Raw genomic sequence first — 122,248 nt, 5'->3', positions numbered from 1 at the left:
GGATGATAGTTCAGATTCCATACTTAACAACAGCTCTGATTTACAGTCACAGCACAGAAACAGCCTTTAAATGAATGCTAGGCAGCTGTAAGGTGATGTGAGTGAAGCCACAGCAAATCTGCATTCCTTCACCAACAGCATGTTGGCATCTGGATCATCACAGCGGGCACGTATTCCTCTTTTTAATCACCACCTGCTCTGTTCATTGCCAAGTCAAGACAAAGTAAATAGATTTAAATGTATTTTTCACATGGCCTCTGATGCTCTCTGATCTTATGTGATCTGCTCCCAGCTTATGTATATCAATGCACTCATTTAGATGGAGCTAATAAGATACTCCTATCATGAAGGCAATAATGTGACATTTTTTTATGTCTGTTTTATGTCTACAGGCTTTGTATTCTTTTGTCGTACTGCCATTTTCCTTTTTCTTTTTTTGTAAAAAACCAACTTCAATCACTTTTTGATCTATTGTTAAAAACGTTACAAGTAGTCTTTTAATTATGATTATGCAATTTTTAGCCAAAATGGAAAGAAAATATGAAAGAAATACAAATTTGTTAAATTCTGACATGTCCTCCATCATGAGTAAAATACTACAGGAACATGTTGAAACCACCATGTGCATCAGATCAGAGTGGATCTTTTAGCACGGATGTTCCTGGCAGGGTTGGCGTCTTGTCAGGAATAATGCAGTTTGTATCTTGTTACAAGACATTCGATGCTAAAACAAACGCTGATTTGATACAGAAAAATGATATCCTCTACAGTGGTAAACGCTCAATGTTGTTTTCTTCCAACTGAAAGGAGGGGGAGAGCGAGCGCACTGAGGGTGCAGCAGTCTGCGGCTGAACGAGCTGCTCATGGTCCTCACCGTTTCATATGGGGGGGGGGTTGTTCGGGATGCTGGACAGCTTGGTCAGCATCCTCCTCTCACCTACTGAGTCCAGGGGACAGCCCAGGACAGAGCTAGCCTTCTTGACCAGCTTGTCCAGTTTCTTCTTGTCCCTGTCTGGCATTCCACCACTCCAGTGGACCACTGCATAGAAAGGCGCTGATGCCTATGTTGCTGTTTGTTGATATTAATGGCCTGCAGAAGTCCTGGGTTGCAAAAATCATATTGTTTTCTTTCTGACTTTGCCTTTGAGCAAAATTTCCACATTCTCAAAAGTCAACAAAATTTACATGCACCTAGTTCCTGATGAAAATGAATTTTGGGCATTATAAAATAGGATGACATTAAAAAGTGGGAATAAAAACATAAAAAAAATATGAATGGGGCCAACATCTCTTATGGGGCTCAAAACAAAAAAAAAGTATTTAAAAATCCACTAATGGAACCAAAAGAGACATGTTAGGATATCCAAAGGAAGTTTCTAAACTATTATGGGATGGCTGCCATTTTGTGGCAAAGTGTGAAATTTGGCGATATTCACATGTCCCCACTATATGGGAGGGGTGGGGGCCTTTAGTTCCAGCACTCTAAACAAAAATTCACACAGACGCCGCAAGGTTAAGTCGACCTCTACAATCAAAGTCACATTAACCTTTGACCTAGGGAAGAGGTTGCCATTTTCCTTTGTTTTGTTTTTTTCTTTTCTTTGTTTTGTCTCATGTTATCCTTTGTGTAGTTTTAAAATGACATCTCCCTTTCCCGTCTGTTTGAAAGGCACGGGTGCAGGAGCTCAGTGAAGAACTGCTCACTGCTAAGGAGTCTGTGAGAGCAGCCAGAGGCCGGGAACACATCCTGAAAGAGGAAGTGGACAGACTGAACCAAGACTACCAGAGAAGTCAGAAAATCTAGAAAAGACTGCAAGCTGACAAGGACGAGCAAGAGCAGGAGACCCTGCAGCTGAAGCAGCAAGTGAAGAGGCTAACAAGTGCCTTGCAGGTCTGTGTCTGATCCAGACTGATGAGTGAAGAAGCACTGCTTTGTTTGACCTGCAGCACATTATACTCCTTTTACTTGTAGAACCAGAGGCGCAGGGTGACGCGTTCTACTGCAGACACATGACACATCACCAAAACATCATGTGGGAGACAGATTAGGATCCTCTTACTCAAACGCGACATTCCTGTCTTGAAATATGATCAAGATTGAGATGCGCGACATGGAAACCTTGTTAGACTTCTGCAGCGTAGATAAGAAAATAAAACCTCAGATATGGATCATTAATGGAATCTACTAATCGCATTCTCTTAAAGATTTAAGATAAATTCCAGAAAGCTTCTGGGCTGATTCAGTTATTTAGATATTTTTGCAGATCCTCAAAGAAATTCCTTTTTTTCAAAGTTTCTCATGACTCTATCACCCCATCACATACCTTCAAATCAGTGCAGTCTTCCTTTTCCCAGGAAATGCTATTAAAAGACTGCTGTCTGTCTTCACTGTACCTGCCTCAGAGAGATGTGGTGCCATGCCAACAATCTTGGCTGTCTGGCTTCGTTTTGCAGAATCAAGCAGAGCCAGATGACAGAGTGCAGGGCGTCGAGAATCTACAGAACAAGATCAGGAGGCTGGAGGCTGAGCTGCAGAAAAGTTCAGAACTTAAGGAGAATCACGGAAAGGTTCAAACACCAGTTTGCTGTTTTTATGGGCATCCTTTCTTTTTTGCAGTGGCACAACCACAGGAGAAAAGCGTTATGTCTTTCTGTTATGATTGCCTTGTATGGTCCATTTCTGCAGAGGCGTCAGAGGTTCATTTAAGGGAAAGCAACGTGGGGTTTTTGGTGGGAAATTAGCAAACAGATTTTTATTAGCTGTTATTTAATTTATGGAGCTATCTTTGTATGACTAAAACAGCTGCTTTGCAGCAGAGACCAGAGGTGGGCTTGACTTGACTTGAGCCAGTGTATTTAATAGATACCACATCCTCCATCTGTATTTCATTTAGACTTTTGCTTTTGCCTTTGTGCTGCTTTACATTCTTGAACCAGAATTGGAAAAAAATGCCTGGAGACATCCAACACACCTACTCACCTACTGTTGCACTTGTTACAGTTTTCAGAACAAGGCTAAAAGCTACTATACAATGATTTATTACCAGCTGACATATATTCAGCTTATCCGCAGGATTACTTCCCTCTTTGACAGAATAAAGAAGAAATTGTGCGGTGGGAGGAGAGCAAGAAATGGCAGGCCAAAATGGAGAAGGTAAAGAGTTTCCTGAAGGTGAAAGAAACAGAAAATGAGTCCCTGTCAAAGCAGCTTAGCACTCTGAGGGACCTTTATTCCAGGTCAGTGTGTGCATCATCGCCATATAGACACTGAGTATCTGTTGGCTGAGACAACAGATCCTCAACGTCCGACATGCGTGTCCTTTTTTATTCAAATGCAGACTGGAGCAAGAGAAGGCTGCGCTGCAAAAAAAAGCTGAAAGCTCGAGGTGTGACTGCAGACCAGGTGGTGGGGGTGCGATTTACTGAACTGGAGAAGGAGACGGAGGAGCTGAAGAAGAAGAACTCCGAGCTGGAGACAGAGCTGGCATCTATAAAGTATGCATGTATCTTTTCTAAAGCTCTTTCTACTGTCCAGACAGTTTTTATTACTGTGTGGAAGGCCTCAGTCACAACTGCCCCCACGGGTGGATACGGGCTGTCTGTGGGCAAAAAGTTAGCAAACCTGTGCGTGGCACGCAGGTGGCCCGCATGAAATATACAGGGGAAGTAGAAAAAACGCAGGCAGGTCATACTGACCCCTGAAAAAAAGACCTGTGCACTGCACAAGGAGGCCGTTAGTGCTGTTCAAGTGATAAGTGTGCGCTTCTTGAATGACTTAAGAAAGGAGGTAATTAGATGGAGTGTAGTGTGTGTTGGCATCCTACGGACATCTGCATATCACCTGCACACCTCGTTCCTGCAGCATTTGTGCGTGGTAAGAAAGGAGCCAGTGTGTGCACCTCACTAACGACTAGAGCGGCATCAGGGCGTCGTATGACAGCATCAACCATACCTCATAAGAGAGTGAAGCTGACATTATCCTTACTAACTAAACATACACTTACAACATGCACGACCATCATACATTCCGTTTTCATGACATCCCTTGAGGTGGCCATATGAGCCTCAAAGGAACTGCAAGGCACACCTGTGCCCCCTTTAAGATGTGGCGGCAGCTCTCTACAACCCTCCATGCGCCCGGACAACTGAAAGACCTGCAGCACCAGGTCAACCCTCACAGAGGTCCATGTGACTGAGGCATAAGAGATTCTGCCTTCTCCATCCATTCTCTTAGCTGTGGTTACTGACCCAAAACGGTTGTCATCAAAGCAATTTCTGAATTTTTCTTGGGAATTGAGTTTCACTGAGTACAAATCACAGCATTATTGGATTGGACTGTTCAGGTTGAATGTAACGCAGTTTCATTTAAGTAAACATCACACCCTGTCTCGCTTCACTCTGGAACTATACATGCAGAAAGCATGCATGCATTCTTATTTCCCTACATCTCACAGAGGAAATAGTTTAGGTCCAGATATATCAAATGTGGGCTCCCCAGCCTCCTGCTCAGATATCCAATGGTTTGGTGACAGTAGACTGTGTGATGTTCCAGGCACTTCTAATTCTCTGGTTTGCTTTTTGACTCAGCAAACCTGATCCTAGAGAGGTACTCCCAGTGAAGTCTTTCATTCTGACACTTTCATTCAGCATCCAGTGCGGTGTTTGCAGCTGCACTTCAGTATTTGGTCAAGGTTTCAAAAACATATCAATACCAGGTTTTATTTGACTCAGAGGTGAGGGCAAAGGTCAGGAAACTGGTTTTACTGAATCAAAACTGCTGCAGAATTTGACCTTTGCTTAAAGACCCACTCTAATGAAAATCGTGGTTTGGGTGTTTTTAACATGTTCTTGTTGGCAATTTTCTCACGATGGAGGGTAAATACGAAGAAAATTAAGCTTAAAATTGAATATCTGAGTATTTATTTATTCATATTATTGCGAATCAGGAGTAGCAAATGAAAAATGCCGTTTGAAAAAAGAGCTTAGTTGTGACGATTAGTGAATGTAGGGGTGTCGGGGGTAGAGGTTGCTCTGAGTCAACACTCCCTCCCACAATTTTGGAGGCTGTTGGAAAACATAATCTGTCGCTTTGAGATTACTTTCCTTGTTGCATGTTCAATAAAGTCGAGAAGGAGAAAACCACGGGATTCGGCCGGATTAAGTTTAACATATTTATTCCCTAACAATATTTCTAAAAACAGAGTAAAACAAAATAAAACAGATCATCTGGGTTCCCAAAGTTTCAGAGCTTACACAGCGCCGAATTACAAACGTCTTAACGTGTCAGTCTGTTGGGAACAAAGGAAAGTTCCTCCGTCCAGCTGTTTTAACATCTCGGTTTCAGCCTCCTCCTTCGTAGCACAGCATGGTGTCCAGACTCCCCCTCTGGACGCTAGGATTGGCTGGCAGGGAGCCTGCCTACCTCCGTTAGTCCATATTTGGAATTACAGCATTTGGTCCTGGCTTCCTGCTTCAAACGTCCAGGGGGGTTATTTCAAAGACGGACCACTGTCCGACCACCAACGGTGTCCCCATGGGGGTCCAGCACAGCCGCCCGGATCCCTCTCCGCAGGCAGTCAGTCCCAACCCTTTGTCCTTCTCATGCGAGTTGGCACCTCCAGGGTTTCCCATGATTTAAATTGAATCCTGGAGACAATTTAATTCTGGTCCAGGTCAGATCTACAGTTAAGGCTTCCAGATGGTCTTAGAAGATCAAAGACTGTTTTCTCCTGGAGGGTGATGAGTTTGCAGCTGCAGCACGAAAACCTCTTTACATATGCAATTATCAGGAAGTCCCTTTTAATTGAAATGACTGAAACCCACACACAGTAAACCTGAAAGAAAACCTTCAAAGAAATAAAGATAAGATAAAAACCTAGGAGAAATAAGAACCACAAAAAATAATTCCTTCAAGGCGAATTTGTAATGAACTCCTGCTGCTCTGCAGAAACTATGTCCTAGAAAACAATACAGGTTTTGGGATTTTGACTAAAAAAATCATACTTCAAAGACCAGTGAGAACGCTTTTACAACAGATCAAAAGATGATGGGAGTGGGTCTTTAAAATCATACTACTTCATTTACTACGAGAAACACAGAATGTAAAAGTTTAAATTTTGAGTTGACTTTTTTTTGGGTCTAGATTGATTTCATTTATATTTATCCTATCCACACATTTTCTACTAAAAATTGTATTGTCTAAATGAGGTTTAGAGCATGTTTGATATAAAAATGTTTTCTTTTTAACTGCCAAACCGAAGAGTGAGGTGGATTAAAAATGTGCCGTTTATGTTGTTTTCAGTCTGTTTTTGAAATGCATCAAACTCTGTCCATCCAATACCCACAGCTCTAATCATTGTCAGCCAATGTCCACAATGACTGTTCTTCTGGTTCTTCAAACTGAACACAGAAGTACACTCATTAACTTACTTGTGTAAATCTCACCCGGTAAGACAAACTCACCTCTTTTTTTTAATAGAAATATGTTTTTTCTTTTTAAATTTCTTGAGTTAAAGTGTGAGAGAAGCAAACCTTTTCAAATAACAGCATTTTGAATCAAAGCACAAAATAAACAATGATGTTTTAGGTTGATTTCTTAATATATTGAACTGTTGACATGCTTTTTATAGAAACGTGAACCATGAATGGAGCCAATGTGGTATTTCTGGTTAGCAATGGCACGATCTGGACAGACATTTACAAAAATTAGCCGTCATTAACTCTAATGTTAAGTGTAGTAAAATATAATGTGAACTGTCTTTTTTATGTGCATACATCTGCCCTGTTAGACTTAGATTTTATAAACACAGATTAAACATTTGTTATAGAAAATAATTTTAACGATAAACACGCCCTGAAGACCACGTTTGAAGCAGGTTTATGAGTGACTGCGAAGCGAGGAGCAGCCACACACACACACGCACACACACTTAAGCCCTCCTTCCTCAGTTACACAAGTATGTTTGGCAGAGTCATTATGAACTTCCTAAGTCAAAACATCCTGTAATTGTACCTGATGCCAGCCTATGCCAAAGCTTTGCCATTAAAAACAGCCAACCCTCCGTAGCCAAATACCCGTTATGAAAGAAGTCATCACTCACAGCATGCTGTGGCGTATTATGGGATTACTGGAAGTTATGTAACAGAGCAGGACTCTTTCTTTTCATTTGACCACACAGACAGCACCAGGCTGTACCCCGTGATGACGCCATGGAGAGTCTTGTGCTGAGGAACAACATCCTGCAGGACAGAGTCCACTCCTTAGAAAGCCAGATAACCAAAGAGTCTCCATCACGACCCTCCGTGAGTGACACAAAATCAAGATTCTTTTACAGCAGGAAACTGTTTGCAATCATTTCAAACCTCTCTGGATTTAAAAAAATAAACGGAATGTCTTTGTCAATAAAAATGTTGCATGTCATGCAGATAATCTCCAAAGGGAAATAAACCACTTCTGTCTTCAGAGTACTCACTGTAAATTGCTGCTACGGTCTGAGCTATTCGTGAAGTTCAGGAACTCCTACTTGCAAACTGGCTGCCAGTAACTACCTATCATGTTTACCAAGTCTGAACCACGTCAAAGCACACAATGTAACAAGAATAATGTAATCATTTATACAGCACAACAGTAAACACAAAGCCTGTAAAAATAACCTCTTCTTCTTACTGGTTCTGCCGTGACTCAGATTCTAACAGGACTGTGTTAGTGTCATGACATACATTGATAAATGTTAGCTCAGCAGTCATGCATGTGCCGTAAAGCTTGAACTTTGGGGAGAGGCCGTTCGTTTTTGAAATGTAAAGCATCAGAGTTCTGGTGTTTGTTAAACGACCCCTTCTGGCTGCAATGGGGTCTTGTAAAACCTTCAAATTCCTTTTGACCGACTTTTAAAAAAATCAAAAACGAGTGCCTTCAGAAGTTGCATAACACTGTTTTAATGTGTTAATTAAAAAGGAACTTCAAGAGGAATTCTCAGGCAAAATATTTAGCAGAAACTCTGGGAATCTTGGATCAGCGATTGATGCTAAAAACCATGAACTTACGCCAAACGATGTGCATTTAGACATAGCTCTGAGCAGCATAGATGAAGATACAGACACAACAGAGGAGGAGGGATTTCCAGTATTATGCTTCAAGTCTGTATATAAAACGCTCTGTTAGTCATAAATAGCAAAAAATGAATGTCTAGTAGTCATTATTTCCAGCTTGTGTTTTTGAGTATAGCTGGTTAAGACGGTTACATAATTCCCCAACTGGAGCATTCTGACCCACAGTTCTCTTGTTAAACACTCCCAGACGTTAGGCAGGGAGCCTGTTGATGGGGGAGCTGGCAGTCCTTTTGATATTTACCAACACTTGGTGCAATGTGACCGTGGCTCTGCTGCCCATCTGTTATGTGGGGACCCCCTCTTCTGCTGCCATCTGGGTCTATGGAGCCATGGATGATCAACAAACCACCAAAAATATCAATTCAGTCACTAAAAATACTTTCATGATAATTACCAAACGAATTGCATTTGAAAATATACCCATAATATTAAACATTCAAACGCAAAATTATTTTGTTAATGTAGAAATATATTTCAATAAAACTATAAAAACAAGAAGAAAAGAGCATTTTTACACACAATAAATAATTGAACTCTTAATGCTATTACTTATCATTTATTACAACAGCAATACACATTATTTTAGTTAAAGAAATATAGGTTTTATAAGATGAAAATCAATGTAAAGATAATTCAAGTGGTTAAATATGATCACAAAAAAGAAATTTAGGATTAAATACTCTGATGAAAATTATGTTTTTGGTGGTTTTAACATGTTGTCACATTTTTCTGATAGTAGAGGACACATCTAAAGAAAATTAAGCTCAAATTCGCCTTTTGTGATTATTTCTTAATTAAAATCATTGTGAATCAGGAGCAGACAAAAAAATGCCGGTTGAAAAACGACGTAGAAAACACGCTGAGTGGGCCACAAGCTTCCTGCTCTGCTCCATTCTGATGCATCCACCTGCAGACTAATAGATCCATGAACATCTTTGTTTTTCTCAGCTCCGATAGTACTCCCCATTTTTGTTGCACTGCTAAAGTTAGATTTGGGCTGTGAAGGGGCTGTAAGCTAGTGGGAGAGCGTGTACACACATAGCTCTTGGTTATGGGTGGGGGCAGTGCCAATGGTCCTGCCCTCAACTCAGGCACATTTCTAATGAACCTCTGCCGCTCTGCAGAAAATAACACAGGTGTGTTGATTTTGACTAAAAACTGCATAATAATGATTAAATAGATCAAAAGATGATCAGATTGGGACTTTAATTATTTATTCAATACCTTCTGTATCTTGGGACTACACTATACTACACTATACTATATTATATTATAGGAAAAAGTGTATGACTTTTTTTGTCTGTGTGTGATGCTTGCTTTGGCCTGTATAATTGTGTTTCATACACTTTAACACACTTTTCTCCATTCTCCGTTTCCTTTCCTGGTTTAATTGCCTATGACTGACTCTTTAAAGGGGATGATCACATCCTCAGAGGCTTTAAGGCAAATATCTTCTGTCACGTTCGATGTTGAGGATGGCTTGAGTGAAGGGAAAGTTGCAACCCAGCTCTCTGAGGCCTGCAGTTGCTCTAGTAGCCCTGACACTGTTGTGGACACTCGTGACCAACAGAGGGCGCCAAGGCCAAACATGGCAGAAGCTGGAACTCAAATTATCTTTGGAGGTGGAAAGGATGACTGTGCTGAGCAGGACAATTTAAGCCCTGACGTGACAGGAAACTCAGCAGCTGACAAAACAGAACTGAGCACAGAGGCAGGTGAAGATTGTGTGGAGAAAGCTGACAGGAAGGCAGGAGCAAATACTTCAGAAAGTAGAGAAGGCAGTCCAGATGGCTCTGAAGTTTCTGTGCCTCTCAGGGGTTGACATAGCCCAGAAATTTGCACTGGCCCACAGGGCCAGTAGTTTTTGAAACTTACTGGCCCTGCCTGAAAGTTACTGGCCCGACACCGCGCATAGCGGGACCCGCCGCTCCGCAGGTGCTTGCAACTTTAGGGGGGTCCGGGGGCATGCCCCCCCGGAAACTTTTAATATGGTGCAATTTGGTGCATTCTGGTGACATCACTTATTTCTACACTTTTCAATGACTGAAAATAGACCATATCAAACTTAAATCTGCTCTAGTCTGTTTCAGATGTTTTGAAGAGAGCACTGCAGTGTAGTAGGAAACACTAGTTCAGAAGTTTTCATGGTGCTTCTAACGGCAAATATCGCAATAAATCATAAACCTTAAATGTGTTAAAACAATCTAATGGCAGCTTGAACCATTTAACGAATCAAATAAATCCCTTAATGCATTTGACCAATCGAATGGACGCCTTCACATTGTTGACCAATCAGATGGAGCCCTGTTATGTTAGATGTTTGTAACCTATGTCAACGTGGGTCATTTGGAGTATAATTTTTAAACTGGGAATGGTTATTTGGTTATTTTGCTGTTTGTTTATATACCGCAAATTATATCGTTATCGCAATTTTAATCTCTGATATCGCATATCGCGAGTTTTCCTCATATTGTGCAGGTCTAACTGAGATCATTCAGCTAACTAGAAATACTTACTGCTTACAGTGTTGTACTGAAAAACAAAATTAAGTAGTTTAACATTCTACTGCATTTGAGTCTGAGATTCAGGTATTTGGAGTTGCCTTTGATTCTTTGACATTCAGCTTAAAGCTTAGTGGATACAGTTTCATCTTCAATGCATTCATTAAATATCTTGCTGTCCATACTACTAATTATACCCACTACTCCATCCAACATATTCCTATCTATTCCTGCCATGTCTTCCACATCTCTGACATGCTTCAGTCTCTCTTCAGTGACGGTGTCGGATTTATAATCAAATGTAATAATAACCCACTGGCTTGTGCCTTCGTTGTTGCTGTTTAACATTGTTTTGTATTGAATTGTTACATTCAATAAAGTTTGGGAAAAAAAAGTAGTGAGCGCGTGCCGCGTGGTGCTCGGCAGTGAAAGCCGCGCGCGCGCAGGCGGGAGAGAAGGAGAAGTGATCAAAGGTTTCCCATAGAAACCCTTGAAGTCTGAACACAGGACTAGCAGAAAAACGAAATTATAAAGACGAGGTAAATCTACACGTTTTCGCAAAATTTACTTTATTGAAAAAGGTGAAGAATATATAAACCGTTAGATATTTTAGTGGCCCGAGCCGACAAGTGAAAAGTAAAGTCTTGTGGTCCGCACTGCTCGAAAAACAGGACCGGGCCAGCGGACAAATGGCTATGTCGAGCCCTGCCTCTAGAACAGCAAGAACCCCCAGCAACAACAAAAAGCAAGCCTGAGCCTGTGGATCCGTCAGAGAGGCAGGCATCAACTGGGCCGTCGTCTGCACAAGAGGTTACCACAGGCCAAGGCATGTGTCAGAATGAGACTAACAATGTTGTTCGTGGGCCACATGGCAGCAAAACAGAGGACAATGCTGATGCTGGAAACAGGTTGAAGATGCCCCAAAGTGATGAGCAACAGACTGCTGCAGAGGAAGAGGAGGAAGACGGAGCACCGAGGCTGGCAGGAGAAAAGAATCAGGAACAATCCTACACAGCTGAGGCAGGTGTGGAGTGTGGCAGGGCACTCCACAAACCAAAAGAGGATCCTTTCATTAGACAAAAGGCTGAGCAAACACCAAAGCAGGAAAGTAGACACCTTGGAAATCTCCAGATGCTTCTTTAGTCTCCCTGCTGAAGTGGTAGTAGTGTAATAGTGTTAGGCTGTACTGAAGTCCTCTCTGGTGGAGTGGCTTGAACTGTCTTCCCCATGCAGCATCCATATTGCAATTAAGGCTGTTCCATGATCCCCAAAATTAGACAGACTTCTGTGCACTTTGAAGCAGATGTGGTTAACTGGAATCTTTTTTGCATCTTTCCTGGCCTTTAGACTTCAGGACGAGGTACAGGCACAGAGAGACCACGACCTTTCAAAGGAAAACCTCCGACTGGCCTCTGAAAACCTGGAGCAGGCCAACAGGGACCTACCCAGACTCAAGGTACCTTCAGCCCAAATGAGTTTTTTGTTTTACCTTTACTCTAACTGATGCTGATTTGATAAAACAGTGAATAACCGTGTTGTTCCCTCTACTTATAAGACAAAAGTAAATATCCTATATAAAAATATTTGGTTGGTCACAAGAATTCGCAAAAACAAAAGTTAAATATCAGATCTAAAAAAAAAAAAGATTTATTGTACAAAAAAAATTTAGATTTGAAAGCAGATTATTGTTATGTTTTGAAAATTTGTTTCTGGTAGCTGTTAGTTATCTAGCAGTTATAAAAATGTGCATGAAAATGAGTCTGGAACCTCCAAAGAGACTAGATCTGCTAGAAACTGGAAGATGGTGGATTGTTGGATTGAACAAACAAGTAAACAACAAACACATGTAAAGTAACCGCTTATAATTACTCCTAATCATCAATAGACATATTTCCACTTGTACAACATTTACACTTGTACTACACAAACATTGAAGCCAGTAAATATTAGGTTTGTCAAATTATCACTTTTTTTTTGTGGTGGCCCTAATACTCCGTCGTAGATTATTTATCAAATCCATACATATTAATAATATCAAATATCATAGATGAAATGCCTATCGATTAACATAAGGTGACATTATATCATTAAGTAACAACAATGGAATGTTTATTGACTTTCCTCAGAAACAATTGTTGCATTGATCAGGACATTTTCTTCAATATTATCTTTTTATGTATACAGGTACTTTTGTTAAAATCAATGTTCTTGTCATCCTGCAAGCTGTTATCAGTGTAACTGAAAAATCTTAGGTCAAGCTGTTCACAGTACAGAAGTCTCCGATGCTAGTCCTAGTCACAGGTGACTTTTGGAGAACATTTATTTTTGATGTAACTGTTTGCTTCTCACCTCATAAATCCAGTAAATGTCTCAGTTGCTTGAGCAGTTTTCTTGAATCTTTATTTGAATCTGTTATTTGTCTTTTATTATTTATCTTTAGCTCATATTTCTATGACCAAAAGCTTCTCAAAGTCTTCCACAATCATAACCTTGGCAAGTTGTCAAGCCTTAGTTGTCAAAGCAATGGCCCATTTTCTTCTACATTAAAATAGTACAACTAACAGAGGCTTCTCTGTTTGCTTCTCTTTGGGGTCATGGTGGCTACATTTTGTGACAGAAAAATCCTCTCGCTGAAGTTATCAAACATGAATGCTCCCAAACTGTAAACTCTTCTCATTTACTGGTCATCAATTAATGCAGGTTTTAGTTTATAATGTTATCAAAAATCCAACAGCTAAAGACTGGATCAGGGATACCTATGCACTGGAACCAGAACTACAAAATAACTTTATTTTTCTCAGGTTTGTGCAAAAGCAGATTTTTCTTCCTAGGGCTGAGTGTTCACTGAGTGTTCAGGTTTTCTCTGCTTCTCCACAGGATCAAGTGGCACATCTGAAAGAAATGTGCAGTGCACTGAAGAAGGACAAGAGTGAAACCGAGAAGAAGCCGGCTCACATGCGTGGAGTTAGTTCAGTTCATCTCTTTTTTTTTACACGTGTAATCATTGAGCTATGTTCACACCGCTTCACACTGTTGGAGCAGCCACCTCCAATGAAAATTCTATGTAAATAAACAGGCTTCCGTGTTCAAAACTTCCATGTTTACACATGGCTACGCAACTCCTTAAGATCATTTTTGGGCTCTATGTAGAAAACATGCGGCCTTTGAATGTGCATTGATAGTTAAACCAGGTTGAACTTTGACCAATCAGGAACTTTGATTTGGTTGTGACGTATGGATGTCGTCGCATTTTATTTCTAATTGCAAATTAGGTGAAACATATTTTGCATGTACTTGAACTTGTGTCACATCTCCAGTGTGAACATCACTCTATAGTCATTTCTTCCTTTGGTGTGTAGAGTCTACATGCTAAATAGATGAGTTGTCCAGCTTTCTTAGTCTCCTGCCTGCTCAAACATCCTGCATATAGAGTTTATCAGAGTCTTAACTGTGTGACGGTTTCTCTGTAAAGGGATGGACTGTCCAGACGTGCTTTGCTTTTTGCTCAATGACGAATGAAGTGTTCTCAAATAACCAACCTCAGCATTTATGCAGTACAAATACAGAAGATGTACGGATGAACGTTGTGCAGAAGAAATGTACAAAAAATAAAATCCCGCTGATGATTATGTATCATCAACCGATATCCAAAGTGATTTGTGTTCTGTTTTCCTCCAGGCTGGCCAGAGTGGTAAGAAAAGAAAAACTCCCCACAGCTCAGAGCAAACAGCATGAGATGCTTGAATAGCCTGAAACCTCAAGATATTTAAATTGAAGTAACTGGTATATTAAGGGGTGTTCAGTGTCGGGCTTTATATAAAACATTTGATTAACAGGTCAAATGAAGTTTGAAGATGTATGAACTAAACTAAACATAAACTTGTATCTTTAGCCTTAAACACTGCTGGAATGAAATGATGACGGTGATGATGATGAGGTGTTGTCACCGTTTCTCAAACCTTCACGTGGGTTCGTCTCTATAAGGGTTCGGCAGTACATCTCCTCTCACGGAGCGTCCATCCAAAAGACCAAACTCTTCCTGGAGAAGGAGAGCAGCCGGCTGCAGGAGCGGCAGGCAGCTCTGCAGGCGGCCCAGGCCAGCTCATCTCAGGGCCATCGTCTTCTGGGGGTCACCGAGGAGGTGATGAGAAGTCTTCAGCAGGTACGGAGGGGGGGGCGGAGTGGCTGACTGTAAACAAAGGCCTAAAGAGTTCCCTCCTGTTCCGCCCAGGAGGCCCGGGCGGTGGCAGAGCTACAGCGCACGGTCCAAACAAGAAACACGCCACTGCGCAGGAAGGAGGAGCAGCTCCAGCAGCCGGAGACCTCCATGAGTGAGGAGGTCAGAGAGCCTGAATGAGTCAGCACTAGTGGGCGTACAGAGCACTCCAACTCTTTGACCTAGAGGAATACATCACGTCATCTCATGATCATGATGTCAGACAATTTAGAGGCTTGAGTTTAGTTGTGCGCACATTCTTGCTGGTGCAGAGTTGTGTTATCTTTTTTTGTGTGGAAAGTAAGTAAAGATGAAAGCCTAAGGTCCTGTGGCTAATGAGATACTGAGGCAGTGGGAATGATGGTTTTAATTACTGCCCAGGAGCCGTCCATAGGGGGTGATTGCTCAGGAGCATGCCGAGTGTCCTAGGTTGGGAGTTCAGCCTCATGCCAGTCATACTGTGCCTGCCTGCTTGCCTCTGATGCTCACTCCCCTCTCCTCATTCCCACATTGTGTTCATTAGATCCTTTGCTGCAGAAGCTTCACTGCACCTTTGTTATAACCTTTGTCCAACCACTGATTTGGACAAAGGGAGGCAAAACCAGCAACAATTCAACTTTGGATCCCTTTAGAAAGTTTCAGTGATTCCGAAAGAAACCTAAAATTCTCTTGAAATTAAATCTGCAGGCTGCACTAGCATTGTGCAGTGGTTAGGAACCCCATCTGAAATGATATCTAACTCACACAAACTAAAAACGGCATTGTGAAACTGCTGTTGGGACTAAATTCTAAATTGGGACTAAATTCACGCTTCTTTGGCGCTGCAGAGAGGCGGCTGCCTGTTGCAGCGGCTCCGGTTTGTTTAGGACGTTCCGTGTTTTTGTCTTTAGTGTTTATTTTAGTTTTGTTCTTTTTTTGTCTTTTGTCATTCTCTTTTACATTCTTCAGACATCACCATAGCCAACAGCATGGATTTTATTCGCTCCAATCTTCTGTGGCTACTTTTTTTAGTACTCTCGTTACTCCTCGTAACTGAGTGTAAGCCGCACGGCGACAAGTCTTTTGTTTATTTATATTTATAGTTCATTTATAGTTATCACGGGGGACTTTAGTCACGTTAATTTGGACGGGACTCTTACTGAATTAACGCAGTATGTGGAGACAACAAAACCCTAGATCTGCTGTATGCTAATACCCTGGGAGCATTCAGCACTACAGCCCTCTGCGGCGTCCGTCGCTTGCTACTAGTGTGCACGGTGTCGGGCCAGTAACCTTCAGGCAGGGCCAGTAACTTTTAAAAACTACTGGCCCTGTGGGACAATGCAAATTTCTGGTCTATGTCAACCCCGGAGAAACATTCCCAGTGCTTTACTCAGGAGGAGCCTTTCAATCCCAAGACACTAGAATAAGGAAAGGAGTTCATACCTGTCAAAGTATCGCTTTTACAGAGCACCACAAAGAAAACATGTCCAGGATCAAAAACCTTCAAAACGGAAACGGGAGACACACAATGAAAGCACAAAAAACATGGACTACAACGAAGAACTGGACGAGCCATCTCAGGGATATTCTACAGAGCATGAGTGGACTGAAGATAAGGCCAATAACACTCATTTGTCAGGACGACTTTGCCGAACAACTAAGAGCAGAGATTGTTTGTTCGAGTCACTAAGCAAGGCTTCACCAGAAGATAATAAATCTGCTTTTAGCCAAGTGTCTGCAGAGGAGGAAGAGTTAATGTATCTTGAATTTATTTCTGCTGTAACAAAAGATATTTTGTCAAGAGGTCACATCTCTAACAGGGTCATTGACCATGTGATGAAGAGGCATATCGAGATGAATTTGCATAAACTCGATGAGGATAAAAAGCACCACCTCCTGGAAGTGCTGCATAAAGAGCTGGAAGATCCATCCAACACATTCCTCCCATCAAAAGAGGCTGAGATCAGGGAAAATGATGATAACACAAATATAATAATACATGGCTAAAACTGCAACCCCTTTCCAACCAGCAGAGCAACGCACTGTACTTTTTAAAATTTACACGTAGCTATTTGTTAACTGTTATGTATGTTACTTTAGTTTTCAGCTAATTTCTTAGTTTGTTTTCTGTGGTTGTGTGGCTGTTCTGATTTAAAGTATGCCTCTGAAAAGTAGCAACTTAAAAATGACTATCACCAGAAAGTGTCTTTCAATTAGCAATAAATCTTTTACGTCAAAAGGCAGAAATTGAAAACTTTCAAAAGAGAATATGAAGATGTTACCACAGATGTGGAGAAGGAGAAACGAGACATTGACACACTCAGGACTGAAAACCAGGCTCTGCTGGGAGAAATCCAAGCTTTAGAAAGAGTTGTGAAAAGGAAGGCCGAGGCAGAAGCAGAGCTGGGTGGTTTGAGGAACGAAAGCTCCCGTCTTAAAAACAGCGTACAAAGACTGAAAGTAGAGATTCAAATGAAAAAGGCTGAGCTTCAGCGTCATTCTAACCTCATTTGGGAAGGAACTGTCAGCTCGTCGGATCCACAAGCTCTGTTAGGGGCAGTTCGAGAAGAACAGCGTGCTGTCGAGCTTTTAAAAAGGGAAGCCACATACCGGAAGACTCAACTGCATGAATTGGAACTATCTTCAACATTCCAAGGAGGTTTGAGAGGAGAACTGAGGGGCCTGTTGGCTCAGAAAAAGTCAGCAGAGGAAAATAATTCCAGGCTGAAAAAGAAAATCCGACAACTCCAAGAGGAACACAAAGAGGTGATCGAAATACGAGGAGAAGTTGGGGCACAAAGCAAGGCTCTGGATGCATTGAATGCAGAAGAAAAGGAGTTGGAGGAAGCTTATAACAGCAGAAGGTGGCTAGAGGGAATTTGACAAGTTTTTATCGTAGTCTTGTTTAGACCACAAATTATTTGTATGACTGGGGCGAGCTTAGGGATAATGTCGAATATTCCGTTTACACACAATGCGTTTTCTCCCTAAGTACTACTAGCTACGGTCAAAAAATGCCAACCGTTCTCGACTGGAATAAGGTTTCAGGGATTGACCCAGGAATCCTCCTTGAATGTAAAAATAACAAAGTGGACGAGGTCGCCGGCATGCTTATTTCGACAGAAGAATGGGAGGTGTTGACATAAAACCCAGTGACAGTGTGTCAAATGTGGAGCGAAAATCAACAAGATCACATTCTGGAAAGTCAACAACGTCCTCTACAACTTCATCATGCATTAAAACAGAAGCAGATCTGGCTGCTTTAATGGCAAAACAAGAGGTTTTAAAACAAAGACATCAACTGGAAGAGGAGGAAGAACGACTTTGCCAAAGAAAAGAACAACTTAAGCTGGAAGAGGAGATCTGTGCACACAAGGCCAAACTGAAAGTGCTGAAATCACAAAGTATTGCAAGTCAAAGGCTTTCTAAAGCATCAGATGGAATGAACTCCTATTTGGACGGACAAACAACAAGACAAAAAACTCTGGATTGGAAAGCTGACCCATTCGTACCATTTTCACATCAAACAGCTCAACGGGATTATCAGGGTACAGGGACAAAGCCTAAAGAGAAAGCTGTGGGGGCTGAAATTACAATGATTAAAGACCAAAGACATGGAAAAGAAACAGTTCCCTCAGTCCATCCAAGTTTCCATATCCAAGACACCAGAAACACAAACACTGTGATGGACAATCAACAATCAATTTTGGACATAATGAGAAATCAAAATGAAATAACAACGCTTCTGATGAATCAACAACGTGTTTCATCTTAGCCGAAGCGAGATGTACCCATGTTTGACGGAGATCCACTACAGTACCAGCACTAGCAAACTGAGGGAGGACAATTACATTCTAACCAAAAAACGTGAATCCTCACAAAAACGTGTGCAGAAAATGACAGAAAAACAGCCAAACCAGGGGGCTTCAAATGTAAAAGAGCCGGTTTTCAAGAAAAGCATTTCACCAGGCAAACATTTGAAAGAAAAGTCCTGATCCTGTCTTAGAAAGCTCATCTGATGATGATTTAACCCTCGATGACATTTCAGAGCTTCCTTTTGACACTCCTTCCCTCAGTGACTTCTAAATTCAGCAAACTGATATAAGAGACATTTTTTTAGATTTATAGATCAGTTATATAGTTGTTAGAAGACTCAGACTCTTTGTTTTAGTTAACTTATGGGCTGTTTTATATTGTTTTATTTTCACTTTCACTGTATCTTTGACTACCGTGATTTCCGGGTTATAGAGCGCACCTGATTACAAGCCTCACCCACTCAATTTCAAGAGGTAAGTTCACTTATTACATACATAAGCCGCACCAGTGTACAAGCCGCATGTTATAACCAAAACATGATCAGGGGCGGTGTGAGCTTCTCAAAGCAAAGTGCCGCTCAGTCCTTAGAAACCGTTCAAACGATCACGTGGATTTGTGTTTCCAGTCGTGTCCTGACAAAATAACGGCTGATGTTATTCCACATATTTACGTGCAGCCAGGATGCAGATGGCAGCGTTTCCCGCATGGATTTATGTTCATCCAGGCTAAATGTTGTTGTTAGCACATGTTAGCCTTCACCTAACTGTTCTTCCGGCTTTGTTCTGCCACAAAAAAGCACTGACCACACAGATGTGGAAACTCATCAGAAGTTCACAACCATCACAAAACTCTCGTCTCTGCCGCTAACACAGTCTGCTCCTGGTGCGTGTGTGTGCGTCAGTCAGCAGCCGGACACACAGAGAAAGCAGTGACGTCATCGCCCCGCCTCCCCTCTGCTAATGCTTTTTCGAAATGAATATTGTGACATCAGGGGTCGCCACAGCGAACAAGTCGCATGGTAAATTTGGCAATGTTTTACGCCGGATTCCCTTCCTGACGCAACCTTCTCAAACCGGGCTCGGAACCGGCACAGAGGTAGAGAAGGGAACAGGGAGCAGCCCGGAGTCGAACCCAGGTTCCACGGACGGAAGGCGCCGCAAACCAACACGAGCTAAACCAGCTCCCCCAGCTGCTTGTAGGTGTGTTAAAAAAAAATTAGCTTGCTGCTCAAAGTTGGATCACCCATTCACTCTCCGCTCCGAGACCGAAAGAACGTTCAAGGCGGCCGCTAAAAAAATCCACAAATTAGCCGCGTCACTGAATAAGCCGCAGGGTTGAAAGCGCATGACAAAAGTAGCGGCTTATAGTCCGGAAATGTATTTGTCATTATCTTAAACTAGAAGTACGTCTTTTAAACCTCTTTTTGTTTTTATGCTAATCTTCTGTTTTACTAAAGAATAATTTAGTAGTAAATTCAAAATGTAGTAATAATGATAATGAAAAATAGGTATTAGTATAATTTAGATGTAGGAATATCTGTGATTAATGTTTAGATGTTCGGATTTGGGGGTTGGGGGGGGGGGAGGCATCTGGGAGAATTGGATCTCCTTGTGACTGGGGCCCAACGCTGGGGGGGGGGGGGGTTTCTTCACTAATCAGGGGTCAGTGTGCCAGCTGTCCCCGACCTACCCTCTTTCCTCTTACAACCACTTATTGGGACGATGAGGGGGGGGGGGCAGGTACTTGGCAAAGGCCCCCCTCCCATGGTTACTAGATGAAATTGGGCCCCTCCCCTTTTGGTTTTAATTGCACCTCAGGCCTGGGGGGGTGCTTGGACATCACTGTGAGAAATCAGGCGATGTCCTCTCAGTGCCTTCCACTCTAAAAATAATACTGCGCATTACTTAATAAAATCAGTGAAACATTTTACTTTAAAATAACTGAGATATGAAAGCTCAAATCAGTCAAAAGACATGATTATTGAGTATATCTGCTTCATAGTTTCAATTTCATATCAATGAAGCGACTTGGCACCTCTTTCATACTTCCAGTTAACACCTACGGTCCCTCTGACCGTCACTGGGACATTCATACTCATTCACACACCAGTGGAGCATCACTGATGAAGTGTCTTGCCCAAGGACACAACCACAGCTGACTGGGGAGAGCAGGGATTCAACTGCCAACCCTTTAATCATTGGATGGCCTGCTCAACCGCTTGAACCGCTGTCACCCAAATAAAAACATCTTTCCACGTCTACTTTCCTTAAGTGGTTATTTCTACAGCCGTAAAGCACATTTTGAACATAGAGTGAATGCTCGATCAAATTTCTCAAACTCATAGACAGAAACATGCAGGCATTCATCAACCTGGAGGACAAGGTTCGGCCGGTACTTGTTAAGGCCGAGCCCGTTGAGTTGGCGACTGAAAAAGTCATGGTGGCCTGAAAGTTTTAAGCTTTACACGGGTGCTCCCACCTGGCATTAGAATTGATTTTGACTCTAGTCCCAAACTGGCTCCAAAAATTGTCAAACATTTTGACATGATACAAAATATTCCTAGTGGTATAACCTGTAAAATATGTATATAAGTAACATTAAGAATCTGCTGCAATGTCAATTCAATTCAAATTTATAATCATTCATAATATAAAACTATTTATCATCCTAAGTTAGTGCTGTACAGCATAAAACAAGAGAAATTTCAGACTGATAAAACAAAAACAAAAATCTATTTTAGTACAAATTAATATAAAACATTAAAGCACTACAGTAAAAAGCAATAACTACAATCATAAAAGCTATTGCAACAAAGATTGTAAAATAGCACTACTTGCCCTACAAGATCAGTCACTCTCTGAAAACCGGCAGAGGTAGTGATTTTGTTCCGTCTCTGCAGGTCTGAGTAAACCTGATCTCCAGCAAGCAGCACACAATCTAACTCACAACTGTCCCACAGAAACACACTTAACAGTGTGCTTGGCTGCAGCCACCAAAGAGATGGCCATGCACTGCCGCCCACTGTTCCTGCCAAACGGCTCACTGCCTTGTGTTTTGGCGGAAGTTGTTAGCGGGGATGCTAAAATCAATTCGGGTGAGATCATAGATGTGGGTGCCTTGGTTCCCCTGAAGGAGGGCTCGGCTAGGATGACGGCACAGTGCAACATGTGTCTGCTGATACTGTGTGAGAACACGTGTGCCGTCATTGCTGAGAATGGACGCTGGGCTATTACAGACTCCCATTGTCGCAGTCCTGAAGGGTTGGTGGGGTTCCTGACGGAACAAGTGTAGTTTTGTTTTTTGACTCTGTGGGTGAAGTTCATAACTACCTGCAGAGGTCAGTCGAGGGCATTGTGTTGACTCAGTTTGAAATAGTTGGTGTAGTTATCTTTTCTGCTTCAGAAGGGTTTGACCCTTTCTTAGGAAGTCCTACAGAGAGAAACTCTCTGAACCTCTGCACAGAGAGCCTCTTCAAAATGGCGGCTTTTCTGTTGATTTTATCGACAATTGAATCTTTTGGTCAGCTATGGATAATAAATTGACGTCAGCATCTGACAAATGGGAACAAGTAGCCTTTTTGATCTTGGAGCAACTGAGATTTTTTGCTAACCACGCCCACATTCCCTATATATCCGTATCCAATGTTAAGAGGATCCACTCAGATGGGACATGGAGTGAACCCACACACAAAGGAAAATATGGGACTTCCCTCAATGTGTCGTTCTGGACCAAACAGTCTCCTCCACTCAGCCACGGACGCATGCAGAAGATCCTCCAATGTGGGCGTGGTCCATGTGAAAGGAGCCAAACACGTTTCCATGAAGTCCTGTGAAGAAATGAGAAAAAGGATGAAGGGATCCATGCAGTCGTCCAAGCGAAGAAGGTTTTCTTACCTCCAGAGAGCTCACAAAAACAGCTCCAGTCAAATGGGCTTGCTGGAAGATCTTGGAGATGTTCGGCTCGGAAACTCTCCAAACTGCACCAAAAGGAGAAGCTAAGCAAGGACACCGTCATACCGGACCTATACAGGCCATCGGCCGGTGCCCCCACAAAACCTCCCCACCAGGTATGAAGTCCACACACAGAAAATCTCTTCTTTACATCTATTTTTTTTTAATATTTCTTTTTCTTCATGTCTCCAGTTTTCAAGGATGGATGGTGTCATCCTTGCAGCCATGGATGGAGAAGAAGCCGCAATGCGGGGGCAAACTCAGGCATTTTCCCAGGAATTCTTGGCAGTCTGTGAAGAAGAGGAGAAAAAGGATGAAGCTGACAGATGCAGGGATCCATGCTCTCAGTTAAGTCCAGACGGTTTTCTTTTTTACCTCTAGACAGGTCCTGGCTAATTTGCAATGTCCTAAAAGAAAAAAACAGTGTGGAGTGGATTGTGGGGGAAGAGGTCAAATGGTCACATATCGGGGGACGCCATTTAAGAGGGAACAAAGCTAATGGTGGAATTTGGAAAAGTAAATAAGTAAAACAAGTTCAACTAAAGCTACAAGTAGCATTTAGCGGGCCCGAGCACGTGTGACCGCCTGACACGGGCGACCGCCCCGCGAGAAACACCCTGCTTAAGCTTTTTCATGTCGTACTTCCTTCTGCATTCTGGAGCTGTGAGCTACTGTTAACATGACAGGAGCCAGTAGGTGGGGGGTGGGGGGCTGTAATCTGTTGGCTTTAAGGACAGAGACTTTTGCATATAGCATGAAAAAAAATTCTTCAACCGAAGCTTCGTTCAGATCTGCTCATTTTCTCATCAAGAAGAAGGCATTTTCAGATTAAGCAATTGTCAATCAAGCAATGATTGTAATTACTAACACCGTACCTAAGGATGAAAAAATGGAGGTGATCTAATTTCCACTACAATGTCTAGACCAGTGTCGGCTATGTTTGATAACTTGGCCAATTAGCTGGACCGGGATATTCCAAAGTGCTGGTGGTTTTGCATCGAGTGTGATGAGTCTGTGGAAAGCAGCAGTACAGCGCAGCTGTTGTTTTTTTTTAACATCAAGAAAGAACTCTTGACACAACTGCCCTTACAGACAACTACAAGAGGAGTTGAAATGTATAACACGGTGAAGGAGTTTTGTGCAGAAATAGGTACAATTAGAAAAGCTAGTAGCAGTGACTGCAGACGGGGCTTCTGCTATTATCAATAGACAAACAGGTTTCATCACTCACTGTAAAGCTGACCCAGACTTCCCAAAATGTCTGCATTACCGCTGCGTCATTCACCAGTAGGCTTATGTGCAGAAGTGATTGGCTCTGTACATAGAATGACTCCTGCTGTGAAAACCATAAACAACCTCAGCTGCAAAGCCAAACAGAACAGGATTTTCAAAGTGCTATTGGAGGAGATGTCTGCTGAATATGGTGAATATGAATTTGGTGAATATGAACTTGCATTTTTGACTGATATTACTGGAAAACTAAACCACTTGAGCTGCGAGCTGCAAGGCAATGACAAAACTATATATTTTTTATGAAACAGCCTGCCCGAGCCAGTGTTTATTGTGGGGATCTTTTCTGCCAGGGCTTGCCGGCTTGGTCGGTGGTTGTAGCTGCAGTTGTCGCCCTTGCTGGGACAGCTGGGGTTTAACTTTGCAGCCTCCCGGCTGTGAAGTGGACCCCATTACTGTCCCAGTCTGGGTGGGTGCTGTGGCGATATTCCTACAGCCAAGCTGGCTCCTGGAATGAAGAGATTCCCAAAAACCGTTTCCTAACTGCAGAGCCAAGTATATGTTTACATGTTTAGGTCAATAATGTGATGAACAGCTTCATGTTGTCTTGTGATGTAAGTTTTTAACCTAAGTAAGCCTAAACATGCCACCCTGTTACTAATCCAGTTGATATGGTTCTTCATTTGTGTCTAAGTGATATAAAAACATTGTTTTTATATTTAAAGCTCTAAGCAACAAAACAGTTGTCTATACAAAAGACCTTTTTACAATTGTGCACTTTTAGCAGGACTCTGAGTACATGTGACCAATGTATGGTGGATGTTCACAGACTTTGTTTAAAACTGAAGGTGACAGAGACTTTGGAGAAGTGGCTACATTGTTCTGAACTTCTTTGTTTCACCCACAGAAAAGTTAAATTGCTGATTTGTTTTAACAAGCTGCTGAAAAAATTATCTTTTTAAAATTGCAATTTCTAATTTGGGTTTTACATTTTGTGTTCCATTTTTTGTGATTTTATTAGAAAGATTTGTTATTTCTTTGGTGTTTAAAGGTGGTACATATTGTATATACACAATCATCTTAGAGACATTTGCTATATGTTGTGTTTGTTGTCGTTGTAGTTTAATTTCTTTGGAGGAATAGAAAAGAAAAGAAGTTGCAGCATTGATTAAAAAAGCATAAAAGAGACATTTACTGTCTGACGTTACAGCTGTAGGAGTGTACTGAGGCTGGAGCACATTCATATGTGTCATTTGTAAAAAAATAAAAGATAAAATATAAAGTTAATTGTATTTTGGATGAATAAAAAAGCAATGATTAGTGCTAAAGATGTATAAAAGCCAAACAAAACAAAGGAAAAGGCTGTCTTTCAGTGTTGAACTAGGCTTTCTAACTGTTGACATTCTTGTCTGCCACTCCTGGCTAATTTACATGTGAGCACACAGCCGTTGGGGGGGAGGGGGGAGGGGGAGGGGGAGGACTCCACTCCTGCAGCAGGGGAGACTGAGGAAAGGCTGGAGGATGTAAGATTTAAAAAAATCATAGAGTTGACCAGTTCATTTTGTATATGTATATATTTTTTATTTTGGTGCTGATAACCTAAACAGAAGCTATGATAAAAATATTTGTTTGAGTCAAAATGTCCAAAAAGTTGCTTTCAGCACAATAGGGTGATTAAGGTGGTTAAATGTTTCTCGCACGTATAGTGCTGCTTTTCAAACGTGGAGCTTTGTTAGACACATGTAATTCTGAAATCTCAGCTTCCTGAGACAAACGGCTGACTGATATGACGCTTTTTTCTATGACCGCATCACAATCGACCACTTCCTGTTTGGCGGTGGCGTACGAAGGCACCGTCAGATGTACAGCCATGAAACTTTAGATTATGAGAGAAGACCCTTCTGAGTATCTCCAGTTTTAATTTCATGCACATCGGACTAAGCACAGAGAAAATACAGGGCAGAATGTGCCCCATGCAATAACTAGGTGGCGCTATAGAGCTCGTCCAAAGTTGTCATATACATGGGTTCAGAATGGAAGCTTTATCATATCCATTGAATTTCAGTGAGATTGGACAAGGAATGTGCACGTGAGAGCAACTTTTGTGTGCATGGCGAGACGCCCAACTTTGCCGCTATGTCACAACCACACCCCCGCATTGAAAGATATGTTTTTTATCAGAGTAAACTTCAATGGTTTTTCAACAGGTGGACGTCATTTTGAGGTGTGTCGGCTCATCCTACTTGGAGCAGTGATGCTCCAAGTCAAACATGTCATTTCCTGTTGCCAACAGGTGGCGTTACATCTGTTCCGGATTCTTCCACTGCTGATGTGTTTAAGTCAGACTATAATCATGCACATCAATTTTGGATCAGATTGGATTATGCATGGATGAGTAATGGCCATTTGTCTTTTCATGGCATGTTTTCGAAATGACCTCCAAGTTCGACGCGCCGCCAAGGTCACAAACATCCGTAAAAACGTAAAAGCTTTGCATCGAGCCGTTTTTGTGCGCCCATGCCAATCTCCTATAAAATACGAAATTTTTGGCGACTCCTGATGTGTGTGCCAAATTTGGTGAGTTTTGGGGTATGTTAAAGGCCTCAAAAAGGCGACTCTTCCGTCGGAATAAAAAGATTAATCCTTACAGATACAATAGGGTCCTTGCACTCCGTGCTCGGGCCCTAATAAGGCTGGTGTGAAAAGAACATTTCTGTTCTTTTTCCACTTTCTTCTCTACTAGGTGCTGTTGTTAATGTATCAACAGCAAAGAAAATACAGCTATCTCCAATTCTTTGAAACGGAGGTGGAAGTAAGCTGCTTATTCTGTCCTCCTTTGAATAAAGACACACTCAGATGAAAATGGGTTTTTTTAAGTTCTTGCGCCATTTTTCTGATAATGGAGGACACCGAAAGAAAATGAAGCTCAAAATGACAATCCTCAGTATTTCTTTATTCAAATGGTTGTGAATCAGGAGCAGAAAAGAAAAACACCTTTTAACCAAGTTCTATTAAGTGACAGGTTTTTGATTTAGGCCATTCAAAATGGCACGATTCCAATTAAATGACGACCTGGAATGCTCTTGAAATGGATCAGTAGATGATCTGATAGGGTCTTTAAGCTCTACTCAGTTTTTGGTGTCTACTGTGATCTTCTAAACCTAATAAACTGTTGTGCTACAGTTTCATTTGATCCTATTTTTTTCCCGTAAGAGAGAACTGGCCTACCTTTTCGGGACTTTCGTGATGGAGGACGACTCAGTGTTCCTGAGTCATGGACTAGATGCCTACCTGGCACGCAAATGTAAGTCACTTCTCCTATGACTCTATAGTCAGGTATTGGTTCAAAATGGTACATCTTTCTTTTTAATATTCCTGTAGAACAGAGCAGCCTGGTCCAGATGATCCTGCTGTTTGCTGTGGTTCTGGGCTTGATTTTACATCTGTAGGACCAGGGCTGAGCACCTCTGCTGTAGAAGGGCTTTAAAGTCCCCCTCTAATCACCTGTTGATCTATTTTAAAAGCCTTCTCAGTGGTCTTTTCATTATGATCATGGTTTTCTGGGGGGGGTTTTGTTGCCAAAATTTAAAAACCTGCATTTCTTTCTAGGACATAGCTTCAGCAGAGCATCAGTAGTTCATCAGTGTTGTTGGCGCAGGTCAACCCCACCGCACTTCCCCTCCCTGTTGCTGAGAGCAGGGAGCTTGTGAGCTCTTTTTCAAACTGCACCACTTTTCTCTGCCCTTGACTCACAATGGTTTGAATAAAGATGGACAGCAGAGCAATATCGAGCTTCATGTTCTTTATGCTTGTCCTGCATCATGAAAAAAAGCCACAAGAACATGTTAACCAACATGTTTAAGAACGAGCCAAGGCATTTCCTACAACTATTGACTGTATGTGAGAACTGGACAGAGTGACCCAGGGCTCCAGACTAATTTTTTTCACTAGGGGCACTGTGGCCCCCAACTGAAAATTTTAGGGGCACAACCAGAAAATTTAGGGGCGCATAACGTAAATCAACATGCTAACCAAATCTATTAATTTCCACTGTATTACTAATAAATACTTTAATAATAGATGCAGAAATTACAATGTGCTGTTTCAAATTCAGTGTCACATTTTATTCTGCACTTTTGAAAATGCAACAAGGTAAACTGACAGCACCGCCGCTGTCATGACAGTACAAATAGTAAAGAAAACGGATGGAAATGTATGTTGGTGACACCAAATAGGTGCAGCCAAGATGCACAATAAGCGTCTTTGAGATCATCCAGGTGGATGCAACGCTGCGCAGATCACCTGGTGTGAGACATATATTTTTGTTTTGCTCAAACATCACCTGTGAATCATCACAAAAATATCACGAGAAAGGGGTGGGAGCAAGGCCCCAACCTGAGCGAACGCAGCTGGAAATTTAGTACTGAACTGACTGAAAGCTGCCCTGATGACTACAAAAAAATGCATTATGGGACATGTGTCCTGATGGTTTTTGTAGTTGAGTGATCAATTAAAATAATTTAAAACACAAATTTATTTAAAAAAAAAAAAAAAAGGCTACATACATTAAAAAACATTTAAATAAATATAAAACAAATAGCCCCGTTAGCTGTCACGCATGTAGGTGTGGGACATTTATTCTCTTCAACTGACCCGGTGTAGGTACCATAACCGCTCGGCCTGGAACTACCATTCAGGGTCCCATTTACTGAAGGTAACGTCACACTACGGTAACCCCACTTGGACAAACTACGTAGAGTGGAGATCTGCTCGGGCTCTACAAATTTTCATTTCACATTCCCTTTTGTAAGTTATTTTCCCTCATAAATTGTGTCTGACAATATTCTTTGTAATTTTTATAAAAAGATTTTGCCACAATCCGCTTGTTATTCCAGTTTAAGTTCAGCCAATATGGCTGAAAATGTTGTGCTTCCGGATCCGATCTGCCAATAATAAAGCACTGGGCGCAGGGATTATAAAAACTATAAGGAAAGATGCATTCAATAATAATCATAACAATAATAAAGGCACGTTTAGAAGACAATGTTGCTCTATAACGGAGCTCTGTGTGACAAACAAAACACTTCATCTCAAATAGGCGCGTTCACCTGCTAATGAAGCAGCCTGGCCCCAACTTCTGCAACACGGGGGCTCTCCTTCACTTCCCAACATCTATGTTGTGCATCTTGTCTGGAAAAATGTGAACATGTTGTGTAGCGTTGGGTTGTACGTTGTGGCAAAAAAAAAATGTGCCTTGAATAGTTCATCAAAAGCACCAAGTGAGGAAGCCGACCTGTAAACGATGGGCAACACTGTCCCACCACTGTCCCACCCTGTGAATACACAAACATGTATTTCAAGTAGAGCAACAGTCAGACATGCTTAGAGAATATTGTCATTTGACCCTTTAACTATTGCCAACATGTCACACAATAATAGCACAAAGTAAAAGAAAATAATGGTAACTGTTGCAAAACTGTAGTTGAAACTGTTATTTTTTTTTAATTTACAGAAAATGAGTAAAGAGTGCCAACTGTGTGTAACTGTTACCAATGGTGTCATCACTTCAGCTCCACTGTCAGGGTTATCAGCTGCCAGGAGGAGATCTTCCAACTCACTGCTGGTCTGCAGCTTTCTGACTTTTTGCTTGAATGCAGTCATCTATTTTTCCAGAAACTTGAAACCTGAGATTTCCTCCCCGAACATCCAAACTAAATCTCGTTCCACCTACATTGAAGAGAAAACTTTCAAATTTCACTGATGAATCTTTTAAACTTCTAAATTATAAAACTGTGTTCAATAATAGGGTTATTTATTTACCAAGCCTTTGATGTCTTTAAACGTGGAAAGACCGTCAGAACATTGCTTGACTGCTGTGTGTCAAGGACCATGTTGGACATTTGGTCAAATGTCAGCTTCATCTTCCTCTTGACTACATCTTCATCCGCTGAATGTTTCATCAATGCCTCAGCACTGTTTGTGGAACTAACTGTGATTCTGGCTGGATGCTGGTCCTCCAAGCTGATCATCATGAGATGCTCCTCCAGATGATTCTTTACAACACAGGACAGATTTTGATAACCAAACATGCAAGCAAATTACATTTAATGAAAATGTATCCCGAAGTTGTTCAACTCTTTCAGAATTGTAGTGTTCCCTCCATGTGATGATGGTCTGTCTCTTGCAGCTGAATAGTTTTAAGTAGCCTGTTCCACTCTCACCATCATAGTGATGGTCCTGATAAGACCGAAAACATCTCATTTGTAGTTCCACATTCACAACTTGAATAAACTTGGTATGCATAGGACGTATTACTTCTTTTTATCCATTTCATTTGTAAAAAGTAACTTTCAAAACCTTTTATGGGTCAAACGTCTTGATAAACATTGACGTCATAATTTCTGGTGTGACTTACATAACCGGTCCCAGAGAAAGGGTCACTGAGACGGGAAAGAAGCTCACAATTCCCCTGGCAGACATTTCTTTCACGTGTCTTGGTGGCGACATCCTGCAATAGAAAAAAAACAAAAATCAAAATTCTTAGTGTATACAAATGTCTGAGTTGCATTTGTTAAAGATCAGAATGACATGTTAATCATACACTGAGTCCACTAAGCCATAATGATAGATGACCAATTCTTCTCTGTCATTTCAGCAGCCAGTATGTGAACCGGTTCTCTTCTGGTTTCATCTGTCAAAGCTTTGCTTCCACATTATATTCGTTTATTATTTGTTCCCCACCAGGTTCTTGGGTGAGAATGGATTCCACCAACTAAAAACACAGATGTAACACCCATCCCATGTAACTAAATGAATACACACACACACAGTTAAAAGAAATATATATATATATATATATATATATATATATATATATATATATATATATATATATATATATATATATATATATATACAAAGCTTACGTTACCAAGGAAAGGTGGAAAAAAAGTTCCTTACACTGAAAAAAAGGGTTTGTTCAGTCCCCCCCCCCCCCTTTTTTTTCCCCCTGTTCCCTGATGCTCGGCTGCGTTGTGGCCAAAAACCAAAGAGGGTCCTCACACCCTAACGAGCAGGGAAATACAACGTACAGGTACTCACGTAGCTGATGGTCACGCCAACTGTTGGCGGGGAAAATGCTCTGCAGACAAACTCTGCGGCATAATCTGACTGTGCAGGACAGAGGAAGAGGCGGGAATCTCTTGAGGCCTGGAGGCTGGGATCGGCTCAGACGAGCGGCACGGTGTGCTCGGTCTTCCAGAGAGTCCAAATAAGACCCGTCTATGGTCAATTTCATAAAAGTCCCTTTAGAACTTTGAACGTTTTTTTGGGTTGTTTTTACCTAGCATTTAGTGAAAAAGTAACACAACACGTCACACTTAACGTTTAGTTAACGACATGCTAAAGCTAGTCGCAATTAGCACTTTGCTGCATAATTTTATTCATCATTTTTGCTTATAATACAATATAGTATTGTAATAAAAAACGAGCAGTTTAAAGTAAACACATCTAGAAAAAAATCATTGCTTACATGACAACGGTTTCCCCATTTCTAAACAGAAAGTTGACTCTGAAAAACATCGTAGCAAACAAGCATTCATTTCAGCGTCAGCTCCGCTCCTCACCAAGGTCTGACTCTCTCTGCCCGTCTGTGAAAAGATTTTTCAATCGTTCCTCTGAGACACGCCCACTTATCTCTGATTGGATGGATCATTATACAGACAGATAACACAACAAATCACATCTCAGAATGAACAAACGAGACATACACGTTAGGTTGTGGGGCAAAATAAAACTTTGTTCTTTTAATTGAACTTCAAGCAAACACATACACATCGTATTTTTTTTTATCCTAACCCTCCAACACTGAATCAAGGAGTGATCACTCTCCTCCCAAAACCCAAAAAAGACACTCTCAATATTGATAACTGGCGCCCAATCAGTTTATTGAATAATGATTATAAAATTATTGCCTCTGTATTTGCTCACAGACTGAAATCAGCCTTGGACTCTGTAATTGGAGAAACCCAGTCAGGATTTATGCACAGAAGACATATTTCTAATAACATCCGGCTTGTACTAGATATTTTAGATTATTCACATTTAATAACAGATGAAAGTTACATTCTTTTTTTGGACTTCTATAAAGCTTTTGATTCAATTAATCACACGTTTCTTTTTAGCTGCCTTCACAAATTCGGTTTTGGCTCTTATTTTTGCGATGCAATAAAACTGTTATACAGTAATGCTAACTGCTCAGTAAAACTAAAATATGGTACTTCTCCCCGTTTTAATATTGAAAGAGGAATTCGACAGGGTTGCCCCATCTCGCCGTATCTATTTTTATTAGCCACTCAAACTCTGGCAGATTACATAACTATTAATGATTTGAAAGGCATCTCTGTCTTTGGTAAAGAGATTCTTATTAGCCAATTAGCTGATGATACAACCCTTTTTTTGAAAGATAGCAGTCAAATTCCTCGAGCACTAAATCTAATAAAAGCTTTTTCTAATGTCTCTGGACTTCATCTTAACATTAAAAAATGTGAATTAATATCTATCAAAAATGATCAAACAGGATCCATATGTGAAATCCCCATCAAAGAAAGTGTAACATATTTAGGGATTACCATCACCAAAAACGAACTAGAGAGAAGTTCTTTAAATTTTAGTCCCGTAATAGAGAAAACCAGAAAACGTTTTAACTTATGGCTTCAAAGAGACCTGAGCCTAAAAGGAAGAGTCCTGCTGTCAAAGGCAGAGGGAATCTCTCGACTCACTTACTCTGCATTATCTCTGTACGTACACAATCAAACATTAAAACCTGTTGACCAAATTTTATTTAACTTTATCTGGAAAAACCGTATACATTATTTAAAAAAATCTGTGGTAATGAACTCGTACGAGAATGGAGGACTAAACTTTCTTGATTTTACAACCCTAAATAACACATTTAAAATAAACTGGATCAAATCTTACCTAAAAAATCCTACTTCAATTTGGAATATATTTCACCATTTTATATTTTCAAACTTAGGCAACCTTAACTTTCTTCTCCTTTGTCATTACAATGTTGAGAAAATACCAGCTAAACTATCAGAATTCCACAAACAAGTTCTTCTTGCATGGGCACTTCTATACAAACATAATTTCTCTCCCCATAACTTCTTTATTTGGAACAACAAATATTTATTATACAAGAATAAATCTTTATTTTTACCACATTGGTTTGAGAAAAAAATTCTAGTGGTGAGCCAACTTTTTGACACGAACGGGAATTTATTAAGGTATATTGAATTCAACGCTAAATATAATCTGGTTGTGACTCCTAAAGAGTATGCCATTGTGTTTGATGCTGTTTCCAAAGAAATATGCCAAATGTTTAAAACAACTGATACGAATGAAGAAATGCCCTCTATGGATGCAACTGCCACCACCACAGGAAAAATTTGTTTTACCCCCACACACAAGAATAACAACAAAAAAATACGTGTGTTGTTTCAAAAGGACGTCATTTCTGTACCGTGTACTAAAACCTACTGGAGACGTTTTGTTCCCGACAGTATCTGGAAGAAAGGATGGAGTGTCACCCAAAAATTTATGATAAATGATAAAATTAAAGAAGTATCTTTTAAAATAATTCACAAAATTTACCCCACCAATCAATTTATGCTAAAATACATTATAACAATTGACCCTAACTGTATTTTTTGCAAAGAATATCCAGAAACAATTAACCATCTTTTTTGGAATTGTGCTATAATTAGAATCTTTTGGAAAAAATGTTTACAATTTATTAGAAATCGCATTCACCCCAACTTTAATCTAAAGTTTGAACATATAATTTTTGGCTTTCATAATAAAAATTTGGACTCAAATAAAAAACTCATAATTAATCTTATTATTATTTTTGGAAAATTTTATATACATAAATGTAAATTTTCTTCATCTTCAATTTTTTTCCCTGTTTTAATGAAGCAAATTGAAATGTATATTGGTAACATCTCCAAGAGTCTTAATCAGAAAGCTGTATGTCTATATGAAAGTTGCAGAAACATGAATGTTTTTATGTAAAATGTATTTAATATGTATGCTCCCCTGGCATATTTGAAGTTTATTTTGTAAAATTGTGTTTTGTATTGTACTTCCGTTTTACACAATAAAGTTGTTAAAAAAATTAAAAAAAAAAAGACTCTCTGCCCGTCTGTGAAGATTTTTTTTTTCTACTTTATTGACAAACAACAACAAAACAATACAATAACAATGTGAATGTCACAGGGGAAATTGCAATGTGTACATATTACAGAAAATATAAGAAATAAAACAAAAAGTATATAAGATAGTTCATTCGGATTTGAAAGATGGCTGCCGCCGCTACGTCTGCGTCCACCTCCACTGCCGTGACTGCACCAACAAACCCTGACACACAGATCACTAACCTCAAAAAGGACATCCAGAAACTCTCTGATGAGTTGAGGTCAAAGAATGATCTGTTGAACTCTTTGCTGGACCTGGCCCATCAACAGTCCATGCATATTGCTTCCCTGAAAGCGGCTGTGGAAGACACGGTTCACTGGGATCCTGACACCTCGCCGCGGCCTTCCTCGAGCTCCACACCAAAACAGCTTTGGTCTGAGGTGGTGTGCCGCAGGAAAAGACCCCTGGACCGTGATGGGCTCCTTCTCTCCAACCGCTATGATGTTCTGTCGGCTCCAACATCTGACGACGTTCTTCTGGAAGCTGAAAACCATCGCCCTGTCGCTGCTTCTCGGCCCGAGAAAGAAAGCCGCCCGCCATCTGCCTCTGGAGGTTCATCGTCCGCCAAACGCCGACAGCTACTGAGGGACGCAGTGAGTAGACGCCCTGACAGCCGCCGCCGCCCGAACGTAACCCACGTCCTCGTGGGATCAGTAAGCAATGCGGGTTTTCCATCTGCGGTCGCGACCGGGGCGTCAGGTTCAAAGTCCGCTGCGTCTCCCCCCGCGGCAGGTGTCGCGGTGACCGCCGCCACCTCTCCTCTTCCTGGCGGCTCGCCCCCCTCATCGGCCGCTTCCCCGGCTCGCGCAACAGGTGTAACGCCAACTCCCGCTTGCTCTCCTGCAGCGACGGGCCCGCTCACTTCGGCGGCAAGATCTCGCGGCCGCGGGGACCCCCCTGGCTCCTTCGTCGTGGGAACCTCTATGGTCAGGCATGTTCGCGTTGACGGGAGCCGCACCTTCTGTCACCCAGGCATCCTCGTACGAGACATCACCAACTCTGCCCACCAGCTCTCCCTTCGTAACCCCTCCACACACACAATAATAGTCCACGCAGGAGTGAATGACCTAAAGTTTCAGCAATCTGAGACCCTCAAGAAGGACTTCATCACTCTCATCCACTCCATCAAGCAGCTGGACAAACAGTGCATCATCTCCGGTCCGCTTCCATCTCCCCGCTTTGGAGACATTAAATTCAGCAGTCATAAACACTGCACACATGCACACACACACTCTCTCAAACACACATACACGCACACACATTTTGCAAGGAAGGTGGGACCTAGGACCTTCTGTCCCCTGCCTCTTCCCTGGTGGGGGGTACGGGCCCCTTTGCAACGGCGGCTGTGTCCCCGGGGTGCTGGCCTCCTGGGCCCGGCGGTGCTCTCTCCGCGCGGTGGGGGGGTTCACATTACATCTGAGCCGGGGGTGTTCGTGTCCCTGGGGGTGGGTTCTGGTCCTTGCTCCTGAGTGCTGGGCCCCGCCAAATTTCCAACTGTGGCCGAGCCTGGTCGGGCCATATTTACAACACCCCTTGTGGGCCCTCTTTTTTCCCCGGGGTTCCCCCCTTCTGGGCGGGGGCGGCGGGCCCCTGCCTCGCTCCTCCCTGGACCAACCGTGGGCCGGGCGGGTGGCTGCCTGGAGTGCGGAGTGGGTCTCCCTTGGGGGGTCCTGGCTCGTACCTGGGGTTGGGGCGGGGGGATGCCCGGAACTCCTGGGTGGTGGTGGGGTGCTCGTCTGGGGCTGTGGGCGTCCTTCTCCGGTGGGGCCCTGCGTTGGGTTCTCCCGGCGCGGCGGGGGGGCTGCTCTACTGGTTGGGCTGGGGCGGCGCCTCTTTCCCTCCGTGCCTCCCTGCTCTCTGGCTCTGGGGGCCTTGCGGCGGCCCTGCTGGCCCTGGCCTGGGTGGCGGGCTTGGTCGCCCGGGCGGCGGTTGTTCCCTGCCGGTTCCCGTGTGGCGATGGGGGGATTCCGGCTGCCGCTGCTGGTGCGGTGGGGGTCTTGGGGTGGGGATGGCTGGGCACTCTCCCTCCTTCTTTTCACGTTCCACCATCCATTTTAGAAGAACATAAACACTCACCTGAGCACAGGTGTTAGCTCAACAGACTGAATGACTGAAATATTTCACACTAGTTGGTTTTAAGGCATAAGTACGCGTGTGAACACTATCTGTTTTGTGTACATGTCGACAGGTGGACATTTTTGCAACTAACAGGTGTGTTTATAACATTTGAGTGTGTGTGTGGACAGGCTCCGCCCTTTTTTTTTGTTTTTTTTTTCATTTGAACCTTACCATAATGATTAACAACCAGTAAACTTGCTGCTTTATGCTGCTTCATGGTCTTATCCCCCTTCCCCTCCTATTATCACCCCCTACCCCCCCTCTCTCTAACGTCCCTCTCTCTTCTTCCCCTCTTTCCTTTTCCGTCCGGTCCAACACCAAAGATTTTCAGACATGTTTGAAATTAATAAAGTTTGGCCTCAATTACAAAAGGGGTTTATTCAGACATACCTTTGGTTTGTCTGAAGATTAATAACCCCTCTTGTTAAAGTAAAATATGTCCAACCCAAGAGGCCCTCAGCTCTCATCTGTCTGCCTAGCTGTTGGACAGGACAAGTTAGAAGAGAAAAAAAAAAAAAAATTCAGCAGTCTGTGACAACTTCACATCTGGCTTAAAGGACACTGCCTTTCTAATAATATTCCATATGTTGATAATTTCACCACCTTCTTCAATAGACCAAATCTCTTTAAACCAGACGGCATCCATCCAAACCAAACAGGATCTCAACTTCTGTCCATGAACATTGAACTCACACTCCGCTCTGTTAAACTGCTCTCTGACTGACTGGACCACTGGCATCCATCCTCAGTTAAAACCACGGTTATCACACAACAAATTCCAGTTCACATAACAAGCAGATCTCACAAACATCCCCAGATGAGATCCACCAGATCCACAATTAGATATCTCCATCACATTCACACATTACCGGACAAAAAAGATAAATCAATCCATCTGCACACACACACTGTTTTAAACTTTGCTGTTTTAAACATTCGCTCTCTTTTAAACAAATCTTTTATCGTGAATGAGCTCATTTTAGACAACAATTTAGATTGCCTTCTTTTAACAGAGACCTGGCTGGGTGCTGATGCTCCTGTTGTTCTCACTGAAGCTTCCCCACTAAATTTTAACTTTTTATTTTCTACTAGGGGAGATAAAAAAGGCGGTGGCACTGCATCGATTGCTCGTGGCTCATTTGCAACCAAAACAATCACGCTACATAGCTACTCCTCATTTGAGCATCATGCATTTTCTTTTAACAGCCCATCTATCTTATGTGTTACTGTTTACAGACCACCAAAGCCTCCCTCCTGTTTTATTCAAGAATTTTCTGAATTTTTATCTGTAATACACTCCAAATATAGTAGAGTTTTAATAACTGGTGATTTTAACCTACATGTTGATAAAGATAGTGATGCTCATGCAAAGGAGTTTCTCAACCTCTTGCATTGTATGGATTTCACACAGCATGTCACACAGCCTACTCACAGCAGGGGGCGCACTCTAGACCTGGTGATAACCTATGGCAGGGGTATTCAATTAAAATTCAAAAAGGTCCAGTTACTAAGTTACTAAGGTCCGGATCTTATGTTTTCACTTAACATAATGTACCCTTATGTTAATAAAATCAATAACGCACATACATTTCTATATAATTTATTGTTACATTTCAAGTGTTTTCAAAGTAATATGCTTTTAACATACCGAAAAGTCTGAACTTGTATGGTACTTGAATGGAAAACAATACCGTAGTTCTCTTTACTACATGTCAAGTAACAGACACTGACATTATTCTGAATAACATAAATAAAAAGTGCAAACACAGCTTTGAGCAGCCTGAACTTAGGGCCTATTTCAAGTAATGTAAAACATTCAGAATCTTTTGAATAAAATAAAAGTGCTTTAATATTTGAGCTGAGACATTTGAGCTGCCACCTTTTTAAAACATGAACTACATTTTAAATAAAATAACACAGGAAACTTTTCAGGTAAAATAGAACAGGGCAGAATTTACTGAATAAAAAAAATGCAGAACTTTGAGCAGCTCCCTTTTTCATCTCTCCTTTCAACCTTTCCTTACTCCCTTTCAATCTTTCTTTCCTAGTGAGAGAAATGGGCATGTAACTGTCCTGCCAGCAGTTTGAATCTTGGCTTAAATGGGGTTAGTGCAAGTCTCATGCTCATGTGGAGATGCTCATTGGTGAGCCTAGAACGGTACTTTGTTTTAATAATATTCATTGACGAGAAAGCTGTCTCACAGCTGTAAGTTGATCCAAACATGGTTAAGGTGTGTAGTGCTACTTTGGTTAGACCAGGGAACATCGTTTCTGGCACAATCTGTAACCAGAAAGTAGCAGAGTCAGTTGTTTCAAAATGCCTTCTTAGAGCAACATCTGCTTGCAATTCAGTGAGCTCTAACTGTAAAGATCCAGGATGTGCCCACTTGAAGGTCTGTGTCACCGCCTTTGAAAATCCTCTGATTTCTCTGATAAGGAATGGATTCTCAATTAGCAGGAGGAGCTGGTGTCCAAGGTTGAAGCAGTCAAATTGTTGACAGAAGTTTCCAATCAGCTTGTCTATGAAGCCGACACAAGGGGAAATGTCTCTCTCACCCTGAATTTGTTCACGCATTTGTGGGAAATGCTCACAATCTGCTTGGAGATCTTCTTTGAAAATGTCCAGCTTAATCTGGAATGAGCGGACAGTTTTCATCAAATCGCAGATAGAATTTTTCTGACCCTGCAGCTTTAAATTGAGCTCATTAAGGTGTCCTGTGATGTCCACCAAAAAAGCCACCACATCCATCTTGTGCTGATCTTGCAAAAAGTTTGCAAACTGTGTTGCTTTTTGACTCTTGAGCTGCTGTAAGAAAGCAGCTATTTCCTTTCGGATGGACCAGAAGCGTTCCAGTGCATTGCCTTTACTCAGCCATCTCACGTTGTTGTGGAGTAGTAGGTCATTCGCATCTGCATCCATTTCCTTCAAAAATTCTCTCAGCAGTCGATGCTGATGGGATGAGGATGCCCTCAGGACGTTTATACGTTTCATCATGGTATTCATTACTTCAGCAAATTTTTCAGACAGAATGGCACAGTGAACAGTCTGATGTATGATACAGTGGTAGGCTGTGAGATCAGGGTTGTCTTGTTTCAACAGCCCCCTTCTCTCTCCCAACCATGGCAGGTGCACCATCTGTGGTGACTGACACTACTTGCTTCAGATTAATCTTTCTTTTTGTGAGCATCTCCTTTATCCCCTCATATATATCCTCTCCTCTTGTGTGTGTCTCAAGTGGTGTTGAACCTAACATGTCCTCACACATCTCTTTCTTCTCTTTGTGAGGAAATCTCACATACACCAAAAGCTGGGCATTATCCGTTACATCTGTGGACTCATCAATGGCTAAGGATATGCATACTGCGTTCTGAACAGCTGCATCAAGCTGTGCCAGCACATCCTCTGCTAATAGTTCAGTTTTTCTAGTTGTTGTTGTAGCTGACAATGGGATTTTTTTTATTTTTTCACACACGTCATCTTTTAGTTTACCGTCAAGTAAGGTTTCTGCAGCCGCATTTAAGCACTCCTTTACAACTGTTACATCGCCGAATGCTTTCTTGTGTTGCGCCAAAATCCACGCGATCTTTAACGAACACTCATTTGCACGTTGCTGCCCGGTAAATGCATGCATGATGACACGAGTAGACCTGTCATACTGTGCTTTCAATTCGATGATTTTACTTGCCCTCACTGCGGACTTCTGCTGGTACATTTCCTCAAACGACCCGTGTGACGCTTAACGTTGCCACTTTTGATTAACGCCACATTTTCACAGCATATGAGAAACAAAGGTTTAGAACTGGCTGCAGGCAGAATAAACATGTATTTGTCCGTCCATTCATCTCTAAAAGTTCGGTTTTCAGCATCTACTTTTCTCATTTTTGAGCAAGCCATTTTCTCTCATCTCCTCTCCATATCTCTCTCACACTCGCTGTTGCTGAAAGGTAAACAATCGATTTGATTGGCTTGGCTATTGATGACGCTCCTGTCATAATTACTAGATTAGCTGCGCATGAACAAATGATTTATATTTTTATTAATATCAAAAGTTTTAACGGGTCCGGGCAGACTCATCACTCGGTCCGGACTCGGACCGCGGTCCGCCATTTGACGATGCCCGACCTATGGGCTGTCCTGCAGTGTGTCCTCTGTTGTTGACATGGCTGTGTCAGATCACTATTGTATATTTTTTAATATCACCAGTTTTACTCGACAGGAAGCTCCAGCGAGAGCTGTGAGGAAACGATACATAACTCCTGATGTGGCTGCAAATTTTATCAATATTTTACATCAAACTCCCGCTCATATTTTACCTGCATCATGTGATTTTATGGTTGAACATTTTAACAACAAACTACAGTCAGCCATTGATGCTGTAGCTCCACTTAAAACGAAAACGTTGAAAACTAAAGCTACAGCACCGTGGAAGAACGAACCAATCAGAGCCTTGAAACGCGAATGCAGGAGAGCGGAGAGGAAGTGGAGAAAAACGAAGTTAACTGTACATTGCGAAATTTTTAAAGAACAGCAAACAAGGTACAGTCATGCAATAAAAAAAGCCAGAACCCTCCACTTCTCAAACTTAATTTTACAAAACAAAAATGATCCTAGAGTTCTTTTTAAAACAATAGACAGTTTAACTAAAAGAGACTCTCAAAGGTCCTCCATAGCAGCCTCAGATGCTGTATGTGAGAGTTTTGCAGACCACTTCAGGAGTAAAATCAATGCTATTAGATCTACTCTTTTAATTCAAAAAGGTGTTGCTTTTAATGAATCTATAGCATTGTATTTATCAGAGGAAACACTGGAAAGTTTTGTCCTGGTTGATGCTGTGGGACTTGGTCAGGTTTTCTCTCAGTTAAAGCCAACCACCTGCCTTTTAGACCCAATCCCCACGTTGTTGAAAACATTTTATGACTTCTTTGAGTTTGAGCTTTTAAATATAGTAAATTACTCTCTTCAGACAGGTGTCTTCCCTGGTGCCTTTAAAACGGCAGTGGTGAGGCCTCTTCTGAAGAAGAGTAATTTAGATCCAAACAACTATAACAATTATCGTCCAGTATCCAACTTACCATTTTTAAGTAAAATGATTGAAAAAACTGTTTTAATCCAATTTAATGAGTTTTTAAATAGAAATAACATATTTGAAAAATATCAATCTGGTTTTAGGACGAACCACAGCACAGAGACGGCCCATGTTAAAATAGTAAATGATATTAGATGTAACCTGGATTGTCAGAAACTCTCATTTCTGGTACTACTGGATCTCAGTGCTGCTTTCGACACTGTAGATCACAGTATTTTACTCAACAGACTGAGAGGTTTGGGCATCTCTGGTACTGTACTAAAGTGGTTTTATTCCTATCTCACAGATCGAAGTTTTTACGTAAGTATGAATACTTGCTCCTCAAGGGTCTTCGACATCAACTGTGGGGTCCCCCAAGGTTCAATTTTAGGCCCACTACTTTTTAATCTATATATGTTGCCACTGGGGGACGTCATCAGGAGGCATGGCGTTTGTTTCCACAGCTATGCTGATGACACTCAACTCTACATCGCTGTGTCTCCTGATGATGAAGAGTCGGTCAACACACTCTTAAAATGCATTTTAGACATTGAGTCATGGCTGGCAGAGAACTTCCTACAGCTAAACCAGGACAAAACAGAGGTTTTAGTGATCGGTTCTGAAGACAAGAGAGAGATAGTTTTATCTAAACTAAAGAATTACAAAACTTCTCAGTGTGTGAGAAACCTGGGTGTCATTTTTGACTCTGAGTTGAATTTTATCCCACAAATTAAAAACATCACAAAAACAGGATTTTATCATCTAAAAAATATATCCAGAGTCCGCCCATTTCTCTCTCTTGCCAGTACAGAGGTGCTAATGCATGCTTTTATTACCAGCAGATTGGATTATTGTAATGCCCTGCTCTCTGGTCTTCCCAGAACAAGAATAGCAAATCTTCAACTGCTGCAAAATTCAGCAGCATGCGTTCTGACGAGGACCAGGGGGCGGGAACACATTACACCGATTTTAAGATCGCTGCATTGGCTCCCTGTGCAATTCAGGATTGATTTTAAAGTTCTTTTATTGGTTTACAAATGTTTTTATGGTCTCGGGCCTTCATATTTATCTGACATGATTTTAAAGTATGAGCCCCCGCGGACCCTGAGGTCCTCTGATACAGGCCTTTTGGTTATCCCAAAAGTTAGAACAAAAACGTACGGCGAGGCCTCATTCAGTTTTTACGGACCTCGCCTGTGGAACAGCCTCCCAGAGAGCCTCAGGGCTGCAGAGACAGTTCATGTTTTTAAAGGAAGGCTTAAGACCTACCTTTTTAATTTAGCTTTTAGTTGAATTTTAGGATTTTTTATTTTTTTTATTTTATTATTATTATTATTTTTAATTTATTATTATTATTATTTTTAAATATTTTAATTTATTTTTCTTTTAACTAGTTTTATATGTGTATGTAAATACATTTATTTATTTATTCTATTAATTTTTAAGACGCTCTTACTATTTCATATGCCTATTAAGGTTTATGTAATTATTTGTTTTTTGTCCATGTTTTATATATATTTTCATTTTATTCCTTTTACATTTTATTTCACTCCAGTGTTTCCCTCTGAGGGATCCTCCACATCAGTGACTGACCCTTCTCAGTGAGCGGGGTCGCTGCAGTGGGATCTCCTGGGTCTGACTCTTTTGATCGGATCTGGGCGGTTCTGTGGTAGTGTACTCCGTGAACTTGGGTTGGGGGGTCGCTGGTGTGGACATGTCCCCAAACTATCGTTTTCCCACCTCAGGACAAAGCCAGGTCTCTACATTCTATCATTCTATCACTTTTTTATTTATTTATTTATTTATTTATGTGTGTGTGGGGGTGTGTGTGTGTGCGTGGGTGTTTTTGCGGGGGGGGGGTTGTCGCACGGTTTGTCTTGTCATCTTGTTTTTAAATTTTATTGTATTTTATGCACAGCACTTTGAGTGACATCTGTTGTCGAAAAAGTGCTACATAAATAAAGGTTGATTTGATTTGATTTGATAAGTATATACAGACACATATACAACATAAGACAAAAAGAATCATTATTTCAAAAAATCTTTGGGGTTTAATAAATTTTAAATTTTTCAAAAATTAAAGTAGTTCTAATTGCTTTTTGGTTTTGCAGATGTTTGACAGTGGTACAATACTGATTTATTTCACTCAAAAACTGCTGGAATTTAGGTTTGGAGTTTGACCATTTGGCTTTATGGATATGAAATTTTGCCAATAATAAAAATAATTTTGTAATGAAAATACAATCTTTGTCTACTTTGACATTAAGGTAACCCAGAACAATGTCTTTATCTAAAAATGTAACAGTTTGTTTAGTTATATTTCCAATATAGCTTCCAACTTCAATCCAAAACAGATTTGTATGTCTGCAGTCCACAAACAGATGATAAATAGTTTCCTCCTGAGTTCCACAGAATGAACAAGACAGGTCCATGTCCACAACAAATCTACTCAAAGTTTTTTTGGTAGGATATATACAATGCAGTATTCTGAAAGACACCTCTTTTATTTTGTTATTTAGACAGTATTTATTACTAATAGTCCAAGCATATGTCCAGTTTATGTCCACAAATTTGGACTCCCAATAAAACCTCCCAGCAGGTAAGGTTGTGGTATGTAAAAGATTTCTTATTTGCTTATTGGAAACTGAATTAACACAAATATCCACATTGTCCAAAAAAATTGTCTGGGTTCTTAATTGACTTGTGTTATAAATCCCTTTAAACAGTTGAAGTAGACTGATTGGAATGGCATCTAACACTATGGCATATCCTCTGGGTGGAACAGGAATACTGAATTTTAAAAGAAATTCTTCATACGTCAGAAGATGTCCATGAGGATTGAAAAGTTGTCTGATTAAAACAATATCATTATCATACCATCTAGGGAAAAAAAGTGATTTATTCTTGTATTGTACATTACTGTTATTCCAAATAAAACAAGTCGTTGGAGAAAAATTATGCTTATAAACGAGTTTCCAGGCCAGCAGGGCTTGTTTGTAAAAGTTTGAAAGTTTTGTGGGTAATTTTTTCAATTTTATAATTACATTTTAGCAAGAATTTAAGGCCTCCCATTGTGTCAAATATATATTTGGGAAATGCATTCCAGATATTGTCTTCCTCTTTCAATAACTGACTTAGCCACTTTATTTTAAAAGAGTTGTTTAAAGTTTCAAAGGTTAATACATCCATGCCCCCATGTTTTCTGGTGTTACATAAAACATTTTTCCTTAAGTAATGACATTTTTTCCTCCAAATAAAATCAAATAATGTTTTGTTTAATAGGTTACAGATGTGTTTTGGCATTTCTAAAGACAGAGACACATAGACAGATCTAGAGATTCCCTCAGCTTTAGATAACAGAATTCTACCGTTCAGAGAAAGATCTCTCATTAACCACATGTTATATCTTTTGATAATTTGTTCAGTTATTGGCTTGAAATTAACTTCACTGCGATTTTTTTCATTTTTATCAATAATTATACCAAGATATGTAAGTGAAGATTTAACTGGAATACCGTTGATTTCTGGTGAAGCACAATCTTTTAGTGGAAACAGGACAGATTAGTTAAGGTTCATTTCTAAACCAGAGACTCCAGAAAAGTCCTTGATTCCTTTAATTGCATTTGTTATTTCATGTTTATTGGCCAAAAAAATTGTTGTGTCATCTGCTAGTTGAGAGAGTTTAAATTCTCTCCCCAAAGCTGTAATACCACGAAATGGACATTTTTTTAAATGAAGGGCCATAACCTGAGCAACTAGTAAAAAGAGAAAAGGGCTGAGAGGACATCCCTGGCGGATTCCTCTGTTAATGTCAAATCTGGGAGTTGTGCCATGTGCCAGTTTAATGGAGCTGTTGCATCCATTGTATAGAACCTCAATTGCCTTTAAAAATCTTTTTCCAAATCCAAATTCTTTAATAACTCGAATCATGAAACTGTGACTAATTGTGTCAAATGCCTTGTAGAAGTCAACAAATAAGATAAAACTATCATCTTTAATATATTCATTATAATCAATCATGTCAAGTATTAATCTGATGTTGTTGGCAATATTTCCACCAGGCATGAAACCAGATTGTTCTTCATCAATTATGTTATCCATTCCTGGTTTCAATCTTTTGGCAAAAATAAGAGCGAATATTTTAGCATCATTGTTTAACAGACTAATTGGTCTCCAGTTTTCTATGCATAATTTATCTTTTTGTGGTTTGGGGATGAGTTTGATGAGGCCTTGTCTGAGAGTTGGGGGCAATATACCAATGTCTAAAACTTCTTCAAATAAATTTGATAGAAAAGGGGTCAATTTAGCAATAAAGAATTTATAAAACTCACTTGTTAGTCCATCATTACCTGGACTTTTATTATCTTTAACAGATTTAATACAGTCTTCAACTTCCTCTGTCTTAATTTTCTGGTCACAAGTCTTTTCAAAAGTTTCACTGACTTTTCCAATCTTATCTTTAATATTGTTAAAAAATAATTCAATATCTTCTTCTCTAAAGCAATCTTTGGTGTAAAGTCTCTGATAGAATTTTGCAACATATTGAGAAACCTTTTATGTATCTTCACTTATTGAATTGCCAATTTTAATTTGACGTATACAGGAAATTTCGAAATTTCTTTTTTCTAAGTTGAAAAAATATTTAGTACATTTTTCACCTTGTTCTAACCATTTTCTTCTGGATCTAACAAATGCTCCTCGTGCTTTTTCTTCATATACTTTATTCAATTCCGATTGCAAAGAAATGAGTAAGTTTTGTTCTAGATCAGATAAATTCGTTTTTTCATTGATAATCATTATTTTTCTTATTAGTTCTGACTCACTTTTTTGTTTTGCTTTAGCAATTTTCTTCCCAAATGATATTGCCAAAGATCTTATTTCATACTTCATTAACTCCCAACTATTTGAATATTTTTTTAATGTAAAGGCTTGTTTCCAGTATTTATCAATTAGTTTTTCTACTCCACCAGTAAATTCTTTATTGTTTAATAGTAAATTATTCAATTTCCAATAGTCTATGTTGCATTTGGGTGCATCAGTTTCCATATTAATTTTAATGGACACTGTATTGTGGTCTGAAAAAACATTGGGTATAATCTCAACGGAATCAACTGTATTTTCTATGTCATTAGAAATTAGCCAAAAATCAATGCGGGAACACTGAGATCTGTCCTTATTGCTCCAAGTAAATATTTTCTTATCAGGATGTTTATGTCTCCAAATGTCAATCAAATCAAGTCTATTACATATGTTTTTCAACTCTTTTGCGTCTTCTTTCCTGGGTGGAAATCTATCAAGGTGGCCATTCATTACAGCATTAAAATCTCCTCCCCATAAAATCTTAGTGGTGGGATATTTTTGTAGGAGTGTCTTAATTTTTTTTTCCAATGTTAAAAAGATTGTATTGTTGTTTGTTGGATTATTGGAGGCATATGTATTAATTAAAATAAAATAAAATTGGTCAAAATTCACTACAAGAATAATCCATCTCCCATTTTTGTCAATTAAATGCTCAAGAGTGCGGCCTTTAAATTTGCCCTGTAAAATGATTACCCCTGCTGACCTGTTGCTACCAAAAGAAAACCAGACATTTTTACCCCATTGACTTCTCCAAAACTCCCTATCTGCTTCAGAAGCGTGTGTCTCTTGAATGAAATAAAAGTCTGCATTTTTGTTTTGGCAATATAAAAAAACACATTTTCTTTTCAGTTGGTCTCTGATACCCCTGGCATTCACTGTTAGAACAGATAATGACATGAACTATAAGAACAAGAAAAAAGAGAAAATTAACTTAGGAACTTCCTGGTTTTGTTCAGGAACCGCTGCACATATTCAATATGCCTTAAACTTTGAGTCTGTTTTATACCGTCATACTGACCTTTACAAACATATTTCAGCTTAACTCAGTAATATTTCCTTGCCGTTTACAAAAGCCCTGTTTCCAATGAAATAGGCTTTCTCTCCTTTCTTCCTGGCTGCCTCCACTGCTGGCCATAGGCGGCTGCGAGCTTCCTTATCAGCAGATGTGAGATCTTCCTGGAGACGAAGATGATGATCCAGTAGGTAGACGTTCTTTTTAGAACTTTTCCACAGGAGATCTCTGGCCGATCTGGACAGGAACCTGATGATTATGGGCCGGGGACGTTGATTGGTTCCATTTCCACTGGGCTTTCCGACTCTGTGTGCGATGTCGATTGCTGAAACCACCACTGCAGAATCTTTGGTTGGTAACATCTCTTTAAAAATGTCTTGAACTCTTGTTTTGACATCCTCTGGATTTCTTTCAGGGACACCAGACAGGCGTAGATTCACTCTTCTGCTGTAGCGATCTGCATCATTCATTTTGGTTTCCATCTCTCCAACCTTCTTTTCCAGCTCTTCACATTGCTTTTTCAGGCTCTCATTTAGTTTTTTCAAGTCCATGACCTCCTGATGGCAAAACTCAAGCGACTTCTTTAAATTGTCAATTTGGACAGTATTGTAATGCACAGCTTCGTCAGTTTTGTCTGCTCGTTCGTTAATTTTTTCGGTAACTGCTTTGATGATGGTGGACTGAAGCTCAGACAAAGTCGGCTCCGTTGCAGCGCTTTTCTCAGGATTATTTTGCTTTTCTTCTCCTCTCACCTTCTTGGGGGGATGTTTCATAGGTGTATTTGGCATTGAAGAGCATTCTTCATCATCCTTCATGTGACATGCATAGGAATGGGTCTCTCTGATGTTTCGTTTTTCCTTAGAAGCATCCACTTCCATATTTTCCAAAGAGCTGCTGCGGTTGAGAGAGCCGCGGATATCTTTTGATTTCTTCATCATTATTAGTTTGGATTTCGAAATATTAATTTGAAAAAACTTCACGGAAAAACTTTTTCTGTTGTTTCAAGGCAAAGGGTCGGCGAAAAAAAACAGTTTGTGCAGCGAATTCCAAGTTTTAAGAACTCACAGAAGTTTCTTACATGCGGTCGCGGTCGCCATCTTGGCCAGCACCTTCTGTGAAGATTTTTCCATCGTGAGGGTGTTACCAAGATGGCGGAATAAGCGGTTACTTTTTTTGGGGCTCCGACGCTTTACCTGAAATAATAACTCTTTCTATATGACAAGTTCAACCAAAGCTAAAGAAAATACCAGCAAAGAACTCTCAAACCGATTCAGCTTGAAAGAGGTTTGTTTACCACTGTTTTCGTTATATTTTTCAAACTTCGACGTGAAGAAATGGCTAACACTAGCAAAGACCATGAGTACCATCTAGTGGCTTCAGGACAGACGTGCAGCGAGGGAGAAGTTGAATGGATGGAGGAACAGGAAGACATCTCACAAGATCAGACGAGAGTCAACAGACATCATACACCGGTAAAAAGCCCAAACCCTAAAAAGATTAAAAAGAATGCTCCCCAAGAACGCAAGGAGGAAATATCCAACAGTGTCCTCTTTAACGCGATTCAGACCCTGACAACCAAGTTTGACACTCAAAGCGAATATCTGAAAGGATATGAGTTTCAACTGCAAGAGATCACAGATGCAGTTAAACAAGTTAAAGAATCTGTTGATGCAAATACAGCTGCTGTTAAAAGTGTTGTGGAAGATGTGAACCGCCTCAAACTGCAGATGGTGTCTATGCAAAAAGAAAATGCTTCTCTCCGTGAAATGTGTCTGGAACATGCAAGATATAAAAGAAGATGGTCTTTGCGACTTATTGGCCTTCCTGAGAAAGAAGGGGAAATCACACGAGATGAAACTCTCAAGATCCTTTCCAAAGTGATGTCGGTCAACGTTGAGGAACTACGACACTCAGTGGACACAGTGCATCGGCTGGGACAGAAAGGAAAAAATAACCAACCAAGACAGATTATCATCCAGTTTGGAATGAGAGTTGTTCCAGACCAAGTCTGGAGAATGTCAAAAAATGCAAAAATCTGCAAAGATCTAAATGTTCGCTTCAAAGAAGACTTTTGCAAAGAAGACAGGGAGACTCGTCAGCGTCTTTGGCCGAAAGTGGAGGAGGCGAGGAAGAGAGGACTCAAGGCCTTTTTAAAGGACGGATACGCGGTCATCGATGGTCATCAGGTCACTGCTTGAAACCAACACTCCTTCATCTAGACGGAATGGACAAAGACATCTTCCTGAAGAAGAAGAGAGAAAATAAATCCAAAGCTGGTATGTTATTGTGTTGAATGTTATTACAGCTTTGAGAAAACAGATTAGAAAAATGTGAAATTGCATTATAGCCCTTTATGGAGTTAATTGCTTTCCAGCTATTCATTATGGTTCTTTCTTTGTTATCTTTAAATGTTCGTGGTTTTAAGAATGTAACAAAGCGCAAGGCAATTTTTCTTTACTGTAAGGCACAAGTTAACGTGAACTGTTTTTTCTTTCAAGAGACACACAGTAGTGAAGAAGATTTTGATTTTTGGAAATCTCAGTGGGGCAGTGGAAACATTTATTTATCTCATGGAAGTCCTCGTTCAGCAGGAGTGGCAATTTTCTTACATAATTTTGATGGTAAAATTGTTGATCATAAAAGTGACACAGAAGGTCATTGGCTAATGGTTAACATTGAGGTGGACGCCACTAAATATATTCTTGTTAACATTTATGGTTTCAATAATAGGACAAAAAATCAGAAATTCCTCACAAACATAAATCACAAGATAATCAACTGGAAACAGATGTATGCAACTGACAAGATTATTGTTGCAGGTGATTTTAACGTAGTACCAGATGAAAACCAAGACAGACATCCAACTCAACACAACTCTCCTCATTTCAATAAAATTATTTCTGAATTTTCTAACTCTCTCGACCTTATCGACATTTGGCGTAGACAAAATCCAAATAAGCTTCAATACACCTGGAATAACTCTCAACACTCTCAACGCTCAAGGATAGATTACTGGTTAGTAACAAGTAATCTAACATCTTCAACCTTGAATTGTAATATCTCCCACTCTCCTCTCACTGACCACTGTGCTATCACTTTGGCTCTTTCCCCTGAAAAAAATCAACCAAAAAATGGAACATCCCACTGGAAATTCAATAATAGCCTTTTAAATAACAAAAACTTTTGTAAAAAAATCAAATCACTTATTCCTGAAATAAAAGAAATACAATACCTGTCTCCTATTAATAGATGGGAGTGGTTGAAATTTAATATTAGAAAAATTGCAATTGTAGAAGGAAAAATTTTGGCTAGAAAAAAAAGACAAGAACAGACTGAAATAATTTCAAAATTAAACACTTTGTGTAATTTAACTCAACTGAGTGAGGAAAATGTCATTGAAATTAACAAATTGCAATCTAAATTAGATGAACTCTATACCGAAAAAGCCAAAGGAGCATTTATTCGTTCAAAGGCAAAGTGGATGGAAGATGGAGAAAAAAATTCGACTTACTTTTTTAACTTGGAAAAAAGTAGACAAAGGAAAAAAACAATCACTAAGTTACAGATAGAAAACTCTCTAGTAGACGATCAAAACAATATTAAGGACTATATCACCAACTTCTATAAAAATCTTTACACTACTCAATATTCAAATCAAAACACACTTTTATTTGAAAGGTTAATCTATGATAAAGTCCCTAAAATAGATAAGACATTTAGAGATCTCATGGAATCTGAACTTACTATAGATGAGCTTGATAAAGCTGTTTCCCAGATGGCCAGTGGTAAATCACCTGGACCTGATGGAATTACAGCTGAGTTCTACAAACACTTTTGGACTGACATCAGAGAAATGTTGTTTGAGGCATTCAATGAATGCATCGACGAACAGATGTTGTCACCTACAATGAAAAGAGGCATTATTTCCCTTTTACCCAAACCAGGCAAAGATGTGTTATTAATTGATAATTGGAGACCAATCACACTTCTTTGTTGTGACTATAAAATACTAGCACATATCTATGCTAACAGACTGAAATCAGGAATATCTCAGATCATAGACGAATCACAATCAGCATTTATTAAGGGGAGACATATTCACCACCACACTCGCTTAATCTTAGATATATTAGATTACAATCAAATTATTCCTCAGGATAGTCTTATCCCTTTTTTGGATTTTTTTAAGGCCTTCGACTCATTAGAACACGCCTTTTTGTTTAATGCCTTGAAAACCTTTAGCTTTGAATCAAAATTTTGTAACATAATTAAAATGTTCTACAAAGACATAAGTAGCAACATTGCACTCAACCGAGGTTTCTCAAACAGTTTTCCTGTTAATAGAGGTGTTCGCCAAGGATGTCCAATTAGCCCGCTGTTGTTCATAATTTCAGCAGAATTACTAGCTATCTTTCTTAAATATTCTCCAGATTTTGAGGGTATTAACATTTTCGACAGGGAATTTAAAATTAGTCAATTTGCTGATGACACAGCTTTATTTTTAAAGAATAAAAATATGGTACCTGTTATCAATAAAATACTTTTGTTTTCAAGAGCATCTGGCCTTACCCTAAATCTCAAAAAATGTGAAATCTTACCTATACATACCTGCAATCAAAGTATTATTGAAAACATACCTGTAAAAAGTGAAGTGAAATATCTTGGTCTAATAATAACAAAAAATAGTAATGATAGAGAAAGTGTAAATATCACTCCCAGACTAAAAACAATACAGAAAACTTTAAATCAATGGTTGGGACGTGGCCTATCAATATTTGGCCGCATTCTATTATCCAAGGCGGAAGGTTTTTCAAGACTTGTGTATCCCTGTCACTCATTATATACATACCCAAAAAACATCAAGTTGTCTAATTCTATTCTCTTTAAATTTATTTGGAAAAATAAGACTCACTATATACGAAAATCACAATTGGTCAGAGATTATAAAAATGGCGGTTTAAAAGCTTTAGATGTTGAATCACAGATTGTAGCTTTTAGAATGAAATGGTTAAAAGGCTGTATTTCCCAGCCTCATTCTATGTGGTATCATATCCCAAACAAACTCTTCGGTAAGATCGGGGACTGGAGTTTTTGCTGAAGTGTGATTATAATATTTCAAAAGTACCAATAAAACTATCAAACTTTTACAAACAAGCCTTAGAATTTGGGAAGATGCTTTTCAACCATAACTTCTCCCCTCACAACACTGTTTTATGGAACAACAGATTTATAACTGTAAACAAGAAATCCTTGTTTATGTCTGAATGGTATGATAATGGTGTGTATTTTGTCCATGACTTGATGCGTACTGATGGAAGGCTGTTATCATACTATGAGTTTGTAACCAAATACAAGATTAAGGATTCTAGTAACTGTTATAACAAAGTCTGTAAAGCAATTCCCATACCTCTACTTAATCTCATTCAAAACATACTACAATACAATGAAATCAAACCACAACTTTCGGAGCTGAAAATTTATAATATTCCCCTAAAAGATAAAAAATGCAACAATAAATTAATAACTCTAACCTTTAAACAATTAATTTTCTGCAACTTTAGTATAAACAATAGATGCGATTTAGAAACCACCCAAATGAACAAATCTTTTTCTTTATACACAAAGTACCCACTTCCTCCTAAAATGAAAGAAACGCATTTTAAAATAATATCTAAAATTTACCCTGTTGGAGATTTTTTACATAAAAGATTCAAATTTGAATCGGAACTATGCATATTCTGTTCATCTGAAACTGAAACATTAGAACATCTGTTTTACAGTTGCAACCAGGTTAAAATATTTTGGTCTGATATACACAATTGGTTGTCACTCAAAATTTTAAATATTCCCTTTTTTTCCTTATATGATGTTCTTTTCTATATGGAAAATCTGGACCCGGGAATTTCTGATGTCATTAATGTTGTTATTATTTTATGCAAACATTTCATTCATTTGTGTAAATGGAAAAATACATGCCCTTTATTTAGTATTTTTTTGAATTATTTTTCTGATTATTATAAGTGTCTTAAATGCATTCCTAACAAAAACAAGAAAACTACAGTCATTTATCAAAATATATCAAAAGTATTATTATTTTGAATTGTTTTGGCCTTGCCTTTGCCTATTATTTCATTTTTGTTTCTTTTTCTTTCTATATGTGCATTTATAACGTTTGTTCACCCTAATTTGGTTTGTATATGAGCATCTATAAAAAAAAAAAAAAGGCACACACATTGTTAAAAATATTACTATTTTTCGTTTTTTCAGTCTTATATGTGTGTTTGATATTAAAAATTGTTTATTGTGCAAGTAAGTGACTGTGAATGTCTGTAAATTGAAAAATGTACAATAAAGTTTGTTTAAAAAAATATATATATATTTTTCCATCGTTCCTCTGAGACACGCCCACTCATCTCTGATTGGATGGATCATTATACAGACAGATAACACAGCAAATCACATCTCAGAATGAACAAACGAGACATACAGGTTAGGTTGTGGGGCAAAATAAAACTTTATTCTTTTAATTTTTTTTAATTAAACTTTTCAAAGACAAAAATGTCCGAATTACCGCCCTAACCCTTATATAGTGCACTATATAGTGCGGTCGCCATTTTGTAGTGCTGTCCGAATCTACAGTTCAAAAATCATGTGCACTAGAAATTACCCAGAATTCTCTACGAAAAACCAGTGTGGATCGATGCTCACTCGATCGGTTAACCCAGGGCCTTATAACATTAATACCCAAACCTAAAAAGGATTTACTCCTCATTGACAATTGGCGTCCAATCTGCCTGCTTAACAATGATTATAAAATACTTGCCTTAATCTTCGCTGAAAGGTTAAAAAAGGTTTTGGATAATATAATAGATGAGACTCAGTCTGGCTTCATGCAAAATAGACACATATCAAATAATATCAGATTAGTACTTGATTTAATTGATTATTCAGATTATTGTCCCGACGAAAGCTTTATTCTTTTTCTCGATTTTTACAAAGCCTTTGACACAATTGAACACAACTTCATACTCCATGCGTTAGAAAAATTTGGTTTTGGTCCATTCTTTAGAGGAGCTGTTAAAACCATGTATGCAGGAGGAAATTGTTCTATCAAACTTCATGCTGGGACTTCTCCTCGATTTTTACTAAAAAGAGGAGTCAGGCAGGGATGCCCCATTTCCCCTTATTTATTCCTCCTCTGCACCCAGCTCCTCACTGACTCTATAAAACTCAGCTCACTAAAAGGTATTTCAATAGCAGACCACACAGTCACTATCAGCCAACTAGCTGATGATACCACCCTCTTTCTAAAAGATCATTCTCAGGTACCGTTAGCCATTAATCTGATTAATAATTTTTCCGTTGCATCTGGACTCTGTTTAAACATAAAAAAATGTGAATTATTTGCTCTTAAACACTGCGACGTCCTCTCTATCTGTAATATTCCAGTGAAAGAGTCCATTACCTACTTAGGAATTACTTTCTCTAAAGATAAAAAAGCCAGATGCCAATTAAATTTTGACCCAATTATTAATAAAACACAGACAAAGCTGAACCAGTGGCTCCAGAGAGATTTATCATTGAGAGGCAGAGTTTTGCTAACTAAAGCAGAGTGTGAGGAACCCGAAGCTGCTCCGCCAGATGCTCAATGGTCAACCGATCTGCGGGTCTGCCGGTCTGGTCTTGTGTCGGACTGACCGTCAGCGTGAAGGGCCACGACAGACACCTTTATGTTGGCAAAGCAGTAGAGACGTGGAAGACCCTGTAAAATAGAAAAATAATTATTTTATTGAGTAAATTAAATCTGATTTTTTTGAATGTTTCATTTTATTCTGATGTCTTAAATTTTAGTTTATGACGTATTTATAAATGCTAGAAAATCTCGAGGGTTTTTTTTGGCTGGGTTTTTGGATTTTTATATAAATATTTAAAAATTAAAGTATTTTTGTTTAAAACAAGTGATATGGTTTGACTCTGAATAAAAAATACTAAACTTTGATCTCACAAGTGTTTCATGTAGTTAACTATACAGTTCATAGTCCAGTGTTGAAAAAGAATGTTAAACTCTTACCCAGCAGACTGTGTAACCTTGAGCACAATTAGTAACAAATGCTTAAATTGAACTAATAAAAAAACTTTAAGTTTAACTCACAGGTTGTTCATGTCTGGTCAGGGGCATCCAGAGGAAATCTTCTGAGACGTCTGCTTCTCCTCCTTGCTGTCCTGTGATGCAGCATATCTGCTCATTTTTGGTTTGATCTCACGAAAAACGGTTGAATTATTGCCAGGAACACGGACAGATTCATATATAAAGCTATTTTCAGTAAGGTAGAAGATAAAACTACAGAAAAAAAATGCTTTCTCGCAAGAGCCCGTAAATCGTTCAGCGGCACAAAAATAAATATTGCCATGGACTAATGACTTGAGGGTTTATTTATCAACAAATACATAAAATCTACACCAATGTGTTTGTAATTTTATTATTTATAAATCAGCCACGTTTTCCATCAGAACACAGCAGATTCATAAATAGTCTTCATAAAATGTTCATATTTATTATATTTTTAATTTGACAAATGGGTGTCATTCTCGGCGTTAAATAGAAGTAGTTCCCCTCCAGACCAGGTGGTGGCGGTAATGCGCCTCTTTGTTTTCGTGCCAAGCGCCATTCGAAAACACCCGAAAGAGAAAACTAGTGAGCACGGGTGTCCGAATTGCTTTGAAAATTCAGAGAACTATATAGAGAACTATATAGTGCCGCACTATATAGGGTTTTAGTAGTTAGGGGTTAGGGCGGTAATTCGGACACAGCCATAAACTCCAGCAGAGGATGAATACTACGGTGGCCGAGAACCGCCATTGCAGCAACAACAAAAAAAGGAGCAAAAATGAAAAACTACTAGCAAAAAAGAAAAAAAACGATTTGAAAAAGCGATGCAAAAATAAATAAATGCAAACATAAAAAGCAATGCATCTAGAAAAATGGCTGCAATTTATTTTTTACAACTTTATTGTACAAAACAGAAGTAAAATACAAAACACAATTTCACAAAGTAAACTTCAGATATGCCAGGGGAGCATATTACATAAGGGTTGAGAGGAGGCAAGATGGCGGAATGAACGAACGTACTTTGCGGGCTCCGGTGTAAGATTTTTTTTCTGTCCTTGTTTGTGAGGTTTTTTTTGCATTCTATAACCAAGAACACTGCAAGTTTTTTTCTATTTCTCTATTTAAAGTTTGTGAGAGGAATCGCGGACTACCGTAAACTTGATTTTTTTCTTCCTTTCGAAAATCGAAAGTAAGCTAACCGAAATGCAAATGGACGAGCACGACTATTATTCCCAGTCCGATATTCACGAGATGACAGAGGAAGCTGTTGAAGTGACTTCAGGGGATGGAGAAAGGTCCAAAGAAAAGTTAGTGAACCTTGCACACACTCCAGTCAAAGCTCCTCATCCTAAAAAGCAAAAGAAAGGGAGCGGGCAGAACGTGCAGGATGAAAGTATGTTCGAAAGAATTATGGAAGCCGTGGCCGCCCTGACGGAGAAGGTCGACATGCAAACGACCAAAATGGATGAGCAGACAGCCCTACTGAAAAAGTTTGATGAAAGAATTGATGCCAACTCAGAAGCTATAAAAAGGAATAAGGGAGTTCTAGAACACCTGGAGAAAAGAGTGGCTGAACTTCAAGGAGACAACAAGCGGCTAAAGGAAGCGGTGGCTGAGCATGCTCGCTACAAACGGAGGTGGAATCTGCGGCTGAATGGTTTGGCTGAGAAGGATGGAGAAGACATCAGAGAAACCGTCATCGGCATCTTGACCAGGGTGGTTCCCATCGGCGCGGACCGCCTGCGAGAGGCAGTTGACACGGTCCATCGGTTGGGAAGAAAGGGGAACGCGGCGACTTCCAACAATATGCCGCGGTCGATAATCCTGCAGTTTGTGTCCAGAGTGGTCCGGGATGACGTGTGGAAACGGTCAAGAGAGGCGAGAGTCTGCAAGGAAATGCACGTCCACTTTAAAGAAGATTTCTCCAAGGAGGACAGGGAGGCGAGAGCCAAGCTGTGGCCGCTGGTCCAAGAGGCGAGGAAGCGGGGTCAGAGAGCGTTCCTGAAGGAGGGGTACGCGCTGATCGACAATCGAAGAGTGGACCCTCAATAGGTTCCAGTCAGTGAGAGTTAGTGTTCTGTCAGTTCATGTTCTTGGTGAAGAATGCTCATTGAATTGTCTGGTAAGGACAGTATTGTTCATTCCTGCACATCTTCTGCGGTTGTTGTGCTATTGGTAATTCCTAAATGTTTTCTTTCATTTCTTTAAACACTAGGGGGCTTAAAAACAATGTTAAGCGAAAAGCTATTTTTTTATTTTGTAAGGAGCAGAAAGCTAAATGTGTTTTTTTGCAGGAAACCCATTCAGTTGAAGAAGATGTAAACTTCTGGAAATTACAGTGGGGTGATTCTATTTATGTCAGTCATGGGACCTCTCATTCAGCTGGTGTTATGATACTTTTAAACAAATTCCCGGGAAAAGTTATTAACCATTTTGGGGATACCTATGGCCATTGGTTGATATTAATATTTGAGTTTAATGGTGAAATATTTATTTTGTTTTGTGTATATGGTTATAATGAAAGAGCTAAAAACAAAACACTCTTCTCAGACTTATGTAAACAAATTCTAGACCTTAAACACGCTCATTTAACTGATAATGTCATAGTTGGAGGTGACTTTAACCTGGTGCCAGACCTTTGGTTAGACAGACATCCACCTAGAGCACAATGTCACAAGTTTGATGATCTGGTTGTTGAATTTATGAATGTTGTCAATTTAGTTGATTATTGGAGAATTCTGAACCCAGTGACCAGGCAATATACATGGTTTAATGCTGCAGGAAATGGACAATCTTCAAGGTTAGATTATTGGTTAATATCTTCATCATTAGTAAAATATATTGATAAATGTTCCATTTCTGCTTCACCCACCCTTAACAGACCACTGTGTTGTTTCCTTATCCCTTCAATGGAATCGGTCAGTAACTGATTTAATTCAAATTTGGAAATTCAACAATATGCTTTTGGAAGACTCCTGTTTTTGCAACAAGGTTAGAGAATTAATAACAGAAGTTGATGCTTTGGACATGTCACCTGTGAGTAAATGGGAATGGTTTAAGTTTAAAATTAGAAGTCTTGCAATTGATTTTAGTAAAAGTGCCTTTAGATTGAAACGTCTAAAACAACAAAATATTTTAAGAAATATTAATGACCTATGTAAAAAGATGGATTTGTCGGCTGAGGAATTATTAGAATTAAATAAATTACAAAGCGAGTTAGACATTTTGTATATTGAAAAAGCTAAAGGTGCATTTGTAAGATCCCGAGCTCGCTGGATTGAAGAGGGAGAAAAAAATACCACATATTTTTTTAATCTTGAAAAGCAAAGGCAATTAAAAAAGCAAATTAACAAATTATCAGTAAATAATTTTGTTTATGAAGACCAAGGGGAGATTAACAAAGAAATACACACTTTTTACTCCAATTTATATAAGTCCTATCATTCCGAAGCTGACTGTGAAATTTTATTCGAAAGCATTGAAGGATTGAACCAAAACATTGATTTAGAATTTAAGCATTTTATGGAAAATGATTTAGACATTGCGGAAATGGATGCTGCTGTACTAAAGATGTCCTCTGGGAAATCTCCTGGCTTGTAGTGGATGGGTGTCAGTCAGCATTTATTAAAGGAAGAAATATCCATAATCACATTAGGTTGGTAGTAGATTTGTTGGATTATTGTGACTTTGTTGACCCCGATAGTTTGATATTATTTCTAGATTTTTATAAAGCATTTGACACATTGGAGCATTCCTTTTTAATTAAAGCCCTGAAATTTTTAGGATTTGGTGATAAATTTTGTAATATTATTAAAATGTTTTATAATGATATTTATAGTTCAGTTTCCTTAAATCCAGGAATTACTCCCCGATTTGTAATTAAAAGGGGAATCCGACAAGGTTGCCCCATCTCCCCCAAACTGTTTATATTAGCTACTCAGTTATTAACCATCCTCATAAAACACAGTTATGATATTGAAGGTATTTTATATTTTTGATAAGCAATACAAAATTAGTCAGTTTGCAGACGATACTGCTTTACTTCTAAAAAAACGTTGCAGAGGTTGTTAAAGCTCTAAGTAGGCTTCAGTTATTTTCCAAAGCATCAGGATTGAAGTTAAATATTCCCAAATGTGAAATTCTCCCCATTCACTCATGTCAGCACCAAACTATTGAAGCCATTAGGGTTGTTCATGAAGTGAAATATCTGGGTGTATTATTACTAACTAAAAACACAATAAGAAGGGAAGAAGTCAACATTACAAACCGATTGTTTGACATAAAAAAAAGTTTGAGTCGTTGGTTGACAAGAGATTTGACTATCTTTGGGAGAAATCTGTTAACCAAAGCAGAAGGCGTCTCTAAGATTATTTATCCCTGCTATTCCTTATACATATCCCCTCCAAACATCAAAAAAGTTAACTCTATTATTTTTCAATTCATATGGAAAAACAAAACACATTATATCAAACGTTCCCAACTGGTCAAAAGTTATGATAATGGTGGCATCAAGGCTCTAGATTTTGAAGCTATGGTCGGTACTTTCAGAATTAATTTTTTAAAAGCTCTTCTGGTTGATAGTAACTCCATGTGGTTTCATATTCCAAGGTCCATCTTTAAACATTTAGGAGGCATAGACTTCCTTTTGAAATGTGATTTTGAAGTAAATAAGATTCCATTCATTTTGTCCAACTTCCATAAACAGGTTCCTCAGTTTTGGAAAATGATATTTAATCACAATTTTACCCCTCATGGATCAACATTATGGAATAACAGAACAGTATTAGTTGGTAGGAAATCTATATTCAAACAGGATTGGTTTGACAGAGTGACGGTAATTTTTTGACCTTTTCTTCGTTTATAGATAAATACAGTCTCACCTGCAGCCTTAAAGAATTTAAAAAAGTATGTCGAGCTATTCCTGCTGCTTTGATTCATTTAATAAAGAACACTGTTTTCACTCCTCATAGAACAATTATCTCATTACCAAAATTACAGATAAATGGATGTAATTTCTTAGATTTGAAACTAAATAACAATCTTTTGAACAACTTTTTAAAAGATAGAATTTATCATGTCCATAATCGAGCCTCTTTTAGATCATTCTCTTATTCCAACAGCCAATCTCTGTTAGTTAAAGCACACTCAAAGTACATTAAATGGCCTGTTCTGCCCAAAATAAAAGAAACTCATTTCAAAATAATAAATAGATATTATCCTGTCTCCGATTTTCTTCAAAGCAGATTTAAATTTGACGTGGAATCTTGCATTTTTTGTAACTCCAATGAGGAAACGCTGGAACATTTGTTTTTTTTATGCGATTACTCTAAGGAATTCTGGACTCAAATAAGGAATTGGATTAATTTAAAACTTAACATTCCCCCTTTTGGTATTTCTGATGTCCTGCTGTTTATGGAAAATATTGATGATTCTTTCTCAAATATCATTAATATCATCTTACTTTTAGGAAAATACCATATCCACTGTTGCAAGTGGAGAGGTTCCAAGCCCTCCTTCCCAGGTTTTATTAACGATTTTAAATTATATTATTCCTCACTGAAAAGATTACAATCCTCAGTAGGTGTTAAAAAAATATCTAAACAAATTTCCTTGTGGCTTTTATTCTAGTTTCCATCCTGTGTTATCATTTGGCTCCTGTTATTTATTATTTTATTTTTTGTAAGTGTTTTTAACACTATATGTTTATGGCTGAGAGTATTTTTTACCCCCTTAGTGTTTTTGTATTTTGTGGTGTGTTCATCCTCTGCGGGAGTTTGTATTTTTGTCTTTGAAAAGTTCAATAAAAAAAAATAAAAAAAGAAAAAAAATAAAAATATTACATAAGGGTTAATGGCAGACAAAGTGTGCGTTTATTACTTTTATGCACGCCGTGGAAGCCTTTGCGTCTGACGGATGCTTCTGCAAAGTAGGTACGTAGGTGGTGCTGCTGTTAGAGCGGCACCACAAGGGATTGTGGGATAGCATTCCCTTTGCCTGTCTGGACGGATTTGGGTGAAAGTGTGGCTTTTTGACAAAATGTGTTTAGTTGATTAGCTGTTTTACTGTGTTTTGTCGTGTATTGCCAATTTATTTTGTCCTACTATGCTTAAGTCTCTGAACCATGAGTGAGAGGGAGAGAGAGGATGATTAGTTTATATAGCACCCCTACACCATTTGTGTGTATTGACAATATTGGAATAGGGTGTAGATGCATATAATTACTGTGTTTATGGTAATTTAATATTTTTATTGTTATAAAAACGACTATATCTGCCGGCTCAAACTTAGACAAACTTTGGCAAAATGTGATAATTTATATATACATATGCATGACAAGGAAAATGGAAATAAGTTCAGAAACTTGTGCGTTTACTTTGTTCTTTTTTCCAAGCAGAAACGCTTTCTTTAGGGTTAGGGTTAGGGTTACCCTAGGGCAAAATGAGATCAAGTCAAATGAATTACACATTCACAAATCACAGATGTAGAAAGGGGATATTACTCCACTGGCTTTTTCACAGCTACCTGTCCAGTCTTAAAGCACAATCATATCTATCTGTCTGTCTGTCGGTCTGTCTGTCTTTCTGTGAGTGATTGGGAGAAACAGCAATATACAGCTTTTGTAGAATTTTTTTCCCCTTTTTCAAAATAAAACATTTCTCAAAATCAAAGATAGTTCAGACAATTAATAAAAGGAGTACAGTATAAAAATATTTCTTCAGCGGACTGGCCTTCTTCCATTCATTTTCTGAACCCGCTATAACCTATGTATAACCTCTTCCATCCTTGTGCTGCGCTTGCGCCAACGCGCTCCGACTACTACCGTGTCAACCTGCTGCTATGATGACCGTATCTAGCGCTCTCTGTGTAGGACACACTGAGGAGCGCGGAGGAAAACAACTCTGAGCTACAGAGGATGTGAACAGGTGAACAGGTGGAGAGGAAAAGCAGGTAGAGAGGTGGGGGAGGGGCTTTGGCTTCAAACTGTCAGAGAGATGGAAACACGGGCGTCATTCAGACGTAGCTTTCCCTGCGGGAGTTGAAGCAGAGACTTTCTCTGGGATGATTTATGAACTAAAACATGGAAAGATGATTACCAAGTAGAACTCTTCAAAATAATAAACCTGATCTCTCCACATTCTCCGTGTCCACACAGATATGCAGCGATCAGACCATAACGTTAGCTCGTAGCTCCACCCACACGCGACCGCGGTGTCAGCTTTAAAGAACGTAACTTCTAAGAGGAGGGGCGGGGCGGCAAACCCCCAACAACAGGTTAGATGACAGAGAGGCCATTAGGCCTACCTGGTGCGTTCACGGAGCTTCAGAACATAAGACTTCAACAGCCACCCAGCCTAATGTAGTCCGCTATTCTATATTCATGAGGGGGAAAAACCCGCCGAACAGACCCTAAAACCGCCCAAATTATGCATACCCGCCCAAAGCCATTTTTACCCGCAAACTTAGAACCAAAACCGCCCAATTGGGCGGAAAACCGCCCAATCTGGCAACACTGAGCGTAATTACGCTAACTCATTTCCAGTCTTTTGGAACCGACAAACCCAGAGTAAACAAGTTCAGGCGGATTTCAGCCAAAGTTCAGGGTTAAAGTCAGGGTAGATTAAACATGCTTCCTGGAATACCCCCCAGGTCTGCTAGCTGCCTGGCAGACTTAGAGCTGCCCGACCACTTTCGTCTTGGCTTTCTTAATGTAAAATGCATGTAATATGCTCCCCTGGCATATCTGAAGTTTATTTTGTGAAATTGTGTTTTGTTTTGTACTTCTGTTTCGTACAATAAAGTTGAAAAAAAAAATTGCAGCCATTTTTCTAGATGCATTGCTTTTTTATGTTTGCATTTATTTATTTTTGCATCGCTTTTTTTATTTTTTGCTGGTAGTTTTTTATTTTTGCCTCTTTTTTTTGGTTGCTGCTTCTTTTTTTAATTTGCATTTCATTTTTCTTTTTTGCTTCTAGTTTTTTATTTTTGCTCCTTTTTTGTTGTTGCTGCAATGGCGGTTCTCGGCCACCGTAGGAATACACCACAAAATACATAAACACTAAGGGGGGTAGAAAATACTCTCAGTCATAAACATAAAGTGTTAAAACACTTACAAAAAATAAAATAAAAAACAACAGGAGCCAAATGATAGCACAGGACAGAAACTAGAATAAAAGCCACAAAGAAATTTGTTTAGATATTTTTTTAACACCTACCGAGGATTGTAACCTTTTCAGTGAGGAATAATATAATTTAAAATCGTTAATAAAACCTAGGAAGGAGGGCTTGGAACCTCTCCACTTGCAACAGTGGATATGGTATTTTGCTAAAAGTAAGATGATATTAATGATATTTGAGAAAGAATCATCAATATTTTCCATAAACAGCAGGACATCAGAAATACCAAATTGGGGAATGTTCAGTTTTAAATTAATCCAATTCCTTATTTGAGTCCAGAACTCCTTGGGGTAATCACATGAAAAAAACAAATGTTCCAGCGTCTCCTCATTGGAGTTAAAAAAAAATGCAAGATTCCACGTCAACTTTAAATCTGCTTTGAAGAAAATCGGAGACAGGATAATATCTATTTATTATTTTGAAATGAGTTTCTTTTATTTTGGGCAGAACAGGCCATTAAATGTACTTTGAGTGTGCTTTAACTAACAGAGATTGGCTGTTGGAATAAGAGAATGATCTAAAAGAGGCTCGATTATGGACATGATAAATTTTTTTCTTTTAAAAAGTTGTTCAAAAGATTGTTATTTAGTTTCAAATCTAAGAAATTACATCCATTTATCTGTAATTTTGGTAATGAGATAATTGTTCTAAGAGGAGTAAAAACAGTGTTCTTTATTAAATGAATCAAAGCAGCAGGAATAGCTCGACATACTTTTTTAAATTCTTTAAGGCTGCAGGTGAGACTGTATTTATCTATAAACGAAGAAAAAGTCAATAAATTACCATCACCGTCAGTTAAATCTGTAACAAAAAGAATGTTTCTGTCTGTTTCCCTGCCCTTAGACCCCCCTTCGCGGTCTAAGGGCAGGGAAACTAAACATGTTACAAACACTGTTGTTTTTTTAAAGGAAATGAACTGAAGCAGTTAAATGAGCGTGTTTAAGGTCTAGAATTTGTTTACATAAGTCTGAGAGGAGCGTTTTGTTTTTAGCTCTTTCATTATAACCATATACACAAACCAAAATAAACATTTCTCCATTAAACTCAAATATTAATATCAACCAATTGTCATAAGTGTCCCCAAAATGGTTAATAACTTTTCCCGGGAATTTGTTTAAAAGTATCATAACACCAGCTGAATGAGAGGTCCCATGACTGACATAAATAGAATCACCCCACTGTAATTTCCAGAAGTTTACATCTTCTTCAACTGAATGGGTTTCCTGCAAAAAAAAACTCATTTTGCTTTCTGCTCCTTACAAATTAAAAAAATAGCTTTTCACTTAACATTGTTTTTAAGCCCCCTAGTGTTTAAAGAAATGAAAGAAAACATTTAAGAATTACCAATAGGCTCCGTGCACGTAACTAAGGAGTTCTACTTCCGCCGCCTTGAGTGTGAGGCCGACCATTTCCGGTTTGCGACTTCTATAGCAGCGACACGGCAGATTTTGATTGCGAAAGATGGCATAATTCACCTGTTGTCTTCAATGTCTCCCGAAAATCAACGTGAAAAACATGTACAGGATTGTCGACCAGTGCGTGGTTACATGGGCAAAATATCGTGTCGAAAAAATATAGTGTCGAAAATACCGGAAGGGAAATGTGTCCCGTTAACAAACCTTTCCTGTCACATTATGCAGCAGTTCGGTAATATACGAGGCGATCTTCCAAACGTGCTTTTATTAATGTTATGAATATTATGAAGAGCCTGTTCGCTCATCATTTTATATTTAATCCGTGTGGTCAGTGCTTTTTTTGTGGAAGAACTAGTACGCAGCTGAAAGAAGAACCCAGGAGAGGCTAACAACACGGGCTAACAACATTAGCCTTTTGATGGACACAAAATCCAGGACCATGCGGGAAACACTGCAATCTGCAGTTTGGCTGCACGTAAATGTCTAGGAATAACATCAGCCTTTATTTTGTCGGGGCACAACTGGAAACACAATTCCATGTGATTTTTCTAAGGACTGAGTGGCATTTCTGCTCTGAAAAGCTCACACACACTGTGCTCTGCTCTGTCCTCGTGAGTCCGGCAGCCGCTAACCCAGAGCGGCGGGACGGCTCGCAGTCCGAATTCTCACACATAACAAAACAACAAAACGCACACGTAACAAAGCACCCTCCCCTCAAACACATTAAGTGGACCGAGGTTCACTCGGTCCACTGGCACCAGAGCCCGAACTCAGAGCTCGGATGCCGGGTCCAGACGTCAGTGGGCACGCATCCCCCCCGCATCTCCCCTCGTGAGGGGTGAAAGAGAGGGGAGAGCCAGCGGGGCGAGAGCGGAGCGGCGCTTTACGCGGGGCGTCCGCAGAGCCGCTGGTCGGTCCCGTATGAGCTCCAAAGCTTTCTCTCAGCGAAACACCGTCTGTGCATGACGTAACCAGAGCAGTAGCAACACACGATCGGAATGACCGTTTACATGCTCCACGATCGGATAAACGATCGGTATAACCCACCTATCTCGATCGGAAAGAAATTTTGATCCGAACGAGTCTGACCGGGGCAAAGTATTCTGAACGTCGTGTTTACATGACGCATTTTCTTTCCGATTGCTGCAAACACGACTCGTCTTGCTTGGGGTGAAGTCCTCCCGCCGTACTCTTACCATCCATTCGGCTCTCACCGACACATCTACTAGAAAGCTATGAAAGCTTATAGTACTGTTGTACTTTGACGAATTCGCACACAGGGGTACACAACAATGTTGTGAAGTCTTTGTCACGCGTTGAAACACCAAACGACTTTCTTTTACCCGAAATCCGCTCATATTTACTCAAAACTAGCAACTCAACAAAACTCCCCACAACAATAACACGACCAACAGGAAGTTGTCGGCCTGACACTCAACACACGGAAGTTAACCGGAAGTTCTATCGTGCACGTAGGCTATAGCACAGCAACCGCAGAAGATGTGCAGGAATGAACAAAATTGTCCTTACCAGACAATTCAATGAGCATTCTTCACCAAGAACATGAACTGACAGAACACTAACTCTCACTGACTGTAATCTATTGTGGGTCCACTCTTCGATTGTCGATCAGCGCGTACCCCTCCTCTGACCCCTCTTCCTCGCCTCTTGGACCAGCGGCCACAGCTTGGCTCTCGCCTCCCTGTCCTCCTTGGAGAAATCTTCTTTAAAGTGGACGTGCATTTCCTTGCAGACTCTCGCCTCTCTTGACCGTTTCCACACGTCATCCCGGACCACTCTGGACACAAACTGCAGGATTATCGACCGCGACATATTGTTGGAAGTCGCCGCGCTCCCCTTTCTTCCCAACCGATGGACCGTGTCAACTGCCACTCGCAGGCCGGTCCGCGCCGATGGGAACCACCCTGGTCAAGATGCCGATGACGGTTTCTCTGATGTCTTCTCCATCCTTCTCAGCCAAACCATTCAGCCGCAGATTCCACCTCCGTTTGTAGCGAGCATGCTCATTTCCCAAAAATTAATAAAGTATTGAATGTCAAATCAAACTTTAGAAAAAATATTCAATGATAAATTAGCTTTATTTATTGAAAAACATAAAATTATAAATGAAAACCAATATGGTTTTTGAGAAAATAAATCAACCTCATTGTTATCTTTGATGCTGTGGAGGAAATCACAAATGCTTTGGACAAAAAGAAATATGCAGCTGGAAGTTTCATTGACTAAAAAAAGCATTTGATACTCTCAATCATGAGGACTAGCACTAACTTGGGTCAAAAGCTATTTAACGGGAAGAAAACGATTTGTCAGGATTGATGAATACACATCAGAAACCAAAGAGATAATTTGTGGTGTCCCACAAGGATCAATTCTGGGCCCGCTGCTATTCGATATTTACATAAATGATATATTCAATGTTTCAAAGCTTATGAAACTCATAGCATTTGCTGATGACACAAATATATTCTATTCTACAGACAACCATAGGGAACTTATCAATGTGGTAAACACAGAGTTAACCCTCCTGTTATGTTGCGGGTCAAATTGACCCGATCAAGGAAAAATAGTTAAAAGTATTTTTTCAGCATGAAACTTCTTCTGCTTGCCTTAATTAGTGTAATCAACATAAATTATGAATTTGGTTCATCTCACATATTTGCAACCCCCCCCCCCCCCCCCCTGCATGTTTATATCACATAGATACTGTTCAGGTCAATTTGACCCGGCAGTCAAACTGGAGATACAAGGATGTCTTATTATAAGTTGTATTGTTTTCCTGCAGCTGTGAGACATATTTCACCCCAATCACACACGTAGACACACACACACACAAACACACACACACATGTGCATAGGTGTTATGACTTTTGACAGGAACCATTTATGTTCTCGCAGGAAAACTCAACCCACATTCAGTGGACACTCAACAAGGGAAGGGCAAAACATATAAAAGATTCTCTGCATGGGAGTCCTTCCAACATTACACTCTGTCAGGCAGACCTTTAGAAAATGAGCAGCAGAAGCAGAACGATGACAGTCCAGGAGGCTCTGGAAGTAATCAATGATCATGATCAGAAGACTATCTTGAGCTAAATTTTGATTCTAATGATTCTCATTTTGAACCAGATGAGAAAATTTGCTATTCCTGTTCCTCCAAGCAAGACATTCATATCAAAGAATGGTGAAGTACATTGGTCTTCATCCCCAAATATGCGACAGACAAACCTGTCTGCAGAAAACATAATAAAGACAGTGCCAGGGCCCACCAGGATGGCAGTGACTCATGTGACCATGTCAATTCAATTCAATTTAATTTTATTTGTATAGCCCAAATTCACAACAACAGTCGTCTCAATGGGCTTCGTATCAGTAATTGAAAAAGTAAAACATAAAATCGCGGTGATTTGACAACTGATGCTCATCTGGTTCCTGCTGCTGAAGGTAACTGGAGCTACCTTATCGCCTTCAACACCAACAGCTCCAGTCAGTCCTTTCATTCCATCTTCACCCTGTGGAAACAAAGTGAAACGAATATTTACAATTTATCTTGAAGGTCTGCTGCTCAGAAGAAGCATTTCCATCTGAGGCAATTGTTTTCATTTGATCTTTTGATCCATATGGAGCATCTTCTCTAACGAAGGCGAGAGAAATGAACCCGACATGGTTTGTTCCTGCTCTTCCTCTAAAAAAGAGCCAAATGCTGCAGACAGACAGTCTGGATCATCACCCCACCACCAGACCTGGTGACCCGAGCTGAGACTAGAGCTGATCTGATGACTAACCGAGACTGTGGCGAACCGGAATGAAAGACACTTTCTGTTTGCCTCTCAGTCTGTCAGCGCCCATCACAAGGGGACTCTTGTCAGCCAGGAAATTAGCAACACTCCTTTAATTATTATTAAAACGTTTCCTCTTTAAAAGCAACATTTTTCATGTCTGTAGAAAACAAGCGACTGACAAAAGCCAAGAGGGAAGAACCAGCATTTTTATGCATTACTGCTCTGTAGAGTAAAGTTTATCCAAATCATGACGGCATGGAGTGGTTTGCTCCGGGTCAACAGCTGATTTATCTGGTTTTTGTGGTTGCTTTCGTCATTGAAGGACCACAGATCGATGGAAGATTAAGAAAAGAATCTGTTTTATTTCTGTTGGGTTGAATATTGAGAGTTGCAAAACCAAAACAAATAAAAAACCTCCAAGTCTCCTACTTTAAAAATGTATTTAATTCTGATAGTTTGACCTACATGCATGTTTTTGAATTTGTGAAAACATGGAAAACACATTTCAAAAGAGGTTCAGTTTGAAACACAGACATAATATAATATAATATAATAATATGTACATAGAATAGAATAAAAGGCCTTATTGTCATTATACATGGCATAATTAGATTCAGGGACATTTCTTTAAAGTGGGCAGAAAATTCAATTCAAAAGATTCAAGTGCATAATTGACATTTAGTAAACAGAAAGCTTTTAGGAAAAAAAACTGTTCCTAGGTCTGTTCTAGTTGGTATAGCTCTGTAGCGTCTGACGGAAAGCGGCGGATAGAAAAGGTGAAACCAGGGTGAATTAAAAAAATTAAAAAAAGAAGCAAAAACCTATGTTTGTTTAATATTGAAAATCATTGTAATTTAGTTTTACTGTTTGGAGCAGAGAAATGGTCCCAATCATCTTACAGGAGGTCCTCTGTATCCTTTCGGTCCAGGTGAGCCCATCTCACCCTAAAGCACAAATTGCAGGAGCATGACTGCACTGAAAGAAAATCTACAACAGTTATGATGGCTGAGAAAAAACAGCTGATTTACTCACTGGGGAGCCTTGTTTTCCTTTTGGTCCTCTTTTACCCCTTTTACCCTTCAGGGACATTTTAGATTAGTTTGACAAATAAAGTCACATTTTGATCTTCTCAGACAAAAAAGAAACTTCAAATACCTTTGAGCCTTTATTTCCCTCCAGTCCATGTATGCCACGTTTACCTTCAGCCCCCTATAGAACGTCAGTGATAGTTTTCAGCGGGATCTTGACCCCAAATTGAAGTCAGATGACACAGTTGGAGAACATATGGGGATGATGAGAACTCACTTTGTCTCCTGGCTCTCCTCGTCTGCCCTGCATTCCTCTACCACCAGAGTTTTTGCTCGATTAACATCCCAATTTTTCTACAAGTTTATGTGATGTAAATGCATTCAAGTTTTAGTAGTCACTCACATTCATTCCTACAGGCCCTTGGATTCCTGGAGATCCCAGTTTTCCAGGATATCCCTGCAGAAATCGTTTCATTATTTGTAACTCGTTACAAACTTCTCCACACTCAATAATTTTGGTAACTCAGATGTTTCTTTTAATAAGTTGCTCAGAGTAATGGTATGAAGTAATGTTATTCTGTTAAGAGAGTATATTTTTCCTCAATTATCTGTGACAGAGCTTTGACGATATCAGGTTGGCATTATCATGGAGGTAAGCTCACTTTTGATCCTGGTAATCCAGGCTCCCCCTTCAGTCCGTTTTTACCGATAGATCCCTGAGAAAGAAACTGGAATTATTGATGTCTTCCACTCCTGATTTCCTTAAGATCTCATTTCTTTCAGATATTTGCAAATTTCCAAGTAGGAAAACTGGACAGTTGTCCTAAATAGCAAATACAACAATCTACATACAAACTGTCCGGTAGTGGGTGGTAAATGATCAGATGTTTGGTTGAAATCAGGAGCGGGTACTCCAAGCATCAAAGATGGTGTGTCTGCATGTTTTTCAATGCCCTACTTACATCTGATTACATCTGGATGAATTGTCTATTAAAAACTGTTATTTTTCTCATTTCCAAGTGTGTCAGAATGAGTGTGTCTGCACTGCAAAGCTCAGTCGGGTACATGTCAGCAGATAGATGTCATAATTTATGTCTCAAGAACTGGAACATTCGGAAAAGATTTATCTTATAAAGTTCAAAAAGTGAAAAAAGAAAAAGTCAAGTGTGAAGAAGGTGGAGGACGTCAAGGGCTTAACAGTCCAGAACGACAGAGGGTTTGAGAAAGAGGTGAAGAGGCGTCTGCAAGCAGGTTGGAACGGGTGGAGGAAGCTTTCGGTTTGACGAAAGGAAAGGTGTAGAAGAACTGCAGGCAGAGCAGCCATGTTGTCGGTTTGGAGACTCTGATGCAGATACAAGATTTAAAGATGGAGATAGTGGAGATGAAGTCGTAGAGGTTCTCTTTGTGAATGACAATGATGGATAGGATCATGAATGAATCCATCCACTCATGGTAGGTGTTTGAGATGAGCTGGTTTGAGAGGAGGGACAGTGATGATGTTGGTGAAAGGAGGCTGAGGTTGGAGAGGAAAAGCAAAGAGGAGGTTTGTGGATGTAGAGAAGGAGGACAGGGGGGAAGTTGGAGTGAGAGAGGAAGGTGGAGAGGAGAAGGTTAGAGGATTCGCTGTGTCGCCCCCTAAAGGGAGCAGGAGAAAGGCAAAGTAGCTTTATGTAAACATGTACAGTATTACAGGTCGGTAGTGTTTTTAGAATTTTAGGTAATGTTGGGTTGGGGGTGTGAGGGGCTGTAAGCTAGTGAGAGAGTGTAAACAAATGGGTAACGCTTTCTTTTTACAATACAGTACTTACAGTGTACAGTGTACAAGTACCTGGACCTTTAGGTCTGCACTCGCTGTATGTTTCATGGTATTTACCATGAATTTACCACAAAAACTACCCCCAAGTACAATGAAACTGGACTGTAAAAGTCTTTTTTCCACTGGAAATAGGGCTGGTTGTACCTGGTACTAATTAGAAGAATTGTCATATTTTTGATCTGATCTTACCTTAGAGCCTTTGAATCCTGTTACTCCTGGGTGGCCGGCCAAACCCTGACCCAACACCACACAGACACAATGAACTTAATGAAGCAAACTGTTAAGCATGTATACTCCTCAACAGCCATTAAAATGATTTGAAATCTTACTATGTTCAAAGACACAGCTAAATCTGTGTCTGTGTATCCTTGGTTTTATGTCTTAAATGTATTGAAACACATCATAGAAAAAGCAATGCAGCCAGACAGAAACCTTAGTACCACATTCTCCTTCAAGCCCCGCCTCTCCTGATTTCCCGCTCTCTCCCTGCAAACAGAAAACATCACCAAATTGCTGTCAGACAGTATCCAGTTCTAATATTAAACACACCTCACATATATTCATGTGCATACTCACAATGGGACCAGGCAGTCCAGAAAATCCTTCTCTACCTTCTCCGACCCTGAACGCAACAAAGACTTTTTATCCTAAAGTCCATTTCCAGTTTGATTTTTTTTTTGAACTTTCATGAAGACTATCACTCGCATCACTGAAGTTTGTAAAGTAAAAGGTCTACCTTGTCACCTCGAGGGCCAGGATTTCCTCCGACACCAGTTGGTCCTTGACCTCCCTGCATCAGAGCACATACAGATCATCAAGTGTGCACAAACACATATTATGTCATTTTGCAGTTTGCGATGTGTGTGTCCATTTTCACTAAATTACCTTTGGTCCTTTGTCTCCCTGCTTTCCTTGCTCCCCCATGGTGCCGTCAAATCCCTGCCACAATGAAATGGAAAAATTGCAGTGCCTAAAATCTGCAAATCTTAAGACAGATCCCAAAAAATATTTTGATTTGAAAAAGAAACGCACGCATATATAATATAAAAATAAAGCTTAGCCTCAAGTACAAAAGGGGTTTATTCAAATGTACACCTCGTGTGTCAAAAGCTACTGTTGTAACAGTAAAATCTGTCTCACACCACCCTCAGAAATACGCGTTCAAGTGACCGCTTTCAATTAAAAGTCTACGTAAATGCACGCCAACGTGCGTACATGAGCATTTCGGGCTTCCACGTTCAAAACTCTTGCGTTCACGCATCTCTATGTGAGTTTGTTCGACCGTTTTAGGGCTGAACGTACAAAATGGCACCTATTGAACACCCAATCATAAATTAGGTAGTGACGCATAGATTGCATCCTTTTTATAAAAACGTCCGTTTGAAAGTTGATAGTGGAGGAGAAATGAAATTTGTCCCTGGCTGGAGCCATAGGACACCAGGTCAGTCATATATCGGAACAGTGGTGTGAAGGAAAAACCTGGAACCAGACTTACAAGATGCGCACCGCTTGACATTTTGCAGAGCTTCTTTCAGAGCTCATGACCAAAGTTCAACATAGATCGACTGCTCCAATCCGTCAGTGGATCTCCTCCCTCCGGTCTTCCCTCACTCATGAAAATGATATATTTAAACTTCTCCACCTGGGGAGGGGCACTCGACCCACCCAGAGAGGGAAAAACTACCTTTCTCCAGTCAAGAAACATGGCCTCAGATTGAAAAAAAAATGTTGCTAATTTGATGTGGAAACCATAATTTAAAATTTAAAGTTCATTTCTCTCACAGTGGGTCCTGGAAGTCCTGGTGGCCCCTTTGGCGCTGCCAGTCCCTGCAACCCGGTTGGCCCTGGACGCCCCTTAGGTCCCTGTGTTCCTGGAGGACCTGGCAGTCCCTATGGTAATAACAACTTTCAAAGATGTATTAATCTGGATAAATTATTCAACGTTGGAAAAGAGAGACCACACAGATGGAACAAACCCACCTGGTCCCCCTTAAACCCTGGGTCGCTGTTCTCCCCTCGTCTGGCTGTGGCTCCCTGGGAGAGACATTCAGAGCTGAACACCATCTACCATCAGGAGTAGTCATTTTGTCCAGGTATGATTAATGATGCAACCATTTCAGGAGTAATTCAATGGTTTTAAGCAATCTTACGGGATCACCTGAGGGTCCAGGCTTTCCAGGGTTTCCAATGACCCCCTCATCAAAAGACAAGAACAAAGAAAGACTCATTTAAGCGGAGATGACCACCAGTTTTGATCTGCTCTCAATGTTTTAACTTACATTTAAACCAGGAGGACCAGGCTCTCCAATTTCACCTTCATCGCCCATTTCCCCCTGACAGACATGCAGATTGACTTATACTATATCATTTTCCTCTTGTATTTTCTTTTAATTTCCACTTTGCTTTTCAGCACACTCACAGGATCGCCTTTGGGACCTTTTGATCCCTGTTGTCCAGGATCACCCTGTGCAGGAATTTCTCAAACGATTATTCAAATATTCAGAGTTGAGTTAAAGACTGAGCCGATAGTCCTCAGCACGTCTGAGTTTATTACCTGAGGGCCGAGGACACCAGGAAACCCCAAAGCTCCACGGGGACCACGCTCCCCCTGAGCAATCAAAGCAAATCAAATGAAAAAGAAAATCAAATCAAATTATTATTGTAGAGCACTTTTCTGACTGACATAACTCAAAGTGCTAAACAAAAATACATTTTCCAATTTTAAAAAGAAAGACAAAAAATGACAAAAACACACACACAACATAATCATGCATCAAATGATTCAAAAATATGATATGCAGTTGTTTGTTTTAGGTCAAACAGTCGATCAGTGACTCAAGAGAAAGCAGGTCATTGTCCCCTCACCTGTGGTCCAGTGGCTCCTCTGACCCCCGATGGCCCCTGATGACCCTGGCAGCATCACATTTAGTTACCATTTCTCTTAAGCATTGATTGCATTTTTGAACTAGTCCTTCACTTACTGGAGGCCCTTTAATTCCCAAAAGCCCCTTTACCCCCAGGGGGCCCAGTTTGCCCTGAGGAGCAAACACACTGATTAACACCCCCCCCGCACACACACACACTTTTGCTGACGTAATTGTACTTTTGTCAAATGTTACACATGGATTGAATGTAGGGATGGAGCTTACAGGAGGGCCTGGTGGACCCGTGAAACCAGGAGAGCCAATCTCGCCCTGAAAACCATCAGTGTTTGTTATCTTAGCGTCAATCTTTATTTTTCTACTTGTTCTGTTTAATCTGTTTACTTCTGTGTCATTTTAAACTCTCGTCTACAGTAGCTGAGCAAAAGGTTAGCCACTGAACTGCTGGACACAAACCGTTGGTCCTGATGGTCCTGGAAAACCACGAGGACCTCTTGCTCCGTGCACCCCCTAAAAAATAAATAAATGATGCACCGCATCAAGAATGTGGAGCTTGTTCATGGTTTGGCTTTAGAAAATTAGATATCTATCAGACTAAAAGGTTTTGTGTGCATGAAGCATTAGTTAATGAAATTATGGAGACAGAACTAAGATGGAGGACAATCGTCTGCATTTACCGAGTAGCCAGGAATCCCTGCAAAGCCCCGAGCTCCTTTATTCCCCTTCACACAAACACAAATGAATGAGAGTCACACAGAGATGCCCTGTTTGGGGTAAACCCCATAGGATCCTTTGTTTCTGACCTTGTATCCTGTTTGTCCTCTGCTCCCTTGAGGTCCTGCCTCTCCCCGAAATCCCTAAAAGAACGGCCGTATTTGGAGGTGAAGTTTAGTCAGAAATGGACTGAAGACGTCTTTGGACCAACTGGAGTGTAGAATCGACTGAAATAATGCTTTTATGTATAAGTTTGGTAACTTTCAGGGACATTTTGACCCCTTCCTAATGCTTTTCTGCTTGCAGCTACAGACCTGCCACTTTCTGTCTGTTCCTTAAGAGAAACATTATTTTGCTCCAGCACTCTGATGGTGAACTCATTTTCTGTATAACCTAAATTACTGAATTAGAAACTAAATATTGTTGATATTTTAAAGTCAAAGTCAAAAGTCAAAGTCAACTTTATTGTCAATTCTTCACATGTGCATCACATACAATGAATCGAAATTCCGTTTCTTGCTCTCTCGTGTCTGTTCAGGAGAAGAAAAATAAAAAAGTATATGTATAAAATAAAATAGAATAAGTAGAAAGAAAGAAAAAGATACAATTTACAACGTTGAGCAATTTGCTATTAAAAGTGCGAGTGCACTTAAGGCAGTGTCTCAAGGCAGGGGGGGGGGGTCATTTGAGCACTGTTCATGGGGGGAGATGGGTGGTGGGTAGGTGGAGAGGGGAGAGGGTGTTTAGCATCCTGATGGCCTGGTGTGTGAAGCTGTTGCTGAGTCTGGTGATCCGGGAGCGGAGGCTCCTGTCCCTCCTCCCTGAGGGCAGAAGGCTGAACAGGTTGTGTGCAGGGTGGTGTGCATCCTTGATTATTGTTAGTGTTTTGCGGGTGAGGCGGGTGATGTATAAGTCCTGCAGGGAGAGGAGTGGTGTTCCAATGATTCTCCTGGCTGTGTTGACTATGCGCTGCAGGGCTTTCCTGTTGCTGTGTGTACAGCTGCCCCCCCACACAGTGATGCAGCTGGAGAGGATGCTCTCAATGGTTCCTCTGTAGAATGTGGTCATGATGGCTGGTGAAGCACCTGATCTTTTTAGTTTCCGCAGGAAGTAGAGACGTTGCTGACCTTTCTTTGCCAATGATGTGGTGTGGGCGGTCCAGGAGAGGTCCTCACTGATGTGAACCCCCAGGAATTTTGTGGTGCTCACTCTCTCCACAGCAGTACCATCAATGATCAGTGGCAGGTGTTGAGTGTGGCCCCTCTGGAAGTTGACAACAATGTCCTTTGTCTTGCTGACATTTAGCAGGAGGTTATTATCTCTGCACCATTTTGTCAGCAGATCCACCTCTTCCCTGTAGTGGGTCTCATCCCCCTCGGTGATAAGACCCACCAGAGTTGTGTCGTCTGCAAATTTCACAAGGTGGTTTGTGCTGTGGGTTGTTGTGCAGTCATGTGTCAGCAGGGTGAAGAGCAGCGGACTAAGCACACAGCCTTGGGGTGCCCCGGTGTTTAGAATGATTGTATTTGAGGTGTTGTTGCCGGCTCGTACTGTTTGTGGTCTTTGGCTGAGGAAGTCCAGTAGCCAGTTGCAGATGGGGGTGTTAACACCCAGCTTGTCCAGTTTGCAAATGAGTTGCTGTGGTATTATTGTGTTAAATGCGAGGCTGAAGTCTATGAACAGCATTCTCACATATGCGTCCTTTTTGTCTAAGTGGGTGAGAGCTGGATGGAGAGCAGAACAAATGGCGTCCTCTGTCGATCGTTTGGGTCGGTATGCAAACTGAAAGGGGTCCAGGGTGGGGGGAAGGGTGGACTTGATGTGTGACATGACTAGCCGTTCAAAGCACTTCATGATGATGGGCGTTAGTGCTATGGGGCGGTAGTCATTGAAGCAGGATGGTGATGGTTTCTTCGGCACAGGTATGATGGTTGTAGCCTTGAAGCATGATGGGACGATGGCTTGCTCCAAGGAGATGTTAAATATGTCTGTGAAGACATCCTTTAGCTCTTCTGCGCAGTCCTTCAGCACACGGCCTGGGATATTGTCTGGACCAGCAGCTTTCCGTGGGTTGATGGTGGAGAGTGTCATTCATTTTGTTGAGCTCCATCTTCTCTCGAATAACAGACCAAGGCGCAACAGGAGGAACCGTCAGTTCTTCTTCAACATATAGGAGTGACCATGGTCCTTGTTTTACATCAGACTTGCTCTTAGCTCTGACCCTCCCAGAGCCCTGAGGTGCTCAGGCGTGGGCCTGCTGAGGGTCCGTAAGGTCAGAGCTAAATCCACGGCGAGGCCTCGTTTGGAAACCACAGGCCTCGTCTGTGGAACAGCCTGCCTGAGGATGTGAGGGCCTCATCCACTGTCCAGTTTTTAAAAAGAAAATAAAGACACATTTTTGAAATTCATATTTTAAGTTGATCTCGTATTTTACTCTTATATTTTATATGATATTTTTTCACTTATTTATTTTTTTAACGCTTTTTAGTTAAGTTGTACTCTTTTGCGTCCTAACTTCTTCTAATTTAGGTGTTTTGGACTTTTTTATACATTAACTTATTTTAATTTCTATGTTCCTATTTTAGCTGTTTTTATACTTTAACTGTTATATTTATTACTTCTGCATTTTAGACTGTTTTTTTTTTTTTTTTAAACTTTGTTTTTATTGAACGTTTTCAGTTGACAGCATTTACATACACGGGTCAGCAACCACAACAAACAACAGAACAGACACAACAAACTGCAATTGGGCTGTTTTTCTTATTGTTATTACATTTTTTTTTTTTTTTACTTACACGAAATCCTCTGAACTTTTTATTAGTTTTCCATATAGTTGTACCATTTTTGCCATTTTTTTTTGAAAATGTCTAACTTTAATTTGAGTAGAAATGTCAATTTTTCCACTGAGTAAATGGTCCATATGATCTTCAACCAGTCATCTTTTCCAGGGGGCTCCACTTTGTGCCATTTTTTTGTTATCGTTTTCTTGCTTGCCAAGAGTAATATCCTTACTAGGTAAATATCTTCATTCAGTACAGAGTCTTCAATATTACCCAGATACAGAGTTGTAAACTCGTTTGGCAGGTGATATCCAATAACATTTTTTATGACAGTTGTTACATCATTCCAAAAAGATAGTAGTTTAGGACATGACCAGAAAATATGAGTATGATTCCCATCTTGACTCCCACATTGTCTCCAGCAAGTCTGTAGATTCTTTAGTTGTCTGCTTTTGATTTGGGGCGTTATAAAATACCGTGTGAGATTCTTCCATGCAAATTCCTTCCATATTTGAGAGCTGGTAGAAGAGCACTGTGTGAGACACATTTTAAACCAGTCTTCTTCTGTAATCTTTTGATTAAGCTCAGATTCCCATTTACTTTTAATGTAAAGTGATGAACTTTTCCTGTTTTCAATAAAAGAACGGTAAAAAGATGAAATAACCCTTGTTTTACTGTTTTTATAAGCGTCTAATATTACTTTAGTTATACTGTATCTTTTTTTAGGTTCTAGGTTAGGTTTAATTTCCCTTGTATAAAAGTCCTGAATTTGTAGATATCTAAACAAATCTTGATTTCCCAATCCAAATTTATTTTTTAATTCCCTAAAGCTAAGTAGATTTCCGTCTTTTGCAATAGAGTACCATGCAGTTATGCCATTGTCTATCCAGTGTCTAAATGTTGAATCATATCGGTTTGGTTGAAATTTTGGATCATAAGCAATCCAACTGAGTATTTTTATTTCCTTTTGCAGTTTGTATTCTTTAACTACTTTTTCCCATAGTTTTATTGTAAAGGATGTAATTAAGTCAACATTACTTTGGTTATAGTCAGTCTGTTTAACGTCACCTAAAATTGTTTGTATTGGTATGTTTAAGCTTTTAATCTCTATTTCTTTCCACCTTGCTTCATATTCTGGTACACACCAACAGACTAATGGTCTCAGCTGTGCTGCATAAAAATATTCTTTGAGATTTGGTAATGCCAACCCCCCTCTGTCTTTTGATAACTGAAGGGTGGAAAACCTTATCCTAGGTTTTTTTCCATTCCAAATGAATCTAGATATATTTTTATTCCATAAATTAAACTTATGCTGTGGTATTCTTACTGGTAAAGCCTGGAATAGGTAAAGAAATCGTGGGGTGATATTCATTTGAATTATTTTTACTCTGGAGCTGAGATCTAAGGGGTAAGTAGTCTATTTTTGCAGATCTTTTTGCATGTTTTGTTCAATCGGATCAAAATTTGTTTCATATAGTTTGTCAATCTCTTTAGTAAGAATGACACCCAGATATTTTATTGTCTTACTTTCCCATTTCAAATTGTAACTTTCTTTAATCTGTTTAGATGGGGAGTAGTTTAGTGTAAGAATTTGGGTTTTATCTATATTAATTTTATATCCGGAATAGTGACCAAATACTTTCAAAAAGTCCATCAGTATAGGAAGCTCGTTGTCTGGGTTCTTGAGAAAAATTATGATGTCATCTGCAAAAAGGCCAATTATGTGCTTTGTGTTGCTTATCTCTATTCCTTCTAGGGCATTGTGTTGTCGCAGAGCTTGAGCTAATGGTTCGATGTATAATGCGAAGAGAGTTGGGCTTAAACAACAGCCTTGTCTTGTGCCCCTTTCTAATTTAATTCTATTTGACAGATTTCCATTTACTTTTATTCTTGCTGTTGGGGCTTGGTATAATGCTTTAATAATTTTAATAGAATTCTCCTCAAATCCAAATTTTTTAAGGACCAAGTATAAAAATTCCCAGCTAACACTGTCAAAGGCCTTTTCTGCATCTAGGCTAATAAGTGCAGATTTAATTCCCTTCGTTTGTACATGGTTAATGATATGTAGACTTTTCCTAATATTGTCTTGTGTCTGGCGTCCTTTAATGAAACCCGTCTGGTCTTCATCTATTAGATCAGATACAAAAAGTTCAAATCTTTTGCTTAATATTGATGTATATATTTTAAAGTCTACATTCAAAACAGAAATTGGTCTGAAGTTTTTGCATAATTTTGAATCCTTCCCTTCCTTAGGGATAAGAGAAACCACTGCTTCCTGCCATGAAGGGGGGATAGTTCCTTCCTTTAAAGTCCAATTAAGACATCTGAGTAGTACAGGTGACAGGTCACTTTCAAACAGCTTATATATTTCAGAAGGGAACCCATCACTACCGGGTGCCTTGCAGGTCTTTAATTTTCCAATAGCTAATCTAATTTCTTCTGCCCTAATTTCTGATTGTAATACTTTGTTTTGCATTTCTCCTATTGATGGTAAATCCAGTGAGTTAAGAAAGCTGGTTACATCGTCTGCACTTGCTAGTGGGGGCTTTGAATATAAATCTTTGTAGAAATTCTTAAAAATTTCTAGTATTTCCTCTGGATCATCTGTTAATTTGTCTGTTTCGGGTTTTTTGATACTAGTTACTGTATTATTAGATTGTTGTTTTCTTAATCGTCTTGCTAACAATTTGTTTGCCTTTGGGCCGGAATCATGGTACATTTGTCTAACAAACCTTGTTTTCTTTTCAATTTCTTCACTTAAAATGTCATTTATTTCTGTCCTTAGTGTTTTAATTTGTTGCAGGAGGGTTTGAGATTGACTTTGCTTGTGTTGTTTTTCTAAGTTGTTTAAAATTGCCACTTTCTGGTTGTATTTATCCTTTTTTTCTTTATTTTGTGCCGATGTAATGGCAATTAAATTTCCTATCAAGACTGCTTTTAACGTGTCCCACAGAATATTGGGGTTTACCTCACCATTGTCATTTTCTTCAATGAATCTTTTAATTGTGTTTTTTATTTGTTCCTTCACAGTTTCCTTATTTAAAATTCCTACGTTTAATCTCCACAAAGTATTTATCCTTTTCCTGTCTATATTAATTGTTAAAAAGACCGGGCTATGGTCAGAGACATTCGTTGTACCAATTTCGCAAGCTTTCACTCGATATTTATCCCATGTGTTCATTAAAAAATAGTCAATTCTATAAATAAACCGAGTGTGACCCAGAATAGTATGTATAGTCTTTTTCTAATGGATGTATTTCTCTCCAGACATCAATAACTCCCATTTCCTCTAGAGTTGTGTTGATAAATCCTGCCAAAGGTTTATGCTGGTTCCGAACACTTGTAGTGTCTAGGCTCTTCAGAGTTACATTTAAGTCTCCCCCGCATATCAATATGCCTTCTGCCTCATGTGCAATTACGTCAAATAAAGATTTGTAAAAATGTTTTTTTACTTCCAGGGGGGGCATATATGTTTATACTTGTGATTAGTTCGTTTTGCAATTTCCCTTTAACCATTACGTATCTTCCACCTTTGTCTTTTATCTCTTTACTACATTCAAATTGTATGGAGTTCGTTATAAGAATAGCGACTCCTCTTTTCTTGTTTGATTCATTGGAGCTATAAAAGGTGTTTCTGTATCCCATTTGTTTAAACTTGTTGTGTTCTTGATCATTTAGCTTTGTCTCTTGTAGAAATAATATCTGTGCATTTTCTTTCTTTAACATTGAGATGACTTTTTTCCTTTTAATGGGATTATTTAGACCATTCACATTAAGTGTAACCATTTTTATATTACAACCCATTGCTTTGTTTCTTCCAAAACTTGATGTACAGCCCAAGAACATTGAACAAAAGGCCAGAACTTGCAGCCCAAAAAGAAAAAGAAAAAAAAACACATTTCTGAAACAAATTTAGCTTCCAAAAGTGGAATGAACACACGCCATTCCCTTCCCCTGTTGGTGGGAGAGGGGGCGTTCCTCGCGTTTAAGGAGGGCCCCTCAGTAGTGGTGAGAAAAAAATCTTTCACCTAAACCTACTAGTCCAACTTCCATCATATGGGTAAATATTCCCAACAGCACAAATTATGATATGAGGAGGAAGGCTATATATGTTGAGAAAAAAAGGAAAGGACTTAACTTAATATTCATTTGTAACTTTTAAGACGTAGCTCGTCCAAATTCCTGGAGTTTCTCCTTTGCGCGCTGGGCTGCTCCATGTCCGCTTTTCTCGCCGGGTCGTTGCCATGGAAATCCATGAAGCAGCCGCTCCTGCATGACGTCATCTTCAGTGTTGTCCGGTGTGGGGAGCTCCACCGTAAATCCTCTTCTTGTCAACTCCTCTGCCGCTTCCCGCGCAGATTCATAAGCTCTCACTCCAGAGTCCCAGTGAATTCTCATCTTGGTGAAAGGGGTCTGGAAACGGACCCCCTTTTCTTTAAGCGCTTTTTTGACTCCGCTGTATTTTTTGAGCTTTTGGACCACCTCCGTTGGGTAATCATGATCGAAGATAAGCCGTCTCCCCTCCACCTCGATTTTCTTCTGCCATGCTGCTTTGAGGACCGATTCTTTGGTAGTGAATTGGAGAAAATTGACTATCATGGACCTCGGTGGTGCGCCGCGGCTTGGCTTTTGAGTGAGCGCTCGGTGGGCACGTTGTATCTGAAGGCTGGTTTCGGGAGGCAGGGAGAGCATCTCCATGAGGAGTTTTGTAACATAGTCTATCGCTGAGCTTTTTTCCTCGTCCTCCGGTATTCCAAATATTCGTATGTTGTTACGTCTGCTTCTTCCCTCCACGTCTGTGAGCCGCTCTTTTAATATTTTTTGTTGCTTCAGAGATTTAGAGAGGGCATCTTTCACATCCATGTTCCAGGATTCGATTTGCGCGATGCGTTCTTCGGCGTCGGCAATTTGGGTTCCGTGCGTTTGAAGGGTTTTATTGTTTGTCGCCAGTTGTTGGTAGATTTCTTGTTTCAATTCGGTGATTTCCTTCTTGACATCTTCTGTAACTTGCTCCTTCAAAGAGATCATGTCTTGTTTCATGTCAGCTCTTAGGTCACGGATTTCTTTGCTAATGGAGTCCAGTCCACAACGCATGGTTTCAGCTAGCTGGTTAGCACCAGCACGTTCGTCTCCGTCTTCTTTGGCTTTATCTACATTTCTTCCCTTCATCTGGTCTTGTCTCTTCATTTTTCCTCTGGTTTCGACTCCTCCTTTCATTGAGTGCTTATCTTCGTTTGTTAATAGTGGATTCTGAGGAGTCTATTTTCCTGTTTTGTTGGAAGCATCGAATTACGCCGGCGTCCCGTCCGCCATCTTTTTCAGAAGCCTGCATTTTAGACTGTTTACACCCTTGGTGGGGTGTTTGTGTTTGGGCTCCCAGACCTTTGGCCCTGCTCGTCCTCGGGCGTCTCTTGTTCCGGGTCCTCCATGGCCACGTCGGGTGCATTGGCCCCGGGGGTTTCGGGTTTGTGTGTGTGTGTGTGTTTCGGGGGGGGGGGTTGCTGGGATGAGTTGTGCTTGGGCCGCATTAATGCTGACACCCCGGCCAACAGGAGGACAGGGCAGACGGCGCTTTCTGGGTTCTGTCTTTGTCACTTTTCATTTTTCATTTTCATTTTTTGCTGCCGCAGACAAAAAGAATTTCCCCATCGTGGGATAAATAAATTCTATCTAATCTGTTGTAATTTGTAGCCATTTCTCTTTTATTTGTGTTTTTTGTGTATTTTATTATAAGGGGCTTATTCTTATGTGTGGGGATTGCTGTTTTGCGTTCTTGTTTGTTTTCATGTACAGCACCTTCAGCTGTTCTTTTTTCATGAAAGGTGCCTCAGAAAAAAATTAATTTGAATTAATTTGAACATTTAAATATTATTAAAAATATGTGAGGTCCAATAAGAAATGGTTTCCTTTTTCTCCCAGTGCCAAAAGACAAAAAATGTCATGGTGGCCAGTCAGACTCCTCCCCCTCCCAGCTCTGCTCCAGACTCTCAGCTGTGACTCATCACCTCATCCACGCACCTGCTACTTAAGGAAACTCACCTCAAGCATTCTTCGCCAGTCCGTTAAACCTGATGGTGCTTAACTCACCTCATGCCTCGTCTGGCCCTCTGTGTCATGTTGCCTCGCTTACCTTCTGTTGCTGTGCTTCAGGTCTGCCTTTACCACGAGAGTCACCCGAGTCCTCATCCGACGCGAGCAGAAGCTGAATCCCTCACGCTCCTCAAGAACTCCGGCCACGCCTCCGCCAAGAACTCCAGCCACGCCTCCGCCAAGAACTCCAGCCACGTCGCAGTCAAAAGACTCCACGCCACTGCCGTGAGCTCCGGTCACGCCGCTGTAAGATCTCCGTGCTCACCTTGGTCTACGAGCCGCTGTCAAGCTGCACGCCGCTCTCCCCTACTGGATCCGCTGGCTCCTTCAAAATAAAACCAGTTACTTACCTTTTCACATGCCTGCCTCTTCCTTCCGGGTTGCAGCATCTGGGTCCACCTTGATCTGATCATGACAGAACGGACTGGCCCTTACCCCAACCCAGCTGACCCGGAAAGACTCTGTTTGGCCGTAAATCATCAAGGCATTATGCTGGGACGCCAAGCCGACGGCCTTTCCAAAATGGCTTCAGCTCAACAAGAACTTTTTCACCGCCTCGATGGTTTGTCACAAACTTTATTGGAATTAACTGGACAATTTTCTGATTCCGCAGCACCAGACCCCGCTCCACCTTCAGTCAACCTGGAACCTTCCGCTTCCACCGCTAACCCAGAAAACTACCGTCTCCAGCCAGAGCCATTTTTTGGTAATGTAGAGAATATTGGGTTTTTTTTTACTCCAATGTCAACTATTACTTCAGCAGGCTCCCAGATATTATCACACGGACCACAGCAAGATTACGATGATCGTTAATTCCCTGAGGAGTAAGGTGCTCCAGTGGGCTCAAGCCTTCCTCGCCGCCAACCCCATTACTCAGTTGCCGTTCGAACGCTTCATCTGCGAGTTCAGACTCGTGTTCGACCAACCTCGCAAGCAAGAAGAAGCCACCAGGCGACTCCTCAATCTCCAACAAAGCAACCGGTCAGTCAGCGACCATGTTGTAGATTTTCGCATCCTGGCGGTGGAGGCAGGCTGGACAGATCCCGCCTTGCGGGGTGTTTTTTACCAATCACTCAATGAAACCATAAAAGATCATTTATGTACCCAGCCAGAAGCCACCTCTTTTGAGGAACTTGTGGCCGCCTCGCTGCGCTCTGACATCAGACTTAAAGAACGCCAACATTAACGCCCGCATCCTGTACGTAAGACCACCATGGTCAGTTCTACACCCCCGCCCACCCTAGAACCTCCACCACCGAGTTTTCTACGTAAATACCCTGATAAACCGATGCAGATTTGTTGGAATAATGTATATAGGTTATCTCATATTTGCTTATTTTATGCATCACCTTGCTATATATGTATAGGTGATTTAATCATGTTTACAGAAGTGTCTGTGTGTGTCCAAATCTGTTTCACAGGAAGGTGGAGGTGACACCCTTGGGAGAAAATGTTTCTCTTTGCGTCTTTTCAGCATTCTCCTGAGAATCTGTGTTAGCTGTGTCTAAAATGAATCGAAGGACGCTCTGTGTTAGTTTATCTGTGAGAAACGGCTTTGCAGGTCCAGAGATGAATTGAGAAGACTGTGGAAGGATGGACATGTTGTAATAAATGCTTTCTGATAGCGCTGCAGCTGTGTTTTTATCTGTTTCCCCTCCTTAGAGCTCAGCGCATGTGTAACTTAGGGACAACCCAAATATACTTATTAAAAGAGGAGGCAGCAGAATTTGCGCCAGAGTGGAGAGAGATTGTTTACTGGGTAGATCTCTGTCTGCTCTCCTCGTAAAGGTACCTTTGTCCGTTGGTCTTTCTTTCCTTTTTGAATTGTTATGATGTTGCAGGTTGTTTGAACCCAACATTAATTTGGTCCTTTCGAGCCGGATACCAACATACCTGAGTATTTCAGTGAGCGTGGTGGGCCCCAGGAGACTGTGGCCACAGCTGACTCCTAGGTGAGTCAACCCTTTGTTGGAACTGGTGCCCATCCCGTTGGCTGGAGTCCAAAAGGTTGACGGTATACCAAAGGAGAAAGACAACGGAAAGGACGACGGAGTCCTGTGAAATTCCGTAAGTACGGACGACTACGTACTATTTGGTTGGACGGCGGAGTCCGTGAAATTCCGCGTTTAAAAAGAAGTAAAGCCCTGAGAATTCTAGACACTATCAGGCAAGGACGGCGGGGTCCTGGAAATCCCGTACCATTTGGTTGGACGGCGGAGTCCGTGAAATTCCGTGTTAAATAAAATAATGAAAAGAATACATATATGTATGAATAGATATGATATACAAAATCCCAGTACCATAACTTTCAGATGTAGGAATTAAAGATAATTAAAAAGCCGGCATTTATAAATTAGTAAAGAAAAGAGTGTGTGAATGTTTATGTGATTTTGTGTGCAAATCGCCATATTTGCTGTTTGTTTCTTGTTGCTGTGTTTTGTTGTTGTTGTGTTTAGCAAATCGCTGAATTTGCAGATTGTGTTTTTTGAACTGCTAAACAAGTGTTTTTTGTTTTGTTTTTTTTTTTTTAAAAATGAGAAAGGCACAGAGTGAGGAAAGTCCAAAAGAAAGTTTGCAGAGCAGGGATTGGAAGTATGTGGAAAGTCTGGATCCTACAAAAATCGAGCATTTGGATAAATGGGTAAAAGACTATGGATTAATGGAAGGTTTAACACTCGGAGAATAATTGCATTACAGGATGCGATTAAAGAAAAGACATGAAAAGATCAGGAGAAAATGCAGAAAGCAGGATTTGAGTCTGCGGAATTTTGGTTGAGAGAGGCGGAAAGGAGGAAAAAAAAAGGGCAGTGGGGCTTCAGAGAACAGGAGAGAGCAGAGGGAGGAGGCGCGTGCACGAGCCTGCAGGAAGGAGGACGAGGACGTGCAGGAAGGAGGAGCGCCTGCTCCACACGGAGCAGATGTAAACAGCTTTCTTTACCCCCAGTTAGTAAAGGATCCCCCACCTAATGATGGGGAATCCTCTCAAAAAGGAATGTTGACTAGATCACAGACAGGGCAGAAATTACAGTGGTCAAAAACGATGGGAGAGGGACTTTCTCCTCTCCCGTCTGAACTTAAAGACACATCAGCAATGACAGAATCATTTCCAATGATCCAGGTTGCAAACCCTCAGGCAGGAGATGATCAACTCCGACTATTTTAGTGTATAGGACATGGACAATGGAAGATGTTAAGAAAGCTATAGAAGGTGTGATTTCTTACAAAGCAGATGTGCATCAGTTTGTGCAGGACATGGAAAATTTGAGTGGAAGTGTTTTATCATGGTGGAGGCAGCCGAAGAAGGAAAGTTCCAGAGGGGACATAACAGAAGAGGTTTGAGATGTAGTGAGGATGTCAGAGAGGAGCTTATGGTTACCCCTTTTCAGGGTGTTGGACCTGTGGAAGAGAAGGAAAAAGCATGACGAGGCCAGGGGACAGGGAGCTTTGCATTTTTTAATGCAGGACTCCCTGAAAATCAGAATGATGAGTCAGATGGAGATGATGAGGTGTTGATGAAGTTATACGATTTATTGGCTTATGCAGATGTGAAATCAGAAATTAAATTAAGGATAAATGGGAATGTGATGATTTTTTTTGTATGACGATGGTGCATGTAGGACAGCTATCAAAGAACAAATTCCAGGAGCAAAGCCTGCAGCCACGCGAGTTTCAGTGAAAGCAGCTAATGGTGAAACTGTGTGTATTTCTCAGTTAGAGTTAGTGCAACTAAAATCACTCTTACATAATTGTATGCAGTGCAGCTGTAGCTGCAAAAATGGGGGAAAACATGTTCAATTTTAAATCACCTTTGGTACGTCTTCATGCTGAATGGGCACAATCAGCAGTGGCAGGATCTGGGGGATATTTGGGTCGGATGGGGGAAAGTGCTGATGACTGGATTCCAACACCATCACCCCACATCCAGGGAAGTCCCTCAACTGGACTGACTCGAGTGGCTTTGTTTTGGACAACTTTTGTTAAAATGGGTGTGCATTTGGAAGAAAAACTAAAGGACTGGGCCAGATGATTATTAGTGTTAACTGAGGAGGAGGATGATCTGTTAAAGGATCTCCCTGACACTCTGTGGTGTAAAGGACCCACAGATGTAGGGTTAATTAAAGGCGCTTTACCAGTTCAGATTAGACCAAAAACAATATACACCATGTGTTCGACAATACCCTTTAAGAACAGATGCACAAGAATGTATTAAACCAGTAATTTCAGATTTAATAGCTACAGGAGTAATTATAAAGTGCAATGACTCACCATGTAATACTCCTATATTTCCAGTGAAAAAACAGACGCCCTCCACTGGTTGGAGGATGGTATGAGACTTAGAAGCAGTAAACAATGCAGTTATTCAAAGAGCACCCTGTGTGCCTGACCCCTATACATTACTGAACTCGTTAGGATCGGATGCAGCCGCCTTCACAGTGTTAGACATCAGTAATGCATTCTTTCCTGTGCCTGTCCACAAGGACAGCCAGTACTGGTTTGTGTTCACATATGACGGCCAAAGGTACACTTACACCAGACTACCCCAAGGTTAGTGCGAAATGATGGCGAGCATGACAAAAATTCCAACCTCCAGGGGAAGTAAAAAAATAATTTATGTGGATGATGTTCTGATAGCATCACCAGAGAAAAAAAAAAACTTGTATGAAGGATTCAGTGGCACTGTTAAAACATTTAGCTGATGAACCCACAAAGTCAGTAAAAATAAATTACAGCTGTGCAGGGAACAGGTAAGATATCTTTGTCATATTTAAGCGCAGCAGGACGCACAATTATGGAAGAATGGAAAACTGCAATTCTGCAAGCACCAAATTCTCTAACGAAGAAGCAAATGATGTCATTTTTAGGTCTGATTAATAACTGCAGGAACTGGGTACCAAACTATGCTGAAATAATGGTTTCTCTCCAAAAGTTGATGTATGACAAAATTTTGAAAATGAATTCCCCTGTAAAACTGGACACAGGAAGCAGACAAGGCCTTTTGTAACATAAAACAAGTTCTGGTGTCCAGCACAGCCTTAGAGTTACCTGATTATAGTAAACCTTTTGTATAAATGGTAGACTGCAAAGGTAATTTATTGACCTCAGTTTTAGTTGAACAACATGGAGACAAAATGAAACCTGTAGCTTATTTCTCTTCAAAATTAAATGGTGTGGCATGTGTACTGCCGCATTGCGTTAGGACACCAACTGCGGCATCAATGGCAGTAGAAGTAAGTGCAACAACAGTACTATTCCACCCACTGACCCTTAAGGTTTCGCATGCAGTTTTAGCATTACTTTTACAGATGAGCTTAACTTTTTTTGTCGCCTGCGGGACACTTATCCTGCATGGCCGCATTACTGTTCCAACCGCATCTCACGATAGAATGGTGCACCCAGTTGGACCCTGCTACAATGTTGCCACTTCCTTATGGTGGAAGTGTGCATGATTGCCAAGAATTAGCAGAGAAAACAGCACAGACCAGAAATGAACTAATAGATCAACCACTGACGAAAGGTGTAATACTTTATGTAGATGGTTCTTCAAAGAAAAATGAGGAGGTTGACAAAGAAGTACTTAAAGAAATGCAACAATGGAGATTGGAACCTGAAAAAGAGCTCTGGAACAAACATAATGCTAAACTCCTAAATAGTATATATGTATGACCAGAAAACAAACCTACTTTATAAAAAAAACTATTTTTAAATGGGCAGCTATAATGACCCATGGGGTGACCCATGGGTCAACGGGGGCAATGATGGGACAGGTAAACAAATATTGGATTTAATTCTTATTCAAAAAAATTTTTTATAGGAGCATGTAAGCACAATGCTCAGGGAAATCTTAGACCAACACGAGGGAAGTTTCCAACTCCCCAATATCCGTTTCAGGTTATACACATGGACTTGATAGAATTAAAAGGAAAAATTCTGTCTGGTCATAATAGATGCATTCTCTAAATGGATTTAATTTCTTCCCACCAAAACATCCTGATGCAATAACAGTAGCCAAAGCATTATGCAAAGATATAATTCCTCAGTATGGTATACCTGGGAAAAAAAAAAAAAAGACAATTATTATTTATAGTGACAATGGGTCTCATTTTGTTAATCGAATTATGAAAAGGATAGGAACTATGTTTCACATTAATACAATAACAAAGCAGGATGCCCACTCCATCAGCCCTCTAATTAAGTGCTTGAAGGAATTACAAATCTGGATGGCTCTTAAGTTTTCTCCACCTCAATGACGAAAACACAGAGGTGATTGTCTTCGGTCCCAGTGTCAACAGTGAGTCACACCCAATAGCTCTGGGCTCTCTCACTCATTCAGTTAAATCTACTCTGACAAACTTAGGAGTGAAGATGGACATTGGTTTTAAATTTGGACAAGCAGATCCGTTCGGTGGTGAGATCCAGCTTCTTTCAGTTAAGGCAGCTGGCTAAAGTCAAATTGTTTTTATCAAGAAAGTTCTTTGAGACAGTAATCCACGCCTTTGTTATAACTCGGATTGATTACTGTAACTCTCTTTACTTCGGTGCCCCTCACTCATCCTTGTCCCGTCTCCAGCTGGTGCAGAACTTTGGTGCACGCTTGTTAACTGGAACGTGGAAGAGAGAGCATATCACACCAGTTCTGGCTGCCTGTCCATTTTAGAGTTTAAAAAAAAAAAATCTTTTATTTGTTTTTAAGTCTTTAAGTGGTCTGGCTCCACCCTACCTCTCTGAGCTGCATTCCCCTTCCCGCTCACTTAGATCAGCTGACCAGCTGCTCCTGGATGTGCCAAGGACACGGCAGAAATTCAGGGGGGACAGAGCAATTGCCGTTGCTGGCCCCAGCTTGTAGAATGCACTCCCTATGCAGATTAGGAAGGCCCGTTCGTTGAATGATTTTAAATCCAAGTTAAAAACTCACTTTTTCTCTCTGGGGTTTAACTCGGTGTGAGTTGATGTTTTTATTGGTCTTATTTATTTTTATTTAACTTCTTGATTTTATACCGTTTGTTTTAGTTTGTTGTTTTGTTTTATTCTGCATTGTTAAGCCTTTTGGTCAGCTCCTGCTGTTTTAAAATCGCTTTATAAATAAAGTTGACTTGGCTTGACTTGACATTGTCTTAAAGAATCACTGTGCGTACCACCTGCAAAGTGCTGGGTTAGTATAAATAATGACTGGTACAATTAACAATAGGCTGAAGGAATGTATTGTGGACACTGGACTCAGTGTCTAGATTTAGTGAAACTGTGCATAAAATAAACATTACCAGTGCAATAAGGCCGAGACCCTTTTTGGAAGACCTTACAGGTTACCGCAGTTTAAAAACCAATGGGAGACTAATAAAGAAGCAAACCTGGCTGACTATATGAGGGCCATTTTAGTAAAACAAAGAGACATCTTGACTAATGAAAAACCTTTTGCCCCTCAGCAGGAAAACCAGCTTTTAGAACCAGGTGATTGGGTTCTGATAAGAAGCATCAAGAAATAACACTGGTATTCACCCAAGTGGGAGGGGCCATACCAGGCACTGCTGGCCACTCCTACTGCAGTCAAATTCGCTGGAAGATCCACCTGTGTTCACCTGACATATTGTTTATATTGTAAAAAGGTAATCTCGACTGGAAACTCAAAGGTGGAAGGTGAGCTAAAGTCTGATATAGGGTGGACTCAGACGTTTAGAGTCTGGGTAGACCCGAAAGTCAGTGAAGCCTCCTGTAAAGCCACCAACCCATATAGACGACGAAAAAAGAAATAACAGTTGGTCGAGATGGTAAACCAATGTTTTCAAATTTGTGTGAAATGTATTGTTGTTGTGATCATAACCATTGTTATAGTGTGGCATACCTGGCAGTACTTGCGCCCCCCTGGGTATGAAAATGGAACAACCCTTTCGACTGAGAGGAGGACTGTAAGTCCAACCACTAATGTTTGCTCAAGACGACTAATGGCTAAAGGAAATCCACTAAACCCAGAGAATACTGCTACTATTTTTAACTTGCAACTCTTGAAACTAAATTCTGTTACCTTTTTCTGTGTATCCTATAACGGTTGACGTTTTGGTTGCTGAAATGTCTGGTATTTATCCTCACAGATGGAAACCTCGCCATAAGCGGGAAGTGTGGCTGAGAGACACTGACCCTACTTACATAGACGCCATAGGGGTTCCTTATGGAGTACCAGATGAATGTACATTGATTAATCAGGTGGCTGCCGGCTGGGGATCTTCACTCTGTTGGTGGTGTACAATTGTCAAAGGCGTGGACAGGATCAACTACATCCACTACAACGTCCAAAAAATTAGGTAACTGGAAACGAGAAGGGTTTGAAGCTGTGCATGAACAGCTTTCTGTTACATCTATAATGGCATTCAGGAACAGGATCACTCTCGACATGCTGGTGGCTGAAAAGGGTGGCGTGTGCACCATGTTCAGTGAACAGTGTTGCACGTTCATTCCTAACAACACCGCTGCAGACAGCAGTCTGACCAAGGCCAAAGAGGGCCTTCGCACTCTCAATGGTAAGATGAAGGACCATTCCGGTGTTGATACCACCATGTGGGACTCCTGGCTGGATGTGTTTGGGAAGTACCACTCATTGGTAGCTTCCACTTTGGTGTCCATATCTGTATTTATTGCAATCTTGACCTTGTGTGGATGCTGTTGTATTCCTTGCCTGCGTTCTTTGTGCAATTGTCTCATCTCCACAGCTATTAGACCTGAAGAGACCCAGCTGCGTCCCATCTGTGTAAGTGTCTCCAACAAACACCCTCCAAGTGTAATTGTGTTTGTGCTCTTAAACGTGATCTTACAGTTAGAAATCTTGTGAAGTGGCTAACTAATAGTGATGTTAGGTTTGCGCAGATATGGATAAACAGGGGGGAGTTATGTTGGAATAATGTATATAGGTTATCTCATATTTGCTTATTTTATGCATCACCTTGCTATATATGTATAGGTGATTTAATCATGTTTGCAGAAGTGTCTGTGTGTGTCCAAATCTGTTTCACAGGAAGGTGGAGGTGACACCCTTGGGAGAAAATGTTTCACTTTGCGTCTTTTCAGCATTCTCCTGAGAATCTGTGTTAGCTATGTCTAAAATGAATCGTAGGACGCTCTGTGTTAGTTTATCTGTGAGAAATGGCTTTGCAGGTCCAGAGATGAATTGAGAAGACTGTGGAAGGATGGACATGTTGTAATAAATGCTTTCTGATAGCGCTGCAGCTGTGTTTTTATCTGTTTCCCCTCCTTAGAGCTCAGCGCATGTGTAACTTAGGGACAACCCAAATATACTTATTAAAAGAGAAGGCAGCAGAATTTGCGCCAGAGTGGAGAGAGATTGTTTACTGGGTAGATCTCTGTCTGCTCTCCTCGTAAAGGTACCTTTGTCCGTTGGTCTTTCTTTCCTTTTTGAATTGTTATGATGTTGCAGGTTGTTTGAACCCAACAAGATTGGTCTCTCTTGCCTCTCAGCTGAAGAACGTAGCAAACGTCGTGTAGAAGGGCAATGTTTCTACTGTGGGGGTCAAGGTCACCAAGACTCTCAGTGTTCACTTCATTTAAACCCCCGTACCCCCCCGGTAAAAGCCAGGCCACGGGAGGATAAGTCAGTTGTTTCTACCCGAAATAACTTTTGTTATGTTCCTGTCAAGCTATGTGTCCGGTCTAAGTGTTCTGATTCTCATGCCCTCAGACTCTGGTGCTGAGCAAAGCCTCATTGATCATTCTTTGGTTTCCCGTCTCTCTCTCCCTTTAGAGCCCCTCGACAATCCTATCAACGCCGCCGGTTTGGGGGGGGTCAACATCTCTCATGCATCACCCACCGCACGAGACCCGTGTTACTCATCACTTCTGGTAACCATCACGAGTATATTCGGTTTTTCGTCACCACATCCCCTCACAGTCCTGTTGTTCTGGGTTATTCGTGGCTTAAGGTCCACAACCCTCAGTTTGACTGGGCCAAGCAACGCGTTTCCAATTGGAGTGGGTTTTGTCTGGCTAACTGCCTTCAATCATCTATTCCACCCGTTCCTCTTGCTATTATTCCTCAGCTCGAGGACATCGATTTATCATCCGTTCCCTCTTGTTCCCACGAATACAAAGCCGTTTTCAGTAAAAGTAAGGCGGGTTCGTTACCACCACATCGTCCCTATGATTGCGCCATAGAACTACTTCCTGGCGCTACGCTCCCCAAGGGCCACTTATACAATCTCTCCGGCCCTGAGAAAACCGCCATGGAAACCTATATTCATGAAGCCCTTTCCTCCGGCCAAATTCACCCCTCCACGGCCACGGGGATTTCCCCCTTTGAAGCCTCGCTGGGCTACTCTCCCCCTCTGTTTCCCTCACAGGAGCTTGACCTTGCCGTTCCCTCCGTCCAGGAGCACCTTCGCTGCCAGCGCATTTGGACCCAAACCTGAGAGGCGCTCCTACGTACCAAGGATGCCAATTGTCGCATAGCCAACAGGCACAGGGTGGAGGGTCCCATGTACCAGGTTGGGCAGAAGGTGTGGCTATCATCCAAGAACATCCCCATTCCATCCTCGTCCCGCAAACTGTCGCCCCGGTACATTGGGCCCTACGTCATCGAGAGAATGATCAATCCCACTTGCGTTTGCCTCCGTCTGCCTGCGGCCCTTAAGGTACATCCATCGTTTAACGTTTCTCAAATTAAGCCCTTTCTGGACAGCCCTTTGTGCCTGCCTTCCGTCTCCCCACCACCCACCCGGATCATCGACAGCACTCCGGTGTTCACGGTCTCCAGGATTTTGGACGTTCGCCGCCGTGGTTTTCAGTACTTGGTGGATTGGGAAGGGTGCGGACCTGAGGAGCACTCATGGGTCTCCCGTTCTCTCATCCTCGACCCTTCCCTCATCGCCGATTTTTACCGTGCTCATCCGGATCGGCGTCCTGGACCACCTGGAGGTGGTCGTTGGGGGGGGGTACTGTCATGGTGGCCTGTCAGACTCCTCCCCCTCCCAGCTCTGCTCCAGACTCTCAGCTGTGACTCATCACCTCATCCACGCACCTGCTACTTAAGGAGACTCACCTCAAGCATTCTTCGCCAGTCCGTTAAACCTGATGGTGCTTAACTCATCTCATGCCTCGTCTGGCCCTCTGTGTCATGTTGCCTCGCTTACCTTCTGTTGCTGTGCTTCAGGTCTGCCTTTACCACGAGAGTCACCCGAGTCCTCATCCGACGCGAGCAGAAGCTGAATCCCTCACGCTCCTCAAGAACTCCGGCCACGCCTCCGCCAAGAACTCCAGCCACGCCTCCGCCAAGAACTCCAGCCACGTCGCAGTCAAAAGACTCCACGCCACTGCCGTGAGCTCCGGTCACGCCGCTGTAAGATCTCCGTGCTCACCTTGGTCTACGAGCCGCTGTCAAGCTGCACGCCGCTCTCCCCTTCTGGATCCGTTGGCTCATTCAAAATAAATCCCCCGTACCCCCCCGGTAAAAGCCAGGCCACGGGAGGATAAGTCAGTTGTTTCTACCCGAAATAACTTTTGTTATGTTCCTGTCAAGCTATGTGTCCGGTCTAAGTGTTCTGATTCTCATGCCCTCAGACTCTGGTGCTGAGCAAAGCCTCATTGATCATTCTTTGGTTTCCCGTCTCTCTCTCTCCCTTTAGAGCCCCTCGACAATCCTATCAACGCCGCCGGTTTGGGGGGGATCAACATCTCTCATGCATCACCCACCGCACGAGACCCGTGTTACTCATCACTTCTGGTAACCATCACGAGTATATTCGGTTTTTCGTCACCACATCCCCTCACAGTCCTATTGTTCTGGGTTATTCGTGGCTTAAGGTCCACAACCCTCAGTTTGACTGGGCCAAGCAACGCGTTTCCAATTGGAGTGGGTTTTGTCTGGCTAACTGCCTTCAATCAGCTATTCCACCCATTCCTCTTGCTATAATTCCTCAGCTCGAGGACATCGATTTATCATCCGTTCCCTCTTGTTCCCACGAATACAAAGCCGTTTTCAGTAAAAGTAAGGCGGGTTCGTTACCACCACATCGTCCCTATGATTGCGCCATAGAACTACTTCCTGGCGCTACGCTCCCCAAGGGCCACTTATACAATCTCTCCGGCCCTGAGAAAACCGCCATGGAAACCTATATTAATGAAGCCCTTTCCTCCGGCCAAATTCACCCCTCCACGGCCACGGGCATTAGCCTCGCTGGGCTACTCTCCCCCTCTGTTTCCCTCACAGGAGCTTGACCTTGCCGTTCCCTCCGTCCAGGAGCACCTTCGCTGCCAGCGCATTTGGACCCAAACCTGAGAGGCGCTCCTACGTACCAAGGATGCCAATTGTCGCATAGCCAACAGGCACAGGGTGGAGGGTCCCATGTACCAGGTTAGGCAGAAGGTGTGGCTATCATCCAAGAACATCCCCATTCCATCCTCGTCCCGCAAACTGTCGCCCCGGTACATTGGGCCCTACGTCATCGAGAGAATAATCAATCCCACCTGCGTTTGCCTCCGTTAAACCTGATGGTGCTTAACTCACCTCATGCCTCGTCTGGCCCTCTATGTCATGTTGCCTCGCTTACCTTCTGTTGCTTTGCTTCAGGTCTGCCTTCACCACGAGAGTCACCCGAGTCCTCATCCGACGCGAGCAGAAGCTGAATCCCTCACGCTCCTCATGAATTCCGGCCACGCCTCCGCCAAGAACTCCAGCCACGTCGCAGTCAAAAGACTCCATTCACGCCACTGCCGTGAGCTCCGGTCACGCCGCTGTAAGATCTCTATGCTCACCTTGGTCTACGAGCCGCTGTCAAGCTGCACGCCGCTCTCCCCTACTGTATCCGCTGGCTCCTTCAAAATAAAACCAGTTACTTACCTTTTCACATACCTGCCTCTTCCTTCCGGGTTGCAGCATCTGGGTCCACCTTGATCTGATCATGACAAAAAAGGCTTAAAAAATGGTTTCGCAACCTGATTGTCTGACCTGAGACTGGAAGATCGTGGCTTCAAATCCACAGACAGCAACAAAAGAAAATAACGTTTTCCTGTTTGAAATTCAGTATTTAGGGTTGGATAAAGGTGGGGGGTTATCAACCTCCAAATAGTTCCTGGTTGTTTTCTGCCCACAGTTTGTTTGACAAAACTTAATCTGTGGTTAATCACTGATCCTTTCCTCAACTTTGCTAATACATTTTCCTTATGGAATTTATTTCCGCATTCTGCTAAAACAATTCATCGCAGCTGCAACCTTACCTTAAAATCAGCTTCAAGAGGGTCTCTTCTCGACATTTTTTCACCCCCTTTTTCATAGGTGTGCCATATCAAGATGCTGATTAGACAGCATGATTATTGCACAGGTGTGCCATAGACTGGCCACAAGATAAGGCCACTCTGAAATCTTCAGTTTTGTTTTATTGGGGGGGTCAGGGGACTCAGACAACCAGTCAGTATCTGGTGTGACCACCATTTGCCCCATGAACTGCGACACATCTCCTTCGCATAAAGTTGATCAGGTTGTCTATTGTGGCCTGTGGAATGTTGGTCCACTCTTCTTCAATGGCTGTGCGAAGTTGCTGGATATTGGCAGGAACTGGAACACGCTGTCGTATACGCCGATCCAGAGCATCCCAAACATGCTCAATGGGTGACATGTCCGGTGAGTATGCTGGCCATCCAAGAACTGGGATGTTTTCAGCTTCCAAGAATTGTGTCCAGATCCTTGCAACATGGGGCCGTGCATTACCATGCTGCAACATGTGGTGATGTTGTTGGATGTACGGCACAACAATGGGCCCCAGGATCTCGTCACGGCATCTCTGTGCATTCAAAATGCCATCAATAAAATGTACCTGTGTTCTTCGCCCATAACAGATGCCTGCCCGTACCATAACCCCACCACCACCATGGGCTACTCGATCCACAACATTGACATCAGAAAACCGCTGTCTGCCATCTCCCCTGAACAGTGTAAACCTGGATTCATCCGTGAAGAGAACACCTATCCAACATGCCAGACGCCATCGCATGTGAGCATTTGCCCACTCAAGTCGGTTACGACGACGAACTGGAGTGAGGTCGAGACCTCGAGGAGGACGACGAGCATGCAGATGAGCTTCCCTGAGACGGTTTCTGACAGTTTGTGCAGAAAATCTGTGGTTATGCAAACCGATTGTTTCAGCAGCTGTCCGAGTGGCTGGTCTCAGATGATCTTGGAGGTGGACATGCTGGATGTGGAGATCTTGGGCTGGTGTGGTTACACGTGGTCTGCGGTTGTGAGGCCGGTTGGATGTGCTGCCAAATTCTCTGAAACGCCTTTGGAGATGGCATATGGTGGAGAAATGGACATTCAATTCCCTAGCAACAGCTCTGGTGGACATTCCTGCTATCAGCATGCCAATTGAATGCTCCCTCAAAACTTGTGACATTTGTGGCATTGTGCTGTGTGATACAGACTGGACAGATTTCACAGATTTCACACACTGACAGATTTCAGAGTGGCCTTTTCTTGTGGCCAGTCTAAGGCACACCTGTGCAATAATCATGCTGTCTAATCAGCATCTTGATATGGCACACCTGTGAGGTGGGATGGATTGTCTTGGCAAAGGAGAAGTGCTCACTATCACAGATTTAGACAGATTCGGGAACAATATTTCAGAGAACTGGTTATTATGTGTATGTGGAAAATGTTTCACATCTTTGAGTTCATACCATAAAAAATGGGAGCAATATCAATATTGCGTTTAGATTTTTGGTCAGTGCAGAAAATACGTATTTAAACTTCCTATTTGATTAAAAGAAAAAAAAAACACCTAACAAGAACTTTATTGAAACCCCGTTTTATACCTTTGAAAAATCAAGATAAAATTCGATAACATGGCTTCCAGTGCACAGCCGCAAAGATGGCAGCTTAGAGTCTTCTCTCCTCCGACATTAGGAATTAAATTGCCCTTCAAACTCGACAAACAATATCCAAAGTGATTCTAAGAGATGGAAAAGGGCAAGATGTGGACGCGAGACAAGCAGGCTAAACTTAAGCCAAAGAAAACCACGCAAACTGCTGATTTTCATGGAAGCAACAGCCCGGAGTGCCCATGTGCTGGTGTTAGCAGCGCATCACCGGCTAATGCTAACAAAGACGAGCCAGATGAAGAAATCCACCTAACAACAATACTGACAGAAATAAAAAGTTTCCGCCAAGACAACAAACAACAATTGAGAGAAATTAAGGAAGAGATTAGCAAGGCAAAGATAAGGCTTGACGAGGCGGAAGAGCGGATTGTGAACGCTGAGTAGAGACTGCAATCAATGGAAGAAGTCATGGAAGAGCTGGTGAAACTTCAGTCACAGCTAGAAACTCAACAATCTGACAAGGAAGAAAGGGCTAGACGAAACAACATCAGGATCTACTCTGTGGCGGAGGGCTCCGAAAATAAATCCCCATCAATGATACAATTTGTCAAAGAGCTGCTTAAACAAAATCTGTCATTAGCGGAAGACAGAAACCTCCAGATCGAACGAGCACACCGAGCCCTGGGTCCAGCACCACGAGAAGGGGGGCCGCCGAGATCCATTGTAGTAACGTTCCAAAGTTACAGAACAAAAGAGGAGATTCTACGAACGGCGTGGCAGAAGAAAGGATTCATCTGGAAGGGCGGACAAGTAAATTTTGACAACGACTATGCACCGAGTGTGCTTAACAAAAGAAAAGAATATGCAGAAGCAAAGAAGGTTCTGAAAGAAAAAGGGATCCGATTTCAGACTCCCTTCCCCGCCAAACTTCGAGTTTTCTACCCGGACGGAACTCGTGTATACAACTCAGCTGAAGAAGCGACGAGAGAGATGGCAGAAAAAGGATTACCGGTGACCGTGCTGAAACCAGCAGAGACGCTGTTAGAGCAGATCAGGAGGCTGACCTGGACTGTCAGCGGAGGACGAGGACAGAGACGGCGACAAGGAGGATCATCATACAATGACAAGCTTGAAAAGTTCAGATGGGGCCCGCCGCAGGAAGACATGAATAAAGACTAAAAAGCAGTGACAACAGCAGCCCAGATGAGTGCACATATGCTGCAGATTTGGCCATGATGGGTAAATACATACTAATTTTTGTTTTTATTTTTATTTAATTTTTCTCTCTGGGCAAATGCATCCTTTCTTGAATTCTTTTTACTAAAAGTGAGACAGAAACTCTTTGGTTTACTTCTGAGTAATGATTTTTATTTGAATGTTTATTTTCATTATTATAAAAAGCCGAAATGAAGGTAACGATTAGTCGGAGGGCTGAACTTTGAGCTGTATACGGGTTACTTGAATAAGAGCATTTTTGTTACTAGTTATCTTGTTTATCGTTTGTTGGCTGCAGTTCAGAGCAGCCTGAAAGCTGTCTTTCCCTCATCCACTAAAATCCAGACACATCACAAAAATGATGGTGGATAAAACTATAAGAATAATTTCTTATAATGTAAATGGTATGCTGAATCCTATTAAGAGAGGTAAAATATTTTCAAAGCTAAAAAGGTAATGGGGACAAGTGGTTTTCCTACAGGAAACCCACCTAACAGAGGCTGAACATGAAAAACTGAGGGAACGGGCTTTAAACACATTTTTTACACATCCTATAAGTCAGGACACAGAAGAGGATCAGCTATTCTAATATCAAATCAGGTCCAATATGAACACATTTCAGAAACCAAAAATAAAGAGGGTCGATATGTAATGATCATAGGAAGGATTGAAGGGTGTTTGGTAACATTACTTAGTATATATGCCCTCCCAGGAAGTGATTGGCCGGAGAAAGGTAGCTTGCCATCTCTCGGTGGGTGGAGTGTCCTTGCCCCAGGTGGAGGAGTTTAAATACCTCGGGGTCTTGTTCACGAGTGAGGGAAGATCGGAGCGTGAGATTGACAGGCGGATCGGAGCGGCGTCCGTAGTTATGCGGTCGCTGTATCGGTCCGTCGTGGTGAAGAGAGAGCTGAGCCGAAAAGCAAAGCTCTCAATTTACCGGTCGATCTACGTTCCAGTACTCACCTATGGTCATGAGCTATGGGTCATGACCGAAAGAACGAGGTCCCGAATACAAGCGGCTGAAATGAGGTTCCTCCGTAGGGTGGCTGGGCGCTCCCTTAGAGATGGGGTGAGAAGCTCGGCCACCCGCGGGGAGCTCGGAGTAGAACCGCTTCTCCTCCACATCGAAAGGAGCCAGCTGGGGTGGCTCGGGCATCTAGTCCGGATGCCCCCTGGACGCCTCCCTGGAGAGGTGTTCCGGGCATGTCCCACTGGGCGGAGGCCCCGGGGAAGACCCAGGACACGCTGGAGAGACTACATCTCTCGGCTGGCCTGGCAACGCCTCGGGGTCCCCCCAGAGGAGCTGGAGGAAGTGGCTGGGGTGAGGGAAGTCTGGGCATCTCTGCTCAGTCTGCTGCCCCCGCGACCCGGTCCCGGATAAGCGGAGGAAGATGAATGGATGGATGGATGGATGGATGGATGGATGGATGGATGGAAGTGATTGGCAATTTTATAAAAAAGTATTCAATATTATGTCCACAGAATCTCGCGGGATACTTATAAGTGGAGGAGATATGAACATAAGATTAACAAAGATGGACTCATCTGGTTCTAGTTTATGCCACATAAAACCTTTAGTAAACAAAGTAAACTCAGTCATCAAAGAAATTGGTATAATAGATGTTTGGAGGGAACTGAACTCAACTAGCCGGGACTACACTTATTACTCAGCACCACAATCAACTTACTCCAGAATAGACTATTTTCTTTATGTTCGGAAAAGATCGACACCGAATCCAGTCATGCGACATAGGAACAATAGATATATCTGACCACGCACCAGTAAAAATGCTAATAAATATCAATGACGAGCCCAAATCTACAACGTGGAAATTGAACCTAAGTGAACTAAATAATGCAAAAATAAAAGAAGAATTGGGTAAAGAGATAGAAATGTATTTTGAAGATAATGATGATGGGGACGTTTCCCCAACTACAGTGTGGGATGCGTATAAAGCGGTACTAAGAGGAAAAATAATTTCGCTCTCCTCATCGTTAAAGGAGCGTAAACAAGAGAAGCTTAATCAATTAACATGTCAACTTAAAGATTTGCAAAAACAACATAAAATTGGAGTGAAACACGATAACGGAACAAAGATAAAAAAAACTACAAAATGAGATAGATGAGATATACTCACAAGAAGTTAAAAAGAAATTGTTTTTTCTAAAACAGGGATATTACGAAGCAGGAAGTAAAGCAATGAAACTATTAGCATACAAATTGAGAAAACAACAAAAAGATAAGACAATCACTAAAATAAGACACTCCCGAACAGAGGAAATACAATATAAACCAGAAGATATCCAAAATTGTTTTGAAGAATATTACAAAAATTTATACACACAGCCAAAACTAGATAACATAAATGAAATAGGAACTTTTCTTGAATCCCTAGATTTACCTAAGGTCACACAGGAACAAAATAAAACCTTGGTGGCAGAAATAACGGAAAACGAGGTGAAGGCTGCAATATCCAGGCTTAAACCACAGAAGACTCCAGGTCTAGATGGCTTCCCAGCCGAGTGGTACAAATGTTTTAGGGCTCAACTAACTCCTAAACTTTGCAAAATATGTAACTGGGTATACAAAAGGGAACAATCCCCTCCTCATGGAGGGACGCTATAATTTCAGTGATACCAAAAGAAGGAAAAGATAAATTAGATTGCAAACAATACAGGCCAATATCAGTGTTAAACGTAGACTATAAAATATTCATGTCAATATTGGCCAGAAGAATTGAGAAGATCTTACCTTCACTTATTCACCTTGACCAGACAGGATTTATTCATCAAAGACAGACCCATGATAGTTTGAGAAGGACACTACATATTATTTGGAATATACAACAAAATAAGACACAAGCAATGCTTATGGGGTTGGATGCAGAAAAGGCATTTGATACAGTTGGATGGACCTTCCTGTTTAAAGTTTTAGAGAAATATGGATTACATAAAACTCTTATTCAGGCTCTTCAAGCTGTATATAATAACCCCACAGCAAGAATTAAAATTAATGGTAGTCTTACGAAACCCTTCACCCTGGAGCGTTCCTGCAGACAGGGCTGCCGATGCTCACCACTTTTATTTGCTTTATTTATTGAACCCCTAAGTCAATTGATTCGACAAGCCAAAGAGATAACAGAAGTGAAAATAGGAGGACAAGAACACAAATTATCATTATTTGCAGATGATGTATTAATCTATTTAACACAACCCCTGAAGTCTTTATCAATACTAATGTCATCCCTAAAAGAATTTGGACAATTATAAGGTTACAGATTAAATGTCCAAAAAACCCAGATCTTAACTCTCAATTTTAATCCACCAAAACAGCTTCTGAATAAATATGACCTGATATGTACTACAAATACAATGAAGTACCTAGGAATTAACTTCCCCCAGGATATTACTAAATTATTTGATGCAAATTATGCCCCTCTAAACTTAAAAATAAAATCAGACATTTCCAGATGGACTCATCTACCATTCCTTAACTTATCTTCAAGGATAGACACAATTAAAATGGTTATCCTGCCTCGCTTAATGTATATTTTCCAGATGCTACCGATTGAAATAAAAGATCAGCAATTCATTGAATGGGACAAGATGATTTCCCGTTATATTAGGAAGGGTAAGAGACCCAGAATACGTTACAAAGTAATGCAACTGTCTAAGGACAAAGGGGGTATGGCACTACCAACCCTCAAGGATTATTATTATGCGGCTCAAATAAGACCACTTGTAGGTCTCTGCGATCCGAAATTTAGGGCAAGGTGGAAGGAAATAGAAGAGGGGGAACACACAGAACCTCCCATCCAAACCAAGTTAGCAGATAATAAACTGACAAATAACTCTGACGAAAACCCATGGCTAAAAATATCACTAAAAATATGGCAGAAAATAGTTAAAAACTGTAATTTGGAGGGAGCCGAAAAGGTGCTGCGATGGAGAGCATATGACACAGATTTTATACCTAACAGGACAGACTCAAGATTTAAAAAATTTAAAATGATCATGACAAAAATACAAAGTACAAATGGACAAATAGTGACTCAGGTGTATTTCACTGCTCTTTAGTCTGAGAAGCTGCATCCTGACTCCGCTCTGCAGTGTTTTCTCCTTCTCAAGCCCGCGGTGCAGCTGTGTTTGTTCGGGAGAAGAACATAGTAATTGACAGTTGGTGTTGCTCTTTTTCTATGGGTTTTAGCGAACTTGAAATTGCAAGATGATTTGCACGTACGTAATTTGGAAAGCTGTTTTACGTACGTGTACATATTAAACTGCAAAGTTATTGACGCACAGGTAGAGAAGAAGCAGAGTGACTTTTTAGCCAATCAGAATGCAGAACACAATGCACGATGCAAATCCTTGAAGTAGCGAAACCATGAAAAGTAAACTGCGTTATAGCGAGGGATCACTGTACTCACATCCTTTTGGCAAGAAATCCATAAAGGTTTGGAGACGACATTTCAAGAAACCTTTCCCTTTAATGCCTTAGCTCTATACAGTAACAGGAACATGCAGTCTGCAGCAGACCAATATTTAATGAGAATATTGCTGGTGGGAGGGAAGAAGGCCTTGACAAGAAAGTGGTTACAACCTGATGCTCCAACAGTAGATGATTGGTATAAAACAATACATGACATTTATGTTATGGAAAGACTGACTTTTGCAATAAAAATGCAAACAGATAAAGGTTTGAGATGGTGGGCAAAATGGGTCAAATATATTGGACCTCTTAGACCAGACCTTCTTTAATTCTAACAAAAAAAAACTGCTCTATTACAAGATAACAGATACTGAATTACCTGAAGCTCACCTGAGCAAAGCTTCCTTCAAGTCCACAATAAACATACAATGAAATGTTCTTTTATTCGTCAGAGAACTGTAGATTAAAGATTTAGTCCGAGAAAAAAATCCAAATTCTAAACATAAAGATGTAAGCCAGAAGATGTGGTCTGCATGAATCCTTTTACTCCTGTATTTGTGTCTACCAGCACTTTGACAGCCACTTTCTGGGATCAGTGTTTGTAGATGACAGTCTGCAAACACTGTCGGTGTTTGTGTCTGAACTCAAACTGTTTTTGTGCAAAGGATCTGATAATGACATTAAAATAAGACTGGACTCTCTGACTGATTTGTGAGCCTCCACAGTTATCCTGAAGGGGGCTTCACCTTCGTTTTTATTGGTGTGGGGATGAAAACACTGCTGTTAATCTGTCAGCTTGGATGTGGTGTAGTGAGCTTGCAGTCAGCAGGTTGTTTGGGTTTGAACCCTGATACTTTATCAGTCTGGTTGAGTCAGAAATATTTAATATTTTTTAAATATTTAATATTAATACTTAATATTAAAAACAGCTCAATTTCAGAGCTAAATGTAGATTCAAACGAAAAGGGGGAAAAAGAGTTTAACCCTGGAGAACCAACTGGGTCAAATTTGGCTGCTGTTTTTTTTCTTCTTATTGTGTTTATTTTATTTATTTGTTCATCATTCATTTTTATTGTTATGGCTGCTGTTATTGCTGATACCCAAACTAAACAAACACAAAATTCAAATGAACTCCAAAAGCCCAGAAAAAAGCTGTTCTTGGGTTCTCCAGAGTTAAAATAATAATTCTTTAACTGAAATGAAGATTTTTATGTCTCATTGTTGTTTTCTTACAGAACACTAACTTTTCTGATCATTTTTGCTTTGGAGACTCACCAATAACATATTTTCTTATTTCCATTCTGACAGATTTGCATGTCTTAACTGTAATAATATAATCAGATACCTACAATTTTCCCTTGAACTCCTCTTTTTCCTTGTTTTCCTCTCATTCCTGGCGGTCCCTAAACAAACACAAAGTAGGTTTAACTAAAACTTACAGAACAAATAATTGCAAAAAATATTTTGGATGCAATTTTCAAGGCATCCATATAAAGCATTGTTCTACGTACTATTGGCCCCTCTTCTCCTGGGGACCCACGGGGGCCTGGGGGGCCCGTACGTTTCTAGGAAAAAACATCAATGTGCACAGCAACAACAGCTTCATAGATCTGACAGAAATACATGTTGACACACGCTGGGAATAAAGAAAAATATGACCTTGTTTGTAAAATTGAATAGTAAAGTCTTAAATGAACAGGACTGACGTACCGGCCAGGATGAGACATTCGTCTGCACACAGCTATTTACAGGTTGGAAGTATATTCATACATTCATCATGGAAGACTTATGCACACAGACAGATACACACGAGATTCGCATTACCAAGATTCTTGAAGAGGGCTGTAAAAACAATACCCATGCCCATATATGTGCAAAAGTGAACAAGCAGGTGGGTTGTATGAATGTGTGCTTCTTAGAGTCCTTGATCACACTGAATGCTCCAGCAAAGGCAGGAGGCCCCCCACCCCAGAGCCAGGGGCAGACAGCACAGCAGCCCGGCCGATCCAGGCATCCAAGAGCCCCACATCAGACAAAGACCCGGGAGCAACCCCCCCCCCCCCCCCCCCCCCCCCCTCAGAAAAAGACTAATTTTATGATGGATGTTTGTTTTAATTCCTTCTATGTCTTTATTTTGTCTTCCAGCTGCTGTTAAAGGTTCAATAAGTAAAGCCAAGAGTTCTAAGGGAGAGTCTTTATCTTTTTTATCCAAGTGCTGTCTTGCTCATATATTAACCCTTGTGCTATCTTTTCCAAACCCCCCCCCCCCCCCCCCCCCTACATTGACGTGTTCTCCCTACTATGACAAAGGTGGATAAAGGTGGAAAGATTTCATGTAATCCATGGACACCAGTGAAGATCACAAATCATTGAAGAAAAAAGGTTCAGAGCACTGTCTAGTGGGTCTAGATGACCCCACTCCCAATGATAAAGTGCCTAGGATAGCACAAGGGTTAACAAGGTAAAATGGTAATAAAGTCTTACCCTTTGACCTCTGACTCCAGGATCTGGTCTGGTGTCCTGATGTCTGTCTGTGTTTGGAACTGTTGGATTTCTCTCTGCTTTGACCAAAGAATCCACGTTCTGATTGAAAAATCTCTCAGTGTGGGTTTGATTAATTATTTTGTCCTTGTCCTCTTGTCCGTACCGTCCCTTCTCTATATCCACACCAGCTTCATCTTCATCCCTCTTCATCCCGCTCTCTTGTTCTTCATCTGGAAGCAGCATCACGTTTGCTGTGGGGGGAAAAGTTGCCTCCATTTCTTTTGTTTCTTTACTTGTGATGAGTACAGCATTACACGGCCGGATCTCTGAATCGCTGGTACTTGATGCATCTGTGCTTTGCTGTGTGGGAGATGAGGCGGTCAGGTTTGTGGGCGGGGCTTTGGGAGGGGATGCGGAGTCTAGTGACTCCGCCTGCTTTTGGGGCATTTCTTCCTCCAGTCCAGACGCACTGAGAGTGACTGCTGGAATCCAGGATGATGAGGATGATGGACTGGGAATACCTTCCATCATCTCTCCTTCCTCAGATGAAAGCTTCTCTCTGGAGGCGCCGAGTGCAGATTCTGTGGTGGACACAGAAACTAGAAGAGATGTCGGCGCAAACTGAGGCTCATCAAAGATATTCTGACTTTTTTCTGCAGGACTCTGAGGTGATTGAGTCTGTGGATTTGAAGTTGGAGTCTCAACACAGCCCATTTTGGTGACACCATTAGATTGATAAAGTGATGGCTGATCAGTCACATGAGGAGGTTCTTCACCATCTGGGCTGTTGGTAGTAATGCCTGTGGAGCCCCGTTCATCTCTCAGTGTCACCATTTTGGGTGAATTGGAATGAAAAATCTCTTTCAGAGTCTGAGGGAGGGGTTTGGAGTTTTCTGACACTTCCTCGTCTTCAGTGTTTGGTTTTGCTTTTGCGGCTCAGCCTGCTGTGGTCTTGGTTTCTATGGCAACTTGAGGTTTTGCTGCAGCTCAAGTAACCTATGAAGGGCCAATGAAGCGAGGAGAGAGTTTCCGAGACTCACACTGCAGCGGGATGTCCCGGGTCGACAGCCAGACCTTTTGCCCCCGTACGTAGTCCGGAGCAGGAACCCTATGGTGGTCCGCCAGTGCACGGTTCCGCGAAGCAGTCCGGGAGAGAGCCGCCCGAACTTCACGCCAAATCCGACAGGCCCTCCTGAGTTGGTCCTGGACAGATGGGACAGCCACCGCACTCTCTAGAGAGGGGAACAGGGGAGGCTGATAGCCAGCAGAAGCCATGAAGGGAGATACACCCATCGCAGAAGAAACCAAGGTGTTGTGGGAGTATTCGACCCACGGCAGGAAAGTGGACCAGGATGCAGGCTGACTGGCAGTCACACAGCGTAGAACCGCCTCCTGGTCCTGGTTTGCACGCTCCGTTTGTCCATTGGTCTGGGGAGGGTAACCCGAGGAGAGACTCGCTGTGGCTCCAATCGCTCGGCAGAAGGCGTTCCACACCCTGGAAGTGAACTGGGGGCCACGGTCCGACACGATGTCCTGGGGGAGTCCGTGTAACCTGAACACGTGCTGGACGAGGAGGTGGGCAGTTTCTAAGGCGGAAGGAAGCTTGGAAAGAGGCACGAAGTGGACAGACTTGGAGAACCGATCAGCAATGGTCAAAATGGTAGTGTTACCTTCAGAGGGTGGAAGGGCTGTAACGTAATCCAGAGAAATATGGGACCAGGGCCGGTGCGGTACAGGAAGCGGTCGCAGGAGACCCGCAGGTGCACGGTGGGAGGCCTTTCCCCGAGCACATATAGTGAAGGCCTGGACGAACTCCCGGGTGTCTGAGGCCATGGAAGGCCACCAGAAGCGCTGCCGCAGTAGAGTTGGGGTGCGGTGAATACCAGGATGGCAGGCCACCTTAGAGCAGTGACCCCACTGCAACACTGACGAACGAGTTGATGGAGGAACAAACAGAAGTCCAGGGGACACTCAGGGGGAGAAGGGCAGTTCACTTGGGCTCTCTGAACACCATGCTCCACCTCCCAGACAGCGGCACCGATCACACAGGAGTGGGGTAGTATCGTATCCTGAGATGCCGGGTCTGAAGCCGGGTTGTCAAACTGTCTGGATAGAACGTCTGGTTTCACGTTACGAGATCCGGGACGGTAGGTGAGGGTGAAATTGAAGCGTCCCAGGAAAAGGGACCAACGAGCCTGCCGTGGGTTTAGTCGTGGGCAGAACGGAGGTACGACAGGTTTTTATGGTCAGTCCATACCAGGAACGGTTGAGATGCACCCTCCAACCAATGATGCCATTCGGTCAAGGCCAGCACCACCGCCAACAGCTCCCGGTTTCCCACGTCGTAATTTCTTTCTGCTGGTGAGAGCTGCCGAGAGTAGAAAGCGCAGGGGTGCATCTTCTGATCAGAGGACGACCGCTGGGAAAGTACAGCGCCAACCCCAGTCTCTGATGCATCAACTTCTACCACAAATTGAGCCGTAGGATCAGGGTGAGACAACACAGGTGCAGAACAGAAAAGATGTTTCAGCCTTTGAAAAGCCAAATCGGCTTCCTTGGACCAGGAGAACCTTTCTTTTACAGAGGTGAGTCTGGTGAGGGGGGAGGCCACTGAACTATAATTTCGGATAAACCTACGGTAAAAGTTAGCAAACCCCAAGAACCTCTGGAGTTGCTTTCTGTTAGTGGGTCTAGGCCAGTCCGCCACTGCTGTAATCTTAGCAGGGTCTAGCTTGAGTTGCCCCCCCCCTTTCAATAACAAAACCAAGAAAACTGATAGTGGAAACATGAAAAACACATTTCTCCCCCTTGACATAGCGCCTATTGGTTAACAACCGCTGAAGGACATGTCTGACAGGAGTCTGTGAAAAAATCAAAATGTCATCTAAATAAACAAACACAAATCTATTCAACGTGTTGCGCAGCACATCGTTAATGAGACACTGAAATACCGCAGGAGCATTGGTAAGTCCAAAGGGCATCACAGTGTATTCAAAATGTCCGAGGGGGGTGTTGAATGCCATATTCCACTCATCTCCTTCCTTTATCCTCACCAAGTGATAGGCGCTTCGGAGGTCTAGTTTAGTGAAAACTGTGGCTGGCGGTCTGGAGAGAACTAAAGGCAGAGTCCATGAGTGGAAGAGGGTACTTGTTCTTAACAGTGATAGCGTTTAAACCTCTATAATCGATGCAAGGGCGGAGGGTTTTGTCCTTTTTCTCAACAAAGAAAAACCCAGCCACTACTGGAGAAGAAGAGGGGCGAATGAGACCAGCTGCCAGGCTCTCTGTGATACAAGTCTCCATGTCTTCCCTTTCTGGTTTAGAGAGGTTATACAACTTGCTAGAGGGAAGTGGAGCTCCAGAAATCAGCTCAATCTCACAGTCATATGGTCTATGGGGAGGCAGAGACTTAGCGTGGTCTTTTGAAAAAACATCTTTGAGGTCATGATATTCTGGTGGAACTAAAGAAAGGTCTACAGGCCTAGGGGGCACGTGCGAACAGGCAACAGGCGGCACAGCAGAATGCAGGCAATGAGAATGGCAAAACAGGCTCCAGTGTACAATAGATTGTGATGACCAATCTATGTGTGGGTTATGCAACTTCAACCAAGGTAGAACTAACACGAGCTGAGCTGATGTAGAGGGAACCACATTAAAATAGATCAGTTCTCTGTGATTTCCAGAAACCAGCAGAGACACAGGGAGAGTACGATGAGTAACACAGGCCAACAGTCTACCGTCCAAAGCATAAACTCTCCTAGGCCTAGGGAGTGGTTCTGTAGGGATCTTGGACTGAGAAACAAACCGAGAGTCGATGAAGTTGTCATCCGCACCCGAGTCCATTAAAGCATGGATCTCTACTGTGGTTGAATCAAAAGAAACACCTTCAAGGAGGAAGCGCCGGGAGGAGGGGTCAACAGGAGTTCGGCTCACCAGTGCCCCTCCTGAGCCTGATGAGCATGGTCTTTTGGTCGCGCAGGACAGCTGCGCCGGAGATGGCCGGACAGGCCACAGTAGATGCAGAGCCCCTGGTGGAAACGGCGTTGACGTTCCTCAGCCGAGAGCCGAGTCCTGCCGAGCTGCATGGGCTCCTCACTGCTGACCAGCTGGATTGGTGCTGAAATGGGGGTGGCCGCCCTCTGAGCTGGTCGCTCAGGGTGTCCTCCGCTTCGGCTGCGGGGTCTGGGGTGGGGTGGGGTGGGGGGTCTTGTCGGCCCTGACCTGTGGGGGGGCATTCTGGGGGAGGGGGGGGGGTCCACTATTGGTACGGGGCAGGGGGGGTTGACGGGCCGGGGTCTCCGCTGAGGCCATCGGCGGTTTCCCCGGCCGGTTGGCTGCCTCGGTCCCGTCGAGGCCTGACCAGAGCTCTTCTAGGGCCGGCGTTTGGGGGTGGGGGCCTGGGCTTGCTCCGGGGGGGGCCGGCGCTTTCTGGCTCCTCTCTCTCTGTGTGGGGGGGGTGGTGCTGGGCCTGGGGTGTCGGCGCCTCCGGGGGTGGGGCCCCTGGGCTGGGTGGGCCTGGCCCCCTTGCTGGGGGGGGGGCGGGGGACAGCTGTTTGACCACCGGGGGACAGTCTATCAGCTGTCCCCAACTTACCCCCTTCCTCATATAACCTCATAATAGGGTGAGGGGGTGGGGGGCTTAGCCTGCGATGAGCCTTGGGGGGGGTTTACTAGGCAGTGGCCCCCCTCCTATGGTTGCCGTATGGAGTGGGCCCCCCCTCTTTCGGTTTTATTTGCACCTTAGACATGTAGGGCCCTTGGTAGGGGGGGTGCTTGGACATCACTGCCAGCAAGCAGCGGATGTCCTCCTAGCACCCTACCCGCCAATTTTAACCGCACCTTAGACATTTAGGGCCCCTTGGTGGGGAGGGTGAGGGGACGTCACTGTGAGTAATCAGGAGATGTCCCCTTAGTGCCCTACCCGCCAATTTTAACTGCACCCCCCTTAGTACACACACCCCTCCCCCCTCAATATATACATCCCAACATAAACACACACACATGCACACACACACCATCTCAAACACACATACACGCACACACAATTTGCAAGGAAGGTGGGACCTGGGTCCATCTGTCCCCTGCCTCTTCCCTGGTGGGGGGTGCGGGCCCCCCTTTGCAACGGCGGCCGTGTCCCCGGGGTGCCGGCTTCCTGGGCCCGGCGGTGCTCTCTCCGCGCGGTGGGGGAGTTCACATTACATCTGAGCCGGGGGTGTCTGGTCCCTGGGGGGTGGGTTCTGGTCCTTGCTCCTGAGTGCTGGGCCCCGCCAAATTTCCAACTGTGGCCGAGCCTGGTCGGGCCATATTTATAACACCCCTTGTGGGCCCTCTTTTTTTCCCCGGGGTTCCCCCCTCCTGGGCGGGGGCGGCGGGCCCCCTGCCTCGCTCCTCCCTGGACCAACCGTGGGCCGGGCGGATGGTTGCCTGGAGTGCGGAGCGGGTCTCCCTTGGGGGGTCCTGGCTCGTACCTGGGGTTGGGGCGGGGGGATGCCCGGAACTCCTGGGTGGTGGTGGGGTGCTCGTTTGGGGCTGTGGGCGTCCTTCTCCGGTGGGGCTCTGCGTTGGGTTCTCCCGGCGCGGCGGGGGGGCTGCTCTCCTGGTTGGGCTGGGGCGGCGCTCTCTTTCCCTCCGTGCTTCCCTGGCCTCTGGCTCTGGGGGCCTTGCGGCGGCCCTGCTGGCCCTGGCCTGGGTGGCGGGCTTGGTCGCCCGGGCGGCGGTTGTTCCCTGCCGGTTCCCGTGTGGCGTTGGGGGGATTCCGGCTGCCGCTGCTGGTGCGGTGGGGGTCTTGGGGTGGGGATGTCTGGGCACTCTCCCTCCTTCTTTTCACGTTCCACCATCCATTTTAGAAGAACATAAAACCTCACCTGAGCACTGGTGTTAGCTCACCTTTGCACTAATAGCTTGCATGACTGAATGACTGAAATATTTCACACTAGTTGGTTATCAGGCATAAGTATGCGTGTGAACACTATCTGTTTTGTGTACATGTCGACAGGTGGACATTTTTGCAGCTAGCAGGTGTGTTTATAACATTTGAGTGTGTGTGTGGACAGGCCCCGCCCTTTTTGTACTGCATTTGAACCTTACCATAATGATTAACAACCAGTAAACTTGTTGCTTTATGCTGCTTCATGGTCTTATCCCCCTTCCCCTCCTATTATCACCCCCTACCCCCCCATCTCTCTAGCGTCCGTCTCTCTTCTTCCCCTCTTTCCTTTTCCGTCCGGTCCAACACCAAAGATTTTCAGACATGATTGAAATTAATAAAGTTTGGCCTCAATTACAAAAGGGGTTTCTTCAGACATACCTTTGGTTTGTCAGAAGATTAATAACTCCTCTTGTTAAAGCAAAATATGTCCAACACAAGAGGCCCTCAGCTCTCGTCTGTCTGCCCAGCTGTTGGACAGGACAAGTTAAAAAAAAAAAAAAATAAATAAACACCTTCAAGGAGGAAGCGCCGGGAGGAGGGGTCAACAGGAGTTCGGCTCACCAGTGCCCCTCCTGAGCCTGATGAGCATGGTCTTTTGGTCGCGCAGGACAGCTGCGCCGGAGATGGCCGGACAGGCCACAGTAGATGCAGAGCCCCTGGTGGAAACGGCGTTGACGTTCCTCAGCCGAGAGCCGAGTCCTGCCGAGCTGCATGGGCTCCTCACTGCTGACCAGCTGGATTGGTGCTGAAATGGGGGTGGCCGCCCTCTGAGCCGCAGCCGGGGGACTCACGGGCTGGTGACGTAGCTCAGGCGGAGAGCAGCGGCTTGAGTACGGCGTTCCTCCTGCTCTTTCCCTGCGTCTCTCCCGAAGACGGTTGTCCAGTCTGGTGGAGAGGGAAATCAACTCCTCCAGACTTGAAGATTCGTCGCGAGCCGCCAGTTCATCTTTAATGTCCTCCCTGAGGCCGCGGTAGAAGATTCCTATGAGCGCTTTCTCGTCCCACCCACACTCTGCAGCCAGAATCCGGAAGTCGATGGAGTAAGCCGATACCGGACCAGGACCTTGGCGTAGGGCGAGCAGGCGGTTACTCGTCTCTTTCCCCTCCAGGGGATGATCAAAAACACGCAGCATTTCTGCGGTGAACAGCGGCAGGGATTCACAGAGCGGGGAGTTTCCGCCAGACAGCGCTACAGCCCAGGCGGACGCCTTTCCTGAAAGCAAACTCATTATGAAAGCCACTCTTGCTCTGTCGGACGAAAAAGAGAAGGGCTGCTGCTCAAACACAAGCCTGCACTGGTGGAGAAACGGTTTGCAGAGTCCTGGTTCTCCTGAAAACCTGCTCGGAGTGGGGATGAAGGGCTCACGGAGCTGTGAGGCAGGAACCGGAGGAGGAGCTGGACTCGGAGCTGGGTTGAGGTCCACGGAAGGAGCATGGTCTGAAGACTTTAGAGATGTGAGTTGGGAGGAGACCTCGTCCAGACGACCGCCGAGCCGGTTTACTCCGGTGGAGAGATGTTGAAGAGAAGACATGATCTCCTGAAGAGCTCGGTCATGTTGTCCCACGAGAGCCCCTTGGGATGTGATGGCTTGCTTCACTTTGTCTAGCTCTGCGGGATCCATTGTGGCCAGGTTATTCTGTCACGGCGTGTAGACGGATCCCAGAGCAGAGTCAGACTGGATGTGTCAGATAAGTGATGTTTATTAGCTTCACCACAGGAACAAAACCAAAGGAGGCAGACTGGGGGTGAAGGCAGGAGGCTAGGCCACAGACAGCGTTCACAGGAACAAGGGCGAGGCCACATGGAAAGGAAAATAACCTGGCAGGTTGGAAGAGCCAGGGAGAGGCTTTTAAAGGACAGTGTAGATTGGGTGCAGGTGTGCAGAGACACCAGTCTAGAAGGCCACGCCTCCTGCCCCAGGCCACCCTGCAGAAGCACAAAGCAGACAAAACATAAGTACAAAACACAACAACACAAAACCAAATAAAAGAAAACCCCTAACCATAACATTTTTATTGCCTGTAAATATACTTGGATTTTTATTTTGAAACAAACTTAAGGTTTTGCATGTTTACCTTAAACATTATTCTTATTTATACCCACCAGCAATGACCATCAAGCTAAAATAAAGAAATAAATGAGTCAAATACAAATATTACAAGAAAATAAGGACTCAAACACAAACCCTCAGACTTCCATGGGTCAGAAGCGACAGCAGCAGTCCGACCGTGGCGCCCAGCATGGCTTCAACAACAGACTGAACTTCCTGTTGGTGTGTCTAAGTCTGTGCAGCCGTCACGCCCCGCTGGACGAGACGTAACGCTCCACCTTCTGAAGGCAACGCTGGTCCCACCTTTACAGGATGGAGAGATGAACACACACAAACAACAAAGAAGACAGTTGTTTGTCTACACATCTGTAAAAATGAAATATTCAGCCAAACAGATTAATGTTTGTGGGCTTACTCAGTGTCTTGGAGGAGTTTTCTATTGAAAAGCTGGATTCTTTTTCTGAAGAAACATTGTTCTTTTTCATGTATATTTGCTCAAACTTTAGGTTAATGCTAAAGATGCTGACTTTAAAAAGCATCAAATGGAATATTTATCCAAACAGATTAATGTTTGTGGGCTCATTTAGTGTCTTTGAAGGAGTTTTCTATTGAAAAGCTGGATTCTTTTTCTGAAGAAACATTGTTCTTTTTCATGTATATTTGCTCAAACTTTAGGTTAATGCTAAAGATATGGAGTTAATTCAGTCTCAATAATCAGAAATGCACACAACCGGTTTTACAAATGCACACGCTCCGATTCACAAATGTCATTTTATGCAAACGTGAAAAATAAATTCGGAAATACACACCCTGTGTTTCACAAACACACAGATTGTGTTTCACACATGCACACTAAATGTTTTACAAATGCACAATAAGTGTTTCTCACAAATGTGCATACTGTTTTTCACAAAAACATTTTAGAAATTCACAATAAATGTATCAGAAATACACAGTAGGTGCTTCACAAACATGATTTTTAGGTACACATGTGATGTGAACTCACAGATCATTCGAATTGCAGACTGTGCATTCAAAATCCCGTTCTCGTTTGTGAATCTCCCCGTGTGTGTGAGAGATTTTTCTACGGTGAATATTGAGACTCATCTGACGGAGCGGGTCGACTAATCTCACCATTGGCTAGTGAATCTGTCAATCAAACTCATCGGCAAAGCAGGCGGGTTCGCTTTTAACCAATCGAATGGCCCCTTACACTCCTCACTTTCAAAGTGACGAGGGAGGGAGCTGTTCAGCACAGCAGTTGGGAGGACGCGGGCGGCAAACATGGCGGAGAGGTCTTCTGAACGGGATCAGTCTCAGCCCGTAAGTAATGCATTTATTTGATCATTCCCTCGTTGTACGTCCTGTAATGTTATTGAATACTAAGTTGAAGCGTTCTCCTTTGCCAAGTGACATGTGTGAATGCTTTATGAACACTGCAGCCGAGTCGTTTGCAGAGTACCCCCACCACAAATTAGCTCAGCTTTGTTTTGCTTAGCCTGTGCAAGTTGTGGCTGCCTGTGAGTGTGAGTGAAGTTCAAGCCGGTGTCGGTTCAAGCTAGCGTCTATAGCCAATGATCTGTAGGTTCTTAACATGATTCATAAGGAACTAAGGGGAAAACATGCCGGATTTACAGCAGCAAAGAAAGTTTAATAAAAAGTATTGATTTGGAGACGGCGATTTGTTTAAACACTGATGCTATGCTATGCTAACTAGCTAGTTGTTCCGTGTGCTGCCTTATGTAAATGCGATCCGGGTTAAAGTTAGACACAGCATTTTCACAACCCAGACTTTAAGACGGGGTGGACTGTGCAACAAAGTTAATTCATATGACATTCATGAAAACGGCATTTTTTAAATATAACAGACATGAATCCACTGTTGAATGAAAGAAGCCTCATTAAGTTTCTAACGTTAGAACCCGTATTCATTGTGATGACCAGCCCTGTGAGATTGTGTCAGAGTGACAGCCACTAAATTCCCCGTATCTTTACTTCCAATGACGTAATGACAAGAATCCCAAACATTATGTTTTTAGGCTGTTTTGTAGTCGATAAGTAGTCACAGAAAGGGTGGATGGGAGAAATCAGCTGTCAACAGTGATTTGAGTAGAAGTTACTGTAAGTATTACACACAGGCTTCCTGTGATCAGTGTCTTGTCTCTGATTTTTTTTAAAGGTGTTCTTTACTACAAGCTCAAGTAATCATAGCAAGAGTGTTTTAAAAAATTCCCCTTTCATATATTTGAAAATTATGTAATTTAAAATCAGACAGCTAGATTATCTAATCCATGTTTGTTGTGTTTTTATTTATTCTCTAGGAATTACTGAAGCGTGACAGCGTGACAATCTTTTGTTCCTCGTGCCATCAGGCAATACAACTCTCTGGCAGGGCATCTTACAAGTAATTTCTTTTAATTTTACCCACTGATTTTCCAATTATTTACCTTTTTTTTATCAATCTTTTTATTTTGTGATATTTCTATTTGTAATGCATGTAAAAACACATAAACACTTATGTGTTTTTTTAAGATGGCCATTTAAAAAAAATTTCCTCAGGGATTATTAAATACCCTTCTATTCTATTCTATTTCATATTTTATCATCCTATTGTATTACTGTTTTACCTGTCAATTGGGAATTTAGCATTTTTGCCGCCGTAAACATCTGTCAGTTGAAAGTATTTGTACTTGTATTCCATAGATCTTGTACCTGAGAAGATAGCAGACAACAACTGTGCAGACACCCACTTGGCCTTCTTCAGTGACGCTGTGAACGTTTATGGCTTACCTCTGAGGTATTCATGTTATTCATAAAGAAATATTTTATTCACATATCAGGCAGTATAAGTACTTGGTTATTTGTACAAAAATAAAATTACTTTTTTTAGACTCCTCTCCATAAACAAAGGCAACTCTAAAACTTTCCCCTCATGAATAACATTTTACCCCCCCTTAACAGTCTCTCTCACCTCATTTTTTCCCCCAGTGATACATGTAACCCACTCCTGCAATTTTTTTAACCTAGAAATTCTACTTATTGGCATCATACATAAGAACATTACATTTTAAACTGATGTGTACCGTATTGGCGATGCATTTGTAATTATGTGTTTGAGACATGATTTTCATGTTATTGTCAGGGTGAGAGGAGATCACGGAGGAGAAAATGTGGGCATAGCCGAGTTGATGCTCACAGTACGTACAACTGACACAAACGGCTTCATTGTGGGAAAAGTGTACACACAATCAACGGTGAGTTGAACCTAGTTTTAGAAGCTTTAATATATACACAGGGCTCCAGACTGCGTCCATTTGGTCGCATTTTGCGACCAAAATTTGAGAGTGTGCAACTGAATTTTACACCCAGTCGCACATGTGCTACCAGTAAATTTGCCTCCTCCACCCTCCGTATTTTTTATACATTAAACATGAAAGGAGCACGTCAATGATCGATGAAATGAGAGAGGAAATCATCAATGAGACGCGAGCGCACACGCACGCAGGCAGACACACACACTCGCGCGAATACTCATGAGACTGGAGCACACACGAGCACACACTCGCGTTTCATTGAGTGATGCCTGAGGCGGCCAATGCGTGTGAGAAGAATAGGGAAAGTCACTGCAAGTGGCTAAAATATGTGGAGGGGCGGGGCCTAGAGATAATCGAGCGCGCGTAAACATCCGTGGGAAGGAAACGGAGACAAATATCATCACAACCTGATATGTGCGTCTGAGCTATGAGCAAGCGAACTATTGATTCGTTCTTCCGACCTGCAGCTAGTGTACCAGTGACAGAGTGTACAGCAGGGGTCTCAACTCGCATGAAATCGAAGCTGCAGCGAGACTGAAAGAGACCAGGAATTAGGAGTTGTCCTTAACATTCAATTTCGTTTTAATATGCCTCTCCCCCTAAGTATGAGCTGTGATATTACATGTTTTATAATTATTTTAATGTTTTGTAATGGATGTAGCCTTTTTTTAATCAGTTGGTATTTTAAATTATTTTAATTGATCAGTGAACTACAAAAAAACCCATCAGGACGCATGTCCCATAATGCATTGTTTTTTAGTCTGTAGGGCAGCTTTTAGTCAGTTCAATACTAAATTTCCAGCTGCGTTCGCTCTGATTCGTGTCTTGCTCTCACCCCTTTCTCGTGATATTTTTGTTTTGATTGACAGGTGATGTTGGAGCAAAAACAAAAATATACGTCACACACCAGGTGATCTGTGCAGTGTTGCGTCCATCTGGGTGATCTCAAACACGCTTATTGTGCATCTTGGCTGAACCTATTTGGTGTCACCAACATGAATTTCCATCCTCTAATATTTACATACATTTAAGTATTGTTTGAAACTGTGAAATTACGAAAGGTTACTACGGTAATCACTTGTTACTAAAAACTTTTTTTTATTCTAAATGTATGGTATTTTTTTTACTATTTTTACTTAGTTGTACTGTCGTGACAGCGATGGTGATGTCAGTTTACCTGTTGTTGCATCTTCAAAAGTGCAGAATAAAATGTGACACTGAATTAGAAACAGCACATTGTAATTTCTGCATCTATTATTAAAGTATTTATTTGTAATACAGTGGAAATTAGTAGATTTGGTTAGAATGTTGATTTACGGTATGCGCCCCTAAATTTTCTGTTTGTGCCCCTAAAATTTTCAGTTAGGGGCCACTATGCTCCTAGTGAAAAAAGTTAGTCTGGAGCCCTGATACATAAAAGTGAATGATGTATTAAAAATAAATCTGACAATATAATATTTCTTTTTGCTTTTTTCCAAATACAGGATTGAGCTCCTCTGGTGTGATGTCTTCGTGAGTGTTACTGGTTTATATTACAACATCCTGCACTCTCCTGAGGACCAAGACTTGCTCAATATCAGTCACATCACGTATTCTGCTGCCATTACATTTTTCTACCACGCATTCAGGCCAGTTTGGATGTCTTTAGTGACGCGTGGGACAGCCATCCAATCAGGACGGAGCAAAGCATGACACCAAATCAGCTGTGGCAGTTGGGCTTGACCCAGAACCCTGTTTCTGATCCCCGGGTAAATGCTTTATTTAATCTCACTGTACTGGACAACTGATTTGTGTGCAGTTTGACTAAAGTGGAAAGTATCAAGAAGAGTATCATGAAATCATAATGACTACAGTGAATTTTCATCGATAATGAATGAAAAGGATTATTGTTGTGTGGTGCAAACAATTTCCCTAAATTGTTTGTTTGTAGGAAGAATAGCACATCTGCAAGTTCAAAATGCATCACAATGCATGGCATTATGAGCCATCAGATGTACTAATGTCACTACTTTGTTAAGGTTCACTTATTTGAAAATTATAAACAGTTATGGAGATATGAGGTCTGCCTGCCAGCAACAATATAAGTTATTATTAGTCGGTCACTGTTCCTACATAATCTAAAACACAAAAAAACAGTGCTGTTCATAAACAGTATCTTTTTTTTTGTCAGGGTATGCTGGTTCCAGAGATTGAATGGGAGGAGAGTGGATCCATGACTGAACCTCATCCTGGGATCAATGTCCTGGTATGGGACAGTCCTCTTTTGGGTCCACAAATGTTGGAACTGCAAGACGACATCAATCCATTGTGGAATTCAGACCGTTTGGGAGTTGACCTACATCTTTACTGTCCAGTGTGTTTAGAACTTAATTTAGGCGACATAATTACATACAGAAGAAGAGAGACTGAGGGGAGTAAGACAAAGTTCAAATCAATACTGCTGTATTGTTCAAGGGACTTCATTGTATGTAAGGATGTTATGAAAATTAGTTCCAGTTTAAATAAAATTCAAATCAGTAGAGATCCCACATTTGCTTAAATTTTGATGTTTTAATCTGTCCATGTTTTCACTTTTACTCTGCAATAAAGGGTGAATGTTTGCACTTTGTTGTTCTATGACCATCTTTTGTTGTTTAGTATTTAACCAGCTATAAAACCCAGAGAGATGAGGATCTTTTTTGCAAGGGTGACCTGGCCAAGAGGTGTATATGTATATGGTTACAATATAAAATCAATGACATTTGAGTTATTAAAAAAATTAAGGTCAAGCAAAGTGACTTCGGGCTGAGCAGGGGAGGTGTATATTGGGCGTCTGTGATTGACAGTGAGATGAACTTGAGGTAATGTAGTCCCACTGCGTGGTACGGAGCAAAGTGATGCCAGTTTCTCCACAGAACCTACTGTGGAAGTTGAAGATTTTTCTCCTCCACCTTCATATGATCAAAACCGTGTCTGAGTGTTGAAATGACGCTAGCATGAAAGCTAAGAGAATAACGTACAAACAATCCCGAGTGAAACATTCATTTTAAATCTCATGACCAGTACAGAGTTCGATGGATTCAATGTCAACTGCATTCAACCACTGTTGCCTTGCTTCCAGGTCCACTGAAAAGTTGCACAAGCCAGTAATTTTTGACAACCGAAGGCAATAAACCGACAAGCCATGCTAAGGCTAACACGCTAACGACCGACTAGTACAGAATCAAATATGGGCGGGGCTTTTGCCACCCGCAGAAAGCGTAGAGAAAGTGTAAGGGGCCATACGATTGGCTAAAAGCGAACCCGCCTGCTTTGCCGATGAGTTTGATTGACAGATTCACAAACCAATGGTGAGATTAGTCGACCAGCTCCGTCAGATGAGTCACAATATTCACCGTAGAAAAATCTCTCACACACACGGGGAGATTCACAAACGAGAACGGGATTTTGAATGCACATTCTGCAGTTCGAATGATCTGTGAGTTCACATCACATGTGTACCTAAAAATCATGTATGTGAAGCACCTACTGTGTATTTCTGATACATTTATTGTGAATTTCTAAAATGTTTTTTGTGAAACACAGTGTGCACATTTGTGAGAAACACTTATTGTGCATTTGTAAAACATTTAGTGTGCATTTGTGAAACACAATCTGTGTGTTTGTGAAACACAGGGTGTGTATTTCCGAATTTATTTTTCACGTTTGCATAAAATGACATTTGTGAATCGGAGCGTGTGCATTTGTAAAACCGGTTGTGTGCATTTCTGATTATTGAGACTGAATTAACTCCATATAAAGATGCTGACTTTAAAAAAGCATCAAATGGAATATTCTACCTCACCCCTCCATTTGATTTCATCCTGGGGGAGAAAAGGAAGACTGTGGCTCAGGTGAGGAATGTAACACCAGGATCAGAAGAGCGTGAGACGGACTGATGGCAGGTATGTCAGGAGGGGTGTGGCCTCTCAGTAAGGGGGGGGGGGGGGGGGGGGGGGGTCCTAGTTCCACCCTGAATGGTGGATCCCTAAAGTCAATTTTAGGGGACGTGTCATGATTCGTTTAGCGTGACTGACCCAGATGCTGGAACCCGGAAGAACTGAGGAGGCGAG

At 41.7% G+C, this 122,248-nt stretch overlaps 1 protein-coding gene and 3 long non-coding RNA genes across 8 annotated transcripts; 3 read left to right on the top strand and 1 right to left on the bottom strand.

The window, feature by feature from the left end:
• Positions 1–22,561: 22,561 nt before the first annotated feature.
• On the top strand, positions 22,562–28,885 carry LOC144991974 (uncharacterized). The gene is made up of 2 exons (XR_013655679.1): positions 22,562–22,690; positions 22,767–28,885. It is a non-coding gene; the product is annotated as an uncharacterized LOC144991974 (long non-coding RNA).
• Positions 28,886–31,544: 2,659 nt separating this feature from the next.
• Positions 31,545–91,672, top strand: LOC144991972 (uncharacterized). 2 transcript variants are annotated; one of them, XR_013655673.1, is made up of 3 exons: positions 31,545–34,654; positions 83,757–83,911; positions 83,988–91,672. XR_013655673.1 is itself a non-coding variant. In XM_078946404.1 (2 exons), the coding sequence occupies exons 1-2, from the start codon at positions 34,166–34,168 to the stop codon at positions 84,261–84,263; spliced, it is 765 nt and encodes a 254-aa protein (XP_078802530.1). In that variant the 5' UTR covers positions 31,545–34,165; the 3' UTR covers positions 84,264–91,672. The 2 variants fall into 2 exon arrangements, 1 of the variants encoding a protein (XP_078802530.1); XM_078946404.1 differs by lacking the exon at positions 83,757–83,911.
• On the bottom strand, positions 68,137–71,288 carry LOC110013681 (uncharacterized). 2 transcript variants are annotated; one of them, XR_013655677.1, is made up of 7 exons: positions 70,308–71,288; positions 70,049–70,102; positions 69,923–69,959; positions 69,773–69,826; positions 69,650–69,694; positions 69,482–69,561; positions 68,137–68,347 (listed from the first exon to the last, which is right to left on the bottom strand). It is a non-coding gene; the product is annotated as an uncharacterized LOC110013681 (long non-coding RNA). The 2 variants fall into 2 exon arrangements; XR_013655678.1 differs by having other exon boundaries at positions 69,517–69,561.
• A 24,355-nt stretch (positions 91,673–116,027) lies between the features above and the next one.
• On the top strand, positions 116,028–120,479 carry LOC144992060 (uncharacterized). Of its 3 annotated transcripts, none has more exons than XR_013655812.1 (7): positions 116,028–116,166; positions 117,165–117,247; positions 117,547–117,640; positions 117,986–118,097; positions 119,642–119,669; positions 119,806–119,905; positions 120,328–120,479. It is a non-coding gene; the product is annotated as an uncharacterized LOC144992060 (long non-coding RNA). The 3 variants fall into 3 exon arrangements; XR_013655811.1 differs by having other exon boundaries at positions 119,786–119,905; XR_013655813.1 differs by lacking the exon at positions 117,986–118,097 and having other exon boundaries at positions 119,786–119,905.
• Positions 120,480–122,248: the final 1,769 nt, after the last annotated feature.

This window comes from Oryzias latipes, chromosome 4 (genome assembly GCF_053564925.1).
Source record: "Oryzias latipes strain Hd-rR chromosome 4, Olatipes_Hd-rR_3.1".
Classification (NCBI taxonomy): domain Eukaryota; kingdom Metazoa; phylum Chordata; class Actinopteri; order Beloniformes; family Adrianichthyidae; genus Oryzias; species Oryzias latipes.
The sequence above is the reverse complement of the archived record's forward strand: the minus strand, read 5'-3'. Positions and strand labels throughout refer to the sequence as shown.

What these genes read in the sequence shown, in the direction of transcription:
- LOC144991972 (XM_078946404.1), top strand. Translation starts at nt 34,166, where the DNA reads ATGGCTGCCGCCGCTACGTCTGCGTCCACCTCCACTGCCGTGACTGCA. An exon ending in GACAGCTACTGAGGGACGCA is followed by an intron (nt 34,655 to 83,987) that starts GTGAGTAGACGC and finishes GCTGTGCTTCAG; the next exon opens with GTCTGCCTTTACCACGAGAG.